Source organism: Zalophus californianus, chromosome 11 (genome assembly GCF_009762305.2).
Source record: "Zalophus californianus isolate mZalCal1 chromosome 11, mZalCal1.pri.v2, whole genome shotgun sequence".
NCBI classification, from domain to species: Eukaryota; Metazoa; Chordata; class Mammalia; order Carnivora; family Otariidae; genus Zalophus; species Zalophus californianus.
The window spans coordinates 15,898,510-16,039,122 of NC_045605.1; the positions used below are offsets into that span (position 1 = coordinate 15,898,510).

The 140,613-nt window shown below is 56.5% G+C and overlaps 1 protein-coding gene across 1 annotated transcript; it reads right to left on the reverse strand.

Annotated features, from left to right (window-relative positions):
• Window positions 1–4,797: 4,797 nt before the first annotated feature.
• Window positions 4,798–68,459, reverse strand: NECTIN1 (nectin cell adhesion molecule 1). The gene is made up of 6 exons (XM_027580797.2): window positions 67,842–68,459; window positions 20,692–21,042; window positions 19,870–20,172; window positions 19,091–19,208; window positions 17,628–17,779; window positions 4,798–9,074 (listed from the first exon to the last, which is right to left on the reverse strand). Exons 1-6 carry the CDS (start codon window positions 67,918–67,920, stop codon window positions 8,527–8,529), a joined length of 1,551 nt encoding a protein of 516 aa, XP_027436598.1. The 5' UTR covers window positions 67,921–68,459; the 3' UTR covers window positions 4,798–8,526.
• Window positions 68,460–140,613: the final 72,154 nt, after the last annotated feature.

Here is a 140,613-nt window from a genome sequence, read left to right on the forward strand (position 1 = left end):
AAATTTTATCTGAATAGAGGAGTTGCCCTATGATGGTAGGGCTTAACTTGAGAGGTAGTGAGCTGCCCATCATCAGAAGTACCTGGGATGCTTGAAGGAAAGCCCCGCCTTGAGGGAGGTTGGGCCATTCCACCTGCAAGGTCTCTTGACTCTCACTTTGATAAGTTCAATTTGGTTCAACCATTATTGGGCTCCCAGTGTGTGCCTACCCTGGGCTAGGTGCTGGGGATGAATTAGACCTGCTCCAGGCCTTCCCTTGAAGGGGCTTACAGCATGGTGGGGAAGGCAGCTTGTGTGGTTCTAGTCCTTGCTGACTCTTTTTGGCCATGGAGGCTCTCTCGGGGCTGAGGGTCCCGGGAGCATTGCACAAGGGAAAGGCGCTGGCCACTAAGCGAGGGGAGAGCGGGTGTGAGTTCAGCCTGAGGGGACCCCAGTGTGTGGTCTCTGAGTCAGCCATCCCCTAAGGCCTGCTCCCTATGGAACAGAATACCCTCCTCAGGGAAGACCCCTAGGGCTCCTTGGGGCTGGTCCTCAGACAGAGGGCTCTCTGGACACAGGCCTGCCATCCTCCCCTCTGCCTCTCCCAGCAGGTCCTCCTTCATCTAAGAGGACTGTTACTGGCCTTCATAAAAATATAAAATAAAATAAAAAAAAAAGCACACCCACTTCCTCCAAGGTGGCGACACTATGGAGCTAGAGTCTCCATTCAAGGAGGGCCTGTTGGACCCCCTGCCCGGGCTTTTAACTCAGAATCCCGCTTTGCCTTCTGGCGTGTCCTCAGATACCAGGTGCCCAGGAAGAGTCTACAAGCAGAGAGCCTGCCTCATGCGGATCACAGGTGCGGCTCCATCCTGGCTCCCTACTGGCCTCCCCTGCTGTCACTAGCCGCCAGGGCCCAGGTGTCGGAGCCAAGGCCGATGGCAATGATAAAGGTGATTGATGGTAATCCCAATAAACAGCATGTTTGGCGCCCCAGCTCTTATATGCTTAACCCACCAAAACATCCACCTAGCCACCCCTCAGTCCAGTTTCCTATCTCAGGCCCTGCTTCTTCCTCATTGACACCTGGGATGACCTCTGCCTCCACACCATTAGCATCTCCTGGGTGGCTTGTTGAGAATGCACCCAGAGGCTCTGACTCTGTTAATGTGGGGTGAGGCCTGGATATTTTATTTTTTTAAGTCCCAAGACTAAGGCGTGTGTGTCCAGGGTTCAGTTCTCTGACTCAATGGAGCCTGTGATGTGTGTTGATGATGCCCTGGAGCTGGTTCTCCAACAAGGCTATTCCTGAGCCCTTCCTAGAGGAGCTCAAAATGAGCTTGGATGCACCAGGCCCGAGGGGCTGGCTGGCTCAGATGAGGCCCCAGGCAGTGGAGTGTGTGTGCTGGGGAGGGTGTGGTTGGCAGAGGGGAGGGAAGAGGGCCGTGCCGCAGCTTCTCATCTGGGAGTTGATGGTGTGCCAGTAGAGTGGGATTGGCCTGGTTCTGCCATCAAGGCTGTAAACCAGGGGGAGAAAATAGGGCTTGGGGGCCACTGAAGCCAGTATCAAGGTAGAGCCCAAGGATTGCTCCCCCGAAGTGTCTGGCCATGGGGGCAGGGCAGAGGAGCCTCCAGGAGCAAGGTCTCCCCTCCAGCTTTCACAGAAGCCTTTCCTCCTGCACCTTTCCCTCTCACCCACCCACCTCCCCTTCTTCAAAAGCATGGCAGATACCACCTGTGATAATTGAGATTTATAATAAGAAGCATGTGTTTGGTCTTTGTCCTGGTTCCTGGCACAGAGCTCCTAAAACCCTTGGAATTTCCTAAGTGATAAGCGCCATAAAGGTGGCTTGATATTCATAAGAAATCCTTTCAACCACACCTGGGTTTAAGTTAATGAAATTTGGAAAATACCTAAGAATGGGGGCTGGCTGCCAGGGGAACCAACCGTGTGATTAGAAGGTTGGAACTTTCCGCCCCACCTCTGACCTCCAGGGAGAATCGAGGGGCTGGAGATTGAGTTCAGTTATCAGTGGCCAATAATTTAGTCAATCACGCCTGTGTCCTGAGGCCGCCATAAAAGCCCAAAGGGACAGGGTTCGGAGAGCTTCTGGCTTGGTGACCCCACGCAGGTGCGGGAAGAGAAGCTCCAGCCCCTTCCCACGTGCCTTGCCCTATGTGGCTCTTCTAGGAGTTATAGCCTTTAATAATGAACAGGTGATCTACTGAGTTAACTGGTTTCCTAAGTTCTGTGAGCCACTCTAGCAAATTAATTGAACCCAAGGAACCTCTGATTTCTAGTTCATGGGTCGGAAGTACAGGTGACAAGCTGGGTGTGACCCTGGCGTTTGGGGTGGGGGACAGTCTTTTGGGACTGAGCCTCTAGCCTGTGGGATCTGATGCTTCCTCCAGGTCGACAGCGTTCAGATTGAGTTTATTGCTTGGTGGCGTGGCACAAAATGCACGTTGGAAGTGGCGTCAGAATCCTACCATCTTTTCTGCTCAACACCAAAAGTGGTTCCCACAAACCCAGTTTATAACCCACGGGGGTTCACACTGCCCCATGGGTGAATCGAAACCGGCGTCGGGTCTGGCATTCTCCAGAGTTAGGCTGGTGCCGGCCCCTTCCGGGCTTCCCCCTGCCCCAAGACCTGGCTCTGGCCCTCTGAGCATGTTTAGCGCATGCGTTCTGATGGTCTGGTCGTCAAGCCTTAGCTTCCTCTCCTGGCTTCAGTTCTCACTGGGCCGAATGAGCATGTTGGACTAGAATGATCTCTTTTAGAACAACTAATATAAAAGGCTAAACTCTCAAGTTAGCTTGGGTTACTCTTAAACACTCCTGGTCTGGAGAACTCCTACACATCCTTCAGGCCCAGGGGAAACGTCACAAGCCTTTCAGACCTTCCCAAGCAAAATTAACCATTCCTGTTCTGTGCTCCCATAGAGGGCTTTACACACAGCTCTGCTTCAACTTGTGGCTAGCAGGCCCTGGCTGTTTTGGAATTTGGGACCCCTGGAGGCTCGGAATTCTTTGAAAGCAAGGACTCTGGGCGGGACCATCACAGGAGCTCAGGAGTGGCCTGGCCCAGGGTGGCCAAAGGAATGAATGAATGAATGTGTGAGTAAAAAAAATATGAATCCCTCAATTCATCAAGTTTCTTCTCTTCACCATCTGCAATCAGAGTGGTCAAGGTAAGGAGGAAGGGAGAGAGGCATCCATGGTATCCAGAAAGGAGCTCTGGTTGCCCAGCTATCTTAGTCCTGGGCCCACAGCTGAGGGAGGGCAGTGGTGCACACACCCCAGGGGGACCTTAGTCACACAGGCGGATCCTGCCCCAGGCTACCCAGCGTTTGGTCCTCTGCCGTGCCGAGGGCGGAGATGTGGGGACAGGGCTGAGGGTTGAGGTTTGGGCAGAAGGAGCCTAATGAGCAAAGTTCTTCCTGAGTCTAGCTCAACTAGCAACTAGAGAGCAAGGTGTGCCCTGGACTCCTGGGACCCTGGGGTAAGGGGCCGGATCTGGCTTCTCTGGCCTGGAGAGCCTGTGCCTGGGACTAATTGGCTGGCCCTCCTTCCGCTGCCGGGGAGTCTTGGCTAATTTGCCGGAACGCTCTAGTTAAATGCCAATTAGGACGTTCTGTCCACTGCTCTCTTCCAATATATTAATAATGTAATTAAGCATTTATTGCCTGCACAAATTAAAATTTAACTTAAACGGACAGCCTGGAAAACTGAGGAAGTGACCACTTAAACAACCAATTTGCATCTCATTCGAGAATCAGCATCTAAACAGTCTAGGGTGCTGGTGTGGCCTCCCAGCGAGGGGCCCAGCCAGCTACCAACAGCTGCTGGCTTCTTCTCCACGCCTGATTCCCCGATTCTGCCTGCCCCGGCCTCCCCACCCCACCGCATCCTAGGTGTGGAGGATGGGCTTCACCCCAGATGAGCAGGAGGGCTTTCTGCTAAGTGGCCACCTTGGCCTCCAGCATCCCTCCCCCCTTTCCTCAGGGGCCTACGGTGTGGATTTCAGTGGAAGGAGATGCTACTGGTGGTAACAGGGCGGGGCGGGGGGTGAAGCCCCTGCCACTCCCACCCACTACCGATTTGTCCTGCATTCCAGCTCAGGAGATGGGATGCAGATGGTGCTGGAGTTTGGGGTGGGGGGAGGTGACCAAGGAAGGAGGAGCCCTTCCCTGCAACCAGCGGCTTCCCCTGCCCCCGCCGCCGGAGAGATCTCTGGGAGAGAGCTGGTAGGGGACAGGTCCTGGCAGTCTCCTTGAAACAGAAGATGAAAGGATCAAGCTCCCCATCTCGCCCCTGTCCCCAGTGTGTCTGACACGACAGGTGTGGCACTGCTGGTTTCCCCCTCCAAACGACCGCAGGAAGGGACCTGGCAGGAGGGAGCGGGACAGCGGGCGAGAAGGGGGAAATGGAAGCAGCCTGAGCTGTGCTCCGAGGCTGTGGGGCAGGAAGGCAGGGGCTCGGGCCAGCTGGCGGGGGCGGGGGGGTGCTGCCTCAGCCAGCGTCCCCAAGGCCTCCTCGCCTGTGCCTGCCGCTGCTGCCCACCGTGGTCCCGTGGGTGGGGCTTCGGGGCAGCTTGGGAGCTGGGGTGAGGTCTCAGGCAGGCCCCCCACGCCCCAGGCCGGGCTCCTGCAGGGGTCTGCGTCCTCACTGTCCCGGAGCCACCCCGGGCGCCGGCTGGAGGCTCCTTGCCCTTCCCTACTGTGCCGACCGGTCTCCAGCCTGACCCTGTCCCTGCGCCCACGGCGTGGCCACCGCGGGGAGGCGAGGAGTGAGTGGCAGAGGCAACCAGGGTTGTTTTAAACACTTTATTTATAAAAAAGTACATTTTTTTTCCTCAGTACATTTTTCAACCCATCATTTTTTTTTTATACAAGTAAAAGGGGGTGATGCAAACACCCCCCGGTTCCGAACCAGGAGAACCTGCTGGGCCGTCCCTGGGACCAAAGACGAAACCATGACGAAGAAACTGAAGGCAAGGTAGCGCGGCGCACTCAGAGGTGAGGGGTGGCAGCTTCTCCTGGATTTTGTTACCGTTTTATACAAAAAGAGGAAACCACTGTTTTCCGGCCCAGAATCCTGTTCCTCACAGCAGGAGTCGGAGAGCAGTAGCACCTGGAGCAGGGGTGCCTCTGGCCTTCCAGTGGGACAGTAGCAGCGAGAGGCCCCAGGGGCCCTCTCAGGGCCTGCTCCCCCCCGGGGCGCCCGAGGCCAGAGAAGGGCTCTCTGTAGGCGCGGGGGCCTGGGAGGGTCCCGCCTGCTCCTTGGTGGGCGCGGGCTCCTGGTGGAGAGGTCCGTCTGGGGCCCTGGAGGCCTGTGAGCACCCTCCTCCTCCCGGGCCTCATCCACCTAACACGATTCCCGATTCCCGATTCCTCTGCTTGGAGGATGGCAGAAAAAATTATTGCACCAGTGGCTGGGGCACGTGGGAGGGGGCTGGCAGAGGGGGCACACGCCCGGGGAAACGAGGCCCCCGTGAGTCTCTCTAATGGCCTGAGCGCTGGGAATTCACCTCTCCCCGTGGGGCTTTCAGCAGGATCAGCCCAGCCCCCCCTCCCGAGGCTGCGCATGCGCACCTGTGCCTGCGCCGGGGCACCTGTGCTTGGGTCTGTTGGAGGGGCGTGTGCCCCGCGTGCGTGTGGACTGGGCCTGACGTGGCTGTGCGTGCCTGCTCGTGATCACCGATCCCACGCTGCTGCTTTTCAGCTCCTTCTGATGGAAGGGGACTCAGATGGTTTGTTTACACATTAGAACATTATCAAAATCTTAAAGAAATGGGGGAGGTTAGGGGAGGGGGGGCAAGAACAGGGAGGGTAACAAGAGGCAGGGTGACAACTGGGGGATGCCTTGGCACAAGGAATACCAAGTTTATTTCATTTCCAGCAAAGGCAGAAGCTCAGCTCAGGCTGGGGGCATGAAGGAGAAGCGGAACGTCCTCATCTCTCTGCTGGGCCAGACCTCCCCTTTGCCAGTGGGCTATGGGGGCGCCCAGCAGCAGGGCCCACCTTCCCGCAGACTTGGGGCACGGAAAACCCCACCTTTCCAGGCCTGAGTGTGGACCCCTGCCTGCCTCATGCCTACCTTCGGCCCCCGAGTAGCAACTGCCCTGCTGGGTGTGCTGCAGGGTTCTCGGACAGGCAGGAGCCTCCCACATGGCCCATGCATGTGGCATGGGTCCCAGTTTGTGCTTTGCTTGGGGGAAGGGTATGGAGGTGTCTTAAGGGGGACTCAGTGCTTTGGCTGGGCCCAGGGGCCCTCCTAAGTACATCATATAATGAGGAATAGGGGGTGGTAGTGTAGGATAAGGGAGACACGGGGAAGAGTTCTTTCAGTTTCATGGTTTCAAGAAGACAGAGAATGCCTCCGGGATTTCCTCCTGCCTGGGGGCCAGGAGACCGGACAGAAGGGCCAGAGTGCCGTGAGATGGGATGGGGCAGTGATGTAACATGGAAAAGGTCCTCTGCCCTGGGGGAACACTAATACTGCTAGGAGAAGCAGCCCAACTCCTCTGCCCGCCTCTGCCCTGCAGCAAGAAAGACCCCAGCATGTTCTTCCCCAACTCCACCCCATCCAGCATCCCTAATGCCAAGAGAGGAGAGCTGCCCCAGGGCTGGCATGGCTTCAGACTTCTGCTACGTGGCTACTGGGCAGCCAGGGCTGGGGCGAGGGCAGTGGGGGCCGGGTGAGGGTGGCCCAGCTGGTGGGCCCAGGGTCGCCAGGGCAGAGACAGGGCTGGCTGGGGGTTCAATAGCAGCACCAGGGAGGGGAGCGGGGTGGTGGTGGCTGGGGGCTGGGGCTCCCTTGGGAAGCCTATGGCAGGTAGGTCAGTGCCCGTGGGGCACAGAGTGGTCTGCTTCCCTTCCCCCCCCCAACACTTGCCATCCCACAGAGCCCCTGACAGCCTGGGCTGAGTTAACTGGAACCCTAATGGGCAGGCATAAGCCTGCCTCTCCCATCCCAGGGTCTTTCCTATCTAGAGAGCTGGGGGGACCAGGGTGAGCAGATGGAGGAACTGAGGCACTTTGAACTGGGGGGACTGGAGAGGGCTGGGAGGGGCCTTTCCCCCACTGTACAGACAGGAAGCCCTCGTCCTGGGTGACTGATGGGAATCCAGAGCCCCATTCAAGGAGGGAATCTGTAACTCAAAGGGAAAGCTTTCCCAAGGATCCCCCACTCCCTCCCCCTCCCAGAATGGAGACCAGGTATAGCTGAGCCAGGAGTGGAGAGTGGCGGGCAAGGGCTTCTGAATCAGGATTCCTGGCTACCCTACTGCCCCTGTACTTTCTGGCAAGCCCAGAACATCTGCATTGGCCTTGGAGGGTGGGGTACCAGCTGCACTCTTCAGCATCTGTATTTGCAAAACTTCTACCGTTGACTCCCTTCCGCATTGCCCTCTGTGGTGGTACTCAGTCACCTCTGACACCAGGACATCCTAGGGACCCCAGCCCTGACTCCCCAGGAGAATCAAGCTAGCACTTGACAGATAAGGGAGAAGTCTGAGAAACTCCCCTGCCGAAAGAAGCATTTTAGGGCCAGCCTGAGCTCCTAGGATAGAGGCTCCAGGGGGCTCTGGTCTCAGCTGTCCCCGGAAACTTCTGAAGGTGTCCCCATCCTCAGCTGGGAGGGGGAGAGGTGGAGCAGAGAGGGGTGGGCCCCGGCGGTGTCCAGCCTGCAAGGGCATGTGACCCCAGGGGAACGAGGGGTGGACATGAGTGGTGAGTGTGCATGTAGGTGTCTGCGTCATGTGTTGGTAGAGGCATATGGGAAGCGTGGGCCAGAGTCCACCCGGAGCCCCAGTGTGTGGGGAGCAGATAGGGGTCAAGAGGAGAGACACACCAGAGCTGGGCCAACTTCACTCTCCGTTGGCCAATGAGGAAAAAAAATGTAAAACCAACCTCACCGGGAAAACACACTGCCCAAGGCCCTGGGTGGGGACCTCAACTCCATTCACGTAACAAGACGACCCTGGGTGCTTTGGAGAAGTACCTCCCTGCCTCTCGGGTGCAATGGCTGTCTAGACCGGGGGTCCGAGCTCCCGGCTGCTCGTGGCAGGGAGGACTGGGTTCCCTCTCCCTGGGAAAAGAGCAGCATCTGGGGATGGGGTGGGGCTTTTCCCCTGGGAGCCCCCTCAGCCCTCCACCCCGGAAAGGACACAAACAGATTCCAGTGTTGGGAGGTGGGGGAGGGCTGGCTCCCCAAACCCTGGAGGGGCGCCCAGGTACACAAGACGAGAACAGGGCTCCCCGCACAGAGGGCAGGCGGAGGGCCAAGGGAGGAAAGGAACAGCAACACCAAAGCCCACAGTGAACACAACAGCATGGGGCGGGCCAGGGACGGGGAGGAAATCAAAACCAAGCCAGGTCGCATCTGTCCTGGGCTCCCCGCTCCCCAGGAGTGTGGGGCTGGCTTTGGGAAGCTGGGTGAGTCTCTGTGGAGCTCCTGCAGGAGCGGGCACGGGGATGGGCAGGGGGCGTGCGGGTGGGGGCTGGGGAGAAAGGGGCGCAGACAGAGGCTCTGGAGGGAGGCAGCTACACGTACCACTCCTTCTTGGAAATGAAAGACCCGTCGTTCTGAGAAACCATGTTCTCGGCCAAGTCCAGCTGCTCGGGGTCATACTGGTAGCCCAGAGTCCGGTCCCCGTAGCCGTCCTGACGGGCCTCCGCCTCATCCACGGTGAAGTAGGGCCGCTTGGCGTCCTCGTCGTATTTGGGGTGGGGGCCGCCCACCTTGCGCTCGCCCCCCCCGCCGCCCTCCTCCTCCTCCTCTTCCTCATAGCTGCTCCCGCCCAGGGGCCCGGGCTTCTTCTCATCATCCGAGTCGTCCGGGTACTGCAGGTTCTGGGCCATGGGCGGGTGGTGCTGGGGGATGCCCGCCTTGCTGTAGCCATTGCCGTACACATGCTTCTTGGTGCTGTAGTCGCCCTTGAAGGTGTGCCGGCGCCGGCGCAGGGCCACCACGATCCCTCCGACCACGATCACCACCAGCAGGATGCTCCCCGCCACGCCCCCAATGATGGCCGTGGGCACCGGCCCTGCGCGCCGCCCATGTTCGGGAGGAGACGGGGTGTAGGGGAATTCTGGGGGAGGAAAAGACATGGAGGGGGACAGTGTCAGTGTCTGCTCCTAAGGGGGACTCGGCAGGGGAGGCAGGGAGGGAGGCAGGGGATGGAAAGGCCAGGAAGCGGGTCCAAGGCCCAAGGGCAGCTCAGGTTCCACAGGCTCCTCGGCGCCCCGCCCTCTGGGAGCTGCCACCCCTCGGCGCCCCACCCCTCCGGGGGCCCTCACCCCTCTGGGAGCCGGCAACCCTCCAGGAGCCCAGTGCACCACGGTGTTGTAGGTGTTGTAGGTGGAGCGAGAGGAGAGGCAGAGAGTGCTGGAGCCCCAGAGCCTCCATGCCGGCCTTCTCCTTGGCTGTGGTGCCAGCCCACCCCCGACCCAGTGTCCCCTAGCTGCCAGTCACCGTCCTGGCACCCCATGACATAAGTGTGCTATTACTTTCCATTCAACGCACAACAGGACGAGGCTTAGAGAAGTTGAACAACTTGCCCGAGACCACCAGCCAATGACGCAACATCGGTTCTTTTGCAGGGAGAGCCCGTGTGAACGTGGTAACCCTGTGCCGGACACCTGCGGGTCACTGGGCGCCCCACGTCTGATTTCACCTGCTCCCCGGGGTACAGGGAAGAGGACAGGCTCCCAGGCTGGTCTCAGTGATGCCCTGGGAGTGCCGGAAACCAGGGCTGTGGTTCTTGGCTGCGGTCTGGCCCCGGAGGGTAAGGTGGGTGCCAAGGGTGCTGGCAGCCTGGGCTAGGAGCGGAAGATGCTCGGCACAGCTGTGCAGGAAGGAGGTGCGAGCGCACGTGAGTACATGGCCATGATCACGCGAACGCACGAGGGAGCTCGTGCCGGAGCACACCCTGGCCCTCGTGGCCAGCCCGCATGCCTGTGCTGATGTGCCGAACGCGTGTGTATAAACGTGCACCCCGACGACAGGGTGGAGACCAGGAGGCAGGAAAGGTGGAGAGAAGAGAAAAGAAGCGGGGGTGGGGGGGTGGGGAGGGAGGGAAGGCCGGGTGAGGGAGCACCTGTGCTCTGGTCAGTGCTGCCCTGACCCTCTCTTTCTCCTTACAGGGGGACTCCCTTGCCAGAGGCCAGAGTGGGGGGAGGTGAGGCTGGGGGAGGCGGTACCCAGCACCACCACAGGGTGGCACCGGAGACCACGGCTGGCCGTGGTCAGGAGGTGCTGGTGGGCTCGTGGGCAGGTTCAGGGCCAAGGCTGCCCGGCTGTTCTAGGTGCTCTTCTCTCAGGCCCAGGTAAAGGTGTAGGGTTTGGGTATTTATTTTTCTGGTCTCTGGGAATTGGTTCCTGCCAGCTTGATCCCTTGAATGAGCATCACCCGCTCCAAGGGAATTCTGCTCCTCCCGTGAGCCCGTTCCCTCCTCCCGAGAGGAAGCCAGCCCCTGTGTGGGAGTGGGTGGGGTGCTGCCTGCAGCAGGCCGGAGCAGGGCAGAGGCTCTAGAAGGGGAAAGGACTCCTGGGAGTCTAGGCTGGAAGGGGCTAATGAAAACACAGAGGCCCAAAGAAGGGGAGGCGATGTGCCTGCAGTCACGTGGCTGAGCAGGGACCACCCAGATGCTCCTGTTCCTGGCCTCTCCACATGCAGGAAGGAGTTGGCAGGGAGAGGGCACAACCACTTGTCACCACTGTGTCCTCAGCGGAGGTCACCGAGTGACTGCCCAGTAAGTATTTACTGAGTATTTGTCCTCACCGCCTGTTTCCAGAACAGTTTCCCTGGAACCTCAAGCTTCTCCTGCTTCACCAGGTCCCATCTGTTTACTGCCTTTAAAAGGGCTGCACACCTGCTCACCACGAAGTGGGAGCTGCCTCCACAAGGCGTGGCCAAAAGGCAGCTATCGGGAACCCAGCCTCCTCTGTACTTTCACCCTGCCGGCTACCTCCTCCGTTCTCACTCTAGATCTGAGTGCTCTCTCTTTTCTAACCTGCCTCTCACTTCGCCCATCCACCCATCCATCTACTGATCTATCCATCCACCAATCCATCCATCCACCTATCCACCATCCATCCATTCATCCACCTACCCATCCACCAAGCCACCCACCCATCCTTCTACTTATCTATCCATCCGTCCACCTACCCACCCATTTACCCATCCAGCCACCTCCCCAATTAACAAACATTTATGGAGCATCTATTTTGCTAGTCACAGGATACAAGAAACTCACAGCCTATCTAGGGAACCAAAGGACACCCTTAGGGACAAAGCAGCATGCAGACACTCAAGGGCACTGGCAGAGAAGTGCCTCAGGAGTGCAGGGGAGGGAGAACACTGTGGCCTGGAGTTAGCAAAGGCTTCTTAGAAAAGAATTCTTGAAGAATGGCGAGGACTTGGAGAGGCCAAGAGAGTAAGAAAGGCATCCACATGGAGGGACCTACCTTTCCTTTCAAATCTTCCCATCAAATCTTGCTGACTCTTCCTATTCAATATTTTGTCACTTCATGCCAGGTTTTACGGTAGTAGAGTCCTGAATCTCCCACCTCCATTTGGTCTCTGTCCCCTTTTATTCACTCTGTCCAGAGTCACCAGGTTAATTTCCACTGTGTAGACACTACCATTCCCTTTCTCAAAGAGTAGCAATGATGTCCCCAATGCCCGCTGGACCGTGCCAGTCTGGGCTCCAGAACTCCCATCATGCCACTTGATCTTGGCTTTGGCTAACTCACCATCCTCGCTGTCCACGTTGATTCTTTACCGCAAGCCTTTGCTGGTGCTGTTGGCCCTTCCAGGAATGCCCTTCCTCATTCCCTTATGCCCATTTCTGTTCCTTCAAGTTTTCGAATGGCTACAATTCTTTTTTTTTTTTTTTTTTTTTTTTTTAGGAACGAGGAGAGGGGTTGGGGAAGTGGCAGCCTCATGATAATCTGGGACTGTTTCTATTCAGGCGTGTTGCAGTTGTGTGCAGTCTAAGTTCCGTTATATTTATTTTTATGCTTTCTGTGACAGCAGAGACCCAACGAAAAAATAAAGCTCTCCAACATTTTACTGGACTAGACTGAATTTTTTGGGCCCCACTAATCCCAGTATGGTAGAGTTTGCTGTATTACCTGTTTCATGAGAGCGGCTTATGTCCCACATTAAGTCTGTAAATCGAATTCAAGAGTAAATCTAGAATCTGACCACTTTCTACCATTGCTCTGTGCCTACTCCATCACCTGTCACCTGCATTAATTTTTTTTAAGATTTTACTTATTTATTTGAGAGAGAGAAAGAAAGACAGAGAGATTGAGAGAACGTGTGGGAGGAGGGGCAGAGGGAGAAGCAGGCTCCCCACCCAGCAGGGAGCCCGATGCAGCCTCGATCCCAGGACACCGGGGTCATGACCTGAGCCGAAGGCAGACGCTTAACAACTGAGCCGCCCAGGCGCCCCTGTCACCTGCATTATTGCAACAGCTGTCTAACTGGCTTCCCTGATTCTACCTTTTCCTTCTAGAGATGACTTTGAACATAACAGCCAGAGAACCTCTTAAATCAGTTTAAAATGGCCACATGACCTGTGCCTCTGCTCCCCACCTCTGATTTCATCCCTCGCTTTCCTCCTGGTTCATTCTTCTCCAGGCTTCCCCAGGGCCCTTGCACAGGCCGCCCTGCACCCCGGCAGACACTTCCCCTAGGTGTCCCATGGCCGCCCCCTCACCTCTGTCAAGGCCTGACTCAAACTTCTCACCGAGATCCCCTTCTCGCCAAGGCCTTCCTTCCCTGACTGCCCTATTTCAAAGCGCAGCTCACGAACCCCGCCCCAGCCCTTGTGACCCCTTCCTTGGTCCTGCTCTTCTTTGCTCCATGTCATTTTCAAAATGACCACGTGATGCTTCCGATGTATTTCCTCTGTCGTCTGCTCTGTGTCCTTCTGTACTAAAACACTCACTGCAGAGGGACAGGGACTTTGGCTCATTGATGTATTCCCAAGCACCTCGCCTGCCTGGCAGGTAGCTGGAGCTCAGGAATATTTGTTGAATGAATTCTGTCGAGGCAAGGCTTGTCTTAGAGGTGAGCCTCTGTGTGTCTTTCCCCTTTAGGTCCTCCTGTTTCACTTTCCTCCCCCCTAAGCCCGAAGGAGGTTTACTCTTCCCTGGGGAACTTTTGGGACCAAGGGGAACCCTGGTGCGTCCAGGTCTGCCTAGAGGTAGAGGATGGCGGACTTCAGAGTGCAGACGCCGGGTGAGGGTGCAGAGGGAGGAGACAGGAGGGCCTAGCTCACTGGCGAGCAGAGGCGGCTACTTGTGTGGAGTGGAGCACTGGTCCTCTCTGTCCTTCCAACGGTCATGCTCAGCACCAGCAGCAGAGCCTCAGGGGCCTTGGCCGACCGGGGAGAGAGCAGCTGGGGCATGGGGTCCCTCCCGGCCTCCCTCACATCGTCTTACAGAGGGGGCATTCCCCCTCTGTGTGGGGGCGCCCCCATTCCCGAAGGACTGCAGCCTCCCCTCTGGGCTGGTGGGTGGGCCGGGCCCCTGGGGGCGGCAGCGGCTCGGCATCCCTTTGCCACTGTGCTTTCCTGACTGAGGTGGGTGGGCCGGTAGGGGGGCTGGGGACGAGGCTGGGGTGGAGGGGAGGCCAGGGTTTTCGTCTGGAGCCAGGCCCCGGAGGAGGTTTGGGGTGGAAGAGAAGGTAGGGGCTTGCTTCGGACCCGAGGCTGGAGCTTCGGCAGGCAGGCAGGAGTGCTCTGGCCCCGCGAGGGGGCCGGCAAGCTGGGTGCACTACGCCTGCTAGGGTGTAGGGCGGTGGCCGCAGGCCTGACGTCAGGCTCTGGGTGGCCCTCTGCTTCTGGAGCGGCTGCTGGCAGGCCACCGGGCAGGGACCCATCAGGCTGGAGCAGAAGCCAGTCCTCCCAGGAGCCCGGATGCAGCTGCCTGCGCACTGACAGCCCAGCGCACTGCCATTCGTCAGCCTGCAGAGAGGCACGACTGCCCACGGCACAGCCACCCACCCGTCTGCACACGCAGCATGTGGACAGGTGCCCACCGGCTTGCCAGCACACGTTTACACGCTCAGAGGCACGCTACCTTGCAGGTTCACACACGCTCTCCGTTCCAGATGGACCCCGAAGCCCCACCAACACTTGGTGACAAGAACTCCCAGTCTAAGAGGGAGACCTATTACCTTCACCCTCCCGTGGTCATGCCCAGTGGATGCGCCCGGGACTTCACCGAAAGCAGGGACTGGGGCAGATCCCTCCCTCTCTGCTCCTCCTGACAACCCCAGTCCCAGGGATAGATGCTGCCCCATTTGGCCTCTTGAGTCTGGTCAAGGCCACACCCTGAGCACCTCTCCCTACTCTCTGCATTACCCCCAGAGGGAGAAGGGAGGGGAGCTCACTGGTTTGTTGGGGACTCCTGGGCTAACTCCATGAAATGCTCCTCATGGGCCCGGGTGAGGGCCCCAGGCCCCGTGGACATGTACGCACAAATTCTGGTGAGTCTGTCTCCCTATCCCCATGGCCGCGGCCCAGGCCTGCTGCTTCCCACCAGGGACCCCCTCACTGTACAGCCCCTAACTGGCCCCTGCTGCCATCCACACAGCCTCTCAAATGCTTGTTCTAAGCCCCCTGCCTCACCACGCTGCTTCTCTGCCGAGAACCCTTCAGAGACTCCCCTTTGACAACACAGAGAAAGCCCCACTCCTTCCGTTCCTGCCTACTTGGCTCCCACCATTTTCCTCCCACAAGCTTCCCCTGCCGGCGAACCCCCACCCTCCATCACTGCCCACTCATCCTTGTAGGAACAACTCAAGTGCCACCTTCCCCACCTTCCCCTTCCCCACCACCCGGGGCCCCGAGAAGCCCGAGCTACCGTGTATCGGTGCGGGTGCAGTGCCCCGCACACGCACGTGCCTTTGGCACACACCCTGCTGCCCGCCCCCTCCCCCTCCTGCCCCAGCTGTTCTTCATTTTCCTCTCCAGATGCGCCCAGGGCAAAGCTATTACCCGAACGGATGGCCAGGATGAAAAATTAAATTTCCACTTATCCGTCTCACTCATGCATTCCCTCCTGGCTAGCGGGGCTTGGAGCCCAGGGCATGGCTGTGTCCCTCGGACTGGGCCCCCAGAGAACGCGACAGACACTAGCTGATGCAGGATGAGGGCTGGTGGCGTTGGTGGCTGCTCGGAAATTGTCCGTGAGCACAGGAACACACAGCTCTGAAAAGGCTCAGGCTTTCTGGCTGAGCCCTCCAGAGGGGCTGCGAGATCGTCCCTCCTTCCCTCGGGATGGCCGGCGGAACAGCTCCTGGGCCCATCAATGATTCAGTGAGTGTCATGCTTCCCTGGCTTCTGCCTAACTGGGCTGGCAAGAGGAGTGTCCTTACACAAGGCCCTTCTCACCACCCACGTGTGTGACTTTGGTTGCCACCCCTGCCCCGCTCTGTGCCTCTGGGGAGCACAGGAGGATAGGCTGTGTGCCTCTTCCAGTTGGAGCCCTGGGCAGCTTGGCCCCCCCTCCCCGCCCACAAGGCCAGCGAGGCCTGACCACAGATCCCATGAGAGGAACCACTGCAGCCATCAGCCCCCAGGAGACGGCCCGCCTCCACAGCGGGCTTCTTTCCTCTTTGTTCTGTAGCCCAGGCCTGGGAAGTGCCCCCTTCCCTTCCTCCCTGCTCCTGGACCTGGTGTGACTCCCTGAGGAGCAGCCCTGCACTCCTGGGCATGCTGCATCCTACTGAGCACTGGGAGAAGGGATGCCCTGACTTTGCTGTCCCAGCCCTTGGGTAGCACCACATGGCCCCATAAGCCTAGAAGGGCCTCTGACTGGTCCACTCATGCCAGGGGTACCGGGCGATTGCTGCGCCCAGGTTTCTTGGCCTCCTCCCGTGATTTCCCAGTCTGCTGTTTCCCCAAAGAGCCTGAGTAGTGGAGGGCGATGGAGTAGTGGTGTCTGTGGTCCACCTCTGGGGAAGGTACCCCCACCCAGGGAGGGCTCGGTGTGTGCGAGCTACTGGAGCATGTAACTGGCCAGAGGTAAGGGTGATGATCTCTGTATTACAGTCTGAGAGAAGAGCCACACGCTGAGGCCCGTCTGTGTTGTCCCTCTAAGGACACGCCTCGCTGGGGCATGGTCACGCTCCCTTACCAATACTCCTCATCCCCGTCTGCCCCTCGGCCTGTCGGCCAGGGCTTGGGCCCCTGTGAGGCTCCCACTGAGCTTGGCCCACATTTGCTCCAGGAGGGGAGAAGTGTGTGATTCTGCCCTTCCCTCCGCCCCCCCCCCCCCTTAAACCTTAGCCTGGAGGATGGGCTGCCTTAGCTTTGCCCAGCTCCACCTCAGATGCTGCTACTACCTCAACCAGTCAGAGAGCCAAGGGCAGGGGGTTGAAGAGAGCGGCAAACGACCAGTGACTCCCCCTTCCCCAGTGAGGGCGTGATGGAACGGCCCCTACGGCAGGTCGGTGCAGACCCCGGACACCGTCAGGCTGCTCCTTAGGCAGCTGTACCTGGAACGTACCCACAAACGAGGTCTCCGACGTCTGAGACACAGGCCCAGAGCTAAGGCCTCTCCAGGGCGTGCCCAGGTCCTGTGCCTGCCATCCAGTAAGCACGGCTCAACTTCCTACACTCCCCAGCCTGGCTCAACATCTCTCTGAGGTCACTTCCCGCGCACGATGCGCACCCCCGGCGTCACTTCCTGTCCATCTCGGCAGCAGCATGACACCACTTCCTGTCCCGGGCGGTTCTTTCTGTCACTTTCTTATCCTGCGACCAGCTCAGCTACAATATTAAAGCCACCCCCTCTTCCGGCTGTGAACTCGTGATGGCAACTGTACCCCTCTGTTGGCTTGTTTTGATCCTTCCATTAATCATGATAATGATAGAGATCGAGATCATAATCACAGAGCATGGGCCATTTATTGACAGACTGCTGGTCTGTGCTAGGTACTCGGCCCACATTTTGTAAATTCTGACAAGCGGCCTTCCAGGCACCTCGTCTTATCCCCATATCCCGAGCACCGTCCGCGTCCCAGCTGTTGGACACTGACGTCCGTGGCTCCTGTCGTGGCCCATGGGAGGCCTCCCCCAGAACATCCTAGCTCCCGTGCTTCCTCCCTTGGCCCCGAGACGTCAGGGGGCCGAATCTCCTCATCCGCACTGACACAGAGAAAAGTGCAGGGAAAACAGCAATTCGGTCGAGGGCACACGGCCACCAGGGCTCCGGGCCACCTCCGTGTTTTCCCTCCTGTGTCCCTGCTGCCCCCGTGGGCTTCCTGAGCTGCAGGAACAGACGAGCTCCACCTGCCAGCATCACAGGACATGGGCAGGCTCTACCACCGCTCCCCACTGTCCCCCGACCCCCAGAAGCATTGCTGCAAATGGCACTTACTTCTTCCCGGCCGGAGCCTCCCTCTGACCCCTCTTTGATTGGGGGTCACCCTGTCTCACACATGGCCTTGTAACAGAGAAAAGAGAAAAGCAAAGCAAGGCCAATGGCCAGAGCTCAAGGGGGAACCGGAGGAGAAAAGAGAAGACACAAACTCCCTGCATGACACGAGCCAAAGGTGGGGAACGTCGGCAGTGGAGGAAGCAGTGCGTGGGGCAGAGTGGCCGGGCAGGGGGCAGCTTCCTACCTGTGATGTTGACCTCCACCTGGCCCGAGCGCGTGCCGATGGGGTTGGTGGCCTCACACACGTAGGTCCCTGCCAGGCTATAGTTGATGGGCCCCCTGAAGAAGAGGGTTCTGTTCTGGGCCTCCACGCCCTTGGGGAGAGAGCCATTCAGCCTGGGGGGGATGGGGAGACAGGGCAGAGGGTTAGGACTCTCCAGCCCAGAAGCTGCCTGGGTGTCACCCACCTGCCTCCAAGACTCCCAGCCCTTTTGCTGAGTGAATAATGGGCAGGGTCTGTCTTGGAAGGAGGACCAACAACCACAACAATAATCTCTTGCGTTTCACACTCGATGGTCCCAGCACTGAAACGCAGACAGGACAGGAAGGTACTTGGTCCCACGGAACAGATGAGCAACTCTAAGTTCGAGGTCAAGGAACACAGCTGTAAGTGACAGAACTGGAGTCCTAGCCAGGTCTTTGACTCCTGGCACAGTGCTCTTCCGGCTACTCCTGGTTTCTTAGGTTGCTGGTTTAACAAGCTGCTCAGGTAACCCCCATGTGGAGGAATCGTGTTCCATTTCACTATCTCATTGTCTCGCTGGACATATCACAGGCCTTTTTCCTGGGGAAACACAGGGTGACTTCCTCCTGACCCACGGAGCTACGATTCTGTTGGACCCAGCAGTTCCCAGGCGCACACAGCTGAAACTGGCAAGCCGGCCCTGGCCACTTGCACCTTCCAGAAGCACTTCTGGTTCCAGAAGTGGAAGGAAGGTGAGAACTGGCTGGGGCATGCTGGCGCCTGCTACCTCCAGAGAAAGAGTAGACACAATGTGGGCAGCCAACTCCTGGCCATCCGCGTCAACCTGCTTCTTGGCTTCCCCACGCCCGTCTTTCTACGTGTTCCATCCGGCTCTTCTCTGGGAAGAACCTTGGCTCAGGCCATCAGCGTCGGCGGGAGGGGCGGACCGGACCCTTTGAGGGCCAGGCTCAAAGACTGGGAAGCCAAGAACCAGAGGATGGGGTATGGCACAAGCACGCCATGAACACAGGCATGCTGGGCTGACGGCTGCCCTCTCCTTGAGAATCTGGGGGTGCTGGAGAGAAGGAACGGGAACAAAGAAAGATCTGGGATGCTCCAGAAAGCCAGCTTCCCTGGGGACACCTTGATAAAAATAAATACCGGGGGCTGGGGTGGGAGTGACTCACTCAAGACTGAATCACCAAAGGAAAACGACAAAATTCTTTTATTAGGGAGAAGAAAGCAGAGGGATTATGAGGGAATCCCCCTTTGGCAGAATGGTTTGTCCCGCTGACCCTGCTGCTGTCAGATGTGGGGGTGCTGTGTGTGGCCCCTCGCGGCCCCTCCCCTTGTCGCTGAGAAACCTGACCGTAGACCCTACTTTCCTCCCCAGTGGGGTGGGGCAACTCCCTGTGACCAGCCAGGTACCCTGCCGGGCTACCGGCCAGCCCCAGAGCACTTACGTGGTCCAGTGGTACTCGGTGGCTGGGGGGTTAGCATCGGCTCTGCACGTGAGCTTCACGTCCATTCGCTGTAGGTACCAGTTCCCATCAAACCCCTCGATGGTCACCTCGGGCTCATCTGTGGGGCAAGGGATGATGTTTTGAGAAGGGGGAGGTCAGGAGAGCAGGACTTGGGGTGAGGGAGCCTCGGACAGGGAAGGGAGGGGGGAGAGCAGTGACATGGAACCAGCTGGAAGACGGAGAGAGAAAGGGGGAGGGAGGGGATCATGGACCCTCAGGGCAGCAGAAGCAAGGGGACTGAGGAGGTATGAGGACAGACGAGCCAAGGGAGGAGAGGGGGGAGGAGGGGGGGAGGAGGTCAGAGGAGGGGGGAGGAGGGGGGGAGGAGGGGGGGAGGAGATGAGATGGGGAGGAGAGAGGGGAGGAGATGAGATGGGGGAGAGAGGGGGGAGGAGGTGGGGGAGGAGATGAGATGGGATAGGAGAGGGGGGAGGAGATGAGATGGGGAGGAGAGGGGGGAGGAGATGAGATGGGGGAGGAGAGGGGGGAGGAGATGAGATGGGGAGGAGAGGGGGGAGGAGATGGGGGAGGAGAGGAGGGAGGCCGAAGCACCCCCAGGGAGAGAGAGGGAGGGGGAGGCTAGAGGGGCCAGAGAAGGAAGGGGCGGGGGAGAGCGGCGGGAGAAGCAGAGGAGGAGGGAGGGCTGGTGTGGGTGGGTAGTGGGGGGGGGGACAGCGGTGCCCACCCCAGGAAGCCGGCCCACACCGTGCCCTGCTCACACTGCACGTTGAGGGTGAGGCTCTCCCGGAAGCGGTCCATGTGGTAGTTGACGATGCAGGCCAGGGACTGCTGGTGGGCTTCCCGGCTGGGCACCAGGCGGTAGCGGCTGATGACAGTCACCGTGCCGTTGGGGTTCCGGATCTCCTGGTACTCCGCTTCGCCCTTCAGGCGTGTTTCCCAGGACACCACGCTGGGAGGCTTCCCATTGGCCGAGGTGCAGGTGGCCACCAGGACCTTGTCGTCCTGCCCCTTCTTGGCTCGAAGCACTGCCTGGGTACCCTCTACCCAGTTGGTGGGTTTGGCTGCGGGGAAGTGGAGAGCGCCATGGGACCAGCTCTCCTGCCTCGCCCAAGGTGTGCGGGTCCAGGACGTACCCCTGGCCATCCTCACCTCTCAGCTGTGCACTTCTCCCGGGACTGTTTCACACCTGACCTACGTCCTCCCTGCTCTATGGCTGGTACCCGCTTCTGTCAAGCAGAGGCCTTCTTGGAGCCTCGGCCTGCTCAAGGACAGTGGCTCATGCGGCTCTTCTCCTTACCGTGGTGTCTGAAGCTTCTGCTTGCTTCTTGGTCACTCACAAAGCACCTTGGTGGGGTGGGGGGGGCGCTCCAACCTGAATCCTGATCTTCAGCTCTGTCCAACAGCTAAGGCCCTGCCCCCAATCCCTAGTGAACTGTGGCCCAGCCCGGCTGGAAGGGACTGGAAGCGCCATGTGAACCCAAGCAGAACGACGGGGCCATCGAGGCACGCGTCGAAAATGGCCAAGCCCCAGGCCCCAGGCCTCTGCACGAGCAGGGAGGGAGGGGGTTGGGCCAGCTTACCCATCACGGTGAGGTTGAGCTGGCTTTCTCTATTGCCGGCGGGGAAGGTGGCGAACTCGCAGATGTAGACTCCCTCGTCGTCCAGCTCCAGGCGGGAGAGGCGGATGGTGCCGTCGGTGAAGGAGGGCCGCAGAAATTCCACGCGCTCGCGGTAGGGGACCAGCACGGAGACGCCCATGGCTGGGTTGTAGATGGCCACATTCTGCTTGGAGCCATTGGTGGCCTTCTGCCACGTGACCTGGGTGATCTTCACGCCGGGCAGCGGGTTGGCAAAGCTGCAGTGCAGCACCACATCCGTACCGATGAAACCGTACATGGAGTCGTTCACCTGGACCACCTGGGCGTGGGGGCCTGGGCAAAGGAGACGCGGGCGGTGGTCAGCGACAGGCGCGGCCCCCCGCCCGGACTCCAGGGGCGCTGCTCCTTCCTCTCTAGCAGTATTACTCTTCCGAAGCTGATCATAAAAATAGTAATTGCTTGTCATAAAAGCACTCTGGGCGATACTGAAAAATACTGAGAAGAAAATGGCACCACTCGGGATCCCGCCACTCAGAAATATCACTGATAATCTTGCAGGAAATATCCTCTTTTACTTTCTTCTCTTTACATTATTTCCCTATATTTCTCCGCATGACCATCTTTTCTTTTCCTCACACCGAGGGAGAATCACACACCGTACGTACTGTTCCGCAAGCTGCCTTTTCACTTGGCGATACATTGTGGGTACCGCCTCACGGCAGTAAATACACGCCCCCACCCTTGTTTTTGATGAGGAGGGTCGAGTGCACTGTTCTGCTGGGAGCCACCAACCATATCACCTTCCTGGGCCTCAGTCCCCTTCTGCCAAATGGGGCATAAAATCCAGGCCTCCACCTCACGGGGCTGCTAGGAGAACCAAATGGGACTAAGGAGAAAGTGTGTCAGGAGACAGGAAGGGCTGCCCACATGGCTCACGGTGGCCACCATCATGGCCATCCCCATTAGGTCTTCTCCCTTAAGGCTGAGTGCCCACCCCCTGGGGGGACATGGCTCCATCCCCTCACCCAGCCAGGCGGGGAGAAGCAGGTACTGCACAATCCCCTGGCTCCCGGCTGCCCCTAGTCTAAATGTCTTGGCATTTGACATCCCCTGATCTATATCCTGCCTTGTTGTCCACATCTCTCCATTCGTGATGCCCTCCAACCATGTCAGCCTGGGCCCCTCCTCAGAACACGCCATGTTTCTATGTTCCCTTCCTCCCTCTCTTCCTCCTCCTAACATTCCTAGACTCTTGCTCTTGCACTTCCCTAGAAGGCCCTAGAAGGCTCTTCTCCTTCTCCACCGATGGATCTCCCACTCAGGCCACCCCCTTTGGGAAGCTTCACAGACCTTCCCCGAGCCCCCTCTGTTACAGATCTTTTCTGCCTTGGAACGTGGTCGTTCACGCCTCTAGACTTCTCCACCACAGTGGAATCTGTCCTTTCCCATCACCACATCTCCAGTGCCCAGCCCAGGGCCTGGCACACGGTAGGTGCTCAGTAAGTATTTGTTGCCAAATTGCAACGGAACCCACGAGAATAGAGATTTGCAAGGAGGAGGGAGTGATCAGTGGCATTGGATGAATGAATCAATTCCCTCTAGTCTCCTCACCGATTGTTTTATTCCCACTAGAAGGGCTTGTTTGAGCTTTGCCCTAACCCTGAACTCGGGGCAGCCATCCCCTCTGGTGGGTCTCTCCAGGGCTCATTCCTGAGCTCTGTTACTGGCTGTGCCTCTGTACACTTTGTGTTGTCACATCCTTACTGCACTCCACTTATTGAGCACCATCAGTACTATCTTTTTTTTTTTTTTTTTTAAAGATTTTATTTATTTGACAGAGAGAGAGACACAGCGAGCCAGGGAACACAAGCAGGGGGAGTGGGAGAGGGAGAAGCAGGCTTCCCACGGAGCGGGGAGCCCGATGCGGGGCTTGATTCCAGGACCCAGGGATCAGGACCTGAGCCGAAGGCGGACGCTTAACGACTGAGCCACCCAGGCGCCCCCCATCAGTACTATCAATGCCAGGCCCTGGACTGACCCAGAGGCAGGGGGATGGCCTCAATGGTCCCCCAAGGGAGCCTGGGGTTCAAGACTGGAAACTTGGGGCTCCTATTTGCCCTTGCATGATGGGAGACACAAAAGCAGGGCACACTCCTCTGAGGGCTTGGGAGACCATGGCAGGTGAAAGCTCCTTCCCTCAGGAGGGTACAGGCATGTCTCCTAGGTCCCTGCAGTATCCTCTGTGTTTGATATATAAAAATGCATTCAAAAATGCTTGCTGAATAAATAGGTCTTTGGCCCCTTTGAGCCAGGCCCTTGCCATGCTCTGGAAGCTTCCCTGATGTTCCCGTATCACATGCCTGTTCACGACCACACAGACCCTTCAAGGCCCCCCCTGGGGTACCCCACTCCGTCCCCTCCCTCTGTCTTCTTGGCCAGTCTGTGGGGTTCTGACATGTCCCTGGGCAGAGAGCACTGCGGGCTGGCTGGAGTCCAATGGAGGAAGCATCCATCAGGGAGTCAGGAGAGTTGGGTTCTGCTCGGCTCCATCTTGAGCTGGCCGTGGGACCTGGGCCAGTCACTTACCCCTCCTGAGCCCTATTTTCCTCCTCTATAAGGAGCAGGCTGGAGTCCCCCAGTCCAGCCCCTTCTGGCCCTGAGTCTGAGTCCCTGAACTGCAGCCCGGCCCCGCTGGGGCCCCACCCCAGAGAGAGTCCCACGGTGAGGTCAGTGCGCCAGCCAGTGCTCCTGCTGACTGGCTAGCTGGCAAGCAGCTAGGCCCTAGGCCCTCCCAGCAGGGTAAGCGGGTGCTCCCTCCCCCACTCCCCAGCCTTCACTCACCAACCTGCTGGAGGCTGCCCAGCAGCTGAGATAATGTGGGTATAATTGGGGAACTTTCACCACACAAAACCAGAAAACAGGAAAAGCCAGTTGGGAGGGCTTGGGCCATAGGTTGGGGGTGGGGGCACCAGGAACCATCTAGGGATTTGTGTCCAGGCACGGAGGGGCCTATAGTGGGACACAGCCCACCAAGCCTGCCTTGACCCCATCTCCTGTCACTCCTCCGCAGGTGTGAGGACAGGCAGAGTTCAGCGCCTGGCATACATGCTACCATTCATTTGCTGTATCTTCAGCAGTGACCTCACCCTTCAGAGCTGTGAATACCAGGAGGGAAGACCGCTGACAACGGCCTGGGCGTGGGGGCGGGGCGGGCGCTGCAAGGGGCTCGGGCGCCCCAGCGGCCCTGTCTTGTCTGGCAATACCTAACCAGACCAAGGCAGCCCTCCCCATGCTAATGTCTGTTTTGGGGTTAAGGCCCCTTCTCCTCTCCAGAGGCAGCCCCATGGGGGGCCAGTGAGGAAAGTGCCTGGCACCGCCCACTCACTGCGCACAAAGCCGGTTGTCCTGGCCCTTGCTTCTGCCCTACTGATGAGTGGGCAAGCCAGAGTGCGGGAGGACCTCTAAGGAGCAGGCCGACTTAGTGTGATGTTGGCCTCTCTGTCCACAGTCCACTGGGCACAAGGGAGCTCTTTGGGTACAGGGTTTGGGGTCACTCCCTGCTCCCAGAGTTCTGGAACTGGGAGGGGCTGGGGACACTGGCAAGGTCTGAAGACCCTCCCTTCGCCCTCCACCCCACTCCAGGCTTAGGGACCCAGAACCCCAGCTTCTGGCTTGGGGCTGTCAGTCTTGGCCCAAGGATGCACGGTTGGGGAGATGCCCCTCGTTCTTTAGATTGGGCAGACTGGGAGGCTTTCGGAGAGGGGGGCGCACCCCCAGTGGGGTGCAGTGAATGGGGCAGTGGGGATCTCCACTGAAAAGGCAGAGAAAGGGCTGGATCAGGGCAGTGACCCAGGAAGAGGGCCCTCCTCCGTGCCGGAAGAGAGGGAACATCAGCCTCGTCTGGAAGGCTCAGGAGAGGAGGTGCAAACAGGAGGGCAGGCCTGTCTAAGCTTCTCCACCAACCGCTCTGGTCTCGATGACCTGGAAGCTGGTGCTCCTGTCTCCCGACACTGCCTGAGCTCCTCCCACCCTCTAAAGGGTTGTTCCATCTCCTCCCGGCTTCGGGCAGTAGGTGGGCTCCTGAAGAGTCAGACAGCGGGGCTTTGCGTTCTCCCTCTGTCACGTCCGAGCTGTGAAACCTTGGGCAAATGACTTGACCTCTCTGTGCCTCAGTTTGCACTGAGGCTGCACATCTGTAAGATGGGCCTAACAGTGGTCCCTACCCCGTGCAGTTGTTCTCAGGAATTCAGCGAGTACATGTGAAACTGGAGAGCTTGGCACACTTAGGACAGAATTAAACGTGCAGTAAATGTTAGAGGACCTCATCACCACCACCATCACATCTGTATCCTTTCCGCTTTCCTGGCATATGTGTCTAGGGCGTTTCCCGGTGTGTGTCCCCACCGGCTCCCGGCAGACTGTGAATCCCTGTGTGAGAGGGAAGGCACAGGTTTGACCTCGGGTTGAGCTGACCACACCACGGCTCGCGGGCGGGATCCAGGGCTCGGAGACTAGCCCGCTGACTTTCTCTGGTTCCCCAGGCCGTCAGGGCTGCTCCACGCAAGGCACTGTCTGTCCTTCCTCACAGGCCCGCTCTTACGTGAGAAGTGGGGGCTGTCCCAGATGTGGGAACCGGGACCACTAGAATGGTAGCGTCCTGGAGGCTCAATGGACCATGTAATGCATCATTTTACAGAGGAGGAGTCCAGGGTCCAGAGGGGTTGGTTCACTTGCTCGGGGACGCAGACGAGCATAATCCAGCCGGGTGTTCTTCCCACCCTGCCTTTTTATAAGGGGCTCCCAGTCTCAGTCCAACTCTGCAGGGCATCATTCTGGCTGGTGTCCCTCCCAGGATGTGATCTCAGAGCCTCTCTTGCTCCTTTTGATAAATGACAGGAATACCAGTTACAAAATGCAGTCACAGTGCTTGCAGGCCACTCTCCACTGGGCTTGGTGGGTGGGGGTGGGGGGCAGGAGGCTGGGGGCCAGGGGTGAAGCCCAGTGGGAGCCCGGGTGGGGGTACCTGCAGGACGTACAGAGCAGGAAGGAGCCAGAGAGGTGGGAGTGAAGGGGAGAGATCCCGGGAACCCCTGCCCTCGGTAGAGAGGCTCGCGTATCCCAGGGTTATCAAGCAATGTGTTTTTCTTTTCCTGACCTCAAGCACTGCCTATATTCTCCCTGACTACCCTATGAGCTCCATGGTCTGGGGCCCGTGCACAAGTACCTCAGTTTCCCCATTAGAGCTCAGGCTGGGCAGCTGGGACTGCCTTCGTGGCTTCCCAGAAGTGCTGAGCCAACAAGGCAGGCGTCGGGCCGGCCCCCCGAGACGTCACAGACCTGTAAAAGCCCCGAGCTCAGCAACAAAACACAAAGGCTCCTCAGTTGTGGCCGACAAACCTGCTCCCCAGGGCCCGGCCTGCCTGCCCTGCCCGCCATGGAGCTAATCCGAGGCTGAGGCCATGGGTTCCCACGCAGTGGGGTGTGGCCCAGAATGGTGGGGCACTCTGCTCCCTGTACCTACCTCGAGCAGTTTCTCTTCCCACCCTTTGAAACTTCAGACCCCTCTCTCCCTGGCCAGGCAGGCTGGGACTGGGCCCATGTGGGCGGGTGAAAGGGGAGGGAATAGGCAAAGAGGGGGTTCTGGGATTTTTGGCACAGGCCACCTCTTCTTCTGCCCCCCACCCATTTCCGGAGACTCGGCCTGGGTGCCCTCAGTCGGGTAGACAGCAGGGGCAGACCTGGCCCGGAGGAAACTGGGGCACACTGGGGGAGGAGCACCGGACTCCCCACCCAGGGCCTCTCTGACACCCAAATCCTTTGGGATCCATCTCTAGGGATTACCAGGGATCTCCTTCCCCACCATCACCCCAAAACTGGCAGAAGGGAAGAGGACATCCGGTTAGAAACCAGCTTAGTGGTAAGTGGGAATGACTCACCTATGGTGGGGGGGGAATAGGGCCTCCAGCCGAAACCCTGCTGAGTCAGCACAGTGACCTAAAGGTTATAGGGCCCCTCCTCCCAGTGCAAGCCACTTCCCCAAATGTCAACTCCCAGGGCTGGCCAGCTCCTCACTTTCCGATGCCAAGGCCGATCCACCTGGGGGACCGACTGGCAAGGAAGGCGGTATGATCAGGAGGGAATCCCCTTTCTAGGGCCCCTCCTCTGGGAAGGTTTTGCCAGTCAGTGTTACCCAGACCCAATCGTTGTGCCAGCAAGAACCCACATAAGCAGGGTTCTCACTGAGGTCCTTTGAACTTGTCCCATCTCGTATCCATGCCCCAGGCAGATTTCCCCATTATTCGGGAGCTCCCAATCTACCCTCCAGACTCTCCTCCCCGCCCAGGACGGGGTCCAGGGTGACCCAGGTCAGAGGGCTCAGTGAGGACCCAGAAGCAGCAGCTGACCCAATCCTTACCCCCATACCCCTAAGTCACCCCTCACTGAGGCTGAGCGGCGCCCCCCCCCCCCCCACTGCAGGTGCTCTGCCCGGTGGGAGTGGGCCCTGGGGACTCTCTCTGGGAGCAGTGCCTGCTGGGATGGCTCCAGGAATCCTGGGGCCTTGAGTCCCTGCTGCATCCACCTTGCCAGCAGAGGTGATAACATCCCATGATCCCACAGTCAGGGGCTAATTGCTACTGTCCAAACCCAGGCGCCTCCACCCCTTATTTGGGGTCACAGAAACTGCCGATGTTTTCTTCTTGGCTGGTGCCCCCCCCCCCCCAACTCCCGACACAGAGCTGGTTAATGATGGGCTGTGGGGCTGGCGCCGGAGCCTTGGGCGGGTGAGCACAGAGCGTGGGAGAAGAGGGGGCGCGGCAGCCTGGGAAAAGCCCCGAGAAGGTGCCTGGGATCTTCCAGACAGGCTGGGCCGGCCCGCTCCCCAGCGGCGTGGAAGCGCGGGGTTGTGGTGGTGGCAGTGGGGGCTGCTCTGGCAGGTCCCATCTCTCTCTGTGAAACCTAGCAGGACAGGTTGGGGGACGGGGATCAATCAGGGAGAGGGTTTTTACCCTCTCCCGCTGAGGAACCAGTGGCCAGGGACACCTGGATCTCTCCTACAGGTCTGCTGCCTGTTGGCTGCCCCATCCCCAAGGCCAGGGGCAGGGCCAGTCCTGAGCAGCCCCTGACTCCACCTGGACATCCTAGGAACAGACAGCCCCTCTCAGTGCTGCCCCTCTCCATCTCTACCTGTTGGTTGTCTTTGGACTGCTCACCCTGCACCTGCCACATTTCCTTTGGCCAGGTGGCTGGGAAGAGGGGTACGTACTGGCGACCAGGAGAGGAAGTCTCTGGTCCCCCATTCCTTGGTCACGTTTTTCTATATGGCTTAAGGTAGGCAGTTCCCCTCCCTGGCCTCACTGTCCTTTTCTGCAAAACCAGAGTGTTGGATCCCATGACCCTGGAAGACGATACTTTGGACATCACCTGTATGGTTCTCTCTCTGCCCTAGCTCTGCACCTTCCCTGGATCACACTCTAGAACTTTTCCACCAAGTGGCCACTCCACCTCTGAATACTGCCTGGCTCCTCCAGGAAGACCTCCCAGATTAAGCGGAATGCCAGGCAGCAGAGCTGGGGCGCTCAGGGCTCTTCTTCTTCTTTTTTTTTTTTTAAAGATTTTATTTATTTATTTATTAGAGAGCGCGCACGCGCACGAGAGAGAGAGAGAGAGGGAGAGAGAAACAGCATGAGAGGGGAGAGGGTCAGAGGGAGAAGCAGGCTCCCCACTGAGCTGGGAGCCCGATGTGGGACTCGATCCCGGGACTCTGGGATCATGACCTGAGCTGAAGGCAGTTGCTTAACCAACTGAGCCACCCAGGCGCCCCACGTTCAGGGCTCTTCTATCCACGCAGTCGCAGAGTGTGACAGATGCTAGCTCCTGTATGCTTTTGAATTCATCTTTGTTCTCCATCCCCACTGGCCCCCTTCCAGACTCCCCCTAAGCCCCCTCCCACCAGCGCAGTCCCTTCCCCGCCGCCCACCTCCAGCAGAGTCTCACTTCCTTATTTTCTCAACACTCCCAGGCCAGGACTCTACACGCCTCCCCACCCCACCCCTTTAAGTAAATCCTGAGCCTTTGCACTCAGCATCTCATTCCTGCCTCTGTCCCCTCCGTGTCCCCTCGGCAGGCCACAGTCATCACTTACCCCAGCCCCGCTGGAGCGTAACGCCGAGGCCACATACCTGCCTCCAGGCTCTCCCCCCAACCCATTCACCACTTTCTAAAACATTAATCATTTTCTATTTAAAATCCTTCCATGGGTTTCCTGCAGCCCTCAGGATCAAGTGCAAAGTCCTTTTGGGCTCGGGACCTCATCTTGGGCGCCAGAGCCTGCAGCCACCTCCTCCCCTGGCTCTCTCTCTTCTGCCCCATGGAACACCACCATCCATTCCCTGCAGTTACTCCCTCTGTGAAAAACCCATACCCCGTTATCTGCCCCAGTCCCCCTCATCCTTCCTGAGTGACCTTAGCCTTGATTTTTGAGGAGGAGGCTTCCTAGAGCACACCTCCTCCCCTGAGTGGGGTATCCAGCACCCCGAGGGACCCAGGAGCACACATCTGTCACAGCACCTCCCCTCGCGAAGGCAAAGGCCAGTGCCTGGCATACAGTAGGCGTAAGGGGGCCCCCAGTGGTGGGTGGAGAAGGCTACGAACCAGTTGGGGTTCCAGGCCAGGCTCAGCCATTTCCCGGGTGTGATAACAGCTTCCTGGATACCGCACATCGGTCAAGGGCAGGGCGGACACAGGAGGACACCGATCACTGCTCGGTGTCAGCAGGCAGGGCAGGAGGACAGCGCTGGAAGGGGAGCCTCACATCTGCACCCAAGGCACGCAGGTCAGGGCCGGAACCCTCTCCTGACTGAAACCAGGAAGCTGCACCCTAAAAGGTATACCTCTTGCTGCTCCACAGCCCCACATCCTCTGCTTGCTTCCCACTTGCTGCTTCTTGGTTCCTTTCTTCTCTCCTCTGCCCCAGTTCCTAGCACACAGCCCTGCCTCCTTCCTCACTCTAGACCAGAGGTGAAAAATATTCTTCTCACCCAAGCAAGCTGCAGCTGGAGGCCCTGCTCCCCAGGTCTTAGCCCTGTGAAGCCTGCACACCCCCCAGTGCCACACCCCTCTCAACACAGCCCGGGTTTCTCCTGGCCGAGCCCTCTGAGGCCTCGAAGCGCCTGGCTCTAAGCCTGGGGTTGACACAGGTCCCTGCTCTGCAGCCCACGCCAACCGTGTCCACCCCACCAGCACAGATGACACGTCTCCCAGCAGACACCCACGACGGCCAGGGCTCCCCTCAGCAAGGGTGCGTCCTCAATGACACATTTCGGGGAGTGTAGGGAGCAGCCTCTTCAGAGAGCTGGTGCGCGGGTGGTCGAGGCTGGGGGCTGCCCCGAAAACAGGGAGATTCCCTCGGCCTCCCCAGGAGCCCCTCTTAAAAGCTGAGTATCAACATATGCATTGTCTCAGTCCTGTGGGTTCTATGCCAATGGTCACCACCTGTTTGGAAGTCTCTAGATCTGCCTTGTCCCAGAAGGGACTTGTCAGACCACCCCAGGGCCCAGCTCTGCCCACGCCCTGTCCGGCTCCAGGCAGCTGTCTGTACCTGAGGGGGTAGGCCTGTGCGGGGAGGGAAGAGGAGGGGAGGGCATTGGGCAGGGATAGCCTGCCTGTTTCCGGGGAGGCTCATTCTAACAGGGGAAGGTTGGGTGGGAGACTGAAGGTTGCAATGGTGGGGGTGTAGAAGACAATAACTCACCCACGAGCACTGACTTGGAGGTCAGATGGGCCTGGGCTGCTATGTGCTGCTTACTGGCTGGGTGACTGAGCAAGCTCCATCAACCTCTCTGTGCCTCAGTTTTGTCATGCACGAAATGGGCACAATTACAGTGCTGTGGCCTAGGGATGATTTGAGGATTAACTGAGGTGGGTCCTATAAGCTCTTAGCGCAGTGCCTGGCGCATAGGTATGCTACATGATGGGTTGTATAATTGTTATTCCGGGGGCGCCTGGGGGGCTCAGTCGTTAAGTGTCTGCCTTCAGCTCAGGTCATGATCCCACGGTCCTGGGATTGAGCCCCGCATCGGGCTCCTTGCTCCACGGGAAGCCTGCTTCTCCCTCTCCCACTCCCCCTGCTTGTGTTCCCTCTCTCACTGTGTCTCTGTCAAATAAATAAAATCTTTAAAAAAAATTGTTATTACAGTCTCAGGGAAAGAAGCTGCCTAGAAATCAGGCAAGCTGGTTTCCATTCCGGCTCTGCCAGCCACCGTGTCATCTTGCGCAAGCCCTCGCTCTGAGGAGGCCGCTGTCCCGGATCAGAGGTCCTCAACCTTGACGCTACTGACATTTAGGGCCTGATGAGTCTTGGTAGTGGGGGCTGTCCTGTGTGCCACAGGGCGTTTAGCGGCATCGCTGGCCTCTGCCCACCCTTCCTCCATTGTGACAACCAAAAATATCTCTAGAAATTGCCAAAAGTTCCCTGCGGGGCAAAACTGCCTTCACTGGCCCAGAGGAGAGGGCAGGGAGCTCAGGCAGGGGTGCTGGCGTGTGTGAGGGATGCACAGGGCAGACCCTACAAGCTCGGTGCAGGAGGGAAGTGGCTGGGGGCTCTCAAGACGGGGACTGTCCTGGGTTCTGGGGCAGAGGGCCCAGAGGCGGGTCAGAGCAGGGGTGCAGGTCTTCCCTGCTGCAGAGCCCGCTGTCGGCTCTATAGGAGGGACATGAGGTATGTGCTTGGGAAAGGCAGGTGGAGAGGACCAGAGGCCCCGGGGAGTCTGCAGCCGACTGCCCCGTGTTGCCAGAAAGCAGGTTATGGAGCGGTGCCCGTGTCCCCAGAGGACAGAAGGGCAGGAGAGACACAGCCCAGGGGGAGCATGGCTGGGAGCCTGGGACAGGGAGGCGGGGAGGCCGCGAAGACAAGGCCCTCTGCTTCTAAGAGCAGAAACGAGGCCAGACAGCATCTTCCTCCGGCTGGTAAACCGCGATCATTTCGGAAGGTTTGCACCTCATTTGGTTCCTGCTTAAGTGAAATCCACAACATGTGTTCCCTGCATTAGTGGAGTGTTTGTGCTTAATTAGTGGCAAATTCTTTCATATTAAAGTCATTAAGTTTTGCCGTTTGCTCTTCTCACCCCGGGCCTAGCTCTCTTCTGTCTTTTTCCTTTTAACGCAGGCGGCCTGTTGCAGGTGGTTCAGCCTCTCGGCCTCAGGAGGCGCGTGCGCACATGCACACACACACCACCCCTCCGTGTGGCACTCGGCCCCTACAACAATCAGCCCTTGTGCCCGTCCCACCCTGGGCTGGCAGGTGTCGCTCCTAGCGCCCCGTCCCCACGCCAGCCTCCTCCGTGTGGGCCGGCAGCTCTGTTCCTGCCTCTGGGGGGCTCCCCCTACGGCTGCCCTGGCAGGGGCCCGTCCAGGCTTCGGGGTGTGGGCCAGGGAACTGCCGCTGGTGGGACAATGGGAAGCGACTGTGTCACTCAGGAGGCTGCATTTACACATCCCAACAGGGATACTGGGATGGAGGGGCGGAGACTGCCTCTGGAGTGTCCCCCCATCCTGTCCCCCAGAAAGCCTGGGTCTCAGCAGTCCCTGGGGCTGAAGTGCAGGACCTCTGTGAAGATGCCCTGCAGCCACAGCACAGTGGTGACGCTGGCTCTTAGACAGGAGGGCGGGTCGCCCATGATCAGGGCCCAAGACAACCTCCTTTCCACCTACGTCTGAAGCCACCTCTGGTCCTCTCTACCTGTTTCATTTCTGGGCGGCACTCACGGGTCTGGGCACCGCAGCTGAACTTTAGGTTTAGGTTAGACAGAACATTCCCAGGCCGGGCAGGAAGGGCCGGGTCTTCTGCGGCATCCCTTTGCTGCACAGATGATACAAGACCTGCAGCAGGCCGGAACTGAGCTCCTGGGACTCTCTCTGCAGACCCTGCAGCCGCCACTGGGAGAGGGGGCTTGGGGCCCGGGCTCAGGAGGTACTGGGAAAGCCAGCAGTGAGGGCCGAGATGAGGCAGGAGCCCCTCCCCTGGCCCCGTGCCCCCTCCTCCGTGAAGCCCCTCCCTGAATGTCTCAGTTGCCATGACCTGGTGCCAGCCTCCAGCAGGTCACACCTCCTGCTTCCGGGCCATCTCCGTCCCCCCAGAAAGCCTTTCTTGCCACCCTCTGAGCTCTGCTCTGGGCTTCAGGCTTTCTCTGATGCACTCCAGGCAGGATTCAACCTCTTCACTGGGCACGGCCTGGGGAACAGACAAGGGGAAGAGGCAGGCTTCTTCCCGACATGAAACTGGCCAAGGCTTGGGGTTGGTCACATTTTCTCTTTGACCTTCTTCAGCCAGTGCTGCCCCAGAAGCCTCACCTGCAGGGTCTCCAGCAGGGGGCTGGAGGTGGGCCGGGGAAGGCAAACCCAAGCCCTGCAGAGGAGAGCACCTCCCTGTGTCTCACAAATTCAGGCGACATCTGGGTAGCATCACAACAGAGGTGAGCAGGAGTTTAGGGAAAAGGGACGGGAGAGTCTTTCCATGGCCCTTCTGTCACCTTCAGGACCTACCTCTTTTTCAGACCCCCCACACTCAGCCTGCTCTGGCTTGGTTGCCACCTCCATCCCAATGCTCTCCCCAGTCCAAGGCTCAAGCGAAAATGGGCATTTCTCTTCCAAATGGAGCCAAAGGTGCTGAATCCCTCAAGCACCTCCAACCTCTCGGATGACACCGGCTTTAGCTGTAACACCGCCCGCTCACTGTACCCACCCGTGTTAACCCCGAGAAGCATCCTCCCCCAACCACAGTGTCAACCCCAACACCAGCCCCAGCCCAACCTCAATGTCAATGCCAACCTAGACCACAAGACGGGGGTTATGACTCTACCCCTGGTGCCAACCTCCTCCTGGCTTGACTCACAGGAAGAAGCAGAACCCTACGTGTGGCCACCATTTCCGTCCTAATCTCAGCTCACCCCGGGTCTGAACTCAGCCTCAGCTCGGTGGCACCCCAGGAGGAAGGCAGTCTGGCTCAGTTTTTTTTTTTTTTCTACCCGATAATCCTCCCCCTTGGGGTGGCCACAGGAAGAGGGTCTCCAAAGGGGCCTGACGTCATGTTGCCGGGAGAGGCCGGTTCAGCTTGCAGGCCTCCCCTGTGTGGGTGGGTCTGCCTGTCAAGGGCACCGGGCTTCCCACACCACCCTGCTCTCCTCCGCCCCAAGCCACCTACGGCAGGGCCGTGTGGACATGTGCGGTCCCTGGAAAGCCTGCCCTGGGCTGTGCCTTTCCCCCGCACCCGGAAGGCTGAAAGGGGCGGTGGGTGGGCCCATACTTTGTAGCTTGTCCTGCTGCTAATTCCAGCTTCAGCAGTAGGACCCAGGAACAAGTCCCACAACCTTCCCGAAACCCGGCCTTCTCACCCATAAAAATGGGCCTAAAGCAAGGCCACCTCGTTTGGCTGGGGTGAGGATGGAGGGAGGGCGTCTGTGTAAAATGACTTCCGTGGTCCCGGGGTCCTTGGGGACGCGTCCTGCCTGGCCTCACTGTGCTCCCAGCCTCAGGCTGTCACCTCGCCTTCCTCCCCCCTCCCTTGTCTCCTTTCTCAGCACTGAAATCATCACCCTCGTCTTGGCAAAATGCTGAGGGGAGCAGGTCCCTGCCCTTGCCACAGCCTGCCTTCTTCCTGCCCCCCGGGGCAGGGGCACAGGGGATGAGCAGACGCAAGAGGCAGGAGGTGAAAACCCCAAGCCCCGGCCATTGCTCGCAGCCCTGCCCGCTCTTCCCCTGGCTCCCCTGTCAGAGTTTCGAGTGTGTGTGTGGGGGGGAGTCTTTCCCCTACTCTCCACCCCCTTCTCCCTGCCATCCCTTTGCCCAACATGAATCTATCAGGAGCCGCACCCAGGCCCGCTTCCAGCTCAGACTTGTTGGGGTTTCAGGAGTCACTGGGTAGGGGCCCGGCATGCCAGGACCTGTTTCCTGTCCTGCCGTACAGAGAGCGTGCGCACGTAGGCAGCGGGGCACAGCGCCCAGCTGCAGGGATGCAGCCCAACCTCGGGGCCACCTGCTGCCCCTCTCCCCTCCTCCCCTCTCCTTCCCATTCTCATGCCCCCTTTGCCCTGCCCACCGCACTGCTCATCATGGCCCCTGAAAGCCCAGGAGTGGCTGGTGGCAGAGGGGGGTGTGCGTGCGTGGGGGGGGGACCCGCACGTTCTGCCATGTCTGAGGAGGGTGTTGCCTGCCACCTTCAACTGGCCCAAGATTGGGTCTATCCGCTTAGCAGCAGAAGCCGAGGGTCTCACCGGCTCCCCTGCCTCCCAAGAGGAGAACGTACAGAAGGATGACGTTCCTTGAGAGACCCTTGCCAACGGATGGCAAGAACAGTTAACACATGGGTATAACTTATCTGTGCCAGGCCCAGGCCCAGGCCTGAATGTTTACTTATATTAACTCACTTAATCCTCGCAGCAACTCCCGGAGCTAGGTAGCATCACTGTCTCCATTTCAGGGATGGAGAGTCACACAGTCTATGAAGCAGATTCAACACACGCAGTCTCCATGAGGCTTCTTTCGGGGAGAGGCTATGCTCTTGACCACCGCATGGGCTGCCCATGGCCTCCCTTTCTCACCTTCCTATGGGAGATGAGCGCCTGGCACACTCCTACCAAGCCCCAGAATCACAGGTAAGGGTGGGACTTGATACACGGGACCTGTGCCTGTTGGCAGCCCAGGTGGTGGGGGCTGGATCGGGTTCTTTGTTGGGAGGGCAGACGCCATCCCCTCACTCTGGCCCTGGGTGAGGCTGAGCCCCCGATCCCCACTCCTGTCAGGACAACAGGGCTGGCTGCGACCAGGGCATTCCCAGCCAAGGGGATGTTACTGGGCACTTCAAGTACATAAAACCTCCATTCTTTCCTTGTTCCCTTTGCCTCCCAGTCCAGGAGTTATAAATCTTGACTCCTAGTCTGAACTCTGCCAATCTCTGGCTGTGCATCTTCCTCTCTGTCCCTGGGATTCTCCACCTGGGAGACGCTGGTGGTCACATCTTCCCCCATTGCCTCTGGGTCCTTGGGAGGACCAGGTATGCCAAAGGTCCGGAATTGCAAACGATGGCTACCATTGACTAAGCAGCTACGGTGCGTCAGGCATTTAATTATATAATCTCACTTAGTCTTTACGACCATCCCATGAGGGGAGTCTCCTCAGCCCCAGGGCCAAAGAGGTGATGGCCAACCTCTGTCCTTTCCCTAAGCCTCAGAAATGTAAGGTTTTGTTAGTCTCAATTTTCATCCCTGCTCCTCCCACCTAGCATGCACCACCCCGAACCCCCAGCCCAGTCCCACCTACTCTGGGCTATTAGCTGCCTGGAAGCCCAGGAAGTGGGCAGCAGGTGCTAATGAAAAATCGGCCGAGACTCTTCACACCCCTCCCTGAACAGGGGACCGGAGGCCTGGCGCGGGTACTTTGGGGCCCTCTCAGTGCCCAAGGTGAGCGGAGAGTTCAGATAGACAGCTCCCAGCCAGCTCCACCAGCGGGCTTCCCACCAGAGGCTGCCGGGATAGCATGTCAAATTAGCTTAATGAGAGAGGCCCCAGCTTTAATTGGGGCCCTCTGCTTTGCAGTGCTGTCTCCTGCTTTCATTTTTAATGCTGGGAAAGGGTGGGTTTTCTTCCTCACGCCTGTGCATTTTCACCCTGGCTAATGGCTCCTGGCTCAGAAAGGCCCCTACAATGCTAATTGGGTTTAATTCCTGGGGTAATTAATGATTCTATTGGAAAACTGAAACGTTGTGGGTGAATTCTGTGTATAAATAGATAGGAAAGTCAAAGGGCTAGAGAACCCAGAATGAGGCCTTGGGAGAGACTGGGTTGGAGGAAAGGCCAGCCTGAGACTCTTTCAGCTGATGGGTCCCTGAGATGGGGGCCTAAGAGCTCCCCGTTTATAGATGGGGAAACAGAGGTGCAGAGAAAAGCAGGACAACCAAGGGTTGCCAAGAAGTCGGTGGGGATGGGGACAAGGAGCTGGCAGAGCTGGGCCACGGAAGAACAGGAGTGGGAGTGTGTGACTTCAGCCTTCGATGGTTCAATAACGTGATAATGGACGTGAGCGCACCTGGGGAACAGCTATCAGTCAGACCAGCCTGTAGAAAGGTACTGTGGTGGTTTCTCTTGTTGTGGTTACAAAGGCCCTGCCTCTGGGTCAGTAGATAAGCTAATAACTCACCAAACCAGGAGGCAGCCAGGTGTAGAAAGGAATAGTGGTGGGCAGGTGGTGGGAGGCCCTGGAAGGCCATGGCCTCTGTACCACCTCCTGCTGTGGATCTTTCTCCTCTCTGCTCCTAAGGGAAGGAGCCGGATGGGGCGCCTCTTGAGGTACCACCTGTATCTTTCCTGCTTGGCTCACACCCACGAGCCTGATCCTGAAGCGCTGGGGAGGAGGGAGAGATGGAGGAGACATCTGCCCCTTGAATTTCACGGTGGCCTGTAGGTTTGGCGCCATTCTGGGGAGGGAGAAGACGGAGGCAGGAGAGGACTGGCTGCCTGGCTGTAGGGTGCGTCCGCATGCCCCACGGCCTCAAGCATGCCTCTGTGGCGAGGGCCCTGAATCCAGGCTGTCCGGCGGCCAGCTGGGCACCTCACCCTCCCCGTGCCCCACTGAGCTCTTCTCCTTCCCGCTCCTCCCTCATCCCCTTCCCTCCCAGGGCCGAGCTACATCGGGGTTCCCTCTTGCCATCCCGTGGACTCCCTGCTCTGAGTTTCTGGAACCCAGCCCTTGGCCTCCCCATCCTTACTGCAGCCTGACTGGGAGGTTAGACCCGCACCATCTTCTATCCGGAATCCTGGCACCAATTACACTAAGAGGAGTGAACTTTTAAGGAGCACTCACTCTCTAAGTGGTATTACTGTGAGGCACTGCAACTCCTCTCATCCTCCCCAAAATCCTCCAAGAGAGGTCTTACTGTTGCCGCTGGGAAACAGACCCAGGCTGGCTGAGCGTCGGTCCGTGCTGCACTGCCCAGTGGGTCTGAAGGCAAACCCGAACTCATCACTCTAGTTCTCCGCTGCCCGGGGCTAAGTCTGAGGTGGATCTGAGTTACCCATCAGCCTTCACCATCAGTCCCTGCCTATGTTCCCAGCTTCTGCTCCCATCCCTCCCAGGTCCCCACCCTTCATGCCAGCCACCAGCTCTACTCTCAGGTTCCCAGAGCACCAGCTCTCGGGGGAGGGGGGGGGCACAGTGCTGGGCTCTGGGAGACACACCATCTCTGAAGCCCCAGCGCCCCGCATGGGGTAGGACCCCCAACCCATGTCTGCTCAGCAACCTGCGAGCCAGGCTAGGGTGAGAGCTCAGAGAGCACAATCGTGGACATGGGGCTCTGTCAACTTCTCCAGTCATTGGGATTCTTTAATCAAGACTTCTCAGGAAGCTCAGGATCAAAGGAGGAACAGACTCCCTGGAGAATGTCGTGACTCTGTGCAAAGGCAGGCTTCTCTCTAAGAGAAAGGCTGAGAGGCCCCACATGTGGGAGAAGCATCCAGCTCCACTTCCCCCGGGGGAGGCGGGAGGCCCCCTTCCTCTGCTCCCCAGTCTGGCCAGCCAGGGATAACCCCGTCGCTCAGCTCTTCCAGCCCCCTTTACCCTGATGATCCTAGATTCTGGAATGATTTAAGAAAGGGGCCGCCCATTTCTTAGATGTTGAAATGAGACCCAGAAGGGTGAGGTGACTGACTTGAGGCTACGCAATCAGTTAACTGAAAAGCCAAGGACAGAATCTAAGTCTCTTGCCCCTTCTTTTACTTTCCTGGTCCAAAGGGATGAGGAAGACAGACGGGCTAGAAACCGCTCCTGGCTGAGTGAAGGCTTCTGGGTTGGAGTCTCTGGAGGGTAGGTTGGTGTCCCATGTCTAGTGCTCAGAGACCAGGCTGGCCTAGACGGAGGCAAATGGGCACCACCCTTCCCTCATGCCCCCTCCCCGCCCCTCCCCCCCACGAGGCCTCAGCAGCCCCAGGCTGGGCAACCTTGGTGGGTGCAATCAGGAGGTGCTCCGGGGTTCACCCCAGCCTGCTCCCTTGGGGAGGGGGGTGGAGGAGGGAGGGAAGCCTAAATAAGCAGGTCAAAGCAAATCCTCCCCATGTGCCCCACCCCCACTGAGGGCGGGCAGAGCCGGAGCCTGTAGGACCAGAACCCAGGCACCCTGTCCTGACACGTCCTGGGGAGCAGCCTGACTGGGAAGTGAGGGAGTGAGGCCACGGGGTGGGGTGGGGGGGCTGAGAAAATGCAGGAGGACAGAGAGGGGCAGGCAGGGGGCTGGGTGGTCTGTGCCACCTCAGGGGGCATGGGGAGCAGGGCTGGCAGGAGCCAGGGAAAGGGTGGGTTCTAGGGGGTGGGGGGATGATGAGGAAGCAGTGTTGGCTCAGCGGGTCTTTGGCCCAAGGCCCCCGCCTCCCTGCTCACAGGCTCAGACAGGTCCGGGAAGCAGGGCTGGGGCTACAGAGAGGGGCAAGGTGAGACGTAGTATCTAGGCTCATCGTCTGGGTAAGAACCTGGACAATGAGCCACAATCAACAGGAGGCCTGGCAGGCAGAGGTGTGTGTGTGCGGGGGAGCTGCCTGATCTCCCGGCCCCCTCCCTGCCTCCCACCAGGCCTGCTGACTCTGGGTGCTGCCCACCACAGTGGGCAGAGGCCGTAGGCCTGGGGAGGGCCGGTGCCCACAGTGGAGGTGGGAGGTGGGGAGGCTGGGGTGGGAATTAGGGCGGGGAGATGCTTTGAACCCAAGAAAGCCTGGTGGGAACTGGTTCCTGACTCAAGGCAGAGAAAGGCAGGGGGGATGGCCAGGGCTTGTGCTGTTTTGCTTTATGTTTTTTTTCTTTTATGAGATGTGAACTCAAGCAATTAAAAATACGCATTTTATTTTACACAATCTGCCCTGCTGTGTCTCTTCATCTTTGCTCTATCTAGCTCTGGTCCCCTCAGAATGGCTGGCATTCCAGCCACCTTTCATCTTCAAAGCGATGAGACTGACAGAGTGTGTCCCCAAGTTTTTACAAGGCTCAGCCCCCCTCCTCTGTAGGTTCCCTCATCCCTAAAAACAAACACGGGTGGACAATATTTGTGCTTCCTGCCTCTCAGAATTCTCGCAGCAAGGTATATGTTTCCACCCCTGTTGACTGAACACCTCCTCTGTACTAGGCCCTGGGAAGTGTTTCCTGCTTAGGGTCTCATGGGATTCTCCCTTCCATCCTCAGGAGCAACTCCTGATATTCCCATTTCACAGAGGAGGAAACTGAGGCCCAGCAGTTGAGAAAGCTCCCTGGTTGCATAGCTAAAAAGTGGTCGATCCGAACTTGAGCTGCAGTCTTCTGCCTTTTGTACACTATACTTCCTTTCAAAACAAGAATGCCCCTTGTTTTTCTGTCTGCTGAGCTGTCACCTCTCCGACCAGATTCCAACTTTCTACGCATGCAGTATCTAACTCAGGGCCTTGCTGGCTGACATTCATAGGTTCTCTGCAGATTTGCCTAAGAGAATAGGAAGTTTCCCTGGAGGACAGGGTAGGCATCACAGGTGGAAGAGACCTGCGCAGTCTGGGTCTCCTCCCAGCGCATTCTGGGAGCGGGAAAGGGAAAGGGAGCAAAGACCGGGAGTGCAGGAGTGCGAAGCCAGCTGCTGCCTGGACAGGTAGCTGGGGACCACACCTGCCCAGGCCCGGCCCTGCCCGGCCCGGCCCGGCCCATCACGCTGCCCCAGGCAGCAGCTGGCACGGGCTACCAAATGGACTTGGGCAAGAAAGCATGTACTTGGAAAGGCGACACTGTGCTTGACCCTCTGGGCCAGGGGGCAGTAGCAGAGGCATGCCCAGCCAAAGTGGGCGCCTGAGCCTCTGAACTGCCCAAGCAGAAGTTAGAGAGAGGGGCTGTCATATATTATCCTCTGCCCCTGGCAAGGTTTTACCCTAAACAACTTCACCTAGGTGGCTAAATAAATCTTTCCACCTTTCAAGGTCTTCATAGTAGGTGATCCTACCTGGGAAACCGCTAAAATGTTCTACACCCTTCCCTGACAAAGTTCTTCCTGATGTCTGTCTTCAATTCCTCCTGATGCAATGGAAGCACACTCTGTCCTGTGGTGAGCTCGGGCCCTACTGGGTCAGGTACCAGAGCTGGAGATCGGGCAGGTCCTCCTCTTAAGGAGAGAATATGAGAGGAGGGAGGGGACATAACTGGTCTGGGCTCTTCCACTCACTGGGAGTTGGGCCCCAGTGAGCCTATTTCCTCATCTGTGAAATGGACTTTATATATTATCAACAAATGGCTATAAGGATTTAATGAAATCATGTATGGACATGGTGAGGGGGACATAGAGAAGGTGATCAGGAGGTGACAGCTGGTATGTCGATACTCTGAGGTAATGGACAGAGCCAACAAGCTGAGATCCCTGCCTAAGACTGGAGCAGACCCTTTCCAGCACACCAAGGACCATGGCCACGCCCATTTGTCTGGATTCTGGAAGCTGCCTTGTGCCCTCCCACAGAAGGATGAGTGGCCTTAAAGCTCCACATCAAATCTCAGCTCAATTGCTTTTCCCTCCCCAGTCAGCAGCCTCACTCTGGCCTATCGTGCCTGGCCTGGTCCTAGAGCCCTATGGCAAGTGGGGACCCAGGAGTGCTCCCCGCAGAGGGTTAGTGGTGGTGCCCACGTGCCTCTACCAGCCAGCCTCCTGGGTGGGTGCCAACACAGACCCCCTATTCACAACATGGGCCCTGAGGAGGCAGAGAAAGGCAAGACCAGAGTGCCAGAGGTTTGATGAGGGCCCAGGGGCTTCTTCCAACCTCCTTCCCTGGTTCTGGGAGCCTAAGAAAGTTCTGAGTGTCCCTATGGGAACGCCGGGGCTCCTTCACATACCCGGCCAGCAGATGCCAACTATGCCAGTACCTCCCTCCCCTGTGTCCTTCTTGCCACCACCCCAGGCCAGCCACACCCAGCTCCGTCAGTGCCCAGCCCAAGTCCTGGAGAGCAGGGGCCCCTATCTCAGCTGCCCGCCACACCCCCGCACCCTAGCACCTCTGGCAGGCCGGCACGGCCGGCCTCTGGGCCTGGCTGGATCACAGGATGGCCAGGAGGGCCCCATTCCAGCGGCTCTCCCTGCTTGCTCGTCACCCACGAACGTGCGAGGGAGTGTGGCAGGAGCCTGGGGCCAGGGCCTTTTGAAAGACGCTGGGCAGACTCACTGGGCACTGGCTCGCCTGGCTCAGGAGTCCTTAGCACGACCTTCTGGAGCGGAGTGGAGGCTTGGCGGCACTCGGGCCTGCCACGGTCTGTTGGTGCTGGAGTCAGAGTGAAAACCCAGGTCTGCCCGCCTGGCTCACCCCTCCTGGGCAAGGTCTCCACAATGAGACTGCTTTTTGGAGGAACCCAGAGCAGCTCTGGACCTGTCCCCTGCCTGTACAGTGGGAACTGCAGCCACCAGCCCACCTGCTCTTGCAGGCTTTTTGGGAACATCGACGAGGGCAGGCTGGGCAAAGAGGGCCATGTGGACAGATGAGAGGTGCCTAGCGCTACTACTGTTCCATGGTGGGGGGACACGGGACCGGACTGTGTCCCCCGTGGGGGCAAGGCCCGTCAAGAGCTTTGCCAGGAGGCCTAGAGGGGGTAGGGGTAACGACTTGCCCCTGGACCTGGGCCCTGTGGTCTGGCCCTGCTGGCGTATGTACCAGCCCGCAGGGACACCTCACTGTCCGGCTGCCAGGAGTTCCTTCACGGAAAGAGCCTGGACTGGGAGTCAGGAGACCTAGGTTCTAATCCTGACGCTGCCGTGAGCCAGTGAAGCATGCGACTCGCTCTGTCTAGGCCTCAGTGTCCTCATTTAAATACAGGAGCTAGTCCGTTCATGCTTCTCCTTCAGGTTCCCTCTAGCTGGGCCGGCCTGGGAGTCTCTGCTCTGTAGCCAGCCCCAGGCAGGCTGCAGGTGCAGAAGGCAACAGGCTCTGGGGCCTCAAGGGGATGCTGCTGGGAGGGGGGTGTTCACCTCCACGTGTTCCCAGGGGCCCGGGAGCTGCCGGTTGGCAGACAGGGGAACCTCTGGGACGCTACCGCTGCACAACAGGACAGAGAACAGGTTGGATTTTGCAACTCTGAGGCACTGCAAACAAGGTGCGGCTGGTTCTCAAGGGCTTCTCATGTGCCTGCTGTGGAGGGGTGTTTCTCAGAGCTGGTTATTCGCTGAAATGGCAGGGCTGGGCCCTGTTCTAGGATGAGGGTGGGTGCACCCGGGAAGCCACCAACTCCACACAATGAATCCAGGCTCTTGCCCAAGTCCAGGGGCAGCCTGCACAAGTGCCCGAGCTTTGGTAGCTGGGAGGCTCCTGGGCTGGAGACCTTGAACTCACGCCCAGGAAGTGAGGCGTGTGTTAGTAAGTGAGACTCCGGCAGTGAGTCAGGTGTCAGGTCCCTGCAGAGCCCGGGGCAGGGAGGGGGGGGACATGCCAGGGAACGGAGCACTTGCGCAGCCAGCTGAGTTCTGATCCTGTTTCTGCAGTGATTCACTGTGTGGTCTCAGTAAGGGACCTGCCCGCTCTGGGCTTCCTTTTTGTCACCCGTGATACCGGAATACCAATGACTGCTCTTAACGCCTCCTGAGATGATTAGTAGGGTCAAACCAAAATGACCTCTGACCGTGCAGGAACCCAGACACCTTTCCAGTGCTGGAGTTCCATCTCCCCCAGGAGCACTGAGGGCTGACCGCGCGGGGCAGGTACCTGTGGTCCCCCTAATCCCCCGGCCCTGGAGGAAGCAGGCACTGACTCCGTCTCACCGATGAAGGGCTTGAAGCTCCGACAAGTGGGTAACAGACACGTGGTCCTGGGGCTTTCAGGACTCCAGCCCCACTCAGTGCCATCCATGAGGGGACCCAGCACCCCAGGGAAGCAGACACGATGACTCTGTGGGGCACCCCCTCAGCGGGCAGTCGCTAGAATGGGACCTTGAGGCCCGAAGTCTGACTCTTGCAGACTCCTCCCTTCCTCCTGCTCAGGGGGGCATCTGCAGAGGAGACGAATCTGGGGGAGATGTTAATTAGTTCTGACAAATTAATAAAGAAAGCCTAATTTATTCTCCGGATCTAATTTCCTTCCCCGCGCTTTATTTTCCTGCCCAACAAGCTGCTTGCTTGGGAAACGGAGGGAAAGGGCGGTGGTGGCAGCGGTGGGGTCATCCGAAGACGGGTCCGGCCCAGATCAAGCTGTCCCCTCCTGGCTGGCTACCCTCGCCACCCGCCCCTCCCCTCCGGTGCTCCGGAAAGCCAGCCCCAGACACTAAGCTGTCAAACCACTCCCAATTATCTCCCTCTATGCCTGCCGGCTCCGGGGCGACAGTTGTGCCCAGCCGGCGTTGACTCATTCTGTCACCGGCCTGCCCTGCTTGGGAAAATGCAATTGAATGAAGTCCGAAGGCAGGGCTGGGGCAGATGGGGTCCGAGGAAGAGGGTGGCACTAGCTTGGGGATGGCAGATCGTGTCCCCTTTCTGCGGGACAGGGTCCTCGATCTGTCTAATAGTAACTCATCTTCAGTGCTCAGTCAAATACCAGCAGGAGGGGGGGTCATCCGACAGCTTCCCCTGCCTCTACTCACCTCTTCTGCCGCGCTGAGCAACCAAGGCATTGACTTTCTCTGCAAGGGCCTCCACCTCCCTTGGCAGCCCGTTTTAATAGCGTATGGTCATGACAGCTTGGAAATTCTTCCCGCTGTTTAATCTCAATCCCTTCTGCTGAAACACAAGTGCATGTCCCCAGGCCTTTTGATACAGAACCGGGGAGAGGGCCAGCTGCGGCCGCACACCTCCAGGCCAGGCCAGTGTTGGGGAAAGAGGCTGTCCGGGTGCTGGCAAGCCAGCTCTGGTGCTGGAAAACAGTGGGTCTTCCTTCTTGATTTGGGCGGGGCTGGGCTTGGCCCTGCCACTTGCACCCTCCTGGTTCTACCTCATCAGTGGCATTTGCTGGAGACTCCTGTTCTCTCTAGTTGTACAGCAGCGAGGCCCTAGCTCCAGGCTCCTCGGTTCAAATCCCAGCTCAGCCACTGGCTTGCTGTGTGACTTTAGACTTTGTTTCTGTTTCCTCGTGTATAAAAATGGAACAAGAGTAGTAACTTCCTCATAGCTTGCTGGGAAGATGAAATAGACTTCTGTGAGCAGAGCATCAAGAGCAGAACCTGGCATAGAGGAAGTGCTCAGCAAACATTAGCTCGTAGAGGAAGTGCTCAGCAAACATTAGCTCACGGAGCTGACTCGCACCGTGCCTTCCAGGCCCCTCGAAGCACCACGGCTCCTCTTGAGGCCGGGCCACCACACCTGCTCTTCCTTCTTCTTTTTCCTCTTGCTCCAGCACCCCTCATCCTTTAAGTCCCCCTAGACTGGGGGCGGGGGGGGCGTCAAAGCTCCTTGCTGTGTGTTCCCACCAGGCCATCCCCTTTGGCCATTGCTACATCTGTAAGAACTCGCTCGCTGTCTGTCCCCTACCAGGCCACAGCTCCACGAGAACACTGGCGGCGCTCTCCCGCTCAAGCTGGATCCTAGCACCCTGCGGCATCCCCCACAGCTCAGCCATCACTCAAAGTCGATTGATAAAGCGGCATGACTGGGAGGCCAGGGGGCATCACGGCTTCTTCTGCCCCAGTAGAAAGGGTCTGGGACAGAAGTGGCTTTGAGAAATGCTCCTGGCAGGGATAGAGGGGGGAGGTTCTGACCACAAGCTTCTCCTGCCTGGCTCCATTCTGGGTCCCACATGCCAGAGGCCCCAAAAGTAGTTGGGAAGGGCTTTCCTGCTGGATGCCAAAGGGACAGAGAAATGTCTCACAGCAAAGGCAGTTAGACATCTCTAGATCTCAGAGCCCAGCTGGCTCCTGGGAAGTCACATCACCCCATTTGGTGCCCTTCCTGCTCTCAGAGTGCCTTGGACTTGACCAAGTGATGGAGGACAGCCATGGGTCCTGCACACAGCAGCCACGGGTCCTGCACAAATCCACCATGCACCAAGGATGGGCCAGAAGAGACTGCACAGGAACAACCAATCTGACCCTCTTGCTGTATAAGCAAGCATAGCTGGGGTCAGACACTGCCTTGCGTGACTTAGCCAAGAGGTGGCTGAGGCAGGGCTCCTAACTCTGAGGCTGATGCTCTTTCCCTGAAAGCACCTTGGCTCACAGTAGCAAACCCACTTTCTGTCCGATTCCCACATTTGAGTCCCATCACCCTGGATTTCTGTTAAAGTAACTGCCCCATTCCATGCTCCCAGTGAGGTCCCAAAAGGATCAGTCACATACAGTGCAAGGTGCCAGGTTAAAGCCAAGGTGTGCTTGGCTCTTCGAGACTGTCCACTCCACTGCATCCACGCCTCTTGTCTGAGACTGGTCCCTGCTCCCCCCAAACTTCCCAGACTCTGCTCCTTCAGGAAGCCGGCCCTTGGGAGTGCCACCAGCTCCTGGCTCGGGGACTCTGCCTTAGCACCCACTGGAAAGAGTGGCTCACTCAAGGGCACACGGCTGGTGTTCCTGGTTGCCATCATGGTTCTGCACATGTGCTGGAGGGCAGAGCGGTCTCCCTCTTCCTTCTGGATCTTTCCTGGGACCATCCCAGTGTTTCTGAAGATGGAGATGGAGAGAGCCCAGATACAGGAAAGAAGGGCTTCCAGGGATAGAGGGCCGTCATCAGTGTGAAAAGAGGTCCCCTGGGTCCTTCTTCTTCCACCTTCCATTCATAATTTGGTTTACTAAAGCCTTGTGAGGGCGCAGAGCAGGTCTGAGTACTCCCCGGAGTGAGGGCAGGCCCTGGAGGTGCTGAGAACGCCCTGTCCCACGCCCAGCCAGGTGGATGGATGCAGAAACAGGGCTGTGGATTCAGCTGTGTTTGTGTGCATGCCGGGGAGGGAGGTGAGGGGGTGGGGGGGGCCCAGTGGAGCTGGGACATGGGCGGTAGGCGGTCAGCAGGAGAGCTACTCCCAGGACAAGACAGCATGCATCCCTGGCCCGGTGTCAGGCCCAAGGCTGGGCAGGGCTCAGACATCCTTCCCCTCACAGCCTGGCGGGGAGTTTCTGTGGCAAATGTGGACAGCTCTGGCTGAGAGCCTGCCACTCCAAGTGGGACTCTCCCTGAACTTTCCTCGGATGTAAGATAGGGATAACCACCCTGACCTCTGGAGGCTGCAAGGGGGTGAGGTCACCACTCCGTAGATGCTATCAAGTCCTGCAGGAAGGGGGGCACCATCAGGGGACAGGGGGCTGGTCAGGCTCAGCTCCTGGAGCAGGATGTGGTGAGCAAGATTCTCAAGGAGACTGTGTGTCTGCGTGCGTGCGTGTGTGTTTGCAGAGGACCATTTAAGATGAAGGGTGGCCTTCCTGAGAGGGGATGTTTGAGCCAAGAACCAAATGCCAACCACGTGTCCGTCTTGGAGCAGAACATTCCAGGTGCCGAGGCCTGAGGTGGCAGTGTGCCTGGAAGTCTGGCTGGTGTGGCTGGAGGGGACGGACGCAGGGACTAGAGGGCGAGAGCCCAGGGTCCTCTGAGCAGGACGTGAGCAGAGCCGTTGGAGAGTGTGCACAGGGGGAGCATGGTCCAGGCTAGGTTTGAGTGAGCCTGCTGACAGCTCTTGAGGAGACACTGTTGGGACAGGTGGCGGGGTGCTAGCAGGGAGCCTCCTGCAATCATCTGGGACATCTCAGCAGCCTCAGCAAAGGTGGGGAGGGAGAGCCAAGGCCCCATGGGGCGGGGCGGGGCGGGGCGGGGCAGGGAGTGCATCCAGGTCTCAGGAGCCCCCCTCTCCCCCCTCTCCAGGTGAGACAGCTGGCTGCTCACTCCCTAGTCCTGCAGACAAGCTGTCCTCCCATCCTGGGCCTGAAGGGGAGGGGGGAGGGGCAGGGGGGAAGGAGGAAGCCCTGCACAAAACAATGGCCTTGAGCCAAGACAGGAGAGCTGCTTGTCTCCCTTTATTTATGAGACTTGTTTGGAGACATAAAGCCAGCCCTCCCCGCCCCCACCCCTCCACCTTTCCCTTCCATCCCCACCTCTTCTCTGGGCACAGGCTTTCCTCTGACACACAGAGATCAAATAACTTTTCACTCAAAGGGAAAGATACTATCTCCCCTTACAATTCAGTACCAACACCAGCAGACCGACATCCCCAGATTAAAAGGCAATTAGGCAGCTTTGTTTTTGCAGGGCCTAAAGGTCTGCTTGGCACCCTTCTTGGGAACTGGATCCCACTGTGGGGAGGGCCAGCAGCTCCGGTGACTCCCTGCGAAGGCTGCTGGCCTGGCCTGGGTCCCACCCCCAGCCCAGCCCCCAGTGGCAGAAAGGAACCCCCCCTCCCCGAAAATATAGTACTGATCGCTTTCAAGTCTATTTCAGAGACAGCATCGACCTGTCCCCATCAGGGTCTCCAATCTATTGGAAATGACATAAAAGACGAGAGAAGGGGCCTGGGCTTCTTGGTGAACTGTGCTGGTGGTACACGTGGGGTTAAGGCCCACGCAGCCCCTTCAGAGCATCTAGGTCCCATCTCATCGAATCCTCAGAGTGGGTACTTATCACCCTGCTTTTATGCTCAGTTGCTCAATATTCATAGAAGCAGAAACTGAGGGTCAGAGAGGTGGAGCAGGCTGTCCAAGGGCACAAAGCTAGTATGTGGCAGGCAACCCCAATCCTCCCCTGGCCCTCCCCAGGGGGCTGGCTGAGGAAGGGGAGGGTTTTAGAATCCATCGTTCACCTTCCTGTAGTTTCTGTTTGTTGAGGACGGTAGGATCACGGCCACCCCTGCCAATACTCCGAGTCAAGCACTGTGCCAGCTTTCTCGGGAAGAGGTGATTGTGGTGGCGGCAAGAGGTGGGAGGCAGAGGGCTAAGAAAGAATAAGGCATTTTCTTTTCCTCCAGAAGCTCTGTCTAGCAGGGAACTCAGACATGAAAACAAATAATTACTGAGTTAAGCGCTGTGTTTCCTTTTGTTTTGTAAAAATATGAACCGAAAGCGATGGGAGTCCAAAAGGAGAAGCGATCCTGAGGGTGATGGTGGATCGGAGGAGGGAGGTTTTTAGCTGGGTCTGACAGGACGAGCAGGGGCCCCTCAGAGAGAGAAAAGTGTCTCTTAAAGCGCGCTAAGCATTGCCTTACTGGTGTAGAGGTGAATGCAAGGGAGAGACGCGTGTCAGTTTAAGAAGGGCTCAGTCTGCGACAAGGGTCTGCGTGTCGCCCTGTAGCGACTGGACTGACACTCTTTCAGCAGGGTGGTGACACGGGAGAGGCTCATGGAATACTCCGTGAAAGGTTCCGGCCACAAAAAGGCCACAAGGTGTGATTCCACTGATGAGAAATGTTCAGAACAGGCCAATCCAGAGACGCAGAAGTAGATTAGTGATTGTTGGGGGGGCGGGGCGGGCAAGGGAAGAATGGGGAGTGGCCACAAAGGTGTACAGCGTTTCTTTTTGGGGTGATGAAAACGTTCTGTGTCAGCAAGTGGCGATGGTCACCCAACTCTGATAATATACTAAACCCACTGCACTGTATACTTTTAAGAGGGTGACTTTTATGGTGGGTGAATTCTATCTCGAGAAGAAAAGCAGAGGCCATGGAGAAGGATGGATGGTGGGGAGCCAGAGCCCACCCTACCCTGATGGAGGCAGGCTGGCCAGCAGGAGGCCCCTGCAAGGCTGTGGCACCCCCAGGTGGAGGGGTCCCCACTCAGCACAGCTGCTCCGAGCAATGACCCGCTATGGTCCCAGCCTGTCATCTTCCTCCCATTCTTCTGGGCTGGAGCGCATCAGAGATCCTGGGACCACCTCCCCACCTGGGGCAGTCTCCCCCCCCCAACAAGAGGCGTGGCTGGCACCTTGTGCCTGGGACCTGAGTGACAGACAGGTCACCTGACAAGGCACGCCATTCTGAAGACAGGCAGGTCCCCTGGTAATAGAGCAGGCAGGGAAGAGGCTTTGCCATAGATGGGGAAAATTAGGGCAGAAAATAACACCGTGAAAACAGAAGTGTCCAGAAATAGGAGAGACAGAGGCTTGCTCACACCCCAATGTGTGAAGGCCTGTCTGAGCTCCTGGGTGTTCAGGGACCATCCCGCTGTAGGGACCCCCAGTTTCTCTGCTGGGTTCCGAGCTCTTCTATGTGCCAGGCACATTGGGAGGGGGTCCTGAGCGTCCACAGCAGGGCTGTGAGGGAGTACTCATTCCCAAGGACCCCATTCTCAAAGCCCTGTCACCTGGAAGGTCTGGGGACTGAGGTTCCCTGGACACCCGGATTGTGGGGGGGGCGGTGCATCAGCGATCACAAGTGGGTTGAAATTTCTGAAGCTTGTACAGTGGTGTGTGTGTGTGTGTGTGTGGGGGGGGGGGGGTCCCTGGTTGAAGGAGATCTGAGATGCCAGGATAGGGTGAGGAAGACGTTTGGAGGCAGGGGTGACTGCGGCTTGAAAGTATAGGCAAACACCGCAGGCTTTGATGCCCCCCGGTTCCCCTTCCAGTCTTGGGGTGGGCAGAGGGTAGGGCCGGCTCCCCGGTCCATACGGGCGGCAGGTGCTTATGGATGCAAGCTGGAGGAAGCTCAAAGTAGCCTAGGGGAGCAAAAGCTGGGACAGGAGGGCGATGCAGGGGCTGCCTCCTCCCTCGTGGGCAACAGCTGTATTCTTCCTCCGGGCTTGGGGACCAGGGCAGGGCAGAGAGGAGAAGGCGACGTGGAGCAGGTTGGAGGGGGAGGACCTCACTGATTTTTCCCAGCATCCCCCAGGCCACTTCTCTCACCACAAACCTCAGTCTCAAGCCACTTGGTTGTCATGGAAACAGGCGGAATAGAACAGATGGTCTCCACTAGCCAAATTCCAATTAAACAGGGCAGAGATGGATCGAGAAGGGGGTGTGTTGTGACTAGGGCACAGAGGGCTCTGCCCCCAAACCCAGCCTGCCCACCCCGGGCTACCCCAGGATGAACAGGAAGCCCCTGGTCCCTTCCGGCAGACCAGGGGCTGGGGTCTGAAGGACATCCTGGGAGACGGGTGGAGACAGCCGCCCAGGAGAGTCACCACTCTGTCCCCTCTGTCCTTACCCTTTCTCAAAGGTGGGGGGGGCTGCAGGTTGAGGGCATGCCACCTTGGAGAGCAGTATTGGGGGACACACATTTAAGTCTACAGAAACACTGGAAGAGAGACACATGCGTGCATCCATGTACACCCAAGCACACATGTGCAACGCAATCGTGCTGTATGTGTATACGTGTGTACGTTACGTGCCCATCTGCAGGCTCGGAAACGCATGAGGGCATGTGCAGAAAGGTTAGGCAGAGCCATGAATCACGCTCTTAGAACAATACAAAGAAAATGCTTTGGAAAATAGAGTAAGCAATTTATTTCAATTTATTTAATAAACACGTATTAAGAAAATAGGAACTAGAAACACAAACACAAACACACACACACAGACACGCACGCCATACGGTCCCAGGCTCAAGGACACAGCGTACATTAACTAATAACATGATCACTGCGCTACGGCAGGAAGGCTCACAAGTGCCATGAAAATACTGGGGAGGAAATGATGAATTTGGGGCAGGGGATTAGAGAAGGAAGGGTCTTGAAGGATGAGAGGAAGCTTGCCGGGCCATGAGGCAGGGCCCACCAAGCCGAGGGGCAACAGGAACAAAGGCCGGGTGGGCGGAAAAGTGAGAAACAGCGTGCAAGTGGGGTCTGGATGCCACACACAGAGGCGTGCCAGCATACACACCTGCCTGTGGAAACCACACACCCATGCACAACTTCACACACGCAGCCACCGAGGCACCCCCCCCCCCCCGCCCCCAGCCTTGATGCATTCATAAATGTTAACTCCATGAGAAAAGATGCTTTTGTTTGCTGCAAACACCATGAGGTGGGTAAGGGAGGTGTCGGGAGAAAGGGAAGCATCAGAAGTTTGCACATCTTGGCTTCGGGGGTTACACAGAGTGCCAAGAAAACAGATAGGTGTGCAGAAGAAGAAACCTCATAGTTTGCTAGGGACTGAGAAGGAGGGAAGCCGGCCAGCTCTCATAAGTTTGCTGTGCATTTATGGAGCGCCTACTGTGTACAAGGCACTGAGCTAGAGGCTGCAGAGATCTTAAGGCTGAGTCCTCTCCTTCAAAGAGCTGTGTCTGGGGTGAGGGGAGGAGAGAAAGTACTAGACAACACAGTAGGTTCTGGCTACAGTGAGGCCCTAGACCAGTGATTCTCAACTGGGGGTAACTCTGCCTCCCAGGGGACATTGAGTAATGTCTGAAGACATTTTTTATTGTCACACGGTGGGGGATGGGGGAGGACGCTGCTGGCATCTACTGGGTAGAAGCCAAACATCCTGCAGTGCACAAGACAGCCCCGCATAGAAAAGAATTTTCTGGCCCCAAATGTCAATGGTGCTGGCTGGGGTTGAGAAACCTGGCGTAGATCATGGAGTCTGTACTTAAGCCAGCAGCACCGGGCAGCTTGCGAGAGCTTGAGACAGAGTAGGGGCGGGCAGGCTACACAGGAATGGGGAGAGGCCCCCACGATGTCTCAGAGGTGGGGGTCGTGGGACCGGGGAGGGGTCCTGCAGAAATGGAACCACTAAGAACTGACAACCAACCAGATACAGGGAATGAAGGAGGAGTCCCAGCTCCAGCGAATGGCAGAACTGGGGTTCTGAGCCCAGCAAGGACTGTGTCCCGGGGGTGGGGGCAGGGAGAAGGCCACGGGTGGCTTTGGGCTGCACACAGCATGAAGTGGGAACGTCCAGCTGGCCATCAGGAAGGCTGGCCTGGGGTGCAGGTCAGGCTGAAACTGGACAGAACAGATTGGGGGATTGTTCCCTTAAGTCCAAAACCCTCCACAGGACCCTCCCAGGCCCTCCCATGGCGACCGGCTCCTGATCCCCATCTAGAAGTCACCAGTATTCTTTCGTGGGTGTCCCTGGGTGGCCTCCCTCAGGCTGGCCTGGTAATTCTCTGCCACTTCAGCACTCCGACTCAAGACTCTGGGCCCCAGCCTCAAGGTCACTTCCCCAGGGAAGCCTCTCCCAGGTTAGGGCCTCGGTGTCCCCTTCATAGCCCTGTACATACTTGAATTGCTTGGAAAATTCTCTGGACCGCTCTGTGCATCAGTCCAGCCAGCAGGGTGACACCTGTTTGGGGGTACAACAGTGCATCACCACCAGCTCGTGCAAAGATTAAAATAGGCAGGAGAGGCTCCCTGTGTCCCTGGCGAAGGCCCTGCCTCCTTTCCCACCTCCCCATTCCCTGACCACTTGACTTATAAAAACAGGTCTAGAAGGAACTGTCTGGGCAGCCATCAGGGTGGGACAGCACCCAGGATCCTGAGGGAGAGGCACGAAGTTTGCACAACCCAAGAGCAAGTTTTCTAGCAGCTGGAGATGAAAATGTCACCAAAAAGCCCAAACTCAAGGACACAGGGCTCCCCTCTCCTCCTCACCCTTGCACCTCCAATACTGTTTCCACTTGGGGAGTTACCTGGTCTTCAAGTGCCCCCTGAGGCACATTAGCCTTTGAATAAAGTCTTTAGCCTTAGTTTGAGCTGCTTAAAGTACTTTTTCTCGACACAAAGTACCTGGCACATGCAGATAAACATGTTGACTAACTGACCTCACCTAAAGGAATAGGGAAGCATTACCCACAGGGTCACCCCAGGACCCTACAAGGTCAGCCAAGTGAGTCAATAGGGGTCAGTGGCAGGGCCCAGAAGAGTAGCTGGAGCTGCCTTCTGGGGTGGTCACAGGGCCTGTCCTTCCAGCCGGAAATATCCAGGGGCATCCAAACAGCCTGTGGGGGGAGGCCAGCTAAAGCAGGCCACTAATCTCTCTTGAAGATTAAATACCACACTGGCTCTGGAGGCCAGAAACCAGCTGGGGGAGGGGCGGGTGGGGAGACGGGGTAGCCCAGGGCAGGGGAGGGGGAGCTGAAATTGGAGGAAAACCACCAATGATTAACCAGAGCTACTAATTATTAACCAGCTAGACTCTTGGACTTGAGAGCCCCATTTCTGGCTTCACCCCTTCAGTGTTGAATCCCAAGCATCCCTAGGACTCTGCGCCCCGCCCCACCTCCCCCCACTATCTCCAGCCAGGCCTTGCTCTTTATCTTCCCGTGCCCCTCCCAGTGGCTGCCTGTGCTGGCGAACATCAACCCCTACTCCCAGCCCCCGGGAGGGTGTTGGTGGAGACAGGGATCACAGTGATTGAAACTAGATTTGGGGTTGGTCTGGATGACCCGAAGGCAGCCTTGTCCTTGGCTGGATCCGTGCCCTCTTCACTTCACAATCCCAACGCCCACGCCCACCCCACTCTCCGGAGAGTAGCTCAGCCTCTTATCTCTCCCTGTTTAGCCTCAGGGTTTGGCAAGGGGCGCTCCCAAATCTGCTGCTATGGAGGGGTCTGATGATGGGGAGGGTGGCAAGGAGTGTGTCCTAGGGGATGTGGGAGAAGGGGCTCTGGAGCTGAGCAGGGCAGAGGCAATGCTGGGACTCCAGAAGGAGGCTTCTGGGTTAACTTTAGGATAAAGAAAAGCCCAGACTCTCCAGGGGCGAAAGACTCCTTTAAGCACTGGCCACGGGAATCCATCAGAGAAGCAGAGTGGGTCACAGGGGTCTGCTGCCCCGGGGTAATTTTAGTGGCTGGATGGTACTGATGAGCTGCCTGCAGGGTGGCGGACGGTATCGCAGCGTCCGTACCACATGTCCCACAGCGGGGTGCCTCACCCTGCCACATGCCCTGGCTCGCCCTCCTAGGGCCGTGACAGGCCACCCTGTGCGGCGAAGCACTAATGGGTGATAGGAGAGGCTGCCAGAGGGTCATGCCACGTGGGCGTCCCTGCTGTGCCCTGCCTCCCACGGGGGACCCCACCCATTCCAACAGGCCCCCACCCGTCCCCATTAGGGCACAGGCTGCTGGGAGAACGAGGGGCTGCTCCCCGCTGTCTCCAGGGCGGAGATTGCAGGCGGAGGGTCCTGCTCCTCAGCCCCTCCCCACTGTCCTCTCCATGCCCTGAATCTGTGCAATATGCTCCCTTTCTCAGGCCCTTCTCTCCCCATCACCAACTTAATTCCTTAATTCCCACTGGAGATAAGCGGATCTTTCACTGCAATTTATTGTTAATCCAAAGGAAAACAGGTTCGGAAGGGGTGAGGTGGAGGTGGGGAAGCGTGAAGGCAGCCAACCTGCTCTGCCTCTTCCCGGATCCCTGGATGGCTGTAGTGGCTGCGGGATCCTGGGCCAAACTCCTGGGGCAGGTCGGTCGGGGCCCCACACCTGCTGCTAGGGATCTTGATGACCTGGTTCCATGGAGAGCCCCAAAGATGGCCAGGTAGGTCAGAGTTGGCCAAAAGCACAGGGGAGAGAAGACTGAGAGCAGGAGACCCTCTGGAAGGACATCCCGTGCCAGATCAGATGTGCTCCACACCGATCCCAAGGAGGCTGAGACAGGATTCACGCGTAGGGGCTTCAGGCATGCAGATCTCAGCTCAGTGCAAGGAAGCATCTGGGGCACTCAGAGCTGCAGGGGCTTCCATGTAGGGTGCTGAGTCTCCCGTTACTGGGGGTATTCATGCTGAAGCTGGATGTTCAACCAACCAGTAGGAACGAGGCTGAGGGGTTTTAAGAAGTGAATGGGTGTTACATTATCTGCTCTCCTTCCAGTGCCAGGATTCTCCCAACTTCCCCTATCTATCCAACTTCCCCTGTATATCCTGCAGGGAAGGGAGTTACCCTCAGCTGATAGCCCAGCTGGGAGGTTCTTTCCAGACCTGGGGGCAGGAGGGGACCAAATGGGCTCAGAAGCGTAGCCTGCTTTAAGAAGGTGGTCCCTTTCAGAAGGGGCATCACACCTGCCCCTTCAGAGCCAAGCAGGAAAGGCTTAGGAAGAGTGACAGGTTTACTTGGGCATTAGCCCACAAGGCCCCAGCTCCTCCTCCCCATCTCCCAGCCAGGCCTGTGGCCTGCGGGCATTAAGAGATGGCACCCTCGGGTGTCCCCTGCTGTGTGAGGCCAGAGGGCAGATACCATCCCCTGTGGGTGGGCAGCTCCAGGAGGGCGGGGAAGTTACGTTTGCTGCTCAGCCCCTGCTCCCTGCTCAGTGTGGGGTCCACGGGAGGTGTCAGTGCCCACACCGTCTAGGGAATGCAGGAATGGACCTGTGTACCCCGTCCTGCCACCACATACCCAGGGCAGAGGGATTCCCACAAGTGCTGGCACCCAGCACATTGTGCGGCCAGAAGCCTGTGTGTGGGGTTTGTTGGTTGAGGGCATATAACTCTTGCTTCCAACTACTCTTTAAGAAGGGAGCACAGGATGGCTCCAAAGAGCCGTCACCGGGCATCTTCCGGGGACCATCTGGGGGTGGGGGTGATTTTCCAGGAGCCCAGGCGCCTGTGCAGGTGATGTACCCTGCCCAAGTGGAGAGGAACTCAGCTGAGAGGCGTCCCAGCCCCAGGGAACTGACCCTCCCCTAGATGTCGCCTCCCTGGGCAAGCAGCAGCTATTAATAACCAAGTGGTGTGAAGATTCACTCTGTACCAGGCACTGCACTCATCCCACCACACGCACTATCTACCTCTTCTAAGCCTCTCGTTCTTGCATACGCACTTCCCAGTGGAGGGAACTCAAGTTCAGAGAAGACAAGACACAGATCCACATGTGGGCACACGTAAGTAATAAGAGACGGGAGACCACTTGGCTCCAAAATGAACAGTGGGTTCAATTTGCGGGGGCGGGGGGGAGAGTCCAACCAGTTGTTTGTGATCCTATAGACAAAACAATTATCTCAGATTGACCTTCTGCATTCTCTAACTGGCGGCTGGGGGGCAGTGTGGACCCTGCCAGGGACAGTCATCATCTGATTGCCCGCCTCTTTCCCCCCACTTCCTACCCCCCTCCAGCTGGGGGAGAACCCCCCACCTCTGTGGGTGAAAAGATGGCAATCCGTGTCTATAATCAGGAGCAGACACAGACACACACAGACACACAGACACACACACACACACACACACACACCATAAACCTCTCTCATACACACACAGAGGACATAAAAACACTTGTAAAGAAACACATAAAGCTGCACAAATTATCATTACAGCTTGAGCTGTGTACACAAGGGCCAAGGGGGCAGGAGTGATGGAGTGAGAGGAAGGGAGGGGGGAATCGAGCCATCTTCCTGGGCAGAGCAGGGGGTGCTGGTCCCCAGGCAAGCTGCCTGGTGGCCCTGTGTGTCCCTGCTCTGGGCTCCCTGGAGGGAAGGGGGAGCCACAGAGACCCTTCCCCAGTTCTCACCCCCACTGCAGGGCCAAGATGTGGGTGCTAGGGAGGGATGTTGCGGGCTCCCTCCCCCATCACCCCCCTCCCCCCGTACCGACAGGGAGGCCCCTCATCTGACCCCTGGGGGGTGACTCAGGGTGGGAAGGGTGCTGGGTGGGCAAGGGCAGGCAGGGGGCCATTGCCCAAGTTCCCCAAGGGCCCATCCATCAATCGAGCGGAGATAATCAGAGTGCTCAGCCGGCCCAGGACACTGATTACTCTCTGGGCACCATAAACACAGAGAATAAATCTGGGAAGGGGCCGGGTAGGAGGGCGTCTCGGCAGCAGGGCTGGCCACCCTGCCTGAGAAGGGAGAGGAGGCCCATCCATCATTCTGCGAGATGTAGCTATCTAGGCCAATGAGGTGAGGACAGTTCGGGGGGTGGGGGAGGTGGGCAATCATAATAAAATAATCCAGTGCAGTGCGGCTGTTCTGCTCTGATCTTATTTACACCCGAGAGAAGCCTGGCCCTGCCTCTGCTCCAATTTTTACCCAGGAGCCACCGCCAAAGGCTTATGCCATTGACTCAAAACCCTCGAAGGACGCCTGACCCACAGGGTAGAGAAGAAGGGCAAAGAGGTGGCTTGGCTCAAGACACAGGTGGGCATCTGTAGGCCCTGGGCCCTGACACGCACTAAGGGTTTGGATGGGCGTCAGGTGGGTCTCAGGCCTCCATCCTACTATTGCTTCCAAGCATTTCCTGGGCACAGGGCAGACTCCAGCCTCAGGAACCAATCGCAGAGCTTTGGCCTGTGTCTGGGCCACAGAGGCTCTGCCGTAATTCAAGCTAACGGAGCATGGATAATCTAGAACAGCAGAGGGTCTAGGAGGAATTTCTCTTTGGCATCGAAACATATCAGGTGACTGTTTGGCAGCCCAGTTACCTTCCTAATTAAGCAAGTTTGTGAGGCCTGAGCCCACATGGTGACCTGCAGGGGTCAGGGTGTGCTGAGGGGAGCATCGGCCCCGGGTCACCATCGAGAGGACAGTCCGCGTGTGAGCTATCTGGAGGTCACTCAGTCCTCGGCCACGACCCTGGAAGGCGTTTTGATCTTTCTGCTCCCATGACCCTCTTCCCTGGGATAGTTCTCTACCCCTGCCGCGAGACCGCGAGGCTGCCATGCCTCTGTGCCCAGCCCCCTGTTCTGAACCTGCCTGGGGCAGAGGAAGCACCAGCCCTTTCATCCCAGGGGATCCAAGCAGCCAGTACAGGTGAACACCCTAAATCCTCCCCATCACTCCAGGCAGGGACTCCTCCCTTGCCATTTTTTGGGAATCTCTGGGTGAGGGCAAGGGAGACCAGAACCTCCCAGAAGCTTCGGATGGGCTCTGACATAGGATCAGCTTGCTGAGCTGTGGACCCACCCAGGGCCCAGGGACAGCCTGGGAACACCGGCTGGGGGTAGTTCCCAGTGGCTTCTTTGGGAGAAGCTAGTACCCCCTGGCTCTAGTCTCACGGTGCAGCATGGGAGGAGGCCCCCATGTGGCGGCAGTGATGCCCCAAAGCTCAGGGGATGAAAGAGTGATGATAGCGAGACACTTCTCTCCAGCATAGCCACATCAACACTCCCAAGACGTAACAGTGACTGCAGTAGGATCCACCAGGAGTGTAATGACTGTGCTTCTAGTACCTGTAAGGTATCTAAAGGATACAGTAGTGATGACCACCGAGACTCTGATGATAAGCACTGATAGCTCCCCATCAGGTTCCCCCCGCACCATCAAAGGGAACAGGGGGGTGAGCACTATGCAGGGGTGGTGGGCATTCTGGATGCAAGGTCCTGTGTTTCTCCCAGGCTTGGTAAGCTGTCTCTCTCCATCGCCAGTCCACCCGCTTAGCTAAGTGGTATGATCATGGACATTGGGCCTGACTTCTTGGCTCTGCCACTTAACTAGTTAGTAAGTCACTTGTGTGACCATTGGCAGGTTACCTAACCTCTGCTGGGCCTCATCTTTCCTCATGTTAAAAAAAAAAAAAAGAGAGAACAGATGTACCTTCCACATGAGTTGTTATGAAAATTAAATAAGTTATTACATGTAAGAAGTTGACGACAGTGTCTGCCACCCAAGTACTCTCAATAAAAGTTCATTATTACTATCATTGTCATCAACTGTCCAAACGACCAACCATGTATCCAGCTGGCATCTAGTAGCAGCCCCTGATGTGGCCAACCTGTACTAGGCCCTGGGGACACTGAGATCCATCAGTAACGGACGTTGTCCCTTTAGAGCTCTCGGTCTTGGGGAGATGGTAAGTCCCAGGCCTGAATGACCACCTAGCAAGACGCGGAGTGGTTAGTGGCACGGAGTGGCCCGGATGAGGTGCGAGAGGGCTTTGAGATGGGAGAGGTTATCCCCAGCCGGGGGCGGGGGGTGGGTCAGGAGGCTTCATGGTGGAAGTGGCTCTTAGGTCAGTATTTAGATACGGGAAGTAAGGCGGGGAAACCTGGGGCGTGAATACAGGGGTGTGTGGCTGGGCGGGCCTGGCCTTCAGGGGAGGGCAGTGAGAGATGAGCCAGGGAGGGGGCAGCGAGCAGATTCTCCGGGCCTGTGAGTGTCTTTGTCACGTAGGCTTTAGGTCCATCCATCCAAGAAGCCGTGTGGGCAGATGGGAGCCAGAGAGCCAGGAGTCATGGGCCCCTGCCACAGTCCTGGGAGCAAGGGCGTTGCAAGCAGCCCCTCCCGAGGTGGGGCCCACAAGTGGTTACAAGGCTGGCTTGGCTCTGAGGCACCTTCGCGAACTTCCTCTGTCCTGGCAGCTGACAGCAATTGCCCGCAACCCACCAGGACTGAGGGAGGGGTTGCTTGGGATACTCCCTGCTCAGGGCCCAGAGAGTCGAGTGCATGGAAGCAGCCTCAGGCAGTCCTACTTGGGGCCTGCACTCCAGACCAGCGGTCGCCTAGGGCCTTCCCGGGCAGCTCCAAGACCCCGTACAGGTCTCCACTCCCCTTGCCTCCAGAGCCAGGCTGACTCGCGTCTGCCCAAACAGACCGGCCCTCCTATCTCGGCTGACTCACTTGGCGGGCACACCAGTTCATGTGCCAAAGCGTGGGCTGGCCTGTGTGACCCTCCATGGGAGCACACAAGTGAGCTCGTGTGTGCTAAGAACTAGTTCTTTGGGCCTGCTGCTCACTTTCCTCTCCACAAGACTGAGCTCCTGAGATGGGGCAGGGTTCCCTTTGCTCTGGTCTTGTTTTCATGGTGCCTGAGCCCTGGTGGTATTCTGGTGACCAGCAGGTATGCAGGATTGCAGGGGAAAGAAATCAAGATAAAGCAGGAGGAGAAGGCGCAGATGGAGAGGAGAGGGGCTGTCAACAGGGACTAGAATCTGCAAAGCAAGAAATAATCCCGGCTTTGGTGAGGAGAACCCCAAGAGGGGACCCATGGCTCCATCACAGTGACCGTGGGCAAGTTACTCCACCTCCGGGAGGGATGTGAGACCAGCAAGCTCCTGCCAAGGCTGTCAGCTGCCACAAGTGCATCTTTAGGGGAGGAAAGAAATTTCTATTGTGGGGTCCCCAGGTCTCCACCCCACCTTCTGGGCAGAAAGATGGGCCAGGATTCAGGCCGAAGTGGCTGTGAGGAATCCAGACTCCCTCTCTGCTGCTAGCACGTGTCTCTCAGACTTAGGGGTAAGGGTGGGCTGCTGCCCTGTCCCGCAAAGGCCCTCTGCCCCAGAACGGTGGTTTGCTGAGCTTCTGGGCCAGGTCCTGCCAGACAAAGCGGACTCCTAGGAAGAGCCCTGGCGGAGAGCTGTGTCCTTCTCCCCTTCAGGCAGGGGATAGAATTGGGGGGCCCAAGGGGGCAGAAAGGAGTGTTTCCAGCCTTGGGGAACACACATTCCAGGAGGCATTCCACTTAAGCCCATAGATCAAACTCAAACTCCCAATGGGACGTTCTTGTGCCTGTGGCCACTGGCCTGATTTGCTTCCTGGGCCACGCCTGCAGCTGTGTCCCAGCGGAGCTACCAGCCAGTGGAACTAATGTCCTCTAATGAGATCCGGGCCAGAGTGGCCGGGCGGGTTTTATTGTCTGTGGCTTGGTAATGAGACTCCTCATAAACTGGAAATGAAACTGGGGTCTGCACAGACCAGAGCCGGGTGGGGAGTGGCCTGGGAGAAGGAGTTGGCTCTGCCTGCCAAATCTCAGCCCCTTCCCCTCTGCGGCCCCAGGCCAGTCCACAAGCTCTCCGAGGACCACTCTCTGCCCCCCCGTGACTGCCTGCGCCCTGGGGCTCCGTGCTCATACCCCAGAGCCCTGCCCTCGTCTCAGGCCAGATCTCCAGGGGGTGATGCTCTAGCTTCTAGAAAGACACCCTTCCCTCCCCTGCCTTCCCCCCAACTCCAGCCGTTCGGTTGCTGGGCGTCCTGTACTGTGGTGGGGACCTGGGATCCATGGTCAGCTCTGGCTGGGCCACCCTCCGACCCATGTCCTCACTTATCCCTCACTTCCCTAGGGAGCTCTGGCTTGTGGTAGGGGGAGAGTAGTGGTGGCTGGCGAAGTGCATGACCATCTCACTGGACTCGCCCTATCATGGCCTGGCTCAACCTCTGCTGTAATGTGTCCATCTCAGCCTGTTTCAGCTCCCTCAATCTACTGGGAGATCTATTGGGGGTCAGAGGACCCAGCACCCGACTTGGCCACATTAGCTGGAGGTGGTCAGCAAATTACTAAGCTGACTCACTTTCCTCATCTGTAAAATGGAAGGACCAGGAATACCATTCACATGGGGTTACTGGGAGGATCAGCTGGAACCATGAGCTGTCAAGAGGGCCACAGACATTTTTATTTTTAGTGGTGAAAGGATTCTATCTGCAACAGGATAAACCGGAAGAGGCTTTTCTGCCAGCGAGAAGGGGGTGACGCCAGGAGGGATTCTCGATCTGGCTGTACCATCCTGCCAGATGAGTGGACTGCTGGAGACAGGGTCTAGTGGCCCACCCTTCCCCCAAATGCAGAATTCTGAAGGAGGGCAGGGGCTGAGTCCCAGGCCCTCTCTGCCAGCCCCGGTTTCTACCCCAGCCAGAGCTCCAGATGGACAACGGAGCCTCGCTGCGGCGTAGCCAGGGAGTGAGGCGGGTGCCCGGGAGAGCCCCTGGTGCTGCGCTGCAGAACAAAGGCCACAGAGCACCTGCTGTGTGTGCGAGTCCACGACTACCAGGGTCGGGCTCATACAGGTGCCTGGAGCCCACCAGGCCCCCTGAGCCCCTAGGGCTGCTGCAGCCTCCGCCATTGTTTCCAGGTTGGGGGGGGGGCACCCTGAACAGCTCGTGGCTGGCGACCAGGGCAGTGAGGTCAGCACCGGGCAGGCAGCTGAGTGGCTCTTCCTCAGGGGAGTACAGAGGTGGCACTGCCCCGCCGGCAGATGCAGAGGGGGCCGTGACCACTCAGAGGAAAGGCACGGAGCATGGAAGCAGCTGCCACTTCGCTGCCCATTTTATCACATGCCTGCAACGCGCTCAGCACTTTTCATACCTTACTGTCAGTTTAATCTTTACAACCTCCTTTGAAAGCTGTACTCACAGAAACCCATTGTACAGATGGAGAAAACTGAGGCCTATGAAGTAAACTTAACCAAGTCTACTCAGCTAGCAATTTGTCGAGCTGGGATTCAAACCCAGTTGACCTGGCTGTACTTTGCTGGGCGGCCAAGATGGGGTGCTCCCCAGGCTGCAGGGAGAGCAAGCAAGCTGTATGCCATTATCTGTTGACTAGGGCCTGGGGTCACTGCTGCTGCCCTGCCCTAGGGCCGTGCTCTAGAGAGGCACAGATCCCATGAGCTCCTGAGAATACATATCACTGCCCCCCTTCGCCATCCAAGGATAAACCTTGGGATTATCCATTGCCCTAAAGAGCCTACAGCCTGCCGTCAGGAAGACTTTCTTTGTGTCCTTATTGGGTCTCTCCTGTTATACCAAGTTCACCTCTCCTTGTGGAATGGGTCAGGGTTCAGATGTTAGGCTTGATGTGTCTTCTTTCCATCTATGTTTTCTCTTTCCCCATCTCCCAAATCAGCACATAGAATCCAGAGCTTCAAGGGTTAACTGGACTAAAGGGTGTTATCTCCAACTCAGGGCATTCCCTCTGCAAGGTGAAACCTGCTCAGATCTTAAGTTACCTCCTGGCCCAGCCAGCACATCTGCTGTTTGCTTCGCAGACCTGGTCTCTATGGAGAGGGGCGGGCATCACAGGGGAGAAGCAACTGCCCGCCAGCCTGGGGCACAGGGTCCTGGGCTCCCAGGATGAGCCCTCTTCCCCTTCCACCAAGGGGGCTCCCAAGTTCTGCTGCACAAGCCAGGTGTCTCCAGGCACATGTATGTTGCCGACCCGGGCACACATATGGTTCTGCAGGGCTCTTTATGGAGGACCAAAACCCACACTCGTGGCCCTTTTTAAATGCTCAGAGTATGCCACCTTCGCCCCCCAGATGATCCCCTTGCTCCCCAAGTATTCATACAGGAAGCAAAGATGCCAAATCAGTAGCTGAAAACCTATCTCTCAGGGACCCTCCCAGCCTTGCAGGGGTCTCAAGAAGCTGTGGGACAAGCCAGGCCCCAGTGAGCAGCAGGTTCCAGATGCTGTTTGCCAGCGAGACAAGAGAGTAAAGTCTCTCCAGCTGAGCACCTCCCTGTGAGCATGCGGAGGTCCAGTCTAAAGCCAAGGACAGAACAGGAATAGCAACCCGTGTAGAGGCTGCCCACCCCCCAAAGGACCCGACAGCCCATCTTGGAAGGAGCTGGCTGAGGGCAAATCCTAGGTCTCTTCCCAAAACCGCCTCCCGGACACTGACATCAACACAAGCATTATCAAGGCTCAGAGCTACTCACAAAATCCTAGTTGGAAAGACTTAAGAAATCAGTTACATGTGACTATCCACCTGCTATCTATTGATGGCCCCAGGCCTGCGGTGACCCACACATGCCAGTGAACAACACCTCCTTGCCCTCGTGCCCATGGCTCTGCAGGGGCACAAGGCATTGTAGATAACCAACACAAGCACACAAAGCCTTGCACACGCGTGTGTGCGAGTACCCACTCGACACTGATGGCGAGACAATATGCAGACTGTCAGAACCACTACAGCCTAACTCCCATAGCTGGCTACTGTCCATCCCAGCCTGGCACCCTGGCCAACATGCAAAGTTAAAAAAACAAAAACAAAAACAACCGAACGGACAACACAACAACAGTAAAGCAGGTGAATACACAGGCCCCCTCTCTGTCTCTCCCCCAGGTAGGAGCCATTCAAGTTACCAGGTTAACCAGGAAAGGTAAGATCAGGAAAATCCAAGGTATATTCACACCTCCCTTGGGTGTTTTCTGTTTGTGCCGAACAATGAACATTAGTCAATGCTAAACAATGGCAGTATCTAGACACAGCAGCTGGGGCAGACCCTCTGCCCGAACCCCCACCCCCTCATGCCGGCCCACTGGCTCAGCCGTCAGCACTAGGGTCCTGTTGGCTGGTGCCACCATCCTGGCAGCATTCAACTGGGTCCTGGGTCAGGAAGTGGCCACCGAGGTGGATTCACTGTGTAAAGCCGGGTGGCCGAGGAGGGAACTAATACCATTCTTTCAGCCCGCGTGGGACCACAAGGGGCCCCCCTGCCCCCGAGCCACAGATATTCAGGCTCAGAGATGCCTTCTCAGCTGCTCTGCCGGGGCTGCTGGGTCCAGACTCTGCAATATCTTCTCCTCCCCTCCAGCTTTGGCTATTAGGCCCTGAATCTGATTCCGAGACACTCTCCATAGCGCAGCCTCCAAAACGGGCACGAGACTGCTGTTCACACACGCTGTAATCCCCAGGCCAGCAGAATTGGTTTTGCCATAATGTCCTGCCCAGCAAGCCTGAGCACATCGCCTTCTGTGAGAAATGGGGAGAGAGGGAAAGGGCCCAGCTGCTCTGACACTCTGAGTTTCGCAGGAAACCACCTTCTGGGAGCTCTGTACAGACTGCAGAGAAGGGGTGTGCGGTGGCGGCCCGACAGGTCTTCCGAGGGTGTGCATGACACCTGGGGTGTGTGTGCTCTCTCTAGACAAAAGGTTTGGGGAAGCCAATTAGGGAGGGTGTGGTGTAGGTGGGACACCAGCTCTCCGCACCTGCTTCAAAGGTAGGTTCTCTGTCTCCCTCCAGGGCTCCTCCGGGCCCTCTTTAGGGTGCAGTTCCCAGGCCCTACTGGCCCTCTCCTCGGAGCTGACCTGTAGGAACTGTTATCTCAGAAGCTTGTGGGGCTTCACCGCCCAGCCTGGTAAAGTCTGTGTTGTAAAAACATACTTCTGTGTTTACACGTCAATAGCCAGATTGGGAATGTTGTGGGGTTTTTTTGTTTGTTTGTTTTTTAGTCAGGGGGTCATCATACACTCTGGGGGCTGCCCCCACCTGCTTTCCCCCAGAGAAGTCCTGGGTCGGTGCTCCCTGACACAGCCCAGGAGAACCCAGAAAAGAGCATCAGTCTGGCAAGTCCCCAGAGAGGAGCAGCAGTGAGCACTCAGGAGGGAGCCGGGGTGTGTGTGTGTGTGTGTGTGTGTGTGTGTGTGTGTGTGTGTGCGTGTGCGTGTGTGTGTGTGTGTGTAGAAAGTGGGGTGTGGGCAGGCAACTTCTGAGCCTACCAGCCTCCATCCAAGTGTCAGATGGGCACCACCATACCCCCTGCCTCCCTTTGCAGGGGACCAGGGGCACCGGCTCAGGGTACAGGAGCTTGGCCGATCGGGGAATTCTGGCTGCCCCTGATGCTGGCCAGCCATGACAATGACAGTCAATCAAGGAGTGCTTATGAAATGCCTGTCTGAGCTGGGGTTCTAGGTCTGCATCCTACCCCTCAATCTGGATTTTTGGTGGGGGTAGCGTCTACACTTGAGTTAGGTGGGAGTGCCATCTCCCTGGCCCCACTCCTTGAGTGAGCAGGCTTCCAGCAGGCACCCCCCCCCCAAGAAATAATTAACCACTGTGTATCACAAAGCTGGGGGAAAGAGAACAACAAAAGGAGGGGAGGATGGGGGTGAGTTCATTCTTTTCCCCCAAACCTTCCCACTCTTTGTCCGACCAGAATTAGGTTAACCCCTGGCGTGCCAAACCAACTAGAGCTCTCCCAAAGCTCTCCTTTCTCTAGAATCCTGGTGTGGACACTATGCGGTTAAGGGTTCCCAGAAGCCCAAACCCCCAGTGGTCAGGGGAGTCTTAGGTAGGGCCTGAGCTCCAGTTGGATTCCCAGGAGGTCCCGTGTGAGAGGAAGACCTCTCACTCCCCATGACCACCCTGCCAGGGATGGGACTAGTCAGGCCCCTGGAAATGGGCAGTGCCCCCTCCCCCCCCCCACACCTAGCAGGGCAGCACCCCACAGGCTGTAGGGGCGGGGGCACCGTTGTGCTGGCTTCTACAAAGTGCTTTCGATGCCATCAGCCACTCAGCGAGATCTGTGGAGCCTTGGCGGTAGGCTAGTGGCAGAAAGGGTACAGAACTGAATGAGGCCAGGTTCCTGCCTCCCAGGGGTGCACCCCGGCCTGCAACTCGGCAGCCGGGTTGGCCTCTGGGTAACAACACACCAGCCCAAAAGTCTGCGGCATCGCGGGCATCTCCAACGGGCCGCTGCCAGCGATCCGGTATTCTCACCCCATCGGAGCTGGTCTGTCTGTACTCCGACCCCTTATTCTGCCACCCTAAGCCCAGACCACGTGCTCCAGCCAAGCCCCCTCCCTCCCCCCGCCAAAACCCCATCTAGCCCAGGCGGGAGCGGGAGACCGGCTCAGATTTCTTCCCAGAGGGGTGGAGGAACCCCCACCCCCACCCCGACCCCCGCTGGTGTCACCAGCCACCGTGGGAGCTGGGTAGCTTCCCCAGGGACACAAAGGGTTAAATCCAGGCGAGGGGACTCGGTCGGATTTGCCTCCTAAACGCATTTTCCAGTTCATTCCCCAGCACAATACGCCGCCGGCCGGTCCCAGCCTCCGCCCCCACCGCACCCGTCAGATGGGCCACCGCGGGCCACCCCAGGGTCGGGCGTCGGGTTAACCCCTCGGCCGCCGGCACCTCGGGGAAGGACACGAAGGGGCATCTCGGGAAAGTGGGTCATGCAGCCACCTGGCTGGCACCAAGCCCGCGGCGCTTCCTGGGCTGGGGGGGGGGTTGCAAACTGGGAGTGGAGTTCCGAGGTTAAGTCCAGCTCGCGCAAGGCCGGGAGGTTGCGAGCCCGCGCGGCCCGGGCCTCACCCACCGGGAGAGGAACCGCAGGTGAGCGAGAAGCTGCCTCTGACGCAGGAGCCGGCTCTCGGCGCCCGCGTGGGGCTGCGTGGGGCGGGAGGAGGCGCGAGCGCGCGGAGCCGTCTGGCAAAGGGGCCGGGGACAGAGACGAAGCCCCCCTGCCATCCTCCAGACCCACAGCCCACCGCCTTCGAGAGACTGACGCCCTCCCCCTGGGGCTGTTGTCTCATACCCTGAGACGGAGATTACGGTGATTATTTTGCATTTATGTAACATACAGTGTTTCCAAACTGCTTCCCGAGCTGAGAGCTGGTTATTAAATAAACAGAACGCTATTACATATTGTTATTTTTGTGAAAAACTGAACGGAATAAAGTGCTTTCTTGCCATACAGAGACGTGCATCCGACCGCTTCCCTGCAGGGCAGGCTGTTGGGCTTCTCATCCTCTCTCTCCGCCGTGCCACCCGCACCCCCCTTACCTAAGCCGTGACCCAACTTTTCTGGCTCCTTTCGCTGCCTATAACCCAGACGTGCCCGCCATCCAGCTCCCAGCTCCGGGAAGGCACTGGAATGGGGGGGGGGGGGAGCGGTAAAAAAGGCAGAGGCGGAACGGAACGCGCTTACCTGGGAGGAAGAATGCGGTCAAGCCGAGAGCGAGTCCCCACCAGCGTCCAGCGGCGCCCGCAAGCCCCATCCGAGCCATCGGGGTCCGGGGGTCCGGCGAGAGGGGCCGCGAGGAGAGCGCTCCCCGCGCTCCAGAAACCAGCCCGGAAGACGAAGGCCGATCGCTGCCGGCCGGCGGGCGCTCCGAGGATCCAGGTCAGCCGCAGCCGTCGTCCGGGGCGGGGTGGGCTGGGTGCGATCGGCGCGGCCGCAATCCCGGCCCCGGGCCGCCGGCGGCTCAGAGGCTCGGTGGATGCCCGCCGCAAGTTGCACGAGTCATGCCCCCTTCTCCTCCTCCGCTCTCCTCCCGGCGCCGGTCCCCGCCCTCTTCTTCCACGCAGAGCCCGGCTGGGGAGAGGGACCCACCCCCGGCGCGCCCGGCTGCCCCGCTGCGCTGCGCGGGCTCCCGGCCCCCGGCGCGCTCACACCCTCCCGCTCGGCTCCAACTTGCAGGCGTCCATGGCCGGCCGTCCTCCGAGGGCGGCGGGCGGGAGGCGCGGTGGGCTCGGGGCCCAGGCGGCGGGCGGCCGCGCGGCTCGGCGGCTCGGGCGGTGCGGCTCCGCGGGCGGAGGGCGAGCCGGGTGCGCCGCGCGTCCCCCCCCACCCACCCCGCGCCGCCGCCGCTGCTCGCGCTGCCGGGTCCCGGCGATCCGCAACAATGTGGAGCTGCCTGGGCGCCGAGCCGCGCCGCGCTCGCCGCTCTCGCTCTTTCTCTCACTCGCCGAGCTCCAGCCTCTCAGCCGCTCTCCCCGTGATGTCAGACCGAGGGGGAGGGGTTAGCGTTAACCCCCTCCTGGCTCCCGACGCGCGGCCCGCGCCCGCCCGGCCCCGGCCCCGGTCCCGGCCCCGGCCCCGGCCCGGCCGCGCGCACCTTCCGACCCCCGGCGGAGGCGGGTCCCCCGCGAGGGCTGCGGGGTCCGCCGAGGCCCACTGGCTCGGGAGGTGCCCCTTCGGTCGCCTTCCCGCCCCGGGAGGGCTGGAGGGCTAGCCGCCCTCCTCCTCGCTGACAAAGGGAGGCAGTGACCCCTAGCGGCCGGAGTGGGGGGGAGAAGCTGCTCGGTGGAGGTGGAGTTAAGATGGGGCGGGCGGAGAGGCGGGGGGGGGGGGGGGAATGGGCCGTGGAGGAGGGAGCGTGCAGTATGGAGACTACTGGATCTGGCAAAGTCCAGCTGAAAGGGAATCTACAGGCCCTCTACTCCAACCTTGGCCCCATTTTACAGATGCGGAAACAAAGGCCCAGAGGAAGGGAATGCTACTCGCTCAGGGGCACAAGGGCAGAAAGTGGCCGACTTGGACTGAACCCCACAGCCAGAGCTCCCCTCTCCTCTGCATCACCTGAATGCTGAATGGAGAGGCAGCTATGCGGGGACCGACGGGAAGCTGCCAGAGAAGTCGTTGGTGGGCAACCGTGGGTGAGATGGTGCCACTGAGGTTTCTGGTCTTTTCTAATTTCCCCTCCCTTTGCAGGGTTTCCTTTCCCGAAACTGAAGCCCCCTCCCCTCCTGAAACCAGCGGGAAACCGAGCTCAGCTCCCTTTGCCAGAACCTTTGTTTTGGGCGATTTGCAGGAATCCCGGGAAAGTGACCCATCTAGTCAGTGTCCGAGGCAGGCCAGGGACTCTCCGCCGCATCCCGTTCACCACCCACCACATCCGGGTGTGGTTGGCTTCGTGCCAAGGCGGCTGGGCCCTTTGGGGCCCTTGGCAGCACGAAGCCTGCCCTCTGCGCCTTCCCTCTGGATCTCCTACCCTCATCCTCCACCCTGGGAGGAGGCAGACAGGCACACAGTTTCCCACTAGGGAGGAACAAGTTCTCCCCAGATGCCTGACCAGATGATGCGCCCTTTGCCCATTGCTGCCGTTTGTCCAGCTGGCGGGAGCAGTGGGGTTGGATGGAGAAGATGAAGGCAATTTATATCTGATAATATATAAATTCCAGTTCCTGGGTGGCACCACTTTCTCACCATTGGGGATCTGGCCCTGGAGCGTCTCTCCTTTTCCTGCTGAAGTGGTCTAATTTGGCACTCACATGGATGTTTGTGCCCTCATGTGCACGTCTTTTACATTTAACAAATACGATCGAGCTTTCTTTGTACCAAGCACTGTGCCAGGCTTGGGGATGTCGAGACACCCTCATTGCCCTAAAGGCACACAGTCTAGTTTGGGGGGCAAAGAGGGAAGACAGATAAAGAAACATATTATAAATAAGTATTTCCTGTGTGTGGTGTGTCCAGAGGTGAGTACCCAGGATTTGGTGGGTTTCGGAGAAAGTGCCCCGTGCAGCCTGGGGAGGGGGGATGGGGATCAGGGAAGGCTTCTGGGGAGAAGGGACACAGAAGGGGCTGGGTGAGTCATCTAACAGACAGATGTGTGCTGGAGTGAGGAGGCATTCAGGAGACTGGATTTCGGATGGGGGGAGGTCTGTAGAAGGAAAGGCACAAAGACCAGCAACAGCTGGGTGAGTGGGACACACACACACTGGTTCTAGCCTGAGACTTGGGAAAAGGAGAGGCCTGTGGATCTGTGAATGCCTGGGAGCCCCCAGAATGGTTTTATGCTGGGCAATGTCTTATCAAATTTGATTTGTGGTAGCCCGGTCCAGCGGCCAGGCACCTCCCCTCTGGTCCTTGGGTACTTGTAAGGGCCATGGCCAAGTTGGTTCATTGCTGTGTCTGAGACTCTTCCTGGTGCGTTGTAGGAGCTGAATGGATGGGTTTGAGGGGGCAAATCCAGATGCACCAGTACCCACTACTTCGCTGCTCATGTTCTCCTACCTCTTCATCCTTGGGTGAGGCTTCTCTGATCTGCTCTTAAATGAGCTTCCAGAGAGGATGTGTCTGGGGGTAGGCATGGCTGCCTGGGGATAGGTTGGATGGAGAACATGAAGGCAAATAAATGAGAGAGTATGATCATTCACTCATCGCTTTTAAACAAGCCCCCAAAATGCAAAGCACCAACGTAGATGCCGTGGAGCCAGAACACACTGAGGGGAGGGGGTAAAACGTAATGGTCAAGCACTTGGGACTCTGGAGCTAGATTGCCAGGATTTGATTCCTTAGACCGCCCCCCTCTGCCACCCAGTAGCTGTGTGTCCTTGGGCAAGTCACTTAACCTCTCTGTGCTCAGGTTCCTCATCTGTAAAATGAAGGGAAGTGTAGCCCCTACTTCATGGGGTTGTGAGGATTCAATGAGTTGAACAACATGAAGCACTTGGGAGAGTGCCTGGTGTATATACAGAACTGTTTAAGTGTTAGTCATTGTTAAAACTGTAATCTCTCTCCCCACATCCAATTTTGCTCTTCTCTGCCATGGTGCCAGGGGGATATATGAATCTTTAAAACCTTTATTTTGAAGTAATTTTGGATTTACCAAAGAGTGGCAAAGACAGAACCAAGTTTCCATGTGTCCTTCACCCAGCTTCTTGTGATGTCAATGTCTTCTATGTCCACAGTATATTTGTCGAAACTAGGAAATTAGCATTGGTATAATACTATGCATTGAACTACAAAATTTATTGGATTTCTCATTTTTCTACCGATCTCTGCTCTATGTGCAGGGATCCAATCCACAGCATCACATTGCATTTAGCAGTGGATTGTGTTCTATTGCAAATGAGCAGGTCCCTGTGCCCGAGAACACTTCCTTGGCCTGTCAGCCGGTGAGGCCTGTGTCCAGTCCTCCTCGAGGTCTGTGGGGCCTCATCTTATCCAGCGCCAGGGCATAGAGTAGGAGCCACGGGCTTTCCTGAGGTTCCGTGAGGCTATCAGACTCGCATTCTTGGCCTTTGCCCATGCTGTTCCATCTGCACTGATGTGCTCTTCCTCTTCCTTTTGTCCAGCCACTTATTTTGGAGGGCTCAGTTTACCTGTGTCACTTCCCCAGAGCAGCTCCCTCTGCCCTTTAGACCAGGCAAGTCCCCTCCTATATGCTCTCACAGCTCCCTTGCATGCTATAACCCTTCTGTCATTGCTTATAATACTTGATTCTTTCCTTCCCGGGTTCTCAGCCCCTCCAGGGCAGACCATGTGGGTCTTGTCTGCTCTCTCCCTAGCACCTCGAATGTGCCTGACACTTGGTGGGCACTCAGCGAAAATGTGTGGACTGACAACCTCACATCCTGGGCCACTTTCTACCAATCGCTTTCCTCTCTGGGCTTCAGTCGTCTCATCTCAGACCAAGGAGTTTAATCTGTTCAGCGGCTTTCAAATTGTGTTTCGAAAGCCCTAGCAATTTCCTGGGGTCTCCACTCCCTGCCTCATTAGGAGCCGTGTTTAAAAGCACCTTGTTTTCATGCTCTTTCAATGTGCGGCTTTTGAGGAAGGTTCTTTTTAATGGATTCTGCTGCTTAAAAAGTTTGATCCCCCCCCGCCCCCCGACACATCATTTCATTATATATTCTGCACTGCATATATAGTTGACCCTTGATCGGAGGTTAGGGGCACCAACTTCCCGCATGGTTGAAAATCTGCATATGACTTTTGACTCCCCCCAAATTTAACTACTGATAGCCTACTGTTGACCAGAAGCCTTATGGATAACGTAAGTGGTCGGTTAACACATTTTGTAAGTTCTATGTATCATATGCTGGATTCTTACGATCAAGTAGAGAAGAGAAAATGTTATTAAGAAAATCATAAAGAAGAGGAGCTACATTTACAGCCCTGGACTGTATTTATTGAAAAAAATCCATGTGTAAGTGGACCTGTGTAGTTCAAACATGATTTTCAAGGGTCGACTGTAGTTGCATTATTTCAGAATTCTGTGATTTATTTTTTCTGCAGGCCGCAGTGAGCCATGGAAGGTCTCTGAACAGAGAAGCACTTATTGGGGGCTGCTGGAGCTGTGCTTTCCAGAGATGAATCTGGCAATATCGTGGGTAGGACGGACGGAGGACTGGTCAGGGAGGGAGGGGGGGAGCGCGGAGATAGAGTTGTTGTGGGAGCCAAGCGAGGAGAGAATTTCTTGCAGGAGGAGGTTCCCAATAGTATCTGATGCTGCAGAAAGCGGGTGGGGATCAGAAGGGGGTCATTGGGGGTGCCTTGGTGGCTCCGGTCATGATCCCAGGGTCTTGGGATGGAGCCCGGTGTTGGGCTCCCTACTCAGCAGGGAGTCTGCTTCTCCCCCCTCCTTCCCCCTGCTTGTTCTCTCTCTCTCTGTCAAATAAATTAATTAATTAAAAAAAGGGGGGGTCTTTGGAAATGGTGGCAGAAACACCAGTGACCTGTGAGAGTGGTGTTGGTGGTAAGGTCAGGACAGAACCGGGGATCGGAGTGGCAGGAGAGGCAAATGGAAGGTGGCCCAGCAGAGGCAGCAGGTGTCCACCCTGCTCTGGAGAAGTTTGGTGGTGGACAGAATGAGTAACATGTCTCAGAATCTTAGAGAGGTTTAGCATGACAGAGACCAAGGGGCTTCTTTCCCCTCTTTTTGCTGGGAAATCCAAAGCTACTGAGCCTCTTACAGGCAGAGGGAAAGGGGCTAGTGAACAGTGCAATTTGGAGAAGCAAGTGTGAGCCGTAAAAGAGGGTGCCCTCCGGGAGGAGGCGAGGGTGGTGGCCCTGGGGTGGAGGTCAGCCTTGGAAAAGAAAGGCCTTACCTTTCTTTGAGCCTGGAGGCAATGTGAGGAGAGCAGTGAAGAGGGAAGTTTTGGGGTGGAAATCAGGGAAGTTAATGATTAGGTCCTTGCATGAGGTAGGAGCTGAAGTTACCTGCACAGAGATGAGAGGTGGTTTCAGACCTAGTAAAGGAGAGGCCGAAGGAAGTGGGAAGGAGGTAGGATGAGCAATCTTCCAAAACCCGAAGGGAAAAGGAGCAGGCCTAGTCTGTGTGCCTTCGTCGAGGAGAATCAGCACCAGTGGGCATCCGTGTGGGGGAAGTCGGTTTTGGTTGAGTCTGGGAAGACTGTTGAGGGAACCGGCAATGGAATGAAATCCCTGTCTCCTTTCAGACTGAGGCCCCGGGGCCACGAAGGGGCATTGCTGGCCATGGGATTCTTGCCCTGGTGTGAAGTGTGGCCCGCAGGAATCCCACATTCCCTCCTGGCTCCGAGGCTTGATGACTGCAGGAACAGCAGCCCACTCAAAGGACAGGCACGGGGACTCACCTTTGTCCCCTACTCCGCGGCTGGGGGCCGTGACCAGACAGAGATCAGCCCCGAGGAAGGTGCCATCCCCAGGAAACTGTCCCAGAGCCCTCCCTCAGCTTCCATGGGCTCTTTCAGAGAGGCAGCTGTTGGGTTTGGACAGGACCCAAAGTCAATACAATAGTGACTTCCCCTCCCGGCCATAGTCCAGGCCCCTCTATGTCATTTAGTAATTGGCTAATAAAGCTCACTTTGATGTGAGGGGGAGCCCTATTAAGAAGTACCCAAGATCCCCCCAATACCCAGAAATCTGCTCATAGAAGATAAACTTGAACATATATTAGAGTGGTATGCCGAATGGGGGGTCACACTTTCCTATGACCCTGGTCCCCAGTCTGGGGTCAGTGGAGGCCGAGGGCAAGGGGAGAGGAGCGGAACCCCCTAGAGGAAGTATGGGCAAGCCCTAGCCAGCCCCAGAGAGGACCCACTGGCATGGGTGCCCCTTTCCCTAAACTGACAGGCTAACCTCACCCCAGGTAGTGGGAAACCACAACACCTAATTACTGTTATCATCACCTTGGTAGCTGTGGTGATTATGATGGCACCTGTGTATCCCACAGTGCTTGGCAACATTTAATTATTGTTATTCTTAACAGTGATCACTGTAGAGCCTCCCTATGGCCCTGGCCGCCGTTGCTCTTGGGGACGATGGGTCAGCTGCACACAGCTGCACCCCGGGCACAATGGTCCACCATGTCAAAGTGGTACCAAGATGGCTAACAGGGAGCTAGTCTCTCCCTTGTGGACCATGGTGTCCCAGGGATCTCCATGGCTCCGGGGGTGGCAGCTCTGAGCGATGATAGAAGGCCCCAGTTCCACCTTGAACCAACCAATTCTCCAGAAAGAAAGGACCCAGAAGGCAAACTAGTCTACACCCCGCCTCTGATCAGAAGGTGCTCAGTGCATTCCTGCGAATCACCACATCCACAACCCTCGGGATTTCTGGATGTGAGTGGGGGCGGGGGGCAGCATTCCTGATTTGAGACTGTTAAAAACTCAACAGTGCTCCTGGGAAGAGGGTTCTGCTGAGGACCTGCATGGACCAGGGAACTTAGACTAAGACATGGCAAGGGGCTGGGGAGGCTTCTGCCTGCAGTGTACCTGATGGGAAAGGTGAAAGGGAGGAGAGAGAGGAAGAAGACGCTTGGCGTGCCACCCACACTCCCTTCCCTTCGCTGGTGCCTTCAGATAGGGGGTGGGCGGGTGTTGTGGCCAGGATAATTATCAGGATGCACTACTTGTCTAGAGGAACCAGATTTTTTTTTTTTTTTTTTTTTTTGGAGAGCCGCATGGAAGTCAAGAAATGGAATTGATCATAAGGGAGGAACGGAGATCCGGGGTCAGCCCAAGCCTTGCGGAGAAAGCGCGTGGTGGACACTTGCCCTGGGAGCGTGGGGATGCCACTGCCCCTTCTCTGGGGCACTGTGGAACTGTGGGTCTTGACCTCTTTGGGCCTTAGGCCTTTTCAGGATCCGATGAAACTTATCCCCCTCTGGCCTGCAAACAGCACACATGCACAGGATAGTATTCATGTGGCAACCGCCCAGGAGCTCAGCTGGGGCCCTGAGTTAGGAAGTTTTGCTGAGGAAGGAGTCCTTGGGGAAGGAGGCAGCCCTGAGCCCAGACTCGCTATGATCTGGGCTCATGAGGGATGTTAGTGACATGGTGGATCCAGAATGAGGAAAATCTAAGCCATATTTCTATAGTGTGAACTAAAAAAAGCATGATATATATATATATTGCTTTGCAACTCTGTAAAAAAAGATGTACCTATAGAAAAATGGGAAGGCAGCGTGGGGAAGTGAAAACAATTTGCAGGTGAAATTTTTTTGTCTATTTTGAAATTTACTTTAGCATCATTATGAAGTTGCTTTAATACTAGATTTACTTTTTCTCTATATTATGTAAAGTGCTTTTCCTCCAGAAATGAGCTTCTGAATTATATTTGATTTTGGTTAATATTAATGTCCTGCACTCCTTGAGTACATGCTTCTGGGGACAGCTGCTCCAGGAGGATGTCAAGTGGCCTGGATGCGACATCCAAAGGGTAGACAATGCCCTTGCAGGTCCTTGAACTTGAAGGCACCTTAGGGGGCAGCTCAGCAGAGAAGGGGGTATATGAGTTAGAGTCAGGAGTCCCAGGTTTGCATCCTGGATTGGCCATTTACTAAGTGTGGACAAGAAGGGTGACCAGCTGTCCCAGTCTGCTGGGGACTGAGGGGGTTCCCAGGACATGGGACTTCTGGGCAAGTTGGGAGATGGTCATCCTATTCATAAGCCACTCTACTTCTCTGTGCCTCAGCTTTCTCATTTGTAAGATGGCCTTGATGACTTCCATTTGTAAAGGTGGGGGTGAGGTTTCTTACTGAGGGATGGGATGGAGGAGAGGTTGGGGGAAAAGGGGGCAGACATCTGAGAGACCAAGAACCCATACAGGTGCACGCCGTGATTTAAGATGGAGGACTCAAGGCAAACACTCCCCCACAAAAGGCTTTAACAATGATTCATTAACAAATATTTATAGACCACCTATGGCCAGGTACCATGCTAGGCATTGGAATAAAGCCACGAACTACTAAGACATGCTGTCTCCCTTCCTGGGGCCCAAAGGGAAAGAAGAGGTCTATAAGGAAGTGAGATAATAGGGGAATCTAGGGGCCTATAGGAATGTCAGGGTTGTGGGGACCCTTCTCTACTCTAGGTGGTCAGGACGGGTGAGGAAAGCATTCCTGTGGAGGTGGGTTGAACCCTGAGGGGCAAGGACGGGCTAGCCAGGGATACTATATGGAGAAGTCATATGGGAAAGGCAGCGAAAAGCCCCAGGGTCCAAGTGCATTGTAGGACTGTGAGTAGTTGGGTCCGCCGGGTGCGGTGCAGGGGCGGAGGAGAAGGGGCCAGGAGGTGTGTACCAGGTCGTGTGGGCGTGTGGAGCAAGGGTGTTTCATGCCACGTGGAAGTCAACCGGTCTAATGCTAAGCCCCAACTGGTATTCTGCTAGCATGGCATTCTGAGGTTTAGCTTGTTCTAGTAGCCAGGTCCTCTGGACCTAAAGGTGCCAGTTAGGTCTGTCCTGCTCCCAAGGCCCCTGAGCCTGGCCCATCTGCCGAGGGCTCCTGCGGCTCCAAGTCTGGTGTAGTCAGTCTGTGCGTCCCCCCAGCAGGGGCCCCGCTGCCTGGCACAAGACCATGGCTCCATAGGGCAGAGTGGTGCCCCCTTCTCAAGCATGCTGCTGTCACCACGATGCGTGTGTGGGCTTGTTGGCTGCGTGACAATGAGCTCAGGGCATGCGGGGGGCTCACGTAGCCCAGGCAGCTGATAAATAACGAACAATTACACCCATCCGTCCAAGACCAGGGAAGTGGGTGTGCACCTATATGCGTGTGTGTGCACACACTCGGATTCACTGACATTTATGCCCACGCTATCACTGGAGCTCAGGCAAGCACGCGGAGAGATTCCCTGCTGCCTGAGAGAGGAATAGGCCCACGTTACATTGCATTCATCCAACACCGACACACGTATGTGGCAAATGCTCCATATACAGCCTCACGGAGGTGCCTGTGCTGACCCGCACCGCTCTATCAAGTACTTAGCACAAGGCCTGACATACAGGATTATTATACTGTTATGTGTTAATAGGATATTATATTAAGACACTGGGACGTGTGCCCATGGCCCCAGATACTCGTAGACCCCCATACATTGCCCCAGACACTCCTTTAAAGGCAGGTGCAAACACAAGAACTCCCTCCTTCCGCAAAACTGGTACATACACTCTCGTGTACAAAAACAGGCTAACTCTCTCGTAGATGTACAGTTTGCTCTAATTTGCCCTCCCAGTTGCACCTACACAAAAATCAGAACAGCAATAATAATAATAATAATAATAGCAAAACCAGGTTGGGTGATTGCTTTACATTTTTCAAAGGGCTTTCAGGTCTATAATCTCATTTGAGTCTCACAGCAGCCCAGTGAGGTAGGTGTGTGGAGCAGGCGTTATTACCCCGGGTTTATGGTTGAAGAAGCAGAAGCCAGAGAGGTGAAATACACCATTTGGGAGGCGGCCTCGAACCCAGATCTGACTTCTCTGCAGGGAGCTTCCCCGGGGCGGGGGGGGGGGGGGGGGGGGGGGGGTGGGGGGGTGGGGTGGCTGTTTGACAACGTCCAGCTCACATTAGAGAAAGCAGCAAGCAAGCCATTGGCTTGCTGCTGGATTCTGGATTTCTGGTCAAAACATTTCCCGGAGTCAACCCTGGCTGAGAAGTGGGAATTGGAGGCTGATAAAGGGAAACTGCCATCATTAGGAATGCCATAAAGTCTCATTTACAACTCCAGTCAGATGAAAGGAGCAATTGACTGTGTTGGAGGGAAAAGCAAATACTGATCTCCTTTAAGACTGCCGCTTCCAAGACAGCTGATCCCGGGAGGGCAGGAGGTCCCCGGGTGGGGAGCGCCTGTCCCATCTGCCTGCTCCCCAACTCTGTGCACTTCCTCTCCCCTCTGTCTGGGCGGGCCTCGGGGTCCAGGAGCTCTGGTTCTTGGAGAAGGGGGAGAGAAGGAGAAAGAAGGGTCTCCCCCTCCCCCAGAGCTCCTCTCTCCTCCCGCAGCGGAACCCTTCCTCTGCGCTCAGTTCTGAGCCTGAAAGACACCCAAGACTCTGCCTCCTATTGGCTGGGGCAGAAATGGGGAACACGCTGCCAGTCCCCTAACACCTGGCCTGCCACCTCCATGGAGGCCAGGCCCTTAGGCGTGAGATCCAACAACTTTGAAAGGGGACAAGGACAGCTTTCTTCAAAGGCCCGTGCTCTGTGGGGAGGTGGCTTTGATGCTAGAAGGACATCAGCGGGATCATCCTTCTTTTGCTGCTTCCACTGCTGCTTCACTCTTGGTTTTATCATCACCGGTGACTTAGTTCCTCTATCTGCCAAATGGGGATGTGAAGACCACCCTTACGCTGCCACAGTGAGGGCCAGGTGAGATGAGGCGTGTGAAGCCCCCTGCACCGTGCGCCCCTGGGCTCCAAGGGTGTCGGTCTCCCGAGGATGGCCTCCACGGCCAGGGCGGGAGGGCTGGCATGGCAAGAGGCGCTCCCCCGGCCTCCTGGGTATGCCGGCTCTGGCTGGGAGGGAGGGAGGCAAGGGAGGGGACATCTGTTTGACACTCTCGTCAGCATCCGTTACCTGGTGTGTATTTTCCCAGGAGCTGATTACATTACAGCATGTGTTGATAAACATTTGGAGTTGGAGCGGAGTGGAAACTGAGCGGAATGCTAAGCGGGTGGAGGTTTGGTCAGGAGCTGCTGAGAAAGGGCTGGATGTGAAGAACGGGAGGTGGTGATGGGGGGCCCGGTCTGGTGACTTCTTAGCCTGCTCTGCCCCTTTCTCTTTCTCTTTCTCTCTTCCTCTATGTTCCCTGCTTTGGCTGCCAGCCGGGCATCCAGACAGGGTCCCATGGGCAGGGCTTTACAGCAGAAGAGGTGTGGGATTTGGACTCAGGCAGTTGTGGGTTCGAATCTTAGCTCTGCCACGGGCTAACTCTTGGCACTTTGGGCCAGTCCCTAAACCTCCCCAAGACTCATGCTCCTCCTCTGTAAATGGGCTTCACATACACTCCACAGAGTGAAGATTGACCCATCATGCCTGGCACATAGAACTCGGCACTCAGTGAGTGTTGATTCTTTCCCCAATTTTCCTGGAGGAAAAAAGGAACCCTAGCCTTGATTGCACTTTGGATGTTAGGCAACTTTCTTATGTTTACTTTGGACTAAGGGGAAGTGGGCTTATGTTTTTCGTAATGCAACTTCCCTACCTCTAACCGTGGTTGGGACTGGTTAGGTGACCCTACATCTTTATATACCTGTGCACTTAGGACAGCTGAAGTTAGTTATTTGTTTAGTTATCTGCCTGATGTCTTTCTCCCTCACCAGTCCCCAAACTCTCTGAGGGCAGGGATTGTTGCCTGGCCACAACTGAATGTTCGGAGCCTAGCTCAGTGCCTGACACCAGAAGGAATGGCTGACTCTCACCTGCCTGATTCGTTCAGAGCACAGTGGTCAAGATAACCCCTCTTAGAGGTCTGTGGTGCCTTATTCCATGCTTGTTTTGAATTCAGAGCACTGGCTGTACTTCTCATTTGGCCTTTGGAATAACTATTCCTGGGAGTATCTCTTGTTTCTCTGAGGTTGCGAGTTTCTGGGGGACTGGGGGTATAGACCTTCAAGATTCAAAAGGACATGCAACTGGGCGCAGAAGAAATCCGACAGGCATGCCTAAATGAGGGAGGGATGCTGCTCCTATCTCCCTCCCCCACCTCTGCGGGTCCTTGCCTAGGCACCTGCCTGCCATCCCAGCCCACCTCCACGTGCGCCCGTGGCCTCCAGGCTGCAGGGGCTGCCCGCAGGTTGCAGGAGCACGACTGCCCAGCGCCACCTAGCGGGCCTGGGGCCGGGGGAGAGTGCATCCCTATCTTCCCAGGCCCGCGGGACGGTGACTGCCCCACAACGCAGAGTGGGGAGGCCCCTTTCTCTACCTCCGGAGAGTGTGCAGGCTCTCCCGGGGAAGCGCGCTTCTCCCAGGTTCCGGGGAGCCCTGGCCCCGACGGCAGCAGTCGGGGTCGTGCGCGCCCCAGCGCCCTCGAGGCGGCCTCCCACCCCTCCCCCTGCACTTCGTGTCCTCGTTCCTGTCTTCCACAGCCACAAAGAGGACATTGATTGGGAAGAGTAGCCGGGCTGTGGTAGGAAAGCTGGAGGGGATGCGCACGGACACACACACACACACACACACACACACACACACACACACACACACATCCCGCCTCCTGCAGCACCCAGCACTCTTGGGGGGTGGAGGGCAGAGGCAAGGGGAAAGATCTGCGCTTTGCCCCCTTCTCCCCCCCTCCCCCCCCCCCCCAGCCCACCTAATTTCTGCAACCACCATCCACCTCTGGAGGAATCTTCAGCGAATGGTTCGTTCTAGAGGCTGGCCTCCCCCGCCCCGCCCCCCAAGTGTGCTGTCCTCTCTCAGCAAAGATGTACGTGGCACTTAGGGGCCCTTTTTAATACCTAATATTGTTAGGAACGAAGAACTGCTGTCGCAGCTGCTGCAAAGACAAATAATATGCAGTAATGCATCCCGGGCTGATAGGAAGGTTTGACTAGGTTGCCGCTCTGGATTATCAGTGCTCTCTGTAGAATGGCTAATAGATGGCACACAGCACCCAGAGGAAGTGTTGGGGGGCCGAGCGCGGTGGGGTGGGAGACGGGAGAAGGCAGGGGCAGGAATAGTTCTGCTAGCGAGGATTCCCTGAGTCTCTCTTCTTAGCCTACTCCTAGAGGGTGGAATTGGATTTGAGCCTTGGCTGGAGGCAGGGCTCCTGACCCTTCTACAACCTCCTGCTTCATCACTTCTCTGATAAGGAAATCCTTACCCCTCATAGCATCTGAATTCTGGGCACCCTGACCCTTTAGAGGCCAGGGCTGCCAGGGCTGCCAGGACTGCCCCAGGTGCCCTACCTTGCCTAACTCCTGCTCCCTGCCCCCCATCCTGTCTGAGAGTCTCAGAGCTGGGCAGCAGTGGAGATGGGGTGGGGGGTTGGCAGTTGGTGCCTGTAAATAGAGAACTGGGAGTGGCAGGAAACAGGCTCTTTGACATCCCACTTGGTACCTCCCTCAAAGCTCCTGCTTGCCACCTGGATACCCATGTGTGCACAGAAATTGGCTGGGGCAGGGGCTGGGCTGGGCTGCTGGCTTGCCTGGAAACACTCCCTTCTAGTCCCCAGAGCTGATGTGGAGAGTGTGCCTTTGTACGTGTGTCCCCATTTGTGGGCAAGTCTGTGCCCACATGGGTGCCTAGAGATGTGGATTTATTCACTTATTTAGTCTATCTGAGTTTGAAGGGACTTTGGAAGAGACCTCTCTGCCCCACTTCCTACCCCATTCTGCCACATCTCTGCCAAATGTTCATCCAGATTCTGCTTGATTGCGCCCAGTGACAGGGAGCTCACTACTTACCAAGGCAGTCCAACCCTGCTCTGTCAGTTGGAATACTGAGATGGAGACTGTGCCAGGCAGCCTAGACAATGCCCTCCCCCACCCCCTCCCCAGACTGCAGGGAAACAGGGCCAGGACAAGGTGTCAAGAAACAGCAACCCAAATATAGTTCCAGCCAGTATTTGCTGGGTGCTGGCTATTAGCCAGGCACTGTGCTAAGTGTAGCACAAATATCCACTCTCATGATCTTCATAAACCTCTATGAAGTCATGCCTGATGTTATCTAATGGTATTAAAGAGGAAACTGAGGCACAGAGTAGTTAAAGCACTTGCCTGAAATCTCACCGCCAAGAAGTGGCAAAGGCAGTTCTCAAAACCAGGAGGTCTGGTTCTGCCTGAGCTTAATCGCCACACTGTAATCGCAGGCACCACCCAGAGAGACAGAGAGACAGAGACAGAGAGAAGGTGTGTGTGTGTGTGTGTGTGTGTGTGTGTGTGTGTGTGTGTGTGTGTGTGTGTGTCTTCCCCAGCTTTTCTGGCTCGGTGATGTTAAAGGTTAGTGGGAACTCTGGACAAGAAATTAAGACATCAAGCCTAGATGGACATAGGGGACATACTCACAGTGAAGTAACGTAGGATAAATATGATTGGTGAATGGGAAATGAGTAGGGATGATCTCTATTTATGTTCCACACCAGCCAAGGGTTAGGTGGTACATGGTTCAGAGGGTTTTATGTTCAATTTTATGTCTAGACAGAATTTGGGATGAGGTTATCACTTCTCTTCTAATTAGTGCAGGTGGGCTTCCCTGGGCACTGCTTTCAGGAGCTCTCCTGCTGTCTTGGCTTTGCCATCTGTCCCCAAGAGTGAGGCATGGGGGAGAGTAGCTGAGGGAATAGGCACTAGATTGGGAATCAGGACACCTGGATCTTTGGCCTTGGGTCTGCCCCCAGCTTGATGTGTGACCTTGGATGAATTACCCTGCCCTTCTGGGTGTCCACTTTCTCATCTCAAATGAGGGGTTAAGACTTGGGGATCTATTGGGCCCCTTCAGTGGGTATAGTCTCTGTGGTCTATCAAACAGGGCTGCTGTGCACAGGTGGGTAGGTTGTGCATTGTGCAAGGACACTTGGCCAAGAGGTAGACGGTGGGCAGGTTGTGCATTGTGCAAGGACACGTGGCCAAGAGGTAGATGGTGGGCAGGTTGTGCATTGTGCAAGGACACTTTACCAAGAGGTAAAACCCGGCCTATGCTCTTCTCACCAGGCCATGCACTGGCGGGGTCTGTGTCCACCTGGGGAAAGGGGCACGTTTTCCTAATTTGTGCAGAGGAGCCACATGGGTCAGTAGTGACCCTGCAAGGTGTCCACTCAGATTGGCTCCCTATAGTTGGTCAGAGTTGGGGTGGTGGTGCTAAAGGGAATTTCTTTATCAGAAAGTGAGATTGTAGGTTGGGGGCTGGAGGGAGGAACAAAGGGAGGTCCCGTGGCCCATGGGCTGCCAGCAAATGCTGAATAGGGAGCAGTGGGAAAACGCCTGCAGGAAGCTGACCTGCAGACAGAAAGGGAAGTTTTGGAGGTGGCGTGTAGGGGGGCAGGTCTCAGCGGGCAGTGGGCAACAATATGGGATGGGCCCTGGGGTTGAGGTTAGGGTATCCCTGGGAGTGGTGGCTCTCCCTGTCCTCTTGCTCCGAGGTGGGGCGTTCTGTGGACATTGTTGGGCAGTCTGGTGCCTGCCCTGGGTTTAGTTTGGTCCAGGGCTGAAGACTATGCCCGGTACCAATTTGGGCCTCACTGACTCTTGAGAAGAAGGAGATCTAGTAGGGACAGATTTCTGAGGCCTCTCAGTGCCCTGGGAGAATGTGGGGTGTTGCCAAGGAAGAGAATTGGGGGTGAGGTGGAAGGGGAGGTATGCAGGCTTGGGGGAATTGGGGAAGGGGCGAGCCTCCCTTTCACTTGGCCGGGGATGCGGCTGGAAATGAGGGGAAGTGGGAGTGAGCCCTGAGTGGAGCTTGTTCCGCGGGGGGAACCCACCGCTGATCACAGACCAAGCCTCTGGAGACCATCCGTCTCCCTCGGCCATCCCACCTCCAGCCAGGGACAAGTTTGGGATGCCACACCATTAGAGTGCCCAGGCCCGTCCCAGTGTGTTGGGGTGCAACGGGCGCCAGAATGGTCGTCTCTGCTGTGATGACCGCAGGTGTGCCCTCGTGCCCGGGCCAGGCAGCCCCTCCCCACTCTCCTGGGGCGGGGGGGGGGGGCGCCACTCCTGTTCTTTAAAAGAAAGGGAACACAGGGGGGCCAATCATCTGTCTCTTGCTCACAGGACGGCTGTGCCAAGTGACATTGTGTTTTGAGAATGTTCCTTGCTCCCTGGCAGCCTTGCATTTACTCTCCGATGCTTAGCTGAGTGCGATCCCACTTCTGAGAGGCTTTCGCTGGATAGGCAGCTGCCCCCGGGATGGAAGGAAGCCACAGTGTGTCCTCTGGCCCGTATTAGAACAGTGGTGACAATGGTGACAATGACACAGTACAGAGCTGACACTGAGCTCTGACTACCTGCCAGGCACGGTTCTGGGTGCTTACAAACTAGGATGTATAAGCTTCCTGTTGCTGCTGTAACACATGCCCACAGACTTAGTGCTTTAAAGCAACACAGATTTAGCTTGTAGTTCTGTAGGTTAGAAGTCTGACACAGGTCTCACTGGGCTAAAAATTAAGGTGCAGGAAGGGCTGCAGTCCTTTCTGGTGATTCTAGGGGTGATCCCATTTTCTTACCTTTTTTTTTTTCAGATTTTATGTATTTATTTGAGAGAGAGCATGAGAGAGAGCACACAAGCAGGGGGAGCAGTAGAGGGAGAGGGAGAAACAGACTCCCCACTGAGTAGGGAGCCCAGTGCAGGGCTTGATCTCAAGACCCCGAGCTCATGACCCAAGCCAAAGGCAGCCACTTAACTGATGGAGCCACCAGGTGCCCCCTTTTTCTTTCCTTTTATATCTTCCACAGGACTGTGTTCCTTGGTTTGTGTCCCCTTCTTCCGTCTTCAAATCCAGGAACAACTGCATCTCCCTGGTGCTTCCTCCTCTGACGCGTCTCTCCCTAACTCAGCCAGGAAAGACTCTGCTCTTTAGGACTCACGTGATTAGGTTGAGCCCACCTGGATAATTCAGGATAATCTCTCCATCTCAAGGGGCCTACTTTAAACACCTCCACAAAATCCCTTTACCATGTAATGTAACATAGTCACAGGTCCCGGGGATTAGGGCATGCACATCTTTGGGATCCATTATTCTGCTCCCAGAGCATACTTTTTTGTATAATGGACCAGTGAAGTAGGTAGTGCTATTACCCCCATTTTAAAGATAAGAAACCTGAGGCACAGAGAAGCTAAGTAATTGCCCAAGATTACCTTGCCAGGACTAATATATTTGGGATTCAGACTAAGGCAGACTGACTCCAGAGTTAGACTTTAGTCACTGTGACAAAAGCAGAACCAGAGAGCAGGTGGCAGAAGACATCCAAGTTTGACATGGTGTAAGGTCAAGTCCCCCTAGATCAGCCAAGCCATGGAGCAACATGTGTTTATTGAGTGTCTGCTATGTGCTGGGCCCTGCCTGGGAGGGGCTCTCAGGAGGATGTGACAGATCTCTAGTCTGAGCCCCGGTTCTAAGCCTGTTCTCTTTCCATATCCTATCGCTGTGTGTGGGAAGGGAGGGGCCCTGTCCCGCAGAGGTTAATCGTGCTCTAGTGGGCTTAGGGCCCGGGGCTCTGGGTGAGCCTGGATGGAGGACTGGGTTGCCCTGCACCCCATAGGACCCTGCTAGATCAACCCAGAGCCCACGGGGGCTGGTTCACCAGGCGGACTATTCCTGCCCATCCATCACGATGGGGAATGGGCCCTCAGTGAGCCTGGGACCTGCAAATCATGGAAATGAAGACCAATTAGAGGGGCAACCAGCAGCCCCTTGGCAGGGCTTCTGGCCACAGAGGTGGCTCAGGAACTTTATAGATGTTTCCTTCTGCCTCTGGGAGGCAGAAACATGCCAGCTCAGCACAAGACCTGGTCTAGATGCTTCTGAGCAACTGGGAGGGAGGGCATCACCTCAACAGGATCCATGGCCCCCTCTCCCACTCCCCACAGACCTTGCTTTTCCATCCCCAGGGACGCTAGAGCTAGCATCTGGTCGGTGGGGTCTTTCTAGCTGCACACCAGGCTCCTTTCTCTTCCTACTTGGCTCTGTCCTCCACAGGAGGCCTCTGGAGAATCAAGCCCCAGGGGGGCCGGGGAAGGGAGAGCGACAATGGCAGGTCACCTTGCGGGGCAGACAGCCGGCTGCTGGGCCTACCCCTGCCTGTGCGCACCTCCTCTCCCTCTGTGCTCCCGCATCACCCAGAGGCAAGGGCTTCCCATTTCGCCTCCACGGGCAACTCCTGAACAAACGCTTCCCCTGGTTTTGTCCTCAGGGACAAAGGGACTAAGCCCTCTGAAAGGGTGCAGACCAAAGTAGTAAGGACCCCATGGCGTTCCGGGGGCAGCGGCAGGTTGGTGCTGTGGGCACATGGACGAGAGCAAAAATAATTCTCCAGCTTCTTGGGTCCTTGGCGGGCTTTAATTGTTGCCCCCTCGCCCTCGTCCTTCAGCCCGTGCCCCGTGAGGAAGGCCGAGACGGGCCTGGGCACCGTGGAGAGAGGGCTGGCCTTGAAGGGACCCTGGGAGGACAGAGACTTCTCTGGTAGGGGGACAGGAGTATCCAGGACAGAGGCAACACTGCAAGGGGCACCCCTTGTCCCCGCTCTGCCCCAGGGTCTGTTTTTTTTTTTTTTTAGGATAGGCCCAGTGTGCTGGGTTGAAGTCACCTTCTGGAGAAAGACCCAAGTGGAAAGGAGGGGCCACCTTGCCCCAAGGCTTCTGAGCTGGCCATCAGCTGGCCCTCTTCGTTCACTGACTCGGCTGCAGAGGGGGGCTGGCGACAGGGTCAAAGGCCCTGGTGGTATGTCCCACGCTGATGGGAGACAGAGCCGGACAAGGCCGTGCTCAGGCCCTGGCTCGCACGGGGGAGCCAGGTGGGGGTTGTTGGGGGGCAATGTCCCAAGGGAAGCTGAGCCTGGATACCTGGAGACAGACGGGTGAGAGAGGCAGCGCAGGGAGCGGCACGGGCTCTGCCCAGGCACAGGGTGGCTCCACTGTGACTCACTGTCTGTCCCTTCCTCTGGGCCTTCAGCCTGGGGTGCTAAGGCTACTCCCATCTCCACCATTCTGTGACTCTCAACTTGGTATCTCTGCCTCAGGACTCACCTAACTGGCCTTGGGCACCTGGCTTAACCTCTCCGTGCCTCAGTTTCCTGACCTGTAACAGGAGATTAACAATAACACCTACCTCAGAGGGTTATCATGGGCGTTGAGCGATTTCAGTTTACAGTGATACCTGCCACATAGTCAGTGTTCTCTAAATATTAGCTATTGCATAAATTATTATTACTCATGTTATTAGAAAGACCATATTATGTTGTTTTAAGACTGCAGGGTCTGGAGTCAAGAGGGCCTCAGTTGGAGTCCTAGCTCTTCCACTAATAATAATGTATGACTTCGGAGAAGTGGCTTAAACTTTGGGAGCCTCAATTTCTTTATCTACAAAATAGGTACGCCAATAATCTCAATACCAACTTCCTAAAGATGCCGTGATGATTGCACGAGAGAGCTGAACACATTTGCGAGATGAGCTGTAAGGGATCCGGCCCAGTACGTGGCTTTGTCTTCCTGGCTGAAGATCAGATTTGGGACAGTCTCTAAGGGCAAGAGGAGGCCTCCTGACAAATGGCCATGACCTTCAGAATGGCCAGAGTATGCCAGGAAATTCCATAGGTAGAGTGTCTGCTCTCGGCTGGACAATGTGAGGAATCAGAGCAGGACTTGTGGTTCTGTTCCCAGGCCACCGCAGATCCAGAAGTGGGGTGGTGGTGGGAGCAGGTGGGGCCTCGGCCCTGCCTGGGCTTCTTAGACGGAGGGCCAGCAGAGTCTCCACCACAGCCAGACCCGTGAAGGTGCAGACGGACTCTGTCCTTGGTGGGTGCCTGCTGGTGGTCAGTGGCGCCTGCAGGGTGGTCAGGCTCAGAGGGGAAGAGCGAAATAAACCTCACACCTGGAAGAGCCTTCCTTGACCCTCAAATCTGTTGGGTCCCCTGTTACGTGTTCTCAGAATTCTCTATTCTTTGCCTTTATATCTCTTATTACGATTTGTAAATATTCTTTTTTTTAAAAAAAGATTTTGTTTGTTTATTTATTTATTTATTTATTTACAGAGAGAACAAGTGGGGGGCAGAGGCAGAGGGAGAGAGAGAATCTCAAGCAGACTCCACGCTGAATGTGGAGCCCAAGGTGGGCCTTGATCTCACAATCCTGAGATCGTGACCTGAGCTGAAACCAAGAGTTGGACACTCCACCTACCGAGCCACCCAGGCGCCCCCCCCAACTTTTTTTTTTTTTTAGTGATTATTGAATGTTTGTCTCCCTCACTAAAATGTAAGCTCCATGCGAGTGGAGACCATGTCGGGATGGCTCACCATGGAATCCTAGGGTTTGAAATAGCACCTACCACTCAGTCAGTGCTCAGTAACATTTTGATGACTCAATAAATAATAAGCACATCAAGCACTTATTTAGTTTTTATTGTGTGCCAGCCATTATTCAAAGCACTTGACATATTAACCCATTTAAACCTCACAATACTCCTATGAGGTAGTTATTAATATTATCGCTATTTTACAGATCAGGAAACTGAGGTACAGAGAGGTTAAGTAACTTGCCCAAGGTAACAGAGCCAACAGCTGGTGGAGCCGGGATTCACGCCGTCTGGTTTGGCTCCAGATTCCATGCTCTTAGCTGTGGTGCTATACTGGTTCTCTGAAGGAATGAATGAATGAACGATGTTACACATCTGTAATGTATTCCGCATTTGGACAAATGGGTTTTGGGGGAGGGAGTGAATGGTGTGACTCCTGTAGATTTGGCCACATGGTCCCCATGAGCAGGACATGACGGGCCCCTGTTTATCTGCAGAGGGACAGGAGATCCGTGAAGAGCTTTTTGGAGGAAGTCCCCTCCCATCGTCTGCCCCCTCCCCAATCAGGTGCTGAAGGGTAGGGGGCTCCCATGCTTGCAGGGCCCTCTAGCTTGCCATGGTTCCTGGTTCCCTCTGTCTAGGATTAAGGAAGTGCAATGGGCACCCGAATCCCTGAATTCCCTGCCCTGGTCTCTGCCTCCTCCCAGGCCTCCTCTATCCCCGGAAGCCCTGCCGGTGGGGTGGGGGTCTGGGGACTGTTTTGTCGCTGCCGGGAGGAGGCGAAGAAGGTGAGTGTGGAAAGGCTTCTACTCATCAGTCCCCAGCCATACCCACTTCTTGCCTGATATTCCTGCATCCCCTCAGCATTTCTCTTCCCAACTGCGGGCTTCCTGGCATGTCCTGCTCTCTCTTCTGGCCAGACCTGCCCCTGCCATGGTCATCTCCTGCCCATGCACTAGACTTCCTGTCCCAGGGACCCTGATAAACAAACACGAGGGATGTGACCTCTGGTGTCCTTTTGGCAGCCAGCTTAACTCTTCCCCTGGGATTCCTGTCCTCCAGGGAGGAGGGCATGTTTGGGCACAGTCCTACCAGCCCTAGCACTGTTGATCCTGTTGGCCATGATTGAGGTGTGATAAGGACATGGAGCTGGGATAAAGGGCCAGGTTTATAGGCTCCTTGGCACCAGTCTGTGCTACAGAAATACCGTGAGATGGACAAGGCTGTAATAACTTGGGATCCTTTCTTTCAGGGAGAGGACAGTGTGTGGTTCGGGGAAATCCTTTGATCCCTTACTATTGGTGTCCCCCCAAGGGACATATGAGAGGGACCATGGATGGGCACTAAATTGCCTTCAAGTGCTGGTGGCGGGGGGAATCTGGGAGGGGATCCTCTTCTCTGCAGAGCTTTGGCTTTGCTAAGTGGGAATGCAGATCGGGGGCCAGAGCTGAATTGTTCAGGACTCTGGAGGGAGGCACGGCTCTGTCCTCCTCTGCCCTCTGCCCTGCCCACACCTTGGGGCTCCATGTCACCTCCAGACCCATGGGAACCAATCTTCCAAGAATACCACTGTGAAATCCTCTGGCTCTGGCTGACGGCAGAACACCGAAGGCTGTTGGTACTGAGGCAGGAGATCTGTAATCTGGTCTTAGCTCCATTATTAATACACATTGCATCTCTGTGAGTGTTGTGGGCGTGAGGTGGCGCTTGGACCTCGTGACTTCTAAGGTACTTCCAGTTTGAGGATTTCAAGAAGGTGGTGCAATTTGGGCGGCTCAGACAAAAACCTACCCCTGGGGGCATGAGCCAGAGACACTGGAAAGTACTAGTAACCACTCCGTGGTTGGCACAGTGCCAGGGGCTTCACGTATGTTATCTCCTTTGTTTCTCATAGGAACTCTGTTGTGTTGTGTTTTTTTTTTCTTAAACCAGAGAAAGTAGGGCTTAGAAAGGCCTAAGTAACTTGTCCAAGGACACACAATAGAAGAGGGAGAGACAGAATCTGAAGGTGGGTTGTGTAACTCAAGGCCTGTGTTTGGTGCTGGGAGACAGAAGTGGGTGTGGGGGGGTGGACAGGTATTTGGTGGTTGCTGTACGGAGAGCAGAGAGACTTGTCCCAGGCTGGGAGACTGTCCTATGCCAGGGACATTCACACCTGGGGAGAAAGGAGGAGACTCCCTGGCAGAGGGGTGGGGAGGCGAGCATGGGAGGTGAAGGCAGGAGAGGGCCTGAGCAGCCGCAAGGGGGGAGGCTGTCCAGGGGAAGGGGACGCTGGGGGCCCAGAGCACCTCGGTCAGTGGCGTCCAGTCCGGTGGGCTGCTGACTGTGGGATGCCGTGGCCTGTCCTCCTTGTTGTCCCTCCAGGTCCCCGGGGCATGCCCCCAGTGCATACATGCACAGACACGCTGTCGTCCTTTGCACACAGCCCATCAGACACAAACAGGCCTGCACCCTGGCTCGCTCTGACGGGCTTCACTTCCTGGCACTCACCTTGGCTCTCCTGTTCCCAGCCCCACCCTCATCCAGTCTGTGTGTGTGTGTGTGTGTGTGTGTGTGTGTGTGTGTGTGTGTGTGTTCCTCCTCAGCTTTCATAGGAGCTCTGCTCTCTGTTGCCTTCTCTTGGGTTTGCACAAACATACGCCCAGGGTGATGGTCGGTCTGTTGTGTGTCTCCTTCACACACACACACACACACACACACACACACACACACACAGACCCTTCTGTCTGTCCCCCTGCTTCTCAGCTGGTCTTTTTTTCTCTCCAATCCCTGTACATCTCTGGGTCCCAGAGAACCCCACTGATCTTTAATGGGTCTGGGCTCTTTCTCCTCACCACTCTCTTTGCAGGCTCCCCCAGCTGGGCTGCAGGGCTGGGCAGGCCCCTCCTGCAAGTGGCATCCCCAGGAGCCGCTGGCCGAAAAATGGCAATGTGGGTGGGGGCAGGCAGGGCTGGGAAGGGATTTATTTGCCTTGGATTCTTTTCTGTGAACATTTTTGTCCATTTGCCATGATGTTTCATTGATTTCAGCTGACGTCATTCTGGTACATGGAAGAGGCTTTGACACCCACATGGTGGGGGGTGAGCACTGACCAAGGAGTCAGGGAGCCCTGGTGCTCACTCCAGAGGAGTCTCCATTTCTCATCAGATGTGTGAGGGGTTTGGAACTGATGGTCTTTGGTTTCGTTCCAAAATGCTGAGATTCTAGGAGACTTCTGCTCTATTTAGAATCTGTCTACACCCTGATCATTTCAATTAAAATCCCTTTCAGTTAACTCATTTGTATGCACTGACATCATACATGCAAACATGAAGACACACACACATGCACACATCTAAATGCAGCTTAGCTACTGTATGTTTTCCAGGAACTTCTCCAACTCATCTGGGCCCTGGGGCCTATTGCTGAGTGGGGTCCACAAGCATGTGCACACACACACACACACACACACACACCACACCACCACTTTGAGGTGCATCTCTGGGTTGAAATGTGCCTTCCAATGACAGTGACCTGGGCACTCACCAGCCTCCCCACCATTCCCACACCCCGTCTCCTAAGAGTCAAGACCTGAATCCTCAGCCTTATTCTTGCTGCCCCCATCCTTGAACGTAAGAAGAAATGGGAAGTAGGAGAAGCCTAAGAGGGGATATGAGATGAGCAGGGGACCCTGGAATGTCAGCGCTGGAAGGGAGTGCCCTGACTGCTAATCTAGTTGACAGTTTTTAAAACACTTCACTTAAAGTGTGGAACCTCGGTTCTGACCAACTTTTAACTGGGCCGGCAAACAAATAACACTGATTAAGCCAAAGTGCTCCGGGTACAGTGGGTGGGGGCTGGGGGCCGGCCTACTCAGCATCCCCCAGCCCCCACCACTACTCCCACATGCCCCTTGAGTGAGCGAGCTTGCTCCAATACCTTGGAGCCTTGGAGTTTTGACAAATACAGCTTAAAATCCATCCATCTCCCCATGAGCTCTCCAGCATGGTCCCCGAGGCCACAGCACCACCAGCAGCCCTATTAGAAATGCAAATTTTCCAGAGGCCCCGCCCCAGTCCCGCTGAATCAGAAAGCTGGGGGTGGGGGTGTGGGGGGGTGCTGGTGATCTAGGCTTAAGCCTCCAGGTGATTCTGGTGCCTGTTCCGGGGTGAGAAGCGCTGGGCTAGTAGAACCCTCTTGCCTAACAGATGAGGAACTGAGGCCCAGAGAGGGGCATGTCTTACCCACGATCTCAGGCTACAACTCTGGGTGACCTGTCTGTAAACATCTATATGATGAAGCTCTGGAATATTCCTGCCTGTTACCTCTCCTTCCCCTGGGTTGGCAGGAATACTCAGGGACTGGCTAGCTTGGAGCCCTTTTTCTTCAGGGAGGCTGCACTGAATGGTGGGCAGTGAGGGCAGCCCCCTGGGCCTGTATGAATGAGGAGGGGTGTGCATGAGGACCCCGAAGAGGGCAAAGACTTAGGGTATGGCTGGTCGTCACTCGCGTGGTACATCTAGGGAGTCTTCTTGGAAGAGGTGGCCTCGGACTCCAGACGATAAGACTTCAGGAAGCAGAGGTGGTGCTTTTTGCACAGGCCAGTGTTGAGGGCTTTGGGAGCAGGAGGAAGAGAGCCAGGAGGGCCCAGGCTGGGAGCATACTGGCAGGGGAGGGGCCTGCACGGGGTTGGGGGATCGGAGAAGTGGAAGTACTCAGCTTGCCAACCCTGCTACCAGTCCCCCAGAAGCCGTCGGACTTCTCCGAGGAATTAGGGAGCGTTTAACATCTCTGGCTAATTAGCTGCTGCCTGCTACCCAGGAAGGAGGAGAGGGAAGTTGGGGCCAGGCAGCTTTGAAAGGCAATGCTGCTCCTTGACAAAGCTGGCCTGGGGAGGTTTCAAAGACAACTTCTGAGCAGCCCGCATGTTTCATGTTCATTAGATCCTCGCTTCCCAGGCTCCAAAGACAAACAGTGGGATTTCAGGGTTTTCTTCCCTTTTTGGAGACATTTCATTCTGAGCTGTGAGCTTTCAGCTGGGGAAAGCTGGGATTCATTCAGCCGCTGAGCTCCAGCTCCTCCAAATCCACAGCCTAAGCAGAGCCCGGCTTCATCTACTCCGCACACTAGAAGCTTCCCAGGGGCCCCCTGAAGCTCTACACCAATCCCCCTACCAAGGCTAGTTAAGCAGGTGCCGTGCGCACGGAGGGGGTACAGTCCAGGTGTTGCTGGACTTTCAGCTCGGTGGGGACAGGCCTCAGAGTTCTCGTTTGTCACGATCTCCCCAGCACCTAGGTGCTCAACCAGTGTTTACTGAATGGGTGAGTGAGTGAAAGGATGAATGAGTGTGTTGATCATTTGCCGGTTGCTCCCAGATCCATCTCCTGCCTTTCTCTGTCTTGTTTGTGGCACAGAGAACTACGCTTCCCAGACTCCCTCACCAATTGTCTTCTGGATAGGTCCAGCCAATCAGGGGCAGTGGAAGGAGATGGAGGATAAGCCAGGGTATTTCTTCCCTCTCTCTGTTTCCAGCCAGGTCTCCGCAGCATCTGTGTCTCCTCTTTGGCTGCTGCTGAACAGCCCCGTACGGGGCCAGTTCCCTCTGGCAGGCCTGCGGCCGTTCCAGCTTCTGTGTGGTGGCCTCAGCTCCCGGGCTCCTGGGACACTGCCTTTCCCTTCCAGCAGAAGGTGGTGGGAGCGGGTGGCTTCCCGCTGTTGCTGATCTCTGGGGTGTCCTGCCTCTTCTGTTACTTTACAACCAAATCCCTGATTTAAGTCCCTCTGGTTGAAAGGCCTAGAGTGGCTTCTGTTTTCTTCGTGGGCTCTGTGGAATGAATGAGTAGATGTGCTGCTTTTCTGGTTCAGAAAGGAGACTCTGTACGAGCAGCCAGGTTTGAGCAGGTTTGATCCGCCTGGGACCTGGATTCCTACAGACAGGGAAGCCTTGCTCGGGGCAGGACGCCCCACTCCACTGCCAGGGCACATGTCTTGGGCACGAAGGTACGGCTGTAAGCCCAGGAGACTGCTCCTACCCCAGCAGTTGACCCTGCTGGGTGGACCATCTTATCCCCATCTCAGGTGGCAGGAGCCTGCGACTCTACGAGCTCATGTGGCATCTCTCCTTTCACAGCGACACGGCCACTCAATTCTGTGTGCACTCAGTGTGGCTTTTCTCCTTTTTCTTGCCCACCTGCCCATCCTCACCTTTTCTGCTCCCTTTGAATACTCAGCATCCTTCACCAGCCTCCACCACTTGGTCTGCTTGCCCCAAGCTCACCTGCTTCCACACATTCTCTGAGATCTGGTCCAGCTCCTCTCCAGCAGTGTCTCTGGTGTCCCTCCCCACGCCCATCCCCACCCATAATTCAGCCTCATGAAGCCACTTTGATTGTCTCTAACAGAGCTGGTGGGTCACATCTCCACGCTTTTTCAGGGCTCTCAGCTCTGAGGACCCCCATCTTCCCGGGAAGCTCCCACTCTTTCTTCAGGACCTAGCTGCAGTACCTGCCGCTCTGGGAAACCGCGCCCAGCTCCCCTGCTCCAGGTGGATGCCTGCTCCCTGCCCCCAGGCACCCTGTGTCTTCTCGGTCCTGTTGCATTCATCACACTGAATTGCAACCATCTGTCTGCGCTTCTATTTCCCCTCCAGGGCTGCAAGTTCCTTGAGGGCCGGAAGTAGGTTTTGTACACTCACTTATTTAAAAAATGCTTACTGAGCACGAACTTTATGCCCGGCCCTGTGCCAGACTCCGGGAGCCTCGGTTTGTGTTGCGGAGTATCATGTCTAGTGGGGAGTAATCATGAGTACCAGTAGCACTAGCGATAGAGGGTCCCCCCAATACGTGTGCAATTATAGGTTATGAAGGAAAAGTATGGAGTGTCTGGTACCAGTAGGTATTCCGTAAAGGTTACTTTTCTACCCCAGCCTCGGTCCCAGGCGCCAGGGTGTGCATTTGCTGCTGTATTTGAAGTGCTGTTCCCACGGTGGCCGTGTGCGAGACCCCCTCGTCTGCGAGCTCCCTGCAGGAGGGACTCTGTCTCCTCAGCTGCTGTCTCCAGGGCTGCGTGGCACATAGTCAGCGTATGACAGGTGTGAGTTGAGTTAAAAATGGAATTGCATCCCTGTGTATGAGTCGGGATGGCTTTCCTACCTGGAGGAGCCCAGGCCAGTGGGGTCAGGGCTCTGGACTGGGTAGCCCTTCCTGTCTCTGAGTATGGAAAACGGGAAAAGGAGAGTCCTTTCACCTCTGTTATTTCCTGCTGTGTGTGACCTTGGACAAGTCATGTAGCTTCTCTGAGCCTCATTTCCCTCGCCTGTAAAATGGAGCTATGTCACGAGTTTGCTATGAAGAGGCTTCAGTTAATACACAGAAAGCGTTAGAACCGCGCCTGGCATTAACAGGTGCTGCATTGTCGTTATTGTTTATTACTATTACCATCTCTATGGCAGGTTCCCAGGGAATGACTTGCTGTCTTCTGCGTGCGTCTCCCCGCCAGTCCCACACCCGGCCCAGCCCCCTCTGGACTGGCACGCGACTGGAGTCCCATCTTTCCTCTTGCTAGGAAGCTGTGGGTAACTGGGGCTTAATTAAGCATGCTTGGCTGGGGTGTGATTAGCGGCTGCTGTGAGTCAGCGGAGGCCCAGGGAAGGGGGAGGGCAGAGGGGGGTGTAGAGAGAATGGAGCAGAAGGCTTCTGGTGCCTGGGGCTGTATTTCTAGGCTCAATCAGTCCACTCTGTTCAACAATTGAGGGGGACAGGGTGAACAATCCTCGAGTCTCTCGGATTCCTCTGGTGGCTCTCACCAGCCACCCCACCCTAGCCATAGCTCTGTGGTTGTCATTACTCATTCATTCATTCATTCATTCAGCAAATACTGCTGGCTTCCTCTCTGCCAGGCATTGTCCTGGGTGCTGGGGACGGTGTCGTGAAGAGCATGGACATAGGTCACTGCCCCCATGCGACACACAGACCTGGCAGGGAGGGCCATGGAGAGTAAATACTAATGTCTGCCACCATGCGGGGGGCGGCACGCAGGAGACCCTGCTCCCGATGTCCTGCCCGGCATAGCCTCCCATCATACTGCAGCGGACGTGAATTCCTTACCTGTCTGTCTTCCCCACCAACTGTTGGCAACCTTAGGCCATGGATTTTGTGACATTCTCTGTCCCTCTGGCTCACGGCACAGTGCTTGGAACATAGCAGGTGCTCGAAGAACTGGTTGGTTGGTTGATTGAACCCCAGCTCAGGAAGCAACCGAACGTGTGGTCCCCTAGAACAGGGGTTGTAGAACTACAGCCTGTGGGCCTAATCCCGCCTGCAGCCAGCCTATTTTGTATAGCCCTCAAGCTAAGAAAGGTTTGTATATTTTTTAAGGGGTGGGTTGTAAAAAATAAAAAATAATCAAAGAATAATAGGCTGCAGAGACATATGTGGCCGCAAAGCCTAAAATAGTCACTCTCTGGGGTTTTACAGAAAATGTTTGCTGACCCCTCGCTTTCCTCTCCTATGCAGCATGGGACCCAAGTTAAGATACAGCCAAAGCCCCTTCCTGGTGGGCAATGGTGTGATTCTGCGCTCCACGGTTCTTGCTCTGTCCCCGAGGGCGGGTGTTGCATGCATCTCCGTATCACCGGTAGCCCCCCGATGCCCGCACCGAGCAGGTGCTCAGGTGGTCTCGGCTGACTGGTGTTGCGGTGGCATGAGAGGGAGCTCCGAGCCGGACTCCCGTTGCTGCACAGCTGTGTGAGATTAGGCAATAGGTTGTCTCTGAGTCTCAGTTTCCTCACCTGAAAAATGAGCATAATAACCTAGCACCGACTTGCTAGGGCTGCAGTGAGGATGAAGGTGGTCAGTACATGAGGAGGTGCTTTGCGACGTCTGCAGGGCTGTCCCCATGCTAGTAAGTACTGCCACTGTTCCTACTGGGCATGTCATGGGTACTCAGCTATGTTATCTAGTTTGGCTTGGTATATTTTAACTCATAGGATGGTTTCCCTAAGAAGGATGGTTGGGTTCTTGAAGGTCACGGTGATTCTAAAGCTGTCCCAGGGGAGTGGTCTCGGTGATGGGGTGTCTGTGGCCCTGGGGCACCCTGTGCCTCATCACTGCTGGCTCCTTCAGTTGGGAGGGCTGAGAAAGACTGTGGGAAGGGACAGTCTATTAAGACATGGGGAGGGTGAATCCCTAGAGTCTTGATCCCTGACCATTCCCCGGGCAGGGGATGGAGCTAGACCGGCACAGCAGTCTCAGCCCTGCCCCTGTACCCACCTTTCTTCATTGGGGCAGAGAATTTGGCTCTCCTGCCTAGCCTGGCTGCCCTCTGCCCTGCCATTCATACTGCCACAGGATCTAGCTTCATCTCTTCATAACCTTGACTGACGTTTGCCTAGCATTTTCTTTCAATGAGCTCTCCCCTTGATATCTACTTTGTCTTCTATAAGAACCCTACCTGGTAGGGATATTATTTACCCCCTTTATAAAGAAGATACTGAGGTTCAGGGAGGTGAAGAGATTGCCCATAGTGAGTGTCCCAGCTGGGATGAGGCCTGGGTCTCTTACTTCCAGGGCTCTATCACATCAAATGGCCTTTCTTCACCTGCCTCAGTTGTATCAATGGACCTGTCTTCTCCTGGTCCCTCTCCCATACCTGTATGGCTCTGTCCCAGCTGACCCACAGGCCTGGGAGGGTCCCTGTCTCCACTCTCGTGCTGGTGCAGGGGCAGGCCTGCTCCCACCATGGAAACCTACCGAGACAGTGGGGCTGGAGCCTCCCTTGCCTGGTCCTGACCCCTGGGTCCGGGGGTAGAGATGGCTAGGGAGGGCGCACGTTGGGGGTGCCAGGGAGGAGATGTCAGATTCAGTTACCATGATATGGAATATTTATGCTGCCACGGGGCCCTGGTGTCATACTGCATTAAGTGGCATTCAGGGCCCACTCCCTCCAGCCAAGAGATCAGCTGCCTGCCCTTCTCTCCCTTCCTCCTGCTGGATGCCAGAGTCGGTGGCATTCCTGACCCCTGGGGATACAGTTAGGGCCTCCTGGGTATCCAGCCTTTGGGAGGTGCCACTTCCTAGGGACCGAGGGTTTGACTGGGGGATGGAAGCCTTGACCCCTTCACACATCCATCTGGCTTTGCCAGGGGGCCAGGCTCCTATTTCATGGTTTGGTGGGGAGAGTCCAGACTTTGAGGACCCATCAGTCCCTTTCTGTAAGCTCAGCTCAGAGGCGATGCCCAACAGAAGCCTGGACACAAGGGTAGACTGCAATGCGGAAGGAACTCAGACTTTGCCTCCTGAAAGAAGACCCTGTTAGTCCTATAGGGGCACCTAGCAGCCCCCCACCCATCAGCATGGTTTCCCTTTGCTTGGCTCGGCTTCAGCTTTGTCCGTGCAACGCCCTCTGCTTCCCTCTGTACAGCCTGAGGTTGAGGATGGCAGGGCTGGAAAACAAAGGGGTAGCAGAGAGGGCTCATAGCCACACCCCTGTGGAAGAAAGTGGTTTTGGGGGGCACATGGCTCTGTGGGGTACCCAGAATAAGGAGTGAAGTGTGGGGGGCGGAGAGCATGAGCTGGGTGCAAGCTGAGCCCCAGGGTGCAGGGCCTGGGTGCATGCGCTCCTCTCCTCCCAAGGCCTTCTTAACTATGCCCTAGGGGTCTGGCCTGAGCCCCCCTTTCCAGCTCCGCTACCCCAGACCTCGTCATTGCTCATCCAGACTCTAGTCTGCTCTGTCTGCCTACAGTCTTGACATCCTGCCCCCCACCCCGCATCACATCCACCAGACTAATACTGACCACGTCTCCTCCCTGCTCCCAATCCTTCCATAACTCCCCATTGCTAACAGGACCACATCTAACTTTTGAGCACAGTCCCTGTGGTCCATCCATGGTTCAGCCCTGCTTTGCCCTACTCCCTCCTTTTAGGCTGTGCTCTGGTGGTGGGAACCAGCACAACCCCAGACACACCGTGCTCTCACATCTTGGACCTTGGCACGTGCTGACCCTCTGCCATGTTCAATTGTTACCCAACGTCATCACCTAGAAAGATGCTGCTTGTCCTTTGTGTCTCCTCTCAAGATCCACTTCCACTATGAGGTCTCCCTTGGCCTCTTCTTCCGCGGAAATGCCACCCAGTGGGGTATACATCTTCATTTAACTATTATCTGCTTTTATTTTGGTTGTTCATTGATGTTTCTCCCTGACTCTTGATAGCGAGTAACTGAGGGTTGAGACAATGTCTTAATCACCTCAAGACCCTTGGCAATAGCTCTGTGTTTAACCTACATTGCTGATATTTAATAAATGGAAAATGCACCAAAAAATGTTTGGAAAATGCATGAATTAGTAAACTAATCAATGGACTCGAAGAGTCCTCCCTCCTCCCTGTTCCTTCCGCAATGTCCCTCACACCTCCCCAGGGGACAGGGGGAGACAGGGCTCCGAGCCCCTAGTGCTCTACCCAAATTTCTGGCATGCACAGCTGAATCCAGCTTCAGAACCTGGCACATGAAGCCCATCTGAGGAGCTGCATTTGCTGTGGCAATGTCAACCTCAGCCCGCTCCAAACTAGGTCAGGCCCTGCTGCCGGCCGCCAGGAGTTGGCCAGCACCAACTGCCCCGTGGCCTGGCCACGTGGATGCAGCTTCCAGGTAGAGAGAGCAGACAGGGATGCTGCTGAAGAAGGAGGGTGGGAGCTGGGGGTCCGCTGGGGGTGGGGGTGGGGAGAAGGTCTGATACTGAGGCTAGGGCAGGTTGAAATGCTTCCCTTTCTCCACACTCATGAATGAATGAGTAAATTCACCATGTATTTATTTATGTACTTATTTATTCAACAAACATTCATTGCACGGCTGCCTTGTGCCAGGTACAGTACTAGGTGCTGGGGTAGGAGGAAGAGGTCTTTGTCCCGAGAGGGGAGGCAGACATAACCAACCACAGTACGATGAGCTCGAGTGACACCACGTTTGTAGTGGACAGCCTGGGCTGGCCAGGCGGACAACGGAGGGGGTCTGCGGAGATCAGACAGCCACCATGTCCCGAGGGCCAGTGGCTGCCACCTAGGCAGGAGCCAGCCTCCCCCCACACCCTGCCCACGGGCGTGCGCTCTTGACCCTGTCTCCATCCTCCTGCCTGTGTGGGCTCCTGCCCCGGTCTGAGCCCTCCTGCCTTTCACCATTAAATAGGATGTCCGCTGCATTATTATTCATTTTTGGAGTTTCCCTTTATCCATTTGAGGAAGTTCCTTCCTACTCTCTAGTTCACTGAGACTTTAGATCAAGAACAGATGTTGGGATTTTTGTCAAATGCCTTTTTCTGCATCTTTTGAGACGATCATTATGGCTTTTCTATTAACATGGTGGGTTACATCCATTGATTTTTAAAATTTTAAACCAACTCTGTATTCCTGAGACATTCTCCCCTTACTTTTTGGGGCTTGTCCTTTTACTGTATTGTTGGGATAAGTTTCCTAAAATTGGTTCAGAATTTTTGAATCCATCATCATGAGGCATCTTGGTCTGCAGTTTTCTTATAGTGTCTCTGGTTTTGGTATCAGAGTAATGCTGGCCTTGTAAAATGAGTTTTGACTAGAACTCTTAATTGTTTGGCAGAGTTTATATAGATTTGGTAATATTTATTTCTCCAAAGTTTGATAGAATTTACCAGTGAAGCCTACTGGCCCCAGGGTTTTCTTTGGGATTTTTAACTACAATTTCAATTTCTTTCATAGATAGAGGGCCATTCAGTTTACTTCTTGAATGGGCTTTGGTAGTTTGCCATTGCTCTATTTTTTTTAATTCTTTATGCAGCCCTTTACATTATATGATACGCTCTTGTTTTTTCCTTCATTTTTTATTTTGTTTATGCTTTTCCCCTACAAAACTAAGCTCCAGGAGGACAGAGACTATGATTTTATTTTTGCATTTGGCAGAGTATCAGCTCAATTAATAATTGTGGAATGAATAGAGGTTCATTTTAATCTTTCTAAGAACACTGTAATGTGGATGTTCCCATTTTATACCTGTGGAAATCGAGGCTAAAGACATTAAGTAAATTGCCCCATAACTACCACGTCACCTAACAAGTGGGTGAAACATCTGATCTTGCTCCTAGATGGTTTTCTTTCTAGGTAAGTATTCACCGGGTAGCAAAGTGGGAAAGTCATGTCTGGCAGAAAAACTAGATGGTACATCTCAAACTTCTGAGCGCATGAGATTCACTTGAAGAACTTATTAAAGGAGTCAGGGAATCTGCATCTTCACCAGCTCCCCAGGTGATTCTGGTGTGCATCATCAGGAGGCCACACTTTGAGAGGCCCTGGCCCAGCCAGTGCCAATGCAGGGCAAGTGTGAGGTCTGCTCTGCTCAGAGAAGGAGGAGATGCTTGGTGTGGAGATCTGGGAGCACTGGAGTGGGTAGTTGTGACTCTGAGTGTTCAGGATCCCTGTCTTGGAGGGCGGGGCATTTGTAGGTGCCTACAAACAAGCCACAAAGGTGCTGAATCAACCCAGCAAGTGCTTTTGCAGGGCTGAGGACCCAATTCCTTTCCCCTCCACTCCACAAGTGCCCAGAGATAGGGCCAGTGCTATGACTCTAGTTTTTATAAAAGGATAAACCACAGGGTCTTTCAGGCTCTTCTTGGATAAGGTCCCAGAAACCACACTGCCCGTCCCAGAAACCTCACTGCCCGTCTGGCCCCATTGCTCGCTTCTTGCCTGGTGCATGGGGAAGTTGGGACAAGGATGTCAGGGAAGGATGACAGGGAAACAGAGAAGTCCTGGGCTGCTTACTAGGAAAAATTTAATTGCCACCTGCCTCTCACAGGGTTTGGGGATTGCTGTCCTCTTGGCAGATTCAGGGGAGGGGTGTGGGATGGATGAAGAGACTCTAGGCCCTTGGAATGCACCATAGGATTTGCTCATCACCAGAAGGTCTCCTGGCTCCCCATCAACCTGTGTGAGTCAGGGAAGGAGTGTGGTACCTGTGGTGGGAGGGGTGCCTGGGTAAGGGGGACAGGGCCTGACTGCCACCCTCATCCCCCGGGCCTTGGGATGGCACACTCCAAAGCCCCCGCTGGGTTCCCTGTCCCCCTGCCCTCTGGTGTCATGTTGGCTGAGGCTTCTGCTGCAGTAAGGCAGGAGTGGCAGGCAGAGGCAGTAAGGGCTGGTGCCCCGTGGGGCAGGCAGAGCACAGAAGGAGGAAGGGCAGAGGGCAGGTGTCTGCACTAGGCGCCAAGGTGTTCTGTTATGGCGGGTGAGAGTGGGTGCCCTCCCAGAGGCGATTTATATAATGCATGGCTTGGCTGTCAATTGGCCTGGAAGGGAATGGAGTCATTTGCATGCCATTACCAGATTGGCTGGGAGAAACGGAAGGGCACTTGTCCCCTGGGGTGGTCTCTGCCATCCCATGTTGGCACCGGACTAGACAGATGTCATTGCCTTCATGTGGGAGAATGCAGCACCTCCCTGGGTAGAGTAGCCACTTGTCTTGGTGGCCTCGTCTCGGCGACTGGGGTCAGAGAGAGGGGTCTTAAGCAATTCCCAGACAGTGGGGGGGGGGGCAGGCCACTTGTGCTCAGCATCAGTGTGGGCTATAGGCAGCGCCCTGTTACCAGGTGCTGGTGTGTTTTATCTGGTTAGATATTTCTAGTCACTTTTTATTGCTGGGTAACAGACTACCATGAACCCACCAGCTTAAAATGACATGGAGTTTTATGATCTCGCAGTTTCTGAGTCAGGAGTCCAAACCACCCTAGTTGACTCCTTTGCTCAGGGTCTTAACAAAGCTCAAATGTAGGAGTTGGCTGGTCTGCATTCCTTTCTGGAGCCTAGGATCCTCTTCCAAGCGCTTGTGGCAGAATTCAGTTCCTTTTGGTTGTCGGACTGAAGTCCTATTCTCTTGCTGACTGCCATCCAAAGGACTCTCTGGACTCCCAGAAGCAACTCACAGTTTCTTGACATGTAGGACTCACATGGGCTCACTCACTTCACAGTGGCTTACTTCTGTAAGGTCTCTAAGAGGTCTCTCTCTCCCCAGGAAGGGCCAGTCCCTCTTTTATGTGCTTTCACCTAATTAAGTCAGGCCCACCCAGGATAGCCTTCCTTTCAATTAACTCAAAAATCAACTTATTTGAAATCTTAATTATCTCACGATATCCCTGAGTCCCACTCACACCGAAGGGAATTATACAGGGTAGATACACAAGGAGGCAGGAATCTCGGGGCCACCTTACAATTCTGCCTCTTGCAATATTTAACGAGAGGGGGTGCTGAAGAGGGAGAGAGAGAGGTGTTTAGATGTTCACAGATGAGAGGGAATGATGAGTACAGAACAAAGGAGTTGTAAAGAGCCCACCTGCAATTCTGTTCTGCTGTGCTCTGTTCTCCCCTTCCTTGCTTATAATGAAAACAGTTGATAATTCAGAATTTTAATTATAAACAGTGGCTGTTGCATGGATAAGAACCAGAAAGAGCATTTGCTGTATGTGCTCATTTCTCACAGGGAATTGGTAGGAACCAGCTCAACCAATGAGTATTGCTATTGGCCATCTGCGGGGACGTGCAGATAGCTCATAGACTCAGAGGTTCACAGACTGTTGGAGCCAGAGCGGACTTTGGGGATCTTGTAATCCAACCCAGTCATTGTATAGATGACGGAACTGACGCCCAGAGAGGGGATGTGAGTTGTGCTTGGTCACACAGCTAGTTGGTAGCCAGGAACCAAGTGATGCCCATGCATTCAGCAAGCAGGTCTTGTGTGAGGATTGAGAGAGAGAGCAGATGGGTCCTCGTTCATCTCATGCCCTCTCCACTACACCAGTTTGCCTCATTACACAGTCCCTGCCCCTCGAATGCACCTGGCTTCATAGAATTCTTAATGTGTAAAATATTCAATAGCGGTTGCCTTCCTTGTCCTGGTTGGCCATGGGGAGTCGACAGAGGGAGCTGCAGCCTGAGCACAGATGGGGTGGCAGCAGGAGGAGGGGGCTCTGCAGCCTGCAGAATGGCAGTGTGTGTGTGTGTGTGTGTGTGTGTGTGTGTGTGTCTCCAACTGAGATGAAACCCTGAAAGCAGGACTCAACCTTGCGTCCTCCTCCCCCATGCCATCACATCCTGCCCGTGACTGTGTCACCTCCATCCCTCCAGCAGCCGTTATCAGTGTCACAGGTGCTGAGTCACAAGACACAGGTTACCAGGGAAGGTGATTAATGATGGCAGCTGTGGTCCCTCCTACTCTCTCACTCTCCATGACCTTGTCCTTCTCCTCCTCTTTCTGGTTTCCCTTGTACCCACCATCCTCTAAGAAAAGAGATAAACATTTAAGGTATGAGAGAGGAAGGGAGGGAATTTAGGTCCTTCTGGAATAGCTGCTCTGGGTCAGGCACTGTGCCAGGCTCTTTCATTTGTTCTCATTTCACAGTGTACACAGGGAGATGCTGCAGGGTCTCCTGGGCTGCAGGGGAGGGCTGTGTTCTTCCCATGTCCCCATAGAGGGCAGTGCCAGGCTGATTTCCTGTAGACACATTTGCCACCTTTTGGCACATATGTTGCTCATGTTGGCTCTGATGTGCATGTTGTCAGTGTGCCAGGCTCCAGAGGACAAGCCCACGTAACCCTGGAGCCTTCAATGTCAAAGCTGTCAGGGACCTTTGCAATCACTCACTTTCCTAGAAGGGTAGGATGGAGGCCCAGAGGAAAAATGACTTGCTCAAGGTCATGCAAAGCTGGCCTTTCCTGATTCCCATCCCAGAGTTTGTTCTTACATCCAACCTTCATTTCTCCTGCTGTGCTTTTCTTCTCCTTTGGAAGCAGAGACATGGTCCCTGAGATGTTCAGAGCTGTGGGGTCAAGGGGGAAGAAGAGTAAAGGTCTTTAGTGAAGGATATTTATGCATGAGGATGGCCTCTCCCAACACCCAGCTCTGAGCAGCTTCACCCAGTTCCCTCCTTGAGTGATGGGTCTTGTTGTCATAGTGATGAGAATGGGCTGCCAGCCTACTGACAGGGCCTGGGATTTGACCAAGCCTCTTACACTGAGGCAACCTCCACACAATGTTCTGTGTCCTTAGTTCTTTCCATTGTGTCCGTGTGTATATGTGTGTGTGTGGGGGGGTGGGTGGAGGGTTGCGGACTGTGTAGGGAGGGCCATAGTACTAATACACACACAGAACCCCAAGCCCAGTTTCTGATTTGGGTAATATGATAGTGGGTCTCGGCATCTCCTTATGTTTTGGGATGTCCTAAGCAGTCATGTAAAGGGGTTACAGAGTACAACTCAGGAGGCCCCAGGGGTGCTTTTCCTGATTCTGTTGGCTTCCTCTAGGTCAGGCTGGGAGGTTCAGGGAGAGGGCTGGGCCCAGCCCCCATCTTTCTGCCGTCTGCAGCCTGGTCTTTGGTGAACTTGGCTGAGGGGGAAATTAGGTCAGAGGAGAGAGGACTGGGAGCTCAGGTCTGGCAGATCTGAGAGCGCGAACTAAATCCCATGGGCCCTGTTTTCTTGAGAAGTATGTGGTTGAGTAGTAGAGTCAAATGGTATTTTCCCTCTTTGGAGAAGCCAGTCCTCTCAGTGAATTCAGCACCTTGGACAGGATTCATGACGGGGTCTATGAAGGCAGGAAGGTCCTTCATGACTTTTGATGCCCCCACTAGGCCTGCGGGACCAAACACCCACATTTCCCAGTAGATCCAGGTCTGGGTCCCAGGGCTCTTGGGCAGACTGGCTTTCATGACTGAACGCTCGGAACACTTGACTGCCTAGGGAGTCAGGGAGTTTGGGCTGTTCCTTCAGGTGGATGAGGGGGATTGCTCATGGACCTACTGCCAGAATGGTAGTTGCTAGGACTGGATTTGTGGAGGTCAATGCACAGGCACTGGTAAATTTTGCCTGTTTGCTTTCTCAACTGCAAGCTCGAGGACAGGAGCCAAGTAGGTCTTGTTCACTGCTATGCCCCCAACACCTCACATGGTGCCCGGCACACAGTGGACACCATTCAGTGATTAGTTATTAAGTGCATTTTAAGGAAAGAGGCCACAGAGAGTGAAGTCTGGAGTGGGAGCTCAAGAGGAATATAGACAGGACCTTGGAGGGGCCTCTGTTGGGAGACATCTTCCCTGCCCTGATTCATTTCTATTGCTTTCACCAAGAAGCTCCTTCCTCAAACTCACCAGTCTCCCCAGGGCACCCCGCTTCCCCACACCATGTAAGCCTCTTCCCTCTTGATATTTGCCCACTTCTGACCTATCCTTCAGTGCTTTTCCCAAGGCCACCCCCCTACCCCTGACCCTTCCCTCCCACAGCAGAGAGCTCCCCCCTTCCTGAACTGCCAGGGCTCCGACTCTCTGGACCCCTAGCACTAAGAAGGATTTTGTATTCTAAGTCTGTGTGTCTTAGTTCTATGTTTGGGTGCTATGATTTAAACATTAAAAAAAATTTAATAATATATGTTATGTGACCCAATAGTATCATTTCCACACGTGTTTGATATTATAAAATTATTAATGAGATGTTCTTTTCAAGTCCCATGGTGGGTTTCATGCTGTGAGCAAATCTCCTTTCACACTAGCTGCATTTCCTGTGCTCAGTAGTCCCAGCTAGAGTGGATGGCACATTTCAACAACTTTTGGCGCTGAGGACAGGCCCCCTGAGTGCATGTGGCAGAAAGCACCAGCCCGGCCATGTCACTGGGTGTCAACAGGATAGAAAGCCCCTGCAAACCAGAATCTGGGTTCCCGCTCCATCTCTCCTGTTCTTTACTCAGCTGGGGCTGGTCCTCTGTGCTTCTGTCACCTGCTCCTGTAAAGGTGGGGATAATTTCTGCTTCCTCTCTATAGCACCAGAAGGCTATAACTTGCTATCTCAGGTTTCCCACAAATAGAAGGTGCTATATTTCCTTCTGCATGAAAGATTTCAGCCTATATGTCCCTACATCCTACTTTGTATCACCTCTTCCTCCTTTCACACCTCGTCCCGTCCCCCACAAGCTGTCCTAGAATATTGAGAAGCTCTCATTCTAATGGAATTGCCCACCTACTGCTGGCATAGATGCCCTGAGTGGTACTGAGCTCAACGTCAGTGGAGAGGTAACCAAGACTAATGCACTCTTGCAGCTGGACTGATGCAAAGGAGAATTCTGCATGAAGGAGAAGTCAAGCAGGAGAATGTCAGGGAGTCACTTCCCACTCTGAGATTCCACAATTCCATCAAACACCTGGTACGCGTGCCCTAGAGGACTGGGCCGTGGGAGAGCAGAGGGGCCTGGGAAGGGCACAGTGTGGAGGTGAGAGTGAGGAGTGAGGTATAGTGTTGCCCCCACAGCACTTGCTGATGCCCAGGCTGCTGTCTGGGTCCCCCAGCGCTGCCCCCACACACTGCCTGCACCATAGGCACCCCCTGCCTGCCACTCTGGTGTTTTCTCCTCTGTAAGCCCAAGACCCCCGTTCCTTCTCAGCTGTCTGTATGAGGGAGGTGATGGAGGGTTGGGGTTAGAGCAAGGATTCTGGAGCCAGATCTCCTGGGTTTGAGTCCTGACTGCACGATGTACCTGGCAGGTGATCTTGAGCAAGTTAACTAAGCTCTCTGTGCTTTGTTTTCCTTATCCCCACAAGCGGGCTGGAAATAGTGCCTGCCACACAGGGTCATCATGGGGACGCCAGGAGCTAGCAGCGTGCTGGTGGGATGGCCTTACAGAAGTGTTTGTAAAATTAACTATGTGACAGGGCTTCCCCCATGCCCCACCTCCCACTCTGATTGTCCTCCTGTGGAGGTGACTTGGTTGTCAGTGTCTCTTCACCATGGGAGAGCAAGGACTGAGCACAGAATGTCAGGGGCATGAGACCTTGACCTCCCTCCTCCTCTGGCCACTGTCCCATTGGTCCAGCTCGGCCCAAGATACTTACGTTTAGATGGTCCAGTGGCCTCGTCATGTTCTTAGGGCGTCTCAAGCTGGTTTCCAGCTATACCCTGAGTCTGTTTTCCACATTCTACTGAGAAGTGGGTTCTACTCCATCTTGTACTTGTGCAGCCAAACTTTGCCACTAAAACCAGAAACGTCCCTTTCCCATCTTATCTGCTACCATGGGAGGTGCAAGCTACTACTGCCCCAGACTGTCCAGGTCCTTTTGGGGTCTGGGTACCCATGCTGGACATTTGGATGATGTCTTTCTGCTCAGGAGCATCTGATACCACTGGGCTTGACATGGTGTCCAATAGGGAGCGGCCTCTGGAATGGCATGGCAGTCAGAAAACAGACCAGGTTCTAGCACCTTCCCTTCGGCTGGGGTGGTCTGACTCTTTCCTTTGCCTGTGCCCCCAAGCCTTTGCTGGAAGGCTGTACATCCCTCATGGATCTTGTCCCGGGGATGGCTGGCCCTTGGGATGTTCTTGTGAGTCTGCCTGGTCCCCTCAAGGTCTTTATGGCAGGTGACTCCCCCATCTGCCTGGCTGCCCTCCCTCTTCCCGGCTGCTGGGCCTTGTCTCTGGGCCTGATGCCATGGTGAGTTTCCTCTTTCTGGATGGCTCTTGTCCCGGCCATTAAAAAAGGAGGTCCCTGCGGCTAGCAGGCAGATCCCCTTCTCTCTTCTCCCTATCACTGTGCACAGCACCAGTGACCAGCTTTGTCCTCTCTACTCAAGAGATTACTAGTTATTAGCCAGTGTTTCAGAATGGTGGGTGCTCCCTTCCTCGAATCCATGAAGGGTTTCCCTACACAGGACCCTCAGTCGGAGCGACGCCCCTGGAGAGAGGCAGGTACCAGTGGGCAGATGCTGGGGAAGGCAGAGTAAACTAAGAAATCGGCAGGGTCTCACAGGCAAACTGAAGGATGGTGCACGAGACGGGGAGCAGGGAGGGAGAGGTTGGGGATGGAGTCATGGCCCAGTGTTCTTCGTCTCCAGACTCACAGAGTCAGGGCTGGGACAGGCCTCAGGGATCTCCTGCTCCCATCCCTTCACTTTGGAGGTGAAGCCACAAGCTCGGCGGGGAAGTGACTCTGGTCCATGCAGCTGGATTTTCCCTTGTGCTGTCCTGAGCAAGACCCTACATGGGTGGAGTTTATTTGGGGGGCCCTCCCACATGGGGCCCAGGATCTCCTCCTGCTTTCTTTCCTACAGACTTTCCAAGACGCCTTCACACTGGGACTAGTGGCCCGAGGGGTGGCCACCCTGCAGGACATTTCACTGCAGAGGAAGGGCCCAGAGGGGACAATTCTTCATCCACACAAACCACAGAGGACTGCTAACCCCACTGTCTGTGAGCCTAGGCTGAAGGTGGTTGCCGTTCAGGGCTCTTGGGGAGTACATGGCCTGAACTCTCAGACTAGAGGGACTGATGGTTTCACGTCCAAATCAGGAATGGCATTTCCTTCTGGGTCTGAGCGCTAGTTGTGTGATGGTGGACCAGTCGCTCAACTTCTCTGAGCCTCAGTTTCCCGTCTATCAGGCAGAGATACTAATTCTTTCCTCCCAGGAGGGGGACAATAATGAGACGAAGTCAGAGTGCTTGGGGTTTCTATGTCATTGTGGAAAAGGGGGGCAGGATTACTCCCCCCGCCCACCCTCTCCTTCCCCTTCCTTTTTGTTGCACTGCCCCTCCTGGGGCTCCTCTCTCTCAGCTCTGAATGCTTCCTTGGCTTGGAGCATGGTGGCGGCTTCTGCCTCTTGGGAGAAGCCATGTTCCCTTGGCTGTTTGTGGAGAGACGCCCATCTTCTTGCTCCTCTTCTTCATGCACTTGCTTCCTTTCTACCCTCTGCTGAGTCCCAGCCAGCCCTTCTCTTGGTCCCCCACAGCCAACAGCTTTCTGGGGGCGCTTTGAGCCCTCAGCAGAGGGCCTCCCCAGACCGAGAGAGGGCGGTGGCCATGCCTGCCGCCATCCAGCAGGCCAGCCGGGGGCACAGAGGCAGCCGGGCTCTTCTCTGGCTGTTCCAGGAGGTGGGCATCGCCGGGTCTCCCAGACTGAGGGGCAGCCGACCACCCGCCCCCGACTCAGCACAGACATCTGCAGAGCTAGGTGCGTGACTGAGCCCTCAGCAGGCGGTGGGGCCCGAGGCTGTCAGACTGCAGGTTCTCATCCCACCTTCTGAGGTGTTGAGGAAACACGAGATCACCACCAGCGCACACGGTGGTGACCAGCGTGGCTCTGCCATATGCCAGCCCTGGGGTGCTCTAGTCTGTGCAGCCTGGGGATGGTACCCACCTTCCAGGTGGGAGGACGTGATGCCCGCAGGGCAGCCAGAGGTGGGTGGGGGCAACTGGAGCGTTTTGTCCTGGGGGGCAGCTTGGTTCTGGCAGGGAAGGCAGTACTTCTCATGCCCAGGAGGGGACTCATCCAGATGCTGAACATCTGCAGGGCCAACCAGCTATGGAGCGCATTTGTCCAGGGCATGCTGGTAAGGAGATGCTGACTTGGCGTGACTGTGGCCGGGGGCGGGGGGGGGGGGCGGAGAGGGGCTGGGCGTGAAGCAGGGGGATGGAAGGAATGACCTGTCAAGGTGCCTCCTCAAGTGAGGCACCCGGCTGGTCGGACCTGAATTTGCCCTGCTGGGGAGCGGAGCGTTCTGGGACAAGCAGCTCGGCATCTTCCCAGGACAGCACATCTCCCCGCTCGACACTTCTGAGGCAGGGTGACACGGATTTATGCTCCTACACGAATTCAGTAAACTCCACAGCCCCCATGCTCCCACATGCGGGCTGGCAGATGGCTGCAGAGCCCCACAGCCCATCTGTGAGGCTGAGAGCTCCGTTGGGGTGAATCGGGGTTCTGGAGCCCCTGATGGAAGGGGCACTTGAAGGACCTAGGACGTGGGCTGGAGGGGGATTGGCTCCTGCCTTCCGAGGTCCCACGCGTGCTTCCACACGGGCCCAAGACACTCACTTCAGTGCCCGTGGGTGTAAAGTGAGGGTGTGGGACAGCGTGGCCTCTAGATTCCTTCTACTTCCATAAGTGCCCTGGGTTCCCGATCTCCCTACCCATTCCCTGTCTTTTCTGCACCCCAGCAGAGCACTTGCTGCTCCTGGTTGGGCAGGATGATGATGCCCAAACCTTCCCCCAGCAGCCCATCCCCCGGGCTCCTGTTCTGGAATGGGACCCCAAGTGCAGGCCCTCTTTGGGGGCCCAGTTCTGCCCCGGCCAGGAGTCCTCTGCTCTGGGATGAGAGGGGGAAGCTGTGGCCAGGGCCTCCGCAGCATCTGTCACAGCACCTGGCCTGCAGCTCCCCCGTGGGTGTCCTTTTACACATAGAGCCACCCAGGCCAGAGAGGGAAGGCCTTGCTGGAGGCCCTAGAACTGTCACAGAGTGGCAAAAATGGCTTCAGTTTTACTTGTGTGCACTGCCCAGTTGCCCACGGCGTCTCCCACCCTGGAAGGGACGTGGGGCCTGTCAGGGTGCCCGTCAAGGCAGCTCTGCTTCCTCCCAGCACAGGGACGCGGGGGACAGCAGAGACAGCGACAGTAGGCTCCCCGACTCCAGCGGGCAGGGTAGGCCGTCTGTGTCCTGCTCTGGCCAGCTTCCTGGTGCTCAGCACCCTCCAGCCCTGCACCGCACGGCTCTGCGGCCCCTCTCCCTGGCTTCCGGAGTTGGCCATTGCAGAGAGGCCTGCAGGAAGAGGGAAGGGGGGGGTGCTGCTGATGGTGGGCTTTCTGGCACAGGAATGGGCGGCAGAGAGGCAGTGCTTTGGAGGAGGGGCCTGGTGCCTGATGCTTCTGGGCCAGCACGGGTTTGGGACGGCACGACCTCAGGGCCCTGGCATGCTCTGGGAAGCTGCTCCCCCCGCCATTCCCCTGCCAGGCTCCCCTCTGCCGGTTTGAGGGCCAGTAGCTTCAGATACCACAGCTGCTGCCCCTCTGGGCACCCCTTGTCTACCACAACTGATTGCAGCGCGCGCCATTCCATTTCTCACAGCCCCGCTCGGCCCAGGCGGCGCGAACCAATCCAGGGGCGGCCCGCTGTTGATTGCGGTGCTAAAAATACCTGCGTGGCTTCTGATGAGAGCAGGGGCTCAGCTCCCCCTTCGCCCAGCACCTTGGCTCTTGGCTGCCTTTCTGCGGGGTGCTTTGCGGGGGCCCTGGAGCCTGGGGGCAGAGAAGCCCTATTACTCCTGTGCCCTTTGCAAGCATCTAGACAGAAAGCAGAATGGTTTTCCAGATATCCGGGGGCCAAATGGCACCTGGGGGCTTTCTGATGTTTTGAGTGGTAGGTATTTTGTGCTGTGTAGACAGAGTCTTACGATGTTTGGTGATTTTAGGTGTGTGATTTGCGGCATCTACGCTAGGGAGGGAAGCTGGAAATTTCGCAGGCTTCTGTCCCTTTCCTTCCTCTGCTTTGCTTCCTGCTTCCGCTCAGTCCTGTGGGCTCCTCCTCCTGCATCATCTTTCCCATCTGCCCGCTCCCGCTCCTTTCCAACCCCACTCTCTCTGTTTGGGTCAGGGCCCTGCCCAAGTGTTCTCCCGGTCACTAAGAGCCCCCTCTCGCCCCCTACACTGGGTCACGTCACTCACTGCTGTCAGGAGATCTTCCTAAGCTCAACTCTCATCAACCACTCCTCCACTCTGAAACCTAACTTCTTGGCCCAGCAAGTAAGATCCTCCATGGCCTCACCTCGACGGGTCCCTCCAGCCTTATTTCCCCCCAAGGCACCCTCAGTACCAGTCACACTGGCCTCTCCTCTATTCCTGGCATAAGTCCCAGGGTGGTCTTGCCTGTGTTTCCCTAAGGTGGTCAGGCTGTGGGAGGCTGAAACCAAACCATTTCAGGGAAATTGCAGATGAACATAATCATAAACTTTATTGCCCCCTTTGCTGAGAAGTAGGCTTTGGAACAGAACAGTAGGGCCTGTTCTGGGGGCCTGGTCAGCCGGAATGCGGTGAAGCAGCCTACTGGTGCCTTCTTGCTCTCAAACCTATTTGAGGGACCTCACTGGAAACAAGGCTAACTTTCCTGAGGGCACCTTAAACCTTGCCAACGTATTTAAGGTTCTTGGTCACAGAGCATGTTATCACTTCACTCCTGGACCCCTGCCTGAGAGGCTGGCACCCAGGATGAACACCACATTCACAGAAATAGAGAGTGAGACTGAGTCTCACCAGATGGGGCTCCCCTGGCCTGGTCTAGGGGCAGTTGCCCATCTGGCCCAGGCAAGCTGTTTGGGAAACCACTGAACGATATCAAACTGTGTAAAAATTCCCCTCCCCAGCCCTCCCCTCCTCCCAGCACCTGCCACCATAAACTCTAATGCCCAAGCTGCTAAGTCAACCTCCTTTGTTGACAGATAGGAAACTGAGGTCCAGCAAGGGGCAGGGGATCTTCTGAGTTACTGACAGAATCAGAACTTCAACCCAGGCCTCCTGGATCCCTGTCAAGTGTCTTCCCACCACAGCCTACTGCCTCCTTCATTCCCTCATCCAGAATGTCCTTCTCTCACATGGAAATTCTGCTCATCTTTCCCATGAGCTACTCAAGGCCCCTTCCTGTGTCTAGGTAAGCTCCCCGAGGACAGGGATTGGGTTGGTTTCAAGATTAGGGCCTGGTTTCAGTTCAGGGCCTGGTATATAGAAAGGGCTCAATGAGTGTGTGTTGAAGGAACTGATGAAAAATTAAAAAGTCCATTCTACTGAACTTGCATTGGAAGGGGGGATGTGGTTCCTGTCATAGGAATTCACGTTGCTTTAAAGCCAAATGATGCAGTGTCTCGGGGCCAAGAGGAGCCCAGGAACGAGTGAAGTAGAGTTCTCAGGCTGTCCACCCAGCCCCTCTCCTTCCCACTTGCTTTTAGTGTCGCTGCGCAGGCCAGCACCAGCACCAGCCTACCAGGCCCCCCCCCCCTCTGTGAACCTGCTGTCTTTCCTGCTCACCTCTGCCCAGAGCGGTCGAGAGAACAATCATCTGCCGTGGTGTCAGACTTTTGGTTCTCATTGCTGCTGGGCACCAGCCACAGGGAGCATAAGGAGGAACAGAGAAGACAGCGCAGAAGGAAACATCAGAGTGCCTAAGTCGAGTAAGTGTCTCGTCTTGTTTCTCTGGATTCCCCAGACTTAACCAGCATGTGTGTGAATGTGACAGTCTTGCCCAAAGGCTCTTCCTCGTGGTGTTGCAACAAGGACACGGCCCCTCTGTCTCCTCCTTCACCTTCAGCTCTTGGGCAAGATTGTCTGACTGCCTAGAAAGAAACCATGCACGCTGGCTTCAGGAACAGGGGGTTCATCACGAGGATGCAAGGGTGCCTCACGGGACCCCCGCCAGAAGAACATCGGGCCTCGGGAGAGCCGAGAGGCCCCCGGAACCCCGCGAACTGCCCTTGCTGCCTGGTTCCCTGCTTTGACGCCACGCTGGGTCGCATCCCTGCTGCTCTCTCAGCCCCACGTTCCCGCCTTACTCTGCAGATCAGCTTTCTTTGCTTGCTCATCAACACATGGGCCTAAAATAGCTGTTCCCCCTCCCCCAGCCTGCTCGGACCGCAGGACCTCCAGCTCCGCACCCAGTCCCTCCTGACTCCCAGACGCTGGACCCCTTGGTGCCAAAAATCTTACGAGGAAGTATCGGATTGGCTGTTGGTCAGCCAATGACTTGTGTCCTGCTGGGTCAGGTGTCCACTTTTGACCCAATTGTATGAGGCCCGCAGGCAGGCAGGGGTCGGTGGGACCGGGTGCTGCCTGCTCAGGATTGTGAGAGGGCGAGTTTGTTAGAAGGGGAAGCTGGGCAAAGCACCTTTACACCTTTACAACCTGGGTTTTGCCCCGTGGCCAGCCAGGCTCCAGTGAAAGGCAGCTGCTTTTCCAGACCCATGAGCCCTCCTCCCCCTCAGCGGCAGGCAGGGTAGCCCGGGGTCGGTGTCCGGGGTGTACGGCACACCCCAATCTCTCCTTCCCCCATGTGCTCGGGCTTGAGTGTAGGCAGCCTCCTCCACAGTCTGGCAGACCTGTCCCTTCCTCCAACTCAGCTACTGCCCCAAGGCACCTGCTCCCCTCGATTCCCAGTAGCCCAAGCCCTTGTGGGCTGAGGCTGGGAGCGGGAGACTCTGGCTAGGATGAGGGGGACTCTCTGGTGTTGCTGAGGGGCCTCTAGCATGCAGGGCCTGACCTGTGGGTTGTCTCCTGGGTCTGTTCTGAACACATTGTGTCTGGCTGAGGGTCTTTCCTCCTTTGTGGTGGCTTAAAATGTGTTGGCTGTAACCACCTGAGGGAACTAGAGTCAGAACTACCCCACCAAGCTTTTCTCAACCCCCTGACCCACACAAACTGTGATGTAATAAATATTTCTGGGTTTAAACCACTGAGTTTGGGGATTATTTGTTACATGGCAATGGATCACTGATGCACCCCTGTATTTGTCTTCCTCAGGTGTTTGACATGTTGAGGAAGAACTTTAATTCATCTTCCTAGTCCTGCTATGGGAAGAACCAATGGCCAAGGTCACTCTTGGGTCCTCCACCATTCATCTGCTGTATTAGGACCCTCAACCTGAGAGACTGGGGGGCGGGCCTGGTGTTACTAACTTGCCTCCGGTGGGTGTTATCTTCCTCCTCTCTACTCCTGTGAGCCCACCTCCCAAACTTCTTTGGGGGAATGTTCTTTGCTTCCAACCCAGTACCAGCTTCAGCCTCACCCCCATCTCCCAGGCTTGTGCATTGTCTGAGGACCTTCAGCTGTGTCCCCCCCACGCCTTTTCCTTCAGTTGGAAGAAGTGAGTTGCGCAAAGTGTTTGAAGTTCCTTGGGCTGCTAGGGCACACCCAGTGGGTCCCAGGAGGCGGGGATTTGAACAACAAAGCAGAAGTCCAGTGGGGGGGGGGTGGAATTCAGTCTCGAAGTCAGGAGGTTTTAATTCTGGTTTTGCATACGCATGAAGTCCTGTGGGGTTTGCACAACTTCTTTTACCCTTTTGGGGTCCTGTTATCTCGTCTGCAAAATGGGGCTAAAAGTGTTTGTCCTGATTGTTCTAAGGATGAAATGAGATGATACATGGGATGGTGTTTCCTACACAATAAAACACTTTACAAATGTGAAGATAAAAATGTGAGGATTTATCCAGAAGATGAGCTACAATTTTCTGAATATTTACCTTATTTAATCCCGAGGTTGGTATTCCTGTCCCCATTTTGGGATCAGGAAAGTGGCGCTCAGAGAGGGGACCCGGCTGGCCGGAAATCCGCTCATCCGCCATCTGTGTTGTTGCTGTTCCTAACCTGGACCCTGATGTGAATCCACACTGAAGAATTCAGAGAAATGTGGTGAGATCCACAAATAGGCCTGGCTCTGGCCCCTGAGTTCCTCTGGCTGCCTTGTTCTTCTGCTCAGCTTCCCCTCAAAGGCTCTGGCAGCTCAGAAGGTCAAGATCCTGACAGCTTCCTTTATGACATGACCCTGCCTAAGGTGCTTTTCCTTGGGTATGTACTCGGGGGATGCGGGCTGGGGGTCTTGGGAGTAAGCTGACTCCGATCCTCTCAAGAACAATAAAGTACTCCCTGTGTGAAGGAGAAAAGGTTATAGAACCACAGGGGGAGATTTGGTCAGTGAGAAGTTAAAAGCCAGATTTGCTATAGATAAGCTCTGGGTGATGACCCCGGAGGGAGGTCCACATCCATTAGCACTTGTGGCCCTGCAAGGCCTTCAGACCATTTCCCCATTAGGCTGAAAGCCTGTCCCCCCGCCCCCCCCCCCCCCCGCCGCCGCCCGCAGGTTTCTTATTTAGGGACAGGGGAATTACTTCAGTGAGCCAGGCCACTGAAGTAACGGTCCAGAGCCAAGGGGCCATGCTGCCTCCGTGAGCCCCATACACATACCTCCCACACTTAAAGGAGCCCTCCCCTGTTTACCGTCTGCTGCCGTGTCCACCCTTTCTCCCCTGTGTAGGCCTGACTTCCACATGCATAAAAAAGGATTTCTGAGAATTTCTCCCAGGCATGCTTTAGTCAGGACCAAAGTGCCCCTGCCTCCAGCCTCATTCTAGTGCTTTGGGCTGTGTCATTGAGTCCGTGTTCCTTTGGCCCTTTTGAAAAGGAAGGTTCTTTTCCTTCTGTGTTGTCCTTTCGGAGGAAAACCATGCACACTCCTGGGCACTCTTCTCTCCCAGCCTGAGAGCTGCACACAGCCCCTGGGATAGGGTAAGGATAGCCACTGTACGGGGGCTTGGGGACAAGGGGGCAGTGGCAGGGACCGGGGGCAGGGAGGGGTGGGTAACATGTCTTCTCTCTCAGCCTGGGAAATCTCTCCTGTTGCTCGCGGGCCAAAGCAAAATGTTTTCCCTGGCTCTGGGAGTACCTAATTGCCATCCCCTGCTCACTGGGGCTGGAGCATTTGTCCCCACACAAAGGAAAGGTCAAGAAGCTGCTGAATTGCATTTTCCTCTCTCCTTGCCATGTGTCTCTGAAGATGAGTCATTCTCTTTCCTCCCCTGCTTCCCGCCTCCCTCCCTCTCCCACCCCAGTCAGTCATTGGATCTGAGGTAGAAATGCTGCCCAGCCTAGCTGCCGGGGCCTCTCTGCCAGGGGTGGGCTCCCAGGCTCCTCAGCGGGGCATGCGAGCCCCATCTTAGGCCTGTGGGCCTTGGAGCTCAGCCTCCTTTATTTAATATTCTGAAATATCTGTGGAGCAACTTCTACATGTCAGGTACTGTGGGAGGCACACAAGAGATCAGGGGCATGGTTTCTGTACTCACAGGCCCAGAGTTGGGGGGAGGAGAGGAATGTTACACAGGAAATCATGCAACATACACGTAAGCCTGTGTAATTAACACTGTGATAGTGGTCATGAGAGAAAAAGCCCAGAGGGCGTTGAGAAGGATGAGGAACGCCACATATAGTTGGGGTGGGGGGGGGATGGCTAGGAAGCCTCCCTGAGGAATGAAACTTGAGATGAGGCTTGAAGAATGGAGCAGGAAAAGAATTTCAGGGAGAGGAACCAGCACATACAAAGGTCCTGTGGTCAAAAGAAGGTGCAGTAAAGAAACAGCAAGAAAGAGTGAGGTTGACATGCAGTAAGCACAGGTGAAGGGAGGGAAAATGAGGCTGAAAAGGAGGGACCAGAGCATGTAGGGCCTTGAAGGTCAGGCTAAGAAGCTCAAAATTTATCCTAAGGGCCAGTTTGGCAGTTTCTTACAATGTTAACAGTGTGCTTACCATAGTCAGCAATTCTGCTTTAATTGCTGTATCTACTTAAAAGAAATAAAAATATATGTGCACAACAAGACTTGTATACGATATTCCTGTTTACTCATAGTAGCCCCCAAACTGGAAACAACCCAACCACCCATTATCTGGTGTTTGGAAAACAAACAGTGCTGTCTGTATAATGGTGTATACTACAGAACCGTGAAAAAGAACTGACTGCTGAAAGATGTGTGCATGATGTACATAGCAATAGGACTGAATTCCAAAACTGTTATTCTGAGTGAAAGAAGCCAGACCCCAAAGAGTACATACTGTATGATTCCATTTACATGAAATTCTAGAAAGGGCAAAACTAATTTACAGTGACAGAAATCAGATCAGTAATTGCTCTGGTAGGGGCTGGGGGTGCGGGGAGTTGACTGGGTAGGGGTGCGAGGGAACTTTCTGGGATGATGCACTGAGGGCTACGCAGGTGTATATATTTGTCAAAATTCATTATCTAGACACTTAAAATGGGTGCATTTTGTTTTATTGTAAACTGCGTCAATAGAGTTGGTTTTTGAAGAAAGCGCTTTCGGTCCTGAAAGGAGTATGGTTTCTATTACCCAAATAAAGGAACGCACCACTTGTGCAAACAAAACAAGAAATAAATGGGTTATGATGATTAGATTTGAGCGTTTCTGAAAGCCCTCCAGCTTCTGTAAGGAGAACTGGGGAGCAGGCGAGGGAGTGGGGAATTACTGCTCGGGTTCAGGCAACCAGGGTGGTGGTGATGGGGGGCCGGGAGCAGCAGGAGACAGGGGCAGACCGTGCCCCCCCCCCCCAAGAGGCTGGGCCATGGTGCTTCCTGCCCAAGGTCGATGGGCTGTGTCGGCCTGTCGCGGGGCATAGCCCTGGGGCGGAGACGTTTGTCCCCGGTGCGCGGACCCCCACGCCCTTGTGCGCACGGCAGCCGGGACAGCTCACAGACACTCAGGCCTCAGGTTTTTCCTGTTGCCACATGAACTCACATTCGGACTCACACGCATGGACTCAAGCCCCACGTACCACAGAGCTTTTGCAGCCTGGGGGATGTGGGTTTGAATCCTGCTTCCCTCACTTGTCAGCTGTGTGAACCTGGCCCAGTGGCAGGCCCGGGGGGCTCGTTGTCCTCACCGGTGAGGTAACAGTGACAGCAAAAGTGGCTGCTTTCGAGATGGCCGTGAAGACCAGCCCAGCTGAAGGACGGAAGGCAGTCTGCACTGTTCCCGCATGTCCTAAAAGCTCCGCAATGATGATTTGTATTTCACGTTCATGCTCACTTCCGTTCACACTCCAAAATTAGCAGAAGGTGCGGCAGGAAAGGGTAATTCGTTTCTCCATGGAATCATTCACTCGCTTCCTGCACCCCTTTTCTGTCCTGGGGTCCCTGCGTCTGCGCCAGCCCTGCTGCCCCTTCCAACAGCTCCCCTGGACCTGCCCGACAGTCGAAACTCCCCTTGCTCCAGTGGGCATCAGCCTATCCTCCATCCTGAGCCGGGGCCAGGTGGGCAGGCCTGGGGGTGCGGACCGCAGCCTCCAGCCCCTGGGGCCTGGCTCCCTCTCTCAGCCCATCCTGCAGCCTCACACCTGGTCCCCAGGAGCCAGGCCTCCTTGCAGCCCTCCTGGGAGGCTGAGGTAATTGGCTCAATTAATCGGCTCAATTAGCACCTTCCGGGTGAGTGGATCAGCTCAAGTCCCACCCACTCTCTGTCAAGTAGGCTCAGCCTGGGCCAGCCCTGTGCTAGGCACCACGGCAGTGGCCAAGGGGACCCGGGTGTCTCGTGCTTCCTTGGAGAGGCCCTGAGGGAGAAAGCAGGAGCAAAGGGCTGGGGAGAGGGAGGAAGGGGGCTAATGCTCAAGTTTTCATCCTTATTTCAAACTCTGTTCCTTTGCTAAGGAACAATATAATAGGGTTTTGAACAAGATTTGAATGGGTGGCCCCCCAGAAGATACGTCCATGTCTTAAGCACCAGAACCTATGAATGTGACCTTATTTTGAAGAAGAGTCTTTGCAGATGTGATTAAGTTAAAGGCTCTCAAAGTGAAATCATCCTGGATTATTTGGAAGGGGCCTAAATCCAATGACAAGTGTCCTTATAAGAGACACACCAAGGACGGGCATGGAGAAGGCTCTGTGAAGGCTGAGGTGGGGCCTGGAGTCACACAGACCCAAGCCAAGGAGAGCCTGGAACCACAGAAGCAGGAAGAAGCAGGAAGGATTCTCTCCTAGAGCCTTAGGAGGGAGTGTGTGTCTGCTGACACCCTGATTTTGGATTTCTGGCCTCAAGAACTGTGAGAGAATGCATTTCCATTGTAAGCCACCTAATTTGTGGCAATTCATTATGGGTAGACAGCTAATAGAATCCTATTTTATTTATTTATTTAAAATATTTTTATTTATTTATTTGAGACAGAGAGCGAGAGCACAAGTGAGGTGAGGGGCAGAGGGAGAAGCAGACTCCCCGCTGAGCAGGGAGCCGGATGCGGGGCTCGATCCCGGGACTCCGGATCATGACCTGAGCCAGAGGCAGATGCTTAACCAACTGAGCCACCCAGGGGTCCCTATTTTTTTTTTTTTTTAAAGAGTTCCAATACAAAGGAAAGTTTAAAGGTGACCTATTTGGTCCAAACAGACCCAGAGGGATGACTTGGTCACCGCAGGGACCAGAACCCGTCTCGCACCAAAGCTTCCACACCTGGTCCTGATATGGTCAGCAGCCCCCTCCAAGGGTGGGCTGGGCGGGTCTTTATTCATTTCCCCCCAGGAGGGGGCCAACTTACCAAAATGCGCCTGGCTGGGGAAAGGGCTGGGAGGCCCTACTCGGAATCCTGATTGGGTCGGTGCTGTAGGGGGCCCAGACCCCAAGACACAGGTGCGGCCAGGAAGGCCTCCCCGAGCCTGACTCAGGCTGTCCCTCTGGCGCCTGCACCCTTCCTGGGGCCATTGGAGATGGGCCAGGGCTGGGAGAGAAGCTCGGGGCCTTGGGGGGCTGGCAGGGGCTGTGTGTGAGATGTGCCTGGTCTCTGAGACCCTTTCTGTTTCTGGGTGCCTTCTCAGAGCACCTGGCTCAGGGTTTGTGTTCTCAGAGTCCCTCATCACCCCTTGTGGTGTGAGTACCTACCCCATCCCGCAGGCCCCGAGACTCGATGGGCATCTGCGGCGCCCAGGCACACCTGCCTCCTTGGTTCCCTGCTGATGACTCCCGTGTAGGGAGAATCAGGAGGCCTGGCTGTGTTTGTGAATTGGGGGGTGGTCCGAGGGCAGGAGGAGGGGGAGCAGGCACGCATCCCCCAGTGTGCCTTTGGGGTGGAGACACCTGTGTCCTCCTGTTGCAGTTCCAGATTTACTCTGTCTTCTCCCAGAAGCATCTCTTCGGGTGGTCTTCTGGTTTGGAAAAATCCAGGGTTTCCGGGGAAGTGAGTGAGGAGGTAGTCGTGTACCCTTGGGTGGGATCAGCATGGCAGCTAGCTCTGAGTAGTGGGCGGAACGCTGGACCAGGAGCCAGGGGCTCTGGTCTCAGCCGTGGGATGATATCTTGGGCAAGACTCTGATCTCCTGTGAGCCTCAGTTTCCTCCTCTGTTTAAAGAGAGGGACAAGGACTGAGTGGCCTCCGAGGTCCCTCTCAACCTCACTTTCGGTGGTTTAGACCGGGAAAGATGGAAAAGCGCTCTTCGGGGCCAGCCTGCTTCTGAGACTCTCCCCAGCTCTGTGGTCCCTGGGCTGCGTGGGTTTCCCTTGCCTCACGTTGGGCCTTGCTGGAGGAAGTTGGGCAGAGGCACAGGGTCCAGCGCCGATGGGGGGTTTGCCTGGGCTGAATGACGAGTCCCAGCCTCTCTGAAGGCTTTTGTCCCTGCAGCCCTGGCTCTCCGTGTCGGGGCGCCTGGCTGGGAGCACATTCTGCTTTCTCTCCCCAGAGATTTACAACGACAGTATAAGAGTAGTAACCATTCACGGAGTGTCGGGGCCGGGGGGGTGTTTCAGGATCTTTATGTGCACTCTCCCTAATTCTTATAACGACAAAACAAGGTGATCATGACACCTCCATTGCATTCACGGGTGAGGAAATAGGCTCAGAGATGGTTAGTGTTGTTCCCGGCTCCACATAGTCAGCAAGTACCACAGAGACCTTGCTCCTTGCCCCGCTACACACAGCTTCCTGCTGTGCGAGACCGCGTGGGGGTGGGGGGCTGGAGGAGGGCAGGCTGGTGGTTGGGATGTCCCAGACCCAGGTGGAAGCTGCCAGGGTCTCTGGTCAGCCCTGTGCGCCGGGTGCTGCCTCCCCCTGGTGGGCTGCTCGCTGGGCAGGCTGAAGAGGGGCACGGAGAAAGGGGGGACCAGGGCCCCCACCTGGTGCAAGGGGCGGGGAGACGGGGCACCAGGGAGAGAGCCAGGGGGCACAGGAGGTACTTCAGAGCACCTCACTGGGGAAGGTTTCAGCCTGGGGGCCCCTCCACCACAGGCACATTTGAGGAAGACCTCCTCTTCCTTCTGAGCCCGGTGCCCTGGATGGGAAGTCAGCGGACACTGATTGTGGTCACCACCTCTCTGGTTTCAGTTTTCCCACCTCAGAAGCCCAGATGACCTCACAGCCCCTAGTTCATGACAGGTACGTCACTGAACAGATCAGCTGGGCTGTCCAAAGGTGCGGGCCTTGGTCCCCAACTCACCCCATTCCTTGGCCTCATCTTCCCTTTTCCAGAAGAAGGCCCAGGAGCCCAGACGTGCTGAGAGGCCGTGCCCACGGGCCCTGCTGCCTGGGCAGGTGTGGAGCAGACAGCTCCTGGGTCTGGAGGGGGGTGCAGTAGCAGGGGCCGGGGGACTCGGTCCCCTGGGACACCCACAGGCCATGGTCCAGATGTGTCCCTTCTCTCCAGGATGTGTCCTCCACCCTCAAACTGCCAGCGCTCTCTGAACTTCCGAGACCTGTTCAAGCATTAGGATCCAGAAACAGTGCAGGGGGCATTGCTGGCTGCTTCTTCTTCCTTTTTTTTTTTTTTTTTTTTCTTTTTCTTGGGGGTGGTAGCGTTGGGGCTGGTTTGGGTGAGTTATTTTTCATCCCCGGTGGTGCCCAGGTGCCTGTGGGATATTGATGGCCTCCTCAGTGGCAGGGGGGGGCCAGGTTGGGCTCACGGGCCCCGGGGAGCACGGGACAGGTGGGGGCCTGCGCAGAGCCCCGTTTCCTGACCAACTGACTGACAAGCAGGAGCGATAGCATCTCTCTCGGCCCTCCCCCCGGGGCCTGCTTACAGAGGAGTTCAGCCTGAGTCATCTCTGCCGTCAGCCTCACTTCTCTGTCCTGTGGAGATAAACTCATCACTCTCCACGGCAGGCTGGGGGGGCTGGCGAGGCAGGCGTGCTGGGCGGGCGCAGCCCCACAGGCGTGTGCCCACCTCTTGGCCCTGCTCCCACGCCTGGCGGCTGGCGGGGTGCAGGTCTTACCAGGAGGCCTTCCTTCTCCTGTGCCCTTCACGAAAGGCCTGCAGGAGGGCTGGAGTTGGGGAGCTGCCGGCTCCCTGGAGGGGTGGGTTCGCGAGGGTGTGGCGGGGGGAGGAGGAAGACAGGAGGAGAGGTTGGCTCTCCAGAAAGGCAGAGAGAAGCGGCGACCAGCTCAGCCCTGTGTGAGTCCCCTGGGCAAGGCCCACTGGCCTTCTCTGCATCCCTAGCTGAGGACTCAGCCTGTCCCCAGGACCTAGAGATGACCTTTGGCGGGGGGTGGGGGGGTGTTCTACTTCCCTCAAGTGCAAAGTGAACCAATAATGTAGGATAGCAGTTCTTAGCTTTTTGGGGGTTATAGATCTTTTGAAAATCTGATAAAGGTAACAGACCCTCTCCCTCTCCAAGGGTGATGTGGCTTCTAGTCCCATCACACAAGTAAGTACCGTGTGTGTGCCACAAAGCAGAGCTTCGGCCTGAGGCCTGAGCGTCTAGGAGTCTGGGACTGGGGGGCCTCTTGGGCTGACCCCAGCCCAGCCCTGTTTTTGCTGAGGTCATCCATGTGACTGTGGGCTGGGCTGGCCTGACGCTATGGGGCCCTGGCGTCTGCCACCCAGGCTGCCTCTCTTTACAGCTACACCCCCCTCCAGCCCCCTCACGCTCATTCCCAGTGCCCCACCAAATGTCCCACAGGCCACATGGTGTGCATTTGTGGGGCGAGGCCAAGCAGAGGCCTACTGGAACTGTTTGCTCTGTGCGCCGCACGAGGAGGGGCTCTTTGCAGGAGCTGGAGCATGCTGGTGTGGGGACTGTCACTGTCCTAGGTATGTCCCAGGTCTTGGCAAGACAGAGCTTATCCAGCCTTCTCCTGTCCCGCCCTGAGTTAGAGGATGACTTTGCCTGGATGGACTGGATATTTTAAAAAAAATGAAAACAAAACAAAACAAAACAAAACAAAACAAAAAACAAACCCAAAAACCAAAAACGCCTCCTGATTTCTTGAGCTGGAATCTGCCATTGTCTGCATCATCTTCTGAATCCCTTTGCAAAGGGACAATAATGAAAGTAACTGTCATCTTGCCGGGCGCCATGATCTCATTTAATTCTTGTACCATGCTCTGCAGTGGCTCCTGCCACTGTCCCAGAGACAGATGAGGAGCCCAAGCCCAGAGATGCAGGGACAGACCCCAAATCTCACAGCTAGAAGTTGTCGGGCAAAGGAGACCCAGGCTTTCTGCTCTCCCATCTCTGCCCTTAATCACACCTGGTCCCAGGAGCCTGTGTGTGGACAGCAGGGGATGACCGAGGCCACACTTGGTCACCTCACAAGCTAGTGCCCTCACACGGACGCTGACAGGTCAGTAGACCGGATCTGGCTTCAGTGGGAAGGCAGAACACGCCGTGTGGGTGTGTGTGAGAATATGCACGAGCGCGGGCGTGCGTCCGTGTCTGCATACGTGTGTATTGTGAGTGTATGATTCTCCTGAAGACTGAAAGAGGTTCCGAGTAGATTCCATACCATGTGTGGTACTTCAGCTTTGCCCTGCACGGAGGGGGAGAGAGGGGGATCCAGGGAGGCTTCCTGGAGGAGGCAGAATTTCAGCAGGATCCCCAGGAATTGCAGAGGATTGCCATACCCAGGGCTGCAGCTGAGTGGAGCCCATCGTTGTGTACATGACACAAAAGCGCATCTTGCACAGCCCTGCTCTGGGCCCTGCTTGATTCTCTTCCAGCTTCGATTCCTTGTTTGTCTAATCCAGCTCCTCCTCTACCTTGGCATGGTGTGTGTGCACATGCGGGAAGGACCTGGGGTTAGGACAGGCACATGTGTGGGAACTATGGCGTCCAAGTTCATGGGGGTTCCCACCCTTGGGGTGCTCAAGGACTTATGTGTGGACAACAGTGGAAGCGCCCTGCTTGGTCCCCCCGGCTTCTCACAGCCAGAGTTTTCATGCCCCCCACTGGGGCAGTGGTGGGGGCAGTGCATGGAGCTCTAGATTGCAGGCCACTGTCCCAACATCTGCCCAGCTGACCCCCTGGGCACTCTTGATCCCCAGCAGGTCCCACCCCTGTTCCCTGGGCAGCAACCAGCTTCCTGCTCTGGGGAAGTTGATCCTGCTGTGTCTCTGTATGTGTGTGTGTGTGCTTGCAAAAGGGAGAGGGAAATGGGAAGGGTGTGGGGGATGCTCCAGGGGAAAGCGTCCTGGTTGCAAGCACTGGACAACATAGATGCTGGACCAGCACCCCTGTTTTCCCTGTCCCTTGCCCTGGTCTAGACTGGGTGGGCTTGGGATCCCTGCTTGGCTGCACTCCCAGGTTCAGCCTCGCCCCGAGAAGCTAACTCAGAGCCATAGCCACCAGCAGGACAGCTTTTTAACCATCCCCCAGTGGTAAAAAATCCACCAGATGCCCCCACTCCCGTTGCCCACCGACAGATGCTCCAGAACCTCTCCGGATGCATGGGTAGCAAACGGAGGGGCCAGGAGGCCTTCACAGAGCTGACCTAAACCCTGCATGCCACAGCCAGGGAAGGCCTTTCCCCTGGAGGCTTTATGGCCCAGAACAAGGAGCAAGAGTGTGGGTCTCCTGCCTCCCAGGGCCCCTGGGTCTGCGCTGGAGGCTGGGGCTGGGATGGCTTCCCAGCTCAGTGGGTGGCTAGGAGTTACTCATCCTCATAACCAAGAGCAAACAGCAGCAGCTCAGCAGGGAGGGTAGAGGGGGCTCGGCCCACCCTGGGCTTGTGTTGCCAAATTTGTTTGTGTTTATTTTGGTTCCTCTGCACAACATGGAAACAAATGTGCTTGATCCTGCTGCTCTGTCTCTGTTCTTCATGGGGTGGTGACATGGGGTGGTGACATGGGGTGGGGACGTGGGGGTGGTAGCTTGGCTCAGGCCTGCCCCTTCCTTTGTGGAGATGTTCCTGCTCTCCTGCCCCAATGCAGGAAAGGTCAGGGGCTGGGGTGCAGGGTTGAGGGGTGGCAGAGGGAGAGAAGCCATATAGGTGGGCAGAGAAGGAGTGGAAAGTGCCTGGCGCCAGGAGTCGGGAGACCTGGGTCTCCTGCTAACTTGGCTGTGATCTTGAATAACAAGGCTAGCAGGTAATGAGCACCTACTAAGTACTTCTGTTCTTTCACTTCAAAGATACCTTTACTATCAAAAATACCTACTCTAAAATGATAATCATATAACATGATGGGAGTGCTAATTATCACTGCAATGGCAATCGTGTTACAATATATAAATGTATCAAACTACCATGCCATAAAATGTAAATCTATGCAGTGTTATATGTCAAATATATTTCAATTAAAAAAATACCTACTCTCGTTCTTGGCACTGGGAGTACCGCGGGAACAGCAAAGAAAAATCCTTATCCCCATGGAGTGTACTTTTCTTTTGGCCCTATGACATACATAATCCTTCATCATTTTACAGATGAGGGAAGTGAGCCTCAGAAAGGGCCAGTGCTTTGCCTGAGATCCCTTCACTTGCTCAGCAGGTCCTATACCCTCGTTGGCCTCAGTTTCCTCCTCTGTAGAGATGAGGAGTTAGATTAGAGGCTCTCCAAGCCCTTCCATCCCTCGTGGTCTAGGCTGAGGGCGTGGGATTTGGAGGGAGAACTTCCCTGGGGTACACACACATGCCCAGTGCTTGGCCTGTTGAAGTGGGCACAGGAGGGGCTGCAGGGAAAGGGTAGCAGCGTTTTGAGTCTGGGACACGGCTCAGTGGCTTGCCCTTGGCGGAGGTCAGGCTCTGCGGCTCAGAGGAGGTTCTGTCATCCTTGGATTAACAACAGAGTGCTCCAGGAGAGGAAGTAGACATATTTGATCCTGGATACTACATCACCGATCAGCCCTGAGGGTCCCGACTCCAACTTTTAGGGCTCTAGACCCAGAGGGATGAGCACTCTTCAGGGTGTTGCCTGCCTGGGGCATCTCTGCTTCCCAGCTGCAGCCCCAGCCCCCAAGTCCAATTTCCAGGGCATCTTCTACCTGAATTGACCTGGAGTGAGGGAGCGGGCAGTGAGGGAGACACCTTGCTTGGAACCCCCGGAAGGTGAAGTCTTCGCTGACGAGTTCCTCAAGATCAGAGCAGGGGAGGTGGTTTGAGGCAACAGTAGCAAGTTTAGACAGGAGAAAGGACTTCCTAACTAAAATGCTCCTCGTGGCCGAACTGGGTGCTGCTTTTTCTGGAAGGAAGACACCTGCAGTGGCAGCTCAGCCAGGGGCCGGGGGCTGGAATCAAGGACCTCTTCCTCCCCCTCCCCCGGGATCCTATCCATCCCTCGGGTCCTAGGACCTCAGCCTGCCTGATCTCAGGAAAGATCAGTGTTGGGGAGATATTCCTGTAGTGATGGGGTGCGCCGGCCCTTCCTGACCCCCTCCTGGGGAGAGGGGCCCCAAGGGTCATTCTCATACCCCTCCCTCCTCCGCCTCCCCCGCCTCCCACACAGCCCACCTTATCTCAGCCCCTCTTCCCATCGGGTCTCGCGTGGGAAGTTCTTCAGGTCTGCCCTGCAGCACACACTGACTGGTGGGGAGTCCCCCGGTAATGGCCTGCCCCCCGCCTGCGGGGCCTGGGGAAATGTACTGCTTGTGGCAGCGTGTCAGCCAGGCAGGGCTGACAGCGGAAATTGGAAGCTGGATGCTGTTTGACAGGTATATTATTCCCGCTGCTCTCGATTTATTTACCAAACAGCATGCAGAGCCCCAGAAAGCTCCCAGAAAGAGGGAGGGAGTTGAAGTTAGGGGGGCTTGGAAGGGGTGAGGCTGTCTCTGTGTGCCGACACTGGCGCCGTGTGGGAAGGGGAGTAGGGAGCCAGGCCGGTGTGAGGGGCGGGGAGGGGCCGGTGGGTCTTGGGGCCGATTGCGGGAACTGCCCTTGGGGCCCCAGCAGGGGGGGCTTCCTCAGCATCCGGGGGCCAGGGCCAGTGGTTTGGGGTCAAAGTCAAGTGAGGACCTGAACGTCAGAGGTGGTTTGGGGAGGGGGAGCAGTGGAAAGAGAGGGCTGGGGCGGGGAGCAGAGCAGGGCTGCCCGGTATGTTGTCCAGGTGCCCATCAGCACACAGGCACCCAGCCAGGGGGTGAGCGAGGCCTGACCTTGAACCCACGCCTGGTTGCCAGCTCAGGCACCCTGCCCCCAAGGCTATGTCTGCCTGGAGGGGGCACCTTTTCCTAGTTTGCTCGAAGGTGTCCAGTAGACTAGTAACAAGTCTATGAAGAGAAGCCGAATATTTGGAGTCAGACAGGCTGGGATCCGGGCCCATCTGGGCTACACACAACCCATTAGATCTCCTAGCAAACCCCACTCTTGTGCTCGCCTAGCAAACAGTAACAACAGCAATAATAATGCCACTTCTCAGGGCTCTGGCGGGGAAGAAGTAAGCTGATCTACATGAATGCTTTGGAGGCCAGAAAACATATCCATAGTTTTCCAGCGTTTCTAAATGAATAGAGGGAAAAGGCAGAGCGAGCCTTCCCGCGTGCGTCCCAAATGTGGAGTGGTGTGAGTCACGGGGATGGCAATGTCTGCAGTGTGTTCGGGGTGGGGTGGATGTCGGAATGTGGGTGTGACTGTGTCGGCTCAGACGTGGATTTGCGCTGAATAAGAAGAGGAGGCTCCTCAGAGGAGCCCTTGGCTGTTGCCGAGAGTCTGGGAGTGTGGGCTCCGTGCTTGAGTGTGACTGCATGCTGGCGTGCACCTGCGTGCCAGGTAGGGTGTGAGGGGGTGTGTGCGACTTTGTGAAAGGGATTTTGAGACTCTGACTGAGCTCTGTAGGGATGCACGGAGTGTGTCTGTGCATGAGTTAAGGTGCTGGGGTCAGTGTGCGCAGGAGCGTGCACAACTTAGTGTGCGGATACACACGCGTGCACACACACCCCTCAGCACAACATGAGAGCAGTCTTGCAGTGTCTGCTATACATCTCCTGCCTCTGAACCTGATGCAAAATTATGAAGCATCAGTTTCTAGAAAGGCGGAGATGGAGATGGAGTGGGGATTGCGCCCTATCCTGCGTGGTGAGTCACAGAACGGAGTGGGACTGGAGGTACAATTCCGTCCTCCTTGGGGGTTCAGTGCCAGGGGAGATGCCTGTCCATCTGTTTTTTTTCTGGTTCTGGACTGGGGACTTCTGTCCCCCATCACCCAGCACACTGACCACGGGCCCAGAGGCAGAGCTGACGGACCGGCCCAGAGGTTGGCAGGTGCAGGCGGGAGAGAGGGAAGTGCGGGGGTCCCGATTCATGTGAGCCTCCTGTGCCCCGTCAGACCAGGCATCTCTGGAATAGTGGACAGCTCATGATCTGGGGGCCACTGGTGGTAACTGGGAAGCAGCCTTTCCGAGGTGAGCGGTCTCCAGAAACCCCAGTCAAGCCTCCATGTTGGTCTGGCTCCTTCTTCTCCAAGGTCATCAGACGGGAATGGAGACTCTCGGCAGCAGTGAATTCACACCTGCAGTTTGTCCCTTTCATACCCATGAGGGTGAGGGGCTCCCGGGCTGGATCGGGCGGTAAGGATTGCAGGCCCCTTGCACTGGGCCCTGGGTGAAGTGGGGGGCTGGGAGGGCTGCAGAGCACCCCATCCTTGCTCCGATGCTGGCACCCAGTTTCTGGTGATGGCTATGGCTGGGATGTGGGGGCGGGCTGGAAGGACCCCAACATGAGCCCGGCGTGCTGAGCCCTTTGGAGGGAAGTGCTGTGGAGGCTGGCAGGGGTGCAAGTGCACCAGCTGGGAATGAGACAGGGAGCCCAAAGGGGCAGGGGCCCTGTCATGTCCATTTAGGCTTTGTGTACTGGAGCGCGGCCCTCTGGGGAAGGGGGAATGTGGGCAGGGGGAGGCAATGCCAGAGAGGCTGGGGGGGCCATCTGTCCCCCAGTCCAGGCCAAGACATGCTCATCGCCCATGGCCCCATGGGCCCTGTTCCTCTTGGGTCCGAGGCCCGACCATTTCCGGTGCCCTCTCCCTGTGGCCGGCTGCCAGGCCGCGGCGGGCCCCTGTTCTGTCCACCCGGGCAGCGCGTGTTTGCGCTTCTCCTTCTCTGCTCCTCAGCGATCCCACCCCCCCTTCTTTCTCGCTCCTTGTCTGATCTCTTTTCTGAGCCTGAAGGACTTTAGCCTGAAATCCCCTTCCCCATCTTCCACTTTGGATGCCCTCGTAAATACAGAAAGAGGAGGCTGGGCTGGAGAGAGGCCAGGCCCAGGAGCCTCACATGCCCTCTCCCCCACTGTCCCCAGATGGGTGTCACCACCCCAGAGAGGAGGGCCTCCTTTGCCACATGCCATCGTGCACACACGTGTGTGTGCTCCTGCACGTGCGTGCACACGGCTCCCACACAGCTCCAGGCCTTCATGGGGAGGGGAAGGAGGCCTTTAAGTGGGAAAGGAAAGAGGTCACAGTGACTTTGGTGCCTCACATGTATCACTGGAAAGGCTCCTAAAGGGAAGTGAGCAAATGAGGGGAAGCGGGCAGGAGACATACACGCTGGCCTTGACTTCTCGGGGCCCTGCCCTCCAGGCCTGCAGGCTGCTGCCCAGGACCATTCATGGCTTCATCATACAAGCTTGTGACTGCAGATCCAGAGGGGGTGGGAGGTTTCTCGGGCTATGCCCACACCATTGGGCTCCCCGCGTGACTGAACCCCGTGTAAGGGGAAGGCCACATGGCCAGGCTTGGGCCAGAGTGACAGGAAGCAGATCTGGCCTGAAGCCTGAGTGTGGGTCGGCTGGAGATCCCGAGGGGAAGGTGAAGCCTGGGCACAGAGCGAAGGTCTCTGGCCCAGGGTCGGCTGGGCACTGGCGTCCATGCGGCCCCCTTCTGCTACTGCCTTCCCTGCACCTGACATGGCGCTGGGCTGGGAACACCCAAATCACTGGGGCTCACTGAGTTGCTGGCAGGACCCGACTCTCAGTGCTCTTGCCACAGAACTACCTGTCAGCTAAGCTGCCAAAGGAGCAACCCAGGCTAGGTTTCCCTTCCCAGGGCCTCTGGTGCCAGCACCGTCCAAGCCTCCTGCCCTCACAGCACTGCAGAAATGCAAACATAGTCCCCCGAGCCAGCTGGAGGAAGGCAAAGGGTGTGTCCTCGGCTCCCAGACCCATGTCAGACTACAGAATTACAAACTGGACAGAAATACATTTCTAAATTATCTGCTGTTTTAACTCCTCTGTTCCACATTGAGCTGCAGGCTGGTTCTGGAGGAAAAACAAGAGAGCCCAGGGCTACCCAGAAGCAGAGACTGAGACTGAGCCTGGGGTCCCTCCCTCCCGCCCTAGGGCCCTGCAAAGACTCCAGGTAATGCAGGAGCAGCTCCCTCTCCCACTCTCTCTCCCTCCCCAAGTAGCCCAAGGGAGAGGCTCTGGATACCAGTGGGTGATGCAGTATCGACGACTTGCTTTGTCTTCTTGATAACCAGCTCAGTGCACAACAGATCAATTTGCAATCATAGCTGCTTTCCAGCCCCAGCACCGCCACCAGCGCTAACTCAAGGGCTGGAGCTGGGACGGCCACCACCTGCTTTCCTTCCTGCCTTCCGAAACTAGAGCTCAAGGTGGGGGAGGGAGCAGGTGAGTGTCTGGGACTCAGGAGTCCACCAGCCTCAGGCCTGCTGGACCACACCCCCCGCGCGGGGCCCTCTCCCAGGGGCAGGGGATGGTCCGGATGCAGAGGGAGCTTTGGCCTTCTCTGAGTGGCAGGGACCCCAGAGACCACCCAGCCTGGCGGTTCTTGACCACTGCAGCACACAGATGAGGGTGACACCGTCCTGCTCCTCACACAGCCAGCTCTTTCCACATCACACTCATCCTCGCTCCAGCTCCCCTGGAGCAAGCGGGGTGACGCTTTTCAGGTATAGAGAGCACGGCTTCAGCAACCCCCTGGGGCCACCCAGAGTGCGGTGGCTCTGGTGTCCTTGCCGGACTTCCCATAACAGACGTCCAATCAATATTTGTTGAATGAAAACCTGCATGCTTTAAAAAATGCAGGTGACCCGGCCTCACCCCGGAGCTACTGACTCAGAATCTGAGTGGGGCCGTGGTATTTGAGTTGTTTATGGAGCTTCTGGGTGGTTCTACTGAGGCACACAGGAAGAATCCGGGAGTAGAAGCGCCTTGCCCAGGACCCTGAGCTGAGTGGTGAGATCAGAAGCCTGCCTCTGAGACCGAGGGGTGGGCGATGGGGGTTAGGTGGGCTTGGGCTCCCTGGACGTGGTGCACTTGAGCAGGGAAGAGACGAGGCCTGCTGGAGGGAAGGAGCTGGTAGTGGAACTGAGCACATTCAGTCCTTTCTGGAGAGGGACTGGGCCCGTGGAGATAGGTGTCCTGATGCCCCCTCAGTTTGTGCTCCAGAGAGCGGCTACCCCCCTTCAGCAAGTCCAAGAAGGCTTCCTTGAAAAGGAGGAAGTTCGATTTTGGTGGCAGCCCAGCCCAGGGGAGGCCACGTGGGCATGGACTTGCCATAACAGCATCAGGGGTCGGCCGACTTAGCCCCAGAGTCCCGGCTCTGCCATCTCCAGCCCCTTCCCCACACTGTGCCTCAGTTTCCTCTCATGTCCCCTGATTAAAAAATGGGGATAAGAGCACCAATTCGCTTGCAGTGTGAGTGTAAAGAGAAAATGAGAGCATGTGGGTAAAACCACCCTTCAACTGGGATTTGCCATCCAAACAGAAGGAGCTCGGGGCCAGAGTTTCCCAGACAAGGGTCTGGATCCAGTTCTGCCACTTCCTAGCTGTGCACCTGGGAGACAAGTTACTTAAGTGTCGTCATCTGTAAAATGGGGACAATGAACCTCTACATCACAAGATAAATACAAGTTGTCCGCGAGAGAACGTGTCCCCGGCACATAGTGGCTCAATGAACGTCACTGTTCCCTTGCCAGGGGAGCGCTGTGGCCTCGTGAAAAAGGGACATTCTGGGCCGGCCCCTCCTCTGCTCCAGCAGTCTGACCTCCCCTTACCTTGGTGAGCCTCAGTTTCTGCATCCGGAGAAGAGGCACGAATCTCCCTGGAGTGCCGGCAGAAGGAAGAACTCGGGGCAGACAACTAGCATATTGGAGGTGTGCGATAATGGACAGGGACAGCTGTTAGCCAGAATGACCAGAGAGAACCAGCCATGAATCAACGGGCCACAGAGTGAAAGGGAGAGAGCGTGCTGCGGAAGCGCACCGAGCCAGGTAGGAGGGATCACAAGTAGCAACAACCCAGCCCCACCTCATGGAGCTCAGCGCACCTGCCCGGCTTGCTCACAGCCCCAGAGCAGGCTGGGCACGCTGGGGTCTGGCCTGGCAAGGCCCCAGGCCACTCTTCCGCCCTGCCCTCCCCCCCCACACCCCGACATTGATGGATGCTCGGGCGGCAACTGCAGGCTGCAGCCAGGATCAATACTCTAATCAACACCACACGGAACCGCCAGCGCTTTTCCCCACCCCAAACTTGGTAGGGGGGGAGTTGGGGGTGGCTGAGAAGGGGGAGAGATTAACTTCAACGCCAGAACTCACTCGATGAATAATTGAATTGGTGGGAGAGGCGGAGGGTCAGGCCAGGGAGACGACACAGCCAGAGCCACAGAGGAGTCACGCTGGCTGCAGGTGGGGGGCTGGAAGCAGGGGCCTCCTGGGCTGTCCTGGCCAGGGGAAGGGATTTGGGACAAGGGGGGGGCTCAGAGTGGGGGGGGGGGACGGCATCGTCAACAGGCTTTCCACCATATGCCCACATCCCCGTGATACGCCAGCTTATTGTCCTCAACCTGACCCCTTCTCCTTTCAAGCCTCGTGCCAGACCCTGGATCTGGGGCTCCCACACAGACTCCAGAGTGGCCTTTCGTTCCACACCGCCCTGGAGTGTGAGCTTAGGGGGTCTTGGGCCAGGCCATGGCCAGGGGCTTCTGCCTGCATTCCCTTCTGCATGGGGCCCCGGGTCTCCCTCCACTCCAAAGACCAGAACCTTTTGTCCGGGAGCCCAGTGCTCGTTCCTGGCCTCCCTCTGAGTGAGGTGTTTGAGTCCTGCCACCGTGGTTTTGTGCACTTGCTTACTGGGCACCAGACCTTGCTCTGCTGAGTGACCAGTGCAGTGGTGAGTGCCGGGGATGAGTTGAGGTCTTTGCTGTCCCTCTGGCCCCTGATGCCCTGCTCCACTGCCTCTCTGGAGCCATCCTCTATGGCCACATGAAGGCCTGTGCACCCCGCTGTCCTCCAGAGAGGAGGTGTGAGCATCTCCCCCTGCCCCCTGGTGCTGAGAGCCTTGCAATTCCAGCATCTGAGCCCCGTGGGGGAAAAGACTAGGTCCTACTTTTATAGCTCTGCCAGGGTGTAGCTGCGCGACCTTAGATGAGTCACTTCATGTCACTGAGCCCCACTGCACTCAGCTATACAAGGAGAACAATCATCTCTGCCCTCCTGGTCCCACGAGGTTTCTGAGGGGAGAGAATGCTGTAATGCTTCCTAATGGCCCGGCCAGGAAGGGGCAGGACGGGGCTCAAGCCGAGGCTGCTGACTGCACACCTTGTGGTATCAATCCACCAAACCCCACCGTCTCCTGGCGGGGAAATAGTGTAGGCACGGAGCACTGGAGGCATGTGGGTGGAATTTGTGAGAAGTTGGGGGATCAGGGACAAGACCCCACACCTCATCTTTTGTCATCTGTCTCCAGTTCTTGCATACCAGTCCCAGGTGTCCACGGAGGTGTGTGCTCAGGAGGAAGGAAATGTGACCACAAAGCCCGGCTGAACCAGGGTGGGTCTACAGTCAGCAATGCCGTTCCTGGCCAACCCCCTCTCTTCCTCTCCCCAAACCACCTAGAATGTCACAGCTAGGAGAGACCTTACAGATGAGATCCCCTGAATTGACTCCAGGGCCACTGCTCTTCACAGTAAGATCGGTGGTTTGCAAACTGGGTTCCTCCGGGAACCCCGGGCCTGTGGAGATGCCCTGGAGGGGCCATGATGGGGGGTAATGGAGGTTGGGTGAAAAGGACCTTGCCCCCTCTCCTCCACTCCATTTTACTTAGAGCCACTCCCTCGTCTTTGATCTGTATTTCATTTCCAAGTCAAATGTATTTTAACCCTGTGAAATTGCTGCCCTGCACTCCACCCAGCATCAGTCTCCCGCACCCCCACCCTGCCCCCCTCAGCCCCTCCCCTGCAGACTGTCCGCATCGGACCCTGGAGGGCGCTGCGCTCGTCTTCCAGACCACATCCCCCTTCACCTCTAAAACCAAAGCCAGTCCTCTAACGAACCAACCCTAGTGGCCAATCTCTGCTAAAGAGTCAGTGGCAGAACCCTCCCACATATCGACATGTGTGTCAACCGGGGTCTTCTGGAAGTGGCGCCTCAATTTGCTTTAAAGATCTCAGGGTAAGCCAGCTGGGGAGATGATTCTAGTCAGGGAGGCCTTTCGGGGAGTCTTGCTCCACGGTGAACCCCCATGCCTGCTCGGCTGCCCAGAGCAGCCAGGGTGCTGTGCCTTCCCCCCAGGCACAAAGCTGAGTCTCGCTGCTGCCACCGGGCAGCCAGACGGAGCAGCAGAGTCTGTGGGTGGGGTAGAGGAAAGGAGCACAGACTCTGGAGCCTTCTAAGCCTGGCTCTGCTCTGACCTTGGACAAGTGCTGTGCTTCAGTTCCCTGCTAGAAATGGGGGTGATGGCCAGAGCACCACCTCCAAGGATGGGCAGGAGGATGCCCTGGAACAGTGCGGGGCCCAGAGTGCCCTCTGAGCTTGTGTTCGCTGTTGTGGGTAGGGTGGGGCCAGAGCAGACAAAGCCACCCTGCTGGGAACTCCCGCCTCGGAGGTCCTTCCATGCCCCACACCCCAGCTCATGTAATCCCCACCACCTACCAGCACCCGCATTTTGCAGATGGTGAACTGGAGGCCCAGAGCAGGCCTGTAAACCTTCCCCAGGGCCCCACGTTGTTAAGGGACTGACTCCCAGTGCAGCCACCTCTCTGAATTGCGCCTAAGCTGCTGAGGGCTGCCCGCATCTGCCCGTTCCCATGTCAGATTCACACGGGGGCTCCCTGCAGTGAGCCCCTGCTGCTTCCCTGAGGCTGCCCCCCCTTTTCCAGGCAGCCACACCTGCCCACTCCCCTCTCCATCTCTGCTCACGTCCTCTTCTTCCAAGACGTGGTCTGCGAGCCACCGCATCCCTCCATCTGTTCTGTTCGTCCTCACTTTGGCTTGAGGGCCTGACCTAGTTTAGGGGCGGCTGGTCAGGGAAGAGTGTGTGTGTGTGTGTGTGTGTGTGTGTGTTTGTGTGCGTGTGTGCGTGTGTGTGCATATGCCTGTGTACACATGCGGGCATTTCTGGGAGCGTGTGAAACAGAGGGAGCATGTAATCGGGTATAAAGTGTACCAGACTGGGGGTGACAGTATCTGCTAGGGAATAGGTACTTAGTCAACACCCACCGAAGGGACGCATGTGCCCCCAGCACAGACCCCGGAGGGCAGCGTCCTGAGCAGGGCTGTCACGAGGCTTTTCTCCTCCTAGGGAGTAGTATCTGTCATTTGTCGGTGGCTACCGTCTGCGGACTGGGTGTGTGGGGAGGGACCTCCAGGTACCCTGTTCAATGTCTGGTGTGGAGATTCCATCTTGGACCTAGAAGCTCCCTCCCATTGGCGCCTCTATGTCACAAGGCCAGTGCGCAGGGTGCTCGAGATGGCTCACGTGAAGCTCCTTGCCCAGTCAGAGCTCGACACAAGCAGCTACTTCTCGTAGGCAAGTAGCCAGCTCCCCTCCCAGGCGGGCCAAACGCATGCTTGCCTCTGTCCCCAGCAGACTGCTCTGCAGCCCTGTGGCCAAGCCCAGGAGCTCTCTGGGCCGTTTGTCTTCCAGGGTTTCTTTGCCCCGGGCAAACACAGCACTGATGAACTTCCCTCAGGAGTGATGTCATCCTGCGTCTGGGACAAGGCAGTCCCCAGCACTACTGTCTGGGGGGCCTGGTGGGGCCATGTGCCCGGGTTGGGAGAAGGACTGTGTGACATTTGGCTCTGGGGGCTTAGGGTCAGCCCCAGGCTCCACCTGCCCGGGCGTGGGGCAGAGGAGACAGGGTTCTGGGGCCAAGAGGCTTGGTGGGAAGCGTATACCTTGCTTGGCTACTGGTTGGGAAGGGAAGAAAGCTCAGGGAGCAGTGGCTTGGCCTGGGAGAGCCCCGTCTTATTCTCATCCTGGTGTCACGGACTGGAGCCCCAGGGTGGGGGTGGGCTGTGAGTCAGGACACCCGAGCTCCATCCCTGACCTTTCCAGTATCCACAGGCAAAGCACGAGGTCAGTCTGGGCATGGGTTTCCCCACCCGTGAACAGGGGTGCCCTGCAGCACTCCCTCCAGCATCATCGAGGGGCTTAGACATGGGAGACGGCAGACCCCTCTGAGAATGACAGGTGCCACCTCGCGCCTCCTCTGGGAAGGCTTCCTGCCCTCTTGCCTGCCACCCTCCCTCCTTCATCCTGCCCAGACAGGGGCGAGTGGCCCAGGTGCCAAGCCCCTCCCAGAGCTGCCCGTGGCCTGGCACCGGCCCCACCGAGAGCACATTTCTGCTCCATCAGGCAGCCATGAAATGTGTTCGAAGGTTCCTGACGGGAACAGAAGCTGCTACCACACAGAACATGCAGAAAATGGAACGCTCCTTTTCCTCCTCGACCCAGTATTGGCCGCTAGGTTCTTCTGTATGATCAGCCCTCGGAGCATGGGCTGGAAAGAAGCAGGACCCCGGCTCCCCTCACCGCCCCGGAGAAACAACCCGCTCGTGGCAAATAAAGCGGGAAAGTTGAAATACAGTCGCAGTTTAGTTCAAGTTGGATATTAATAGCTTCAGGGGCAGGCCCAGAAAGAAAGAGGGAGGGCAAGGGAGAGGAAAGGAGGAAGCTGAGAACACCATTACCATCCAATTTCCTCAGAGACTCAGGAACCCTCTGAGGCTCTGGTCTGGGGCTGGGGGGCGATGAGGTGCCGCGGTCAGAGTGCTGACCTTGTGGCTTCGGGGGAGCAGCGCCTGCTGGGGGGTGAGGGGGGCAGGTCGGGGCCCAGACGCTCACTGTTCCTGCTCTGGATGCAGAGGCCTGGGCCCCGTGGGCGTCCTCACCGGCCTGGACACCTGTCCCCACCCTGGCTGCCCCTTCTCCGGGCCGCTGTGCGCACTGCTCTCTGGCCAGCCCGCACATACCCTGGGCTGTGGTCTCTCCCATCTCCCGACAGGGAGGGCGCTGGGCCCGCACCGTGGGGTTGCTCTTGTGGCCTGCCCATCCCTGGTGGCGTGAGTGTGGGCTGCTGAGGGCTCACAGCTGCCCCTTCTGCAGAGAATTGCCCTCTGCCAGGAAGGGTTACCTCCGGCTGCTTCTCGGGGCAGCCACCAGCCAACTAATTGCTGGCTGACCCAGGGAACGAAGGGCTGAGCCCCTTGCCAGGAGCGGGGCTAATTTTCTTGGCTGATTTATGCTCCAGAGTGACCCATGCATCAGGCCCAGTGTTGACTTGCCCCAAGACCCCATCCTTCCTCATGCCCTTCCCTCTGTGCTTCCCTGACTCCTTTATGGGTTTTGGCTGAAGAGTGCTCCCTCAAGAAGTTGTGGACTGAGAATGCCTGCCTCAGGCTCTGCTGCTGAGGAGCCCAAACCTAACACCAGCTGGGTGGCCTGGAGCAAGTCATCTGACAGTGTGCGCCTCAGTGCCCTCAACCACGAAGCAGGGGACAGCATCTGCTCATGGGATTTGCTGGGACAAACACAGGAGGCGCTGTAGGGAGACTCCTTGTCCTCTGTTAGGTCACTTCCCAAATTTAGTGGCTTAAAACAATACACATTGATGATCTCACAGTTCTCAGGGGCAGAAGTCCAACCTGGGTCTCGGGGAGCTGAAATTTCAGGTGTCGGCAGGACTGCATTCCTTCCTGGCAGCTCAGGAGAGAATCTGTTCTCTTGCTTCTGGAGGTTCCTTGGCTTCGCAGCCCCTTCTCCCCATCTTCAAAGCCAGGAATGGCCAAGGAAGTCTTCCTTGTGCTGCATCCCTCTGAGTCTGACTCTCCTGCCCCCCTCTTTTACTGATAAGGACCCTTGTGATCACACCCCCCCCGCCCCCAGATAATCCAGGATATTCTCTCCATCTCAAGATCCTTAACCAGATCTGTGAAAGTCCTTTTTGCCACAGAAGGGAGCATATTCAGGGCTCTGGGAATAGGAGGTAGACACTTGGGGGGCATTATTCTGTCTATCGCAGACCCAGTGGATCTCACTCAATACCTACTTATTTCCTCTCTTTAGACATGCTATCTCACCCCTTTGAGACTATTCCTACCTCGTTAATTTAAAGATCACAGTGGGGATTAAAGGCAATCATGGGTGTGAGGGGGGATTGCAAACGGGAGTAGAGAAGTAGAGGCTAGTCCTGCCGACTTCTTCATCTCCCCTCATGGTACCCACTCCAGATTCCATGCCCTGCGTGTTCTCTTCTCTTCGGAAGCCCTTCTGCCTGCCCTCCTGGGTACAAAGTTTTGTGGGGATCCCTCTCTAGGAGAAGAACCCAAATATGCTCTTGAGAATGGGGTAGA

Excerpts from the sequence above, each read along its gene's own strand:
- NECTIN1 (XM_027580797.2), bottom strand. The coding sequence starts at position 67,920 with ATGGCTCGGATGGGGCTTGCGGGCGCCGCTGGACGCTGGTGGGGACTC. Across the intron at positions 20,173-20,691 it reads GCTCAACCTCACCGTGATGG|CCAAACCCACCAACTGGGTA; the intron begins GTAAGCTGGCCC and ends ACTTCCCCGCAG. Across the intron at positions 17,780-19,090 it reads ACCGAGTACCACTGGACCAC|GCTGAATGGCTCTCTCCCCA; the intron begins GTAAGTGCTCTG and ends CATCCCCCCCAG.